General features: G+C 39.7%; 2 protein-coding genes across 11 annotated transcripts in view; one reads left to right on the top strand and one right to left on the bottom strand.

Annotated features, from left to right (window-relative positions):
- Positions 1-26890: 26890 nt before the first annotated feature.
- Positions 26891-87309, top strand: LOC137634447 (acid-sensing ion channel 3-like). 4 transcript variants are annotated; one of them, XM_068366846.1, is made up of 6 exons: positions 26891-26977; positions 29586-29693; positions 36984-37065; positions 42071-42242; positions 77154-77290; positions 87119-87309. In XM_068366846.1, exons 1-5 carry the CDS (start codon positions 26913-26915, stop codon positions 77240-77242), a joined length of 516 nt encoding a protein of 171 aa, XP_068222947.1. In that variant the 5' UTR covers positions 26891-26912; the 3' UTR covers positions 77243-77290; positions 87119-87309. The 4 variants fall into 4 exon arrangements, with proteins under 4 accessions (XP_068222947.1, XP_068222945.1, XP_068222946.1 ...); XM_068366844.1 differs by lacking the exon at positions 87119-87309 and adding an exon at positions 82392-83313; XM_068366845.1 differs by lacking the exon at positions 87119-87309 and adding an exon at positions 82495-83313.
- Positions 87310-94044: 6735 nt separating this feature from the next.
- The window catches only part of LOC137634319 (neutral amino acid transporter 9-like), a 115268-nt gene continuing 91812 nt past the window's right edge, over positions 94045-117500 (bottom strand). For 5 of the 7 annotated variants that reach the window (XM_068366688.1, XM_068366693.1, XM_068366687.1 and 2 more), the window contains exons 7-13: positions 117021-117200; positions 116206-116415; positions 111648-111760; positions 104789-104887; positions 100050-100154; positions 99592-99833; positions 95625-97306 (exon numbers count right to left, since the gene is read on the bottom strand). In XM_068366688.1, coding sequence (XP_068222789.1) covers positions 97138-97306; positions 99592-99833; positions 100050-100154; positions 104789-104887; positions 111648-111760; positions 116206-116415; positions 117021-117200 — 1118 coding nt within the window. In that variant the 3' untranslated portion in view covers positions 95625-97137. Of the gene's footprint in view, positions 95048-95624; positions 97307-99591; positions 99834-100049; positions 100155-104788; positions 104888-111647; positions 111761-116205; positions 116416-117020; positions 117201-117500 lie in introns of those variants that run through there. The other 2 variants (XM_068366692.1, XM_068366689.1) reach the window with 2 other exon arrangements.

Consider the following 117500-nt stretch of genomic DNA (forward strand, 5'->3'; position numbering starts at 1 on the left):
TCAGGACATAGATTGACATATTGAAATTTTTGGGATTTTTGCGCCACAGGGGCCGGACCTGCGGATTTTCCACTGAAAATATGGGAAGAGTTAAATTCCTCCTATAGCCCTTATAATTACACCAAACTTTGTAAACGTGCACAAACACATTAAATACCTCTAAAGTGACTCCCTGAATAAATTCAGGACATAGATTGACATATTGAAATTTTTGGGATTTTTGCGCCACAGACCGGACCTGCGGATTTTCCACTGAAAATATGGGAAGAGTTAAATTCCTCCTATAGCCCTTTTAATTACACCAAACTTTTTAAACGTGCACAAACACATTAAATACCTCTAAAGTGAGTTCTGAATCAATTCAGGACATAGATTGACATATTGAAATTTTTGGGATTTTTGCGCCACAGGGCCGGACCTGCGGATTTTCCACTGAAAATATGGGAAGAGTTAAATTCCTCCTATAGCCCTTATTTTTGGGCTCAAGCCATGGCGTCCTGATGGAAGGTTCCTTTTTGGTAGCTTCCTTGGGTATAATACTACTAAGATATTCCCAGAGAATTTAACCACAGGTTATCACAGAATTCTAACTTCTGGAGCGAGTATCTCAAAGGTTTCCCTTTTAGACATCGTAAATCAACAGGGGATGCATGTCTAAACGCGCCACATAGCTATCTTCACCCCGAACAGAGTTAATGCTTCGGTGTGTAAGGGTAGAGAATAGCTGGGAGCCGTTCCCCAGCCAATCTCACTCGTGGCTACTACTGATACTCGAGACGTAAACAAACGGGCGCCATTGCTCAAATGACGTCACGCCCGTCTTCATCCTTTGTTTAGTAGCTGCCCTACTTAGACGGATTTTCCCTGTGCTCCTTTTATCGATTTGCATCTACGTTATGTCGTTACCTTCAGCCTCACCATCTTCTGGAAAGTTGAGTACAAGGTTCCAGTATTGTTTAGTTAAGCTCTGGCCGTAAAGTAAATATTACTTTTCGAGATAATTGCTGTTTTGTGGCAGAGCTGTGCCTCTACCGGACCCGCCATTTTATGGCGTCGTTGTTGTTATGCATGCCTTATTTAGTTAGCCACAACAACGCTTCCGGCCTTATTTACTAATCGAATACATTAGTTTATTTAGTCTTCATAGCTAGGAACTTTTATATCGTGTTTCGACGCTTTTTATCGGTCATCGATTGACCTCATACCAGTCGGCTACTATAGCCCCCAGGCCAGAGCGCCTGTACATAAGTGTTCATGCATGATTTTATCAGTGATCCTAGACTAAGTTATGAAGATAGGGGCATTATTTTACAATACTTTCGACCGTGATGCAATGTTATTTCGCCTTCAGGGACCATATAGGGGATAGGTTAGTTAGTGTCTCTTTCTAACCTAACCTACTTGTAGGACCCCTATATGCTTCCTTCATCCCCTGCCTCGGCATTCCCTCTAATTAGCCTTGATTCCCTTTCTGAGTAAAGGGATCAAGTGTCTAATGGAGTATTTATCGCCTCTCAGTCCTCCCTAAGGGAATGACCCCCCCCTTAGGGTTGCGCCCGAGAGTGAGGTTAGGCTAGCCCTACCTCTATGGCTAGGATTAGTCTATGACTATCCTGCGATAGCGATATGTCTTCTACCTTCCCTAGTTCAGGACTTTTAGCCCTGCTCTAGGTTAGGTTAGGAAGGTTTCTCTGTTCCCTGCTGAAACTGTACCCATGCACCGTTTCAGCCGATCTGCCTTATCTTAGGTTAGGGAGTGTCCTCCCTTTCCCTAGTGGCCGCTCTGGTACAGAAACCCTTCCTTAGAAGACTTCTCTCTACTCCCCTCCCCACCTATCTCTTGTATAGCCTAGCCTATGCTTAGGTTAGTCTATACCCACCTGTCCCCTGTCCTACAACTCCTCCTTAGGGTGGAGTAGTAGGGCTACCCGAGCTTCCCTGTGCAGTCCGCTCTGGTACATATACCCCTCTTAATGAGAGAATGCCTTGATGAAGTCATTAAGCTTCAGCACGGCATTTAATTCCCGTGCTGAAACTTGGTGACGGGCAAGAGGGCTCTCGAACTTGGGGAAATTGCTCCCCCCAGTTCGAATCTAAATTTCTCTCTTTTACCTTTTTCTTTTTCTCAATACTACTTCAACCTTATCCTAATTTCACAAACTTTCTTTAGTCTTGCTTTCCAAACTCTATGAGAAAAATTTCCCTCATTATATGTGTGTATATATTATGTACATATATATTTATTTATTTATTTTTTTTTCTCTTTTCTCCTATGGCTTGGATGTTTTCACATCCATTGTAGCCCCGGCGGGGATGTTCATACATCCTTTATTGCTGCCTGCTTTGATGAGTGGGAGGAGGTATCGCGGTTGGGAGGTGTTTGCATTCAAAGCTATATATGAGAGTATTGGATGATTTCAGCCATCCCGAAGATGGTTTGGACCTTTTTGGCGGAACTATTCTCAAGTGTTGGGTCTTCGGAATCCAGGGGGATCCAATGCTTGGGGTAGGACTCTCGGCTTTTGGCCGGAAGCCCGTCATTATAGATATGGGGAGGATGATTCCATAATTTCTTGGTCTCAGTCCTAACAGGCGGGTTCAGCTTACACCTGTGCCTCTATATCTGTTTTGATGCTATCCTTCGGGTAGGGTATGGAGTGGACCATCTGGGAAGTATACTCTCATTGTGCCGATAGTAGAGAGTGCAAATTTCCTTTCCGACGCGTGATGGCCTAACATTCTCGAGCAGGTACATCAAACTAACTCTTTTCCCTCTCTTTACTATTATGGATTCTTTAAGGAACGAACCCCCATCCCCTGGATACGCTGACTCTCCCCCGGCACTGTTGACGACCTCTGCTAATGTGATAAGGATAGCTCTGTTGATGACCTCGGAACGGGAAAGGACCATTCTACTGATATTTCTAAATCGAGTAATTTGGGTAACACGAGGAAACTTCGAATCCTCCATGTTACACAAATTTCAATAGAAACAAATTATGATGATCTATGTAAAGCATTTGAATGCTATGGATGCATAAAAGAAATAAGGATGAAACTTGAAGCTGAAACTTGGGATTCATGGATATCTTATAGTAGTTATGACGAAGCATTTAGTGCAATAAGTAATTTGAATAATATTAAAATTAATAACTTGAATGTCGCGGCTGCTCTCTGCGATAAGGTACCAAAAGATTTAGATGTGTACAGGCCTGCCGATTGGTTGGAAAAAAGCACAGATTTAGTCATGCCCTCCCAGAGAAATCCAAAACCACCGATGTGGCTTATAGCTGAATCAAAGGGGGTTACAGGGAATTATTTTAAAATATGCAAATTGATTCAGAAAAAAGTAGGAACTATTGCACCAGGCGATATATCCCGTTTCGGAAAAAATAGTTTCCTTATCCATGCCAAATCCAGTACACAGTCGGTAATATTGTCCAATATGAAAATAAATAATGATGACATTAAGTTAGATGTCAAACCCCACCTAAATTTTAGCTACGGAAGGGGCGTAGTTTTTAACAGAGACCTATATGATTTTACAGAGGAGGAGATACTGGCCATGTGTCCATTAAATGTTTGGAAAGTTCATAAAGTCCCAGGTACATCAATGATAATCCTTACGTTCCAGGATGCTGATGTACCTTTTCATATTATTATCGAGAACGAAAGGATTAAAGTAAGACCCTTCAAGCAGAAGCCATTGCAATGCTTTAATTGTTTTAAATTTGGGCACCCGTCCAAAGTTTGCAAAAATGAGAAGATGTGTGGTATTTGCTCCAAATCTTACCATGGAGAGTGTGCACTTGGAGCCAGGTGTTTAAATTGCAGCTCGAATCACAAATCCACAGACAAGATTTGCGAGCTATATAAGTTGGAGGAAGCTGCCCTCAACAAATCAAACTTAGAACACATAAGTGTGACCCATGCCAAAAGACTATTAAATAAATCAAATACATATGCTAAGGCATTAAAATCAAACCAACCTAGCACTGCCAATAGCTCAAAAAAAAGTATACTATCTGACAAAATGTCAAATAACGAGGTAACCTTATCACCTCCTGAGGCTTTACCACGGTGTATTAACACTAGGTCATTGCCCATTGCTGTACAGCCTTCAGCCGCCATTACAAAAAGTAATACAAACCTCTCTCAGGCCATGTCCTTGCCTGATCTGATGGAGGTTCCACTTAAGACTAACTTACCTGATGCACCTGTTGTGGGAAAGGTGCAAAAACCTCGAATCCCACCATCTATTAATCGCAAAAGAGAGAGACCTCCATCTCTCTCTCCACCCTCCATTAGAAACGTTAAGGTTATGACATCAAATAAATTTGATGTTTTGTCTGTTGATGTTTCTAATGAACCAGAAGATGGACTGAATAAATCAGAAATTCAAGTTGAGGTCCACCATCCACCTCAACAAATAGATAAAAAGAATACAAAGAAAAACACCAACGTTAAACCCAACATAACAAGACCACCTCTGAAGAAACCTACTGGTAATAATGTTACATTAAAAACTGCTAATGGGAAGACCTCATCCAAGATGTCTTCCAGAAATAATCCATAGTTTTCTCCTCCATTTTGCAATGGAACTGTCAGGGTTTGAGGGCGAAATATGAAGAACTTAAGCTCCTAATTCATGAGCATTCCCCCATAATTGTATGTCTACAGGAAAGTATGCTTGATTCTAACACTCCTAGTCCTCGAGAGTATGTTAGCTATAGAACACTTTATAATCAACAAGCAGGGAGCCATGGCGGAAGTCTCATGTACATTCGTCGAGATGTTCCCCAAATACCCATGTCTATACGTACAACCCTGCAGGCAGTTGTTGTACAAATTGATATAGGGAGAAAATATACAATATGCTCTCTGTACTTACCTCCAAATGATAATATTTTATATGATGATTTAGCAGAGGTCATTCAACAACTCCCTCAACCTTTTCTCTTACTGGGAGATATGAATGGTAGACATCCTTTATGGGGTGATGTTTTGGCCAACACAAGGGGCAATATTATCTCATCAATTGTGGAGAATGAGGATGTGGGGCTCCTTAATACAGGAGAGCCCACACACTTTCATGTTCAGCACAGGTACTTTGTCATGCATTGACCTTTCATTGCAAGCTCTAACTGCCTTCTTGATTTTGATTGGAGGACATTAGATGATTGGCATACTAGTGATCATGCACCAATCATTATAAACACCAACAAGGGTCCGCCTTTGCAAAGATCGCCACGTTGGAATCTAGACAAGGCAGACTGGGTTAAATTTTGTGAGCTAAGTGAAATCGAAGGGAGAGCAGAACAGTTTGAAAGTGTTGATGATGCCATGGACCTACTGAATGGAACTCTTCATACAGCAGGAGTCAATTCAATTCCCAAAACAACAGGGTTATTCAAACGACGACCAGTCCCGTGGTGGTCTTCAGAACTAACTGCACTCCACAGAGCCACAAGAAGATCTCTAACACGATTGCGTAGACGCAGAAGTGATGAGAATTTAATAATGTACAAGAAATGTAGAGCACAGTTCCGTCGTGCCATGAAAGAAGCAAGGCGCCAGTCATGGATGTCTTTTGTTTCCTCTATTAACAGTAGAACACCACCATCTTCTGTGTGGAGGAAAGTAAAAAAGATAGCTGGCAAATTCACCCCCAACCCACCACCAGTGTTGAAGGTGAATGGCCAGTATGTAACTGAAGCAAATGAAGTTAGCAATGCCCTGGCTAATCATTTTTCAAATGTATCCAGCAAGTGTGAAGGAGCCCCTGGTCACCAGTATAGGAGCACTGAAGAAAAGAAAATTTTAAATTTTGCAACAAGAAGGGAAGAGTCGTATAATTCTCCTTTCACTGAAAGAGAATTTGATTCCGCACTTGCTCATTGCAACGATACAGCCCCTGGACCCGATGGAATTCCATATGCAATGATTAAACATGTACATTTTAATACAAAGCTATTTATTTTAAGCATTATTAATAGAATATGGCATGATCATAGCTACCCAAGTGTTTGGGAACTAGCCATTATTTTAGCCTTTTTAAAACCGGTAAAGACAAGTTTTTAGCAGCAAACTATCGTCCTATTGCATTGACATCTTGTTTATGTAAAATCATGGAGAAGATGGTCAATGCAAGGCTGATATGGTACCTTGAAAAGAAAGGTATTTTATCACCGATTCAATGTGGATTCCGAAAAATGCACTCAACGACTGATGTGTTGATACGACTTGAGTCATCTATTTGTGAAGCCTTTGCTTCCAAACAGCACCATGTTACAGTATTTTTTGACCTTGAAAAGGCATATGATACCACATGGAGATATGGTATTCTTAAAACCATTCATGAATTGGGATTGAGAGGAGAGCTGCCACTATTTATTCAGGCATTTCTTTCACGTAGAGTTTTTCAAGTGAGAGTGGGGGAAACTCTATCAGAGAGTAAGTGCCAGGAAGAAGGAGTTCCTCAGGGTAGTGTGCTGAGTGTAACCCTTTTTGCACTAGCAATTAATGGGATATCCTCAGCCATTCCCCAGGATGTTCTCTCAACACTATTTGTGGATGATCTCTCAATATCATTTGCTGGCACTAGAATGGCAATGGTTGAGAGAAAAATCCAACTCTCTATTGATAAAATTATCCAGTGGGCTGACATGAATGGATTTAAGTTCTCGACAAGTAAAACTACCATTGTCCATTTTTGTCGTATCCGGGGAGTACATCCAGACCCGGATATATACATTAAAGGTGAACGGATACCATGTGTATCGGAAACCAAATTTTTAGGTTTGATATTTGACTGTAGACTTACATGGGTTTCTCACCTAAAAGCGCTAAAAGCTAAATGTGTTGAAGCTCTGAATATCTTAAAAGTATTGTCCCATACATCATGGGGGGCAGACCGCAATACTATTTTAAAATTATACAAGGCCTTGATTTTTTCCAAAATTAGTTATGGTTGTGAGGTATATTCTTCAGCCACCCCAAGCCGGTTAAAAATATTAGACTCGATACATCATGCAGGTATTAGATTATCTACTGGAGCTTTTAAAACCTCGCCTATCCCAAGTCTCCTTGTTGATGCTGGAGAGTTACCTCTAGACCTTTACCGAATGTCTTCCATTCTTCGGTATTGGTTTAGATTGCAAAGACTCCCTAGCTCTCTAGCCTTTCAGACTGCAAGCCTTGCAAGACACGCATCATACTTTGAGTTGCACCCAAAATCTCCTCAACCTTATGGCTTTCGGGTGAAACGTTTTTTAAATAGTCTGGATATAATTAGAAATAAGGTACTTCCATTCAAGGTATCATCAACGCCTCCATGGAAATTACCTGACATATCTTTTTGTAAATACTTTATTGGAGTTAAGAAGAATATGACTGACTTAGAATCCAGGTCTCTTTTTATGGAACATGTCGAAGAACATAGGGGATCGACTTTTATATATACTGATGGCTCCAAATCTGATGCTGGCGTTGGATTTGGAGTACATAGTAATGATTTTAATTGTAGAGGTGCACTTCCTCTAACAGCTTCCATATTTACTGCCGAACTGTATGGCATATTAACCGCTATTGAGAAAATAGCTTTGGAAAAGGAGGGTAATTTTACAATTTTTAGTGATGCAAGGAGTGTTCTTCAAGCTTTAGAAGTTTTTAATTCTAGTAACCCTCTAGTTTTAAAGATTTTAGAATGGCTTTTTATTATTGGATGGAAAGGTATAACTGTTCGATTTTGTTGGGTTCCAGCACATGTAGGTGTGTCTGGGAATGAGAAGGCAGATTTACTGGCGAAGAATGCGGCATCCGAGTTGCTACCAAGGAGGTATCCCATTCCATGTAACGATCTCCTACCTTACATCAAGAAATTGGTTTGTGATAAATGGCAACAGCACTGGGACAGTCAAGACGGCAATAAAATGAGGGAAGTAACAAATATCATATCACCTTGGAGGTATAACATGATTCCCCGAAAATGGGAGACGACTCTTTGTCGTCTCCGTATTGGTCACACACGGTTGACACACGAGTTTCTGCTGAAGGGCCAACACCAACCGTATTGCGAGGACTGCTTAGTACCTTTAACAGTGAGGCATTTGTTGACCGAATGCCCTAATTTTACTAACTTAAGAAATAGATATCTGTTTGAGGCTCGAGATGAGGATGGCAGGTTTATCCTTGCCAAGATTCTTGGACATGATGTGTCTTACTATGCGAGCGGAATTTTTAGATTTATTTCAGAAGCAGGTCTTCTGAAAACTATTTAACTATTTTAATGACTTCTTAATTTTTATGGTTTTAATCGAATTCTCTTTTAATTTTCATATACAGTAAATGGTATCGGCGTCAATGACCTTAGATGTCAGGATGCCAGAAAACTTTCAATCAATCAATCAATCTGGTACATATACCCTTCATAGTGTCCTATGGGGTTAGTTTCTAGAGATGTTCTGCATATGGGGGGCTCCCCCTCTTTGGGTGTCCCCTAGCCCTCCCTTGGGCTACCTAGCTCCCGGTCCTCTGTGGCCCCTGCTCCTGGATGATAGAGCCTGTCTCTATCATGGGTACACCCTCTCAGGGGGGGGATGTCTGGAGTCCATGACTGAACTTCCTACACCCCTCCCCCCCTGTCTCTCTCCCTATCCGGGTGCTGGTCTCTTGCCGCCTCCACCGTCGGCGATAACCGCCTCCTACCCTGGTGACTCTCCCTACCCTTGCCGACAGCCCCCTGTGTGCCGGGGGACTGCCGACTGCCGCCGGCTCCTACCGGCGGCTCTCCTCCCTCCTAGCTTGTCGTCCGCTCGCCGGTCGGCCGCCGGAGTGCCGGCATCTATTGCCGGCAACCCGGTTCCGCTATACATTGTCCCAGTCACCATCCGGCATCCTCCGACTGCCGGAGCCGCCGCTCCCCTGCCGGCGTGCCGCCGTTGTACCGGCGGCCGCCACCCTGGTATTCTCTTGACTTACATACTGTCTGTCTTGATGCCAGAAACTCTGTCGGAGCGACCTCCGGCATGCCGGCGGCTTGCCGGAAACCCCCGGAGGCGTCAAGAATACTTGCACCCCCTTCTTCTAGCTATCATATGATACTGATAGCCCTATACCGCAAACAGATGGACTGTTTCCACTATTAAGATCAATACCTTGGTACTGTTCTGTTATGGATCATGCTGTCTCTTTGCACTCTTCTATTTCCAGCATGCTGCGTGTATCTTTGCGCGGCTGGTTGCCGGAAGCAGTTACCTTAAAAGGAGGCCTTCTAGCCCCTAGTTTGGGACCGAATGATCTCGGTCCCAATCTTACCCTTGGTTTTCCACGGAATTCCATTGCCCTATGGAACTCTAAGGAATACTATCCGGTGCCTTCGGTCTCGGATTATCCAAGGACAAAGCTTACGGTAACCAGCCGGGCGGGATGCATGGAGTATGTTCTCTTTACTATTTCAATCTCTATGCATCACACCCTTCTTTAAGTTAAAATTAATAATTAATATTAACTTAGTTTAAGAGCCATTCTTATGACTCCCCCATACTCATTTTCTCTTTCTTCCACAGGAGGAGCAGATGAAGTGTGACTTCGCCTTCTGCGCTGTGAAACGCCCGCAGTTTTACGGGCATACGGCTTGCAGGACTCACGCCCCTTGTGCCGACAAGAAAGGGGATCTGAAGTTTTGGAATCCACTGAACTGTACGGTATGCCAGGCTCACATGACTGACGCCTTCCATAACCCTCCCTCAGCGGAGGTCAGAGACATTTCTCGTGAAAAGCTACGCAAGTGGGTGCGTGGCTTCCAGAAAAATGCCACCGGCCCTTACCTGGCCACAGAAGAATTGAGGTCCCTCTTGTTCCCTAAGGCCTCCCCTGATTCAGTGGTACCCAAAGATGTGATTCCCATTGTCCAACTTACAGTGGAACCTGATGTTGTCATGGCTCAGTCCATGCATGAGTGTCGCTTGGATTCCGGAGATGACGAGCAGATGTCGGATGTCTCGGAAGACACCGAGAAGACGCTAATGGCTCAAGGAGCCGAAGATGACGAAGACAAGGTGGAATACGCCGAGTCGGAGCAAGAGGTCGCTCCTCCGTCTATCCCCCCTCCTACTCCTACACCGACGGAAGTGTCTATTCCGTCTACCTCCTCGACCACGGATCCCTCTTCTTCCACTCAAAAGTTGATCCGACTGATTAGAGCCGTCATGGACGACAGGTTGAAGGAGAATCAGGAGTCCATCAGGTCCATGATAGGATCCAGAGAACCGAAGAGGATTTCGGTTAAGGATCTCCCCGCTTGCTCACATGCCAACCCGTGGAGGTATGCTGAGCATATGGTGATCGCGACCGGCAGGATCTTTGTCAGTGATAAGGTCGGCACGGTCCCCTTGGAAGACGTGGAGTTCTTCCCAAACTTTGAGGCCTACCCGGACTGCTACGTCCGTCTGCGCTCTGAACCTGCCTCGAAGGAAGAGACCGAACCGAAGGAAGAGATAGTGTTCGATCTCGCAAAGGCCCAGGCTATGCTAGCCAACACATTCAAGAGTAGGGGCTTTACCTGCTCTAAGCTTCCCGCCCTGAGCAAGAAGCACCCTACTTATGTCGCACCTGAAAGTGCGATTCTTCCATTCCTGGAAAAGGCCTTAGCTGCGTGCCTTAAAGCTGCGGAAGAAGGGAAAGCCTGCCCTGCACTGGAGGAGTGCAGACCCTTCTCCATAGTAACTCCCCCTGACGCTCGAAACTGGAAAGATGTCCAGCATACTTTCGTCGTGGGAAAGCTAGATCCTGACGTCGCCGGACGTCAGTTTAATGAAGACCTCCCTAAGCTCAACGATCACCTCCTTTGTCGGGAACAAGATACGAAGGAGAGGCTCGCAGCATCCTTATCTCATCAAGTCCAACTTGAAATCATGGCCTGTGACACCAGAGTACCAGACCACTACATGGTACTCTCCAAATCCCACCTGATGACCGTGATGAAGGACTTGTACCACTTCATAAAGGCTCGTAGAGCCTGTCGTGAATTCGTGTTTGCAGGTGCTACCGTGAAACACGAACCCCGGAGGCTGATTTCCTCCAACATCTGGGGTAAACACCTCTTTCCCTCCGACCTCGTGAAGGAAATCACCGACAGAGCCGCCACGGAGAATAGGAACCTTCTCCACAAGTGGCCCTCTTAATGAGAGAATGCCTTGATGAAGTCATTGAGCTTCAGCACAGCATTTCATTCCCGTGCTGAATCTTGGTGACGGGCAAGAGGGCTCTCGAACTTCGGGAAATTGCTCCCCCAGTTCGAATCTAAATTTCTCTCTTTCATCTTTTTCTTCTGCTTAATATTACTTCGATCTTCTCTTAATTTTATCAACTTTCTTTCATCTTGCTGTCCTATCTCTATGATTATTATTTTTCTTAGTTATATATATATGTAGATGTATGCATATATATATATATATTTATTTATTGTATTTGTTCATTTATTTATTTATCTATTTTTTTTTTTCTATTTTATTTAAATGGCGTGGATATTTCCACATTCGTTATTACTGCCTGCTTAGATGAATGGGAGAAGGGATCACGGTTGGGAGGTATTCGCATTCAAAGCTATATATGAGAGTATTGGATGATCTCAGCCATCCCAAAGATGGTTTGGACCTTTTTGGCGGAACTACTCTCAAGGGTTGGGTCATCGGAATCCAGGGGGATCCAATCCTTGAGGTGGGACTCTTGGCTTTTGGCCGGAAGCCCATCATTACAGATATGGGGAGGATGATTCCATATTACTTTGGTCTCAGTCCTAACAGGCGGGTTTAGCTTACACCTGTGCCTCTATATCTGTTTTGATGCTATCCTTCGGGTAGGGTATGGAGTGGACCATCGGGGAAATATACTCTCATTGTGCCGATAGTGGAGAATGCAAATTTCCTTTCCAACGTATGATACTTTCTTATAATTCTCAAGCAGGTACCCCAACAAAACAACAAAAAACCTGAAAATCCCATCCTTAAATATGGACCCTTCAAATACTGACTCCCCATCCCCTGGATTTGCTGACTCCCCCCCGGCACTGTTGACGACTTCTGCTACTGTAATTAAGGAAAACTCTGTTGACGACCTTCGAACTAAAAAGGACCACTCTACTGATGTTAAAAAATCTAGCAATTTGGGTAACACAGGGAAACTACGATTCCTTCATGTTTCCCAAATCCCATTAGAGACAAATTATGATGATATATATAGAGCATTTGAGTGCTATGGATTGATAAAGGAAATAAGGATGAGACTTGGAGATGAAAAATGGGACTCTTGGATATCTTTTGAAAGTCACGATGAGGCGTTTAATGCCATAAGTAATATTAGTAGTATCAAAATTAACGAATTGAACATCATGGGAGCTCTTTGTGATAAGGTCCCAAAGGAATTGGATGTGTACAAACCTGCTGATTGGTTTGAAAAAGATAGAAATGTACCCATGCCTTCACAGAGAAAACCCAAACCACCAATGTGGCTCTTAGCTGAACCTAAAGGGATAATAGGGAATTATTTTAAGATATGTAAGTTTATCCAAAAAAAAAGTAGGAACCATAGCACCTGGAGATATATCTCGTTTTGGGAAGAACAGTTATCTCATCCATGCCAAATCTTCGACTCAGTCTGCAATACTGTCTAACTTACAGACAGGCAGTGATGAAATTACATTGGAAATGAAACCTCATCTTAATTTTAGTTATGGAAGGGGAGTGGTCTTTAATAAGGACCTATACGAATTTACAGAGGAGGAGATACTTTCTATGTGTCCATTAAATGTATGGAAAGTGCATAAGATTCCTGGAACTTCAATGATTATACTCACTTTCCAGGATGCTGATGTACCTTTCCATATTTTTATTGAAAATGAAAGGATTAAAGTTCGGCCTTTCAAACAAAAGCCCCTGCAATGTTTTAATTGTTTTAAATTTGGACACCCATCCAAAGTTTGTAAAAATGGAAAATTGTGTGGTATTTGCTCCAAAACTTATCATGGAGAATGTACACTTGAGGCCAGGTGTTCAAATTGCAATTTGAATCATAAATCAACTGATAGGAGATGCGAACTGTATAAGTTGGAGGAAGCTGCCCTAAACAAATCAAGTTTAGAACACATAAGTGTGGGACATGCAAAAAGATTGTTGAATAAATCAACCAGCTATGCAAAGGCCTTAAAATCAAAGGTAAATTTACCACAGGAGACAGCAACCCCACCTAGCACTGCCAGTAATCCTATGAAAAGAAATACAACCTCTGATAATAAAGTACTGCATGACAAGGTAATCATATCGCCTTCTGAGGCTTTGCCACAGCGTATTAAAAATGGGTCATTGCCCATTTCTGTACAGCCTTCGTCCCCCATTACCAGCAATAGTACTAACCTCTCCCAGGCCATGTCCTTGCCTGATTTGATGGAGATGCCACCTGACACCAAGTTACCAGGTGCACCTGTATTGGGGAAGGTGCAAAAACCTGGTAGCTCAAAACCTACTAATCGGAAAAGAGAGAGACCTCCATCTCTCTCGCCCCCCTCCATAAGAAATATCAAAATTACGACGTCAAATAAGTATGATGATTTGTCAGTTGATATTTCTGATCTGGAAGTCAATTTAAATAAATCGGAAATTCAAGTGGAGGTCCACCAACCTCCTCAACAATCAGATCAAAAAGACAAAAAGAAAATCATAAATTCTAAACCCAATCTATCAAGACCCTCTTTAATAAAACCACCAAAAAATAGTGTTAGATCAAACACTGCTAATGGGAAGACTCCATCCAAGGGGTCTACCAAATTATAAACCATAGTTTTTTCCTCCATTTTGCAATGGAATTGTCAGGGTTTAAGGGCCAAATATGAAGAACTTAAGCTCCTTATTCATGAGCATTCCCCCATAATTATTTGTCTACAGGAGAGCAAACTTGATCATAATACCCCTTGCCCTCGCGAATACATTAGTTATAGGACACCATATGATCACCAAGTGGGGAGCCATGGCGGAAGTCTCATATACGTTCGTCGAGATGTTCCCCAAGTTTCTCTGTCTATTCGTACACCTCTGCAGGCAGTGGTTGTACAGATCGACATAGGGCGAAAATATACAATTTGTTCTCTGTACTTGCCTCCAAATGATAACATTTTGTATGACAACTTAGTGGAGGTTATTCAACAACTCCCTCAACCTTTCCTTTTACTTGGAGATTTGAATGGTAGACACCCTTTGTGGGGTGATGTTTTAGCAAACACGAGGGGAAATATCATAACATCAATTGTGGAAAATGAAGATGTGGGACTCCTTAATACAGGAGAGCCCACACACTTTCATGTCCAGACAGGTACCTTGTCATGTATTGACCTATCAATCGTAAGCTCTAATTGCCTTCTCGACTTTGATTGGAGAACATTAGATGATTGGCATACTAGTGATCACGCACCAATCATTATAAACACCAACAATGGTCCACCTTTACAGGGATCGCCACGATGGAATCTTGACAAGGCGGACTGGGATAAATTTCGTGAACTAAGCGAAATTGAGGGGGATGCAGGACAAGTTGAAAATATCGATGATGCCATAGACTTACTGAATGGAACTCTCCATACAGCTGGAGTCAATTCAATTCCCAAAACAACAGGGTTATTCAAACGACGACCCGTCCCGTGGTGGTCTTCAGAACTAACTGCCCTCCACAGAGCCACAAGAAGATCTCTAACACGATTGCGTAGACGCAGAACTGATGAGAATTTAATTATGTACAAGAAATGTAGAGCACAGTTCCGTCGTGCCATGAAAGAAGCAAGGCGCCAGTCATGGATGTCTTTTGTTTCCTCCATTAACAGTAGGACAGCACCATCTGCTGTGTGGAGGAAAGTAAAAAAGATAGCTGGCAAATTCACCCCCAACCCACCACCAGTGTTGAAGGTGAATGGCCAGTATGTAACCGAAGCAAATGATGTTAGCAATGCCCTGGCTAATCATTTTTCAAATGTATCCAGCAAGTGTGAAGGAGCCCCTGGTCACCAGTATAGGAGCACTGAAGAAAAGAAAATTTTAAATTTTGCAACAAGAAGGGAAGAGTCGTATAATTCTCCTTTCACTGAAAGAGAATTTGATTCCGCACTTGCTCATTGCAATGATACAGCCCCTGGACCCGATGGAATTCCATATGCAATGATTAAACATGTACATTTTAATACAAAGCTATTTATTTTAAGTATTATTAATAGAATATGGCATGATCATAGTTACCCAAGTGTTTGGGAACTAGCCATTATTTTAGCCTTTTTAAAACCCGGTAAAGACAAGTTTTTAGCAGCAAACTATCGTCCAATTGCATTGACATCTTGTTTATGTAAAATCATGGAGAAGATGGTCAATGCAAGGCTGGTGTGGTACCTTGAAAAGAAAGGTATTTTATCACCGATTCAATGTGGATTCCGAAAAATGCACTCAACGACTGATGTGTTGATACGACTAGAGTCTTCTATTTGTGAAGCCTTTGCTTCCAAACAGCACCATGTTACAGTATTTTTTGACCTTGAAAAGGCATATGATACCACATGGAGATATGGTATTCTTAAAACCATTCATGAATTGGGATTGAGAGGAGAGCTGCCACTATTTATTCAGGCATTTCTTTCACGTAGAGTTTTTCAAGTGAGAGTGGGGGAAACTCTATCAGAGAGTAAGTGCCAGGAAGAAGGAGTTCCTCAGGGTAGTGTGCTGAGTGTAACCCTTTTTGCACTAGCAATTAATGGGATATCCTCAGCCATTCCCCAGGATGTTCTCTCAACATTATTTGTGGATGATCTCTCAATATCATTTGCTGGCACTAAAATGGCAATGGTTGAGAGAAAAATCCAACTCTCTATTGATAAAATTATCCAGTGGGCTGACATGAATGGATTTAAGTTCTCGACAAGTAAAACTACCATTGTCCATTTTTGTCGTATCCGGGGAGTACATCCAGACCCGGATATATACATTAAAGGTCAACGGATACCATGTGTATCGGAAACCAAATTTTTAGGTTTGATATTTGACTGTAGACTTACATGGGTTTCTCACCTAAAAGCGCTAAAAGCTAAATGTGTTGAAGCTCTGAATATCTTAAAAGTATTGTCCCATACATCATGGGGGGCAGACCGCAATACTATTTTAAAATTATACAAGGCCTTGATTTTTTCCAAAATTAGTTATGGTTGTGAGGTATATTCTTCAGCCACCCCAAGCCGGTTAAAAATATTAGACTCGATACATCATGCAGGTATTAGATTATCTACTGGAGCTTTTAAAACCTCGCCTATCCCAAGTCTCCTTGTTGATGCTGGAGAGTTACCTCTAGACCTTTACCGAATGTCTTCCATTCTTCGGTATTGGTTTAGATTGCAAAGACTCCCTAGCTCTCTAGCCTTTCAGACTGCAAGCCTTGTAAGACACGCATCATACTTTGAGTTGCACCCAAAATCTCCTCAACCTTATGGCTTTCGGGTGAAACGATTTTTAAATAGTCTGGATATAATTAGAAATAAGGTACTTCCATTCAAGGTATCATCAACGCCTCCATGGAAATTACCTGACATATCTTTTTGTAAATACTTTATTGGAGTTAAGAAGAATATGACTGACTTAGAATCCAGGTCTCTTTTTATGGAACATGTCGAAGAACATAGGGGATCGACTTTTATATATACTGATGGCTCCAAATCTGATGCTGGCGTTGGATTTGGAGTACATAGTAATGATTTTAATTGTAGAGGTGCACTTCCTCTAACAGCTTCCATATTTACTGCCGAACTGTATGGCATATTAACCGCTATTGAGAAAATAGCTTTGGAAAAGGAGGGTAATTTTACAATTTTTAGTGATGCAAGGAGTGTTCTTCAAGCTTTAGAAGTTTTTAATTCTAGTAACCCTCTAGTTTTAAAGATTTTAGAATGGCTTTTTATTATTGGACGGAAAGGTATAACTGTTCGATTTTGTTGGGTTCCAGCACATGTAGGTGTGTCTGGGAATGAGAAGGCAGATTTACTGGCGAAGAATGCGGCATCCGTGTTGCTACCAAGGAGGTATCCCATTCCATGTAACGATCTCCTACCTTACATCAAGAAATTGGTTTGTGATAAATGGCAACAGCACTGGGACAGTCAAGACGGCAATAAAATGAGGGAAGTAACAAATATCATATCACCTTGGAGGTATAACATGATTCCCCGAAAATGGGAGACTACTCTTTGTCGTCTCCGTATTGGTCACACACGGTTGACACACGAGTTTCTGCTGAAGGGCCAACACCAACCGTATTGCGAGGACTGCTTAGTACCTTTAACAGTGAGGCATTTGTTGACCGAATGCCCTAATTTTACTAACTTGAGAAATAGATATCTGTTTGAGGCTCGAGGTGAGGATGGCAGGTTTATCCTTGCCAAGATTCTTGGACATGATGTGTCTTACTATGCGAGCGGAATTTTTAGATTTATTTCAGAAGCAGGTCTTCTGAAAACTATTTAACTATTTTAATGACTTCTTAATTTTTATGGTTTTAATCGAATTCTCTCTTAATTTTCATATACAGTAAATGGTATCGGCGTCAATGACCTTAGATGTCAGGATGCCAGAAAACTTTCAATCAATCAATCAATCCAGCAATTCTTCCAACAATCAACCCCCCTTCTGGAAGAATATGTCCTAGATCTCTTGAACAAGAAGGTGATAAGGAAGGTAAAGTCCACCAGGTTCCAAGGGAGACTGTTTTGTGTCCCCAAGAAAGACTCCGACAAACTCAGAGTCATTCTGGACTTATCCCCCCTCATCAAGTTCATAGCGAACGACAAGTTCAAGATGCTGACTCTTCAACAGATAAGGACCCTTCTGCCTCGAGGTTCCTACACGGTCTCCATAGACCTGGCGGATGCCTACTGGCACGTTCCAATGAACCATCACGCTTCCTCCTACCTAGGATTTCGACTCCAAAGGAAAAGCTACGCCTTCCGGGCCATGCCCTTCGGCCTCAATGTGGCCCCTCGGATCTTCACAAAGCTGGCGGACGCCATAGTACAACAGCTCCGCCTCCGAAACGTCCAGGTGATGGCCTACCTCGACGACTGGCTAGTCTGGGCTCCATCGCCCGAAGATTGTGTAAAATCTTGCAACAAAGTCACCCAGTACCTAGAACACCTGGGATTCAAGATCAACGAGAAGAAATCTCGCCTCTCTCCAGCTCAGAAGTTCCAGTGGTTGGGAATCCACTGGAACCTTCAGTCACACCGCCTTTCCATCCCCCAGAAGAAAAGGAAGGAAATAGCAGGGTCTGTCAAGCGACTGCTGAAATCCAAACGCATTTCAAGACGCCAGCAGGAACGAGTTCTAGGCTCTCTGCAGTTCGCCTCAGTGACAAACCCAGTGCTTCGCGCACAGCTAAAGGATGCCGCGGGAGTCTGGAGACGTTCGGCATCCATCGCTCGAAGAGACCTCAAGAGACGGCTTCCAAACAGACTACGACTTCTTCTAAAGCCGTGGTCAGAAGCAAAGGCCCTGAAAAGGTCCATTCCTCTCCAACACCCTCCTCCATCACTCAACATCCACACGGACGCTTCGCTGGAGGGTTGGGGAGGTCACTCCCACCAAAAACAGGCTCAAGGCACCTGGTCTCCCCTGTTCAAGACGTTCCACATAAACATCTTGGAGGCCATGGCGGTCCTTCTAACCCTAAAGAAGTTATCCCCGCCACCCTCGATCCACATCCGTCTAACCCTAGACAACTCGGTGGTAGTTCGTTGTCTCAATCGCCAAGGCTCAAGATCGCCCCAGATAAATCAGGTGCTTCTCCCAATCTTCCGTCTGGCAGAGAAGAAGAAGTGGCACTTGTCTGCAGTTCACCTACAAGGATTCCGCAACGTGACAGCGGATGCTCTATCTCGGACAAACCCGATAGAGTCGGAATGGTCTCTAGACGCAAGATCGTTCTCCTTCATCTCTCACCAAGTCCCAGAACTTCAGATAGATCTCTTTGCAACGAGCGACAACAATCAACTTCCTCGGTATGTGGCCCCGTACGAGGACCCCAAAGCAGAAGCAGAAGCAGTGGATGCCATGTCACTGGATTGGAACAGATGGTCCAAGATCTACCTGTTCCCCCCCACCAACCTTCTGTTGAAAGTCCTCTCCAAACTGAGAACCTTCAAAGGGACAGCGGCCCTAGTGGCTCCCAAGTGGCCTCGGAGCAACTGGTACCCCCTGGTCCTGGAGCTGCAGCCCAAGCTGATCCCTCTCCCGGGCCCAGTTCTCTCTCAACATGTACAGAAGTCGACTGTCTTCGCTTCATCATCGAAAATCAAGGACCTTCATCTCATGATTTTCTCTCCCTAGCCGCAAAGAAGAGGTTTGGGATCTCGAAGAAAAGTCTGGACTTCCTAGAGGAATACAAGACCGAATCCACAAGACGGCAATATGAATCATCCTGGAGGAAATGGGTCTCCTTCGTCAAGACAAAAAATCCTAAAGAAATCACGATTGATTTCTGTATGTCCTTCTTTATTCACCTTCATGGACAGGGATTAGCAGCCAATACGATATCAACCTGCAAATCGGCCTTGACCAGACCAATTCTATATGCTTTCCAAATTGATCTGTCCAGCGACATCTTCAACAAACTGCCGAAAGCATGTGCTCGCCTACGCCCAGCACCCCCACCGAAACCGATCTCCTGGTCACTAGACAAGGTGCTCCATTTCGCCTCCAACTTGGACAATGATTCCTGCCCTCTCAAGGATCTGACTCAGAAAGTTATATTTCTCTTTGCTCTCGCTTCAGGAGCTCGAGTCAGCGAAATAGTGGCTTTATCAAGAGAGGATGGACACATCCTGTTTACCGATACAGGTGAAGTTACCCTCTCCCCTGATCCGACGTTTCTCGCCAAAAATGAATTACCCACCAAAAGATGGGGCCCTTGGAGAATATGCCCCCTGAAGGAGGATGCCTCTCTATGTCCAGTAGAGAGCCTCAAGGTCTATCTTCGCAGAACTTCAAACTTTGGTGGAGGCCAACTCTTCAAAGGAGAAACATCGGGCAGCGACCTGTCACTGAAACAATTAAGAGCGAAAATCACCTACTTCATTCGCAGAGCGGATCCTAACAGTACACCCGCTGGTCATGATCCTAGAAAAGTGGCATCATCTCTGAATTTCTTTCAGAGCATGGACTTTGAAAGCCTTAAAAACTTCACGGGTTGGAAGTCCTCGCGAGTTTTCTTTAAACATTATGCGAAACAAGTGCACGAAGTCAAACATTTTGTGGTAGCCGCAGGTAGTGTCATGAAACCTGCACCTAACTCTGCGTAGAACAGTGAGTTACTTGGGACTCTAACTCTTCGGGTGCCTATGTTGACCCTCGAGCGATTCATAGTGATGTCGAAAACACTTAGTGCTTTTATAACTGTTCTTATCCCAGGTGAAATGTCATAGTTGTCACACAAGTGCCGCATGCCTTGAGCATGACGTGTTTTTTAATCAAAGACTTGCGTTCCTCGAGAACGAGTGCCTACTAATAAACTTGAAATTCCTTTTCAGATTCAAGAGCAAGTCTTTATTACTATGTACATTATAATTACTGTAAATGAACTTTACTTATTGCTGTAAATTATTTAATTTCTGCATTGTGAAATAAAATTTCTATTTTATTACCTGTGCGTCTCAATCAGCTCCTACTTACTATGAAATACATGCCTGTCATAGTTTTATTATTCCCCCTTTTCCTTATGGTTATGAAGAAATTAAGATGCTAACTCTTAATTTATATTCACTCTGATTATGTAAGGTTCCAACACGAATACTTACTTTTATTACCAGGGAGATGAACCACCACTCTCAAATACACAGTGCCCAACCACCACTGGTCTAATTTTCAGAATGTTCCTATACAAATACCAAACATTCGGCTTCATCTCCAAGTTCTTCAAGTTCTTCTATCAGGATGAATAGCCCTTCAATACCACTTTGACGTCGGCATGGCCCATGGGAACTTCTCTGCCAAGGGGGGCAGGATGCTTCTTCCCTATGGTTCCTTATTAAAGATTGCTATGCTGCTTTGTCAATGCCTTGGCACTTACTATTAGGGGAAAATCTACCACGATACATTGATTCTCTGGTATTCTTCCATCAGGACGCCATGGCTTGAGCCCAAAAACGGATTTTGAGCGAAGCGAAAAATCTATTTTTGGGTGAGATAGCCATGGCGTCCTGATGGACCCTCCCTGCTACTTCGTCCAGTTTTAGATCCCACCCTGTTCTACTGTATCATGGTGTTGGGCAAGCAACTGGCTTCAGGATGAAGACGGGCGTGACGTCATTTGAGCAATGGCGCCCGTTTGTTTACGTCTCGAGTATCAGTAGTAGCCACGAGTGAGATTGGCTGTGGAACGGCTCCCAGCTATTCTCTACCCTTACACGCCGAAGCATTAACTCTGTTCGGGGTGAAGATAGCTATGTGGCGCGTTTAGACATGCGTCCCCTGTTGATTTACGATGTCTTAAAGGGAAACCTTTGAGATACTCGCTCCAGAAGTTAGAATTCTGTGATAACCTGTGGTTAAATTCTCTGGGAATATCTTAGTAGTATTATACCCAAGGAAGCTACCAAAAAGGAACCTTCCATCAGGACGCCATGGCTATCTCACCCAAAAATAGATTTTTCGCTTCGCTCAAAATCCGTTAATTACACTAAACTTTGTAAACGTGCACAAACACATTAAATACCTCTAAAGTGACTCCCTGAATGAATTTAGGACATAGATTGACATATTGAAATTTTTGGGATTTTTGCGCAATAGGCCGGACCTGCGGATTTTCCACTGAAAATATGGGAAGAGTTAAATTCCTCCTATAGCCCTTATAATTACACCAAACTTTGTAAACGTGCACAAACACATTAAATACCTCTAAAGTGACTCCCTGAATGAATTCAGGACATAGATTGACATATTGAGATTTTTGGGATTTTTGCACCACAGGGCCGGACCTGCGGATTTTCCACTGAAAATATGGGAAGAGTTAAATTCCTCCTATAGCCCTTATAATTACACCAAACTTTTTAAACGTGCACAAACACATTAAATACCTCTAAAGTGACTCCCTGAATCAATTCAGAACATAGATTGACATATTGAAATTTTTAGGATTTTTGCGCCACAGGGCCGGACCTGCGGATTTTCCACTGAAAATATGGGAGTTAAATTCCTCCTATAGCCCTTATAATTACACCAAACTTTGTAAACGTGCACAAACACATTAAATACCTCTAAAGTGACTCCCTGAATGAATTCAGGACATAGATTGACATATTGAAATTTTTGGGATTTTTGCGCCACAGGGCCGGACCTGCGGATTTTCCACTGAAAATATGGGAAGAGTTAAATTCCTCCTATAGCCCTTATAATTACACCAAGCTTTGTAAACGTGCACAAACACATTAAATGCCTCTAAAGTGACTCCTCTAAAGTGACTCCCTGAATGAATTCAGGACACAGATTGAAATATTGAAATTTTTGGGGTTTCTGCGCCACAGGGCCGGACCTGCGGATTTTCCACTGAAAATATGGGAACAGTTAAATTCCTCCTATAGCCCTTATAATACACAAAATCTGGCACCAAAAATTTTTGGAGATTTTCTCTGACCCCGGCCCTTACTAGATTCGGACCCCAAAAATAGGGCCTTTTTTCAAGAAAATCTCATATATCTTCTATAATTTTAGTCGGAGAGGGAAAATATGCGATGACCACATATATACCCATAAAACGACACTATGCTGCAGTCTAACACAAAATCTGACACCGAAAATTTTTGGAGATTTTCTCTGACCTCGGCCCTTACTAGATTCGGACCCCAAAAATAGGGCTTTTTTCAAGAAAATCTCATATATCTTCTATAATTTTAGTCGGAGAGGGAAAATATGCGATGACCACATATATACCCATAAAACGACACTATGCTTCAGTCTAACACAAAATATGACACCGAAAATTTTTGGAGATTTTCTCTGACCCCCCTTACTAGATTCGGACCCCAAAAATAGGGTTTTTTTCAAGAAAATCTCATATCTTCTATAATTTTAGTCGGAGAGGGAAAATATGCGATGACCACATATATACCCTTAAAACGACTCTATGCTGCAGTCTAACACAAAATCTGACACCGAAAATTTTTGGACATTTACTCTGCCACCGGCCCTTACTAGATTTGGACCTCAAAAATAGGGTCTTTTTTTCAAGAAAATGTCTTATATCTTCTATAATTTTAGTCGGAGAGCGAAAATATGCGATGACCACATATATACCCATAAAACGACTATGCTGCAGTCTAACACAAAATCTGACACCGAAAATATTTGGAGATTTTCTCTGACCCCGGCCCTTACCAGATTCGGACCCCAAAAATAGGGTTTTTTTCAAGAAAATCTCATATATCTTCCATAATTTTAGTCGGAGAGGGAAAATATGCGATGACCACATATATACCCTTAAAACGACTCTATGCTGCAGTCTAACACAAAATCTGACACCGAAAATTTTTGGAGATTTTCTCTGACCCCGGCCCTAACTAGATTCGGACCCCAAAAATAGGGCCTTTTTTCAAGAAAATCTCATACATCTAATATAAATTTGGGATTTTTGCGCCACAGGGCCGGACCTGCGGATTTTCCACTGAAAATATGGGAAGAGTTAAAATCCTCCTATAGCCCTTATAATTACATCAAACTTTGTAAACGTGCACAAACAAATTAAATACCTCTAAAGTTACTCCCTGAATCAATTCAGGACATAGATTGAAATATTGAAATTTTTAGGGTTTTTGCGCCACTGGGCCGGACCTGCGGATTTTCCACTGAAAATATGGGAACAGTTAAATTCCTCCTATAGCCCTTATAATACACAAAATCTGGCACCAAAAATGTTTGAAGATTTTCTCTGACCCCGGCCCTTACTAGATTCGGACCCCAAAAATAGGGCCTTTTTTCAAGAAAACCTCATATATCTTCTATAATTTTAGTCGGAGAGGGAAAATATGCGATGACCACATATATACCCATAAAACGACTCTATGCTGCAGTCTAACACAAAATCTGACACCGAAAATTTTTGGAGATTTTCTCTGACCCCGGCGCTAACTAGATTCGGACCCCAAAAATAGGGTTTTTTTTCAAGAAAATCTCATATATCTTCTATAATTTTAGTCGGAGAAGGAAAATAAGCGATGACCACATATATACCCATAAAACGACTCTATGCTTCAGTCTAACACAAAATCTGACACCGAAAATTTTTGGATCCTTTCTCCGACCCCGGCCCTTACTAGATTCGGACCCCAAAAATAGGGCCTTTTTTCAAGAAAATTCATATATCTTCTATAATTTTAGTCGGAGAGGGAAAATATGCGATGACCACATATATACCCATAAAACGACACTATGCTGCAGTCTATCACAAAATCCTACACCATCAATTTTAAGACCAATTTTTTTTTATTCTGGCCCTCATTAGATTCGGACCCCAAAATAGGATAATTTTTCGAGAAAATCTCATATATCTATAATTTTAGTCGGAGAGCCAAAATATGCGATGACCACATATATACCCATAAAACGACTCTATGCTGCAGTCTAACACAAAATCTGACATTGAAAATATTTGGACATTTTCTCTGACCCCGGCCCTTACCAGATTCGGACCCCAAAAATAGGGCCTTTTTTCAAGAAAATTCATATATCTTCTATAATTTTAGTCGGAGAGGGGAAATATGCGATGACCACATATATACCCATAAAAGGACTTTATGCTGCAGTCTCTCACAAAATCTGACACCGAAAGTTTTTGGACATTTACTCTGCCACCGGCCCTTACTAGATTTGGACCTCAAAAATAGGGTCTTTTTTCAAGAAAATGTCTTATATCTTCTATAATTTTAGTCGGAGAGCGAAAATATGCGATGACCACATATATACCCATAAAAGGACTTTATGCTGCAGTCTCTCACAAAATCTGACACCGAAAATTTTTGGACATTTACTCTGCCCCCGGCCCTTACTAGATTTGGACCTCAAAAATAGGGTCTTTTTTCAAGAAAATGTCTTATATCTTCTATAATTTTAGTCGGAGAGCGAAAATATGCGATGACCACATATATACCCATAAAACGACTCTATGCTGCAGTCTATCACAAAATCTGACACTGAAAATTTTTGGACATTTTCTCTAACTCCGGCCCTTACCAGATTCGGACCCCAAAAATAGGGCCTTTTTTCAAGAAAATTCATACATCTTCTATAATTTTAGTCGGAGAGCGAAAATATGCGATGACCACATATATACCCATATAACGACTCTCATGCTGCAGTCTAACACAAAATCTGACACCGAAAATTTTAAGACCTTTTTTCTGACCCTGGCCCTTATTAGATTCGGACCCCAAACTAGGATAATTTTTCGAGAAAATCTCTCATATCTATAATTTTAGTCGGAGAGCCAAAATATGCGATGATCACATATATACACATAAAACGACTTTATGCTGCAGTTTAACACAAAATCTGACACCGTCAAAATCTTGACCGTTTTTCTGACCCCGGCCCTCACTAGATTCGAACTAAAAATTATGGGCATTTTTCAAGAAAATATCATAGATAGGTTTTCTGCAAGACCTGTTATTGCTACACAGTAGGTAGTATAGCTACCTTAGGTCCTCTCACAGGACCATTTACTACAGATTGAGGACAGAGCGGAAATTAAGAATGACTGGCTATTTTTGTTTTCACTTTCTCCCTTTCATGATAAACAGAATTTGATACCCTGTCAATTGGATGTGATCTGTCTGCAGTAAATCACGCTGAGCATGTAGTTATTCTATTGGTAATTGTGGAGGTGTCTACCTCACACTCTTACACTTCTTATGAGGGTGGGTGTGATATAACTAACACACCCATATTTTATTTGTGCCAAAGGTATGTTAACCCATTACTTAATGCTGCTTCAAGTTACAACAGGGAGTATTTCTGCTCATTACCCTTTGTTGCTCTGGCTGTGGGCCCTCTAGTATTACTAAACCACTGTAACACGAGGTGTAAGGATTCCTCATTCTGTCTGCTACATAGCTTCCAAAGAAGGGTATCCCAGGTTAGTGTCCAGCCAGTAGGAATAAGGACTTTCCCCACCTAAGGATGTCTCCTATGTAAAGAACAAGATTTTGTATTGCATGTGTATTGGAAAAAATTATAAATTTAAAAGTAATTTGTATTTTTCTTAGCTATACAAACTGGAGTCCTTTACTCAAATTTGCCTGCCATCACCAACCTCCAAGTTCCAGCTGCAATCAAAGTGATTTGTCAGTGAGCCAGCAGGGGTGCGGTGTTTCTCCTAGGACCGTTGTAACTACCGGTTGGTTATTTTACTTACTTTAAGGGCTGCTTTTCTGGTCCTATACAGCAGGGGAACCCTGCACTCTACAGGCCCTTCACAGTCATTTTATCATGTGCATTACAAGGCTATGATTTACATGGTTACACTTTGTTATAGATTTTAAATAGCCATGTACTCCAGCTTTGCTGTAAATCTATCCCTTTGTAGAGGACTCAAATTTGTATAATTATGGAAAATACAAATTACTTTCAAATTTGTCCTTTCTATGGGTTTTAAATTTCTGGTTTTACTGTTGGTGCACTCAGTAACATCACATAAATTCTTGGTTTAAAACACCGTAGGATTTTTATTTCTCAAAAGTTTTGAACTTTATGTCAATGCTCATAATTGCTGTATTTTTTGTAATTAAAAAAATTATGTAGTTACAATATTTTGTATTGTCATTATTCTGTAGTGTTTTATTTACTTCCACAGAAATATGCATGGAAACTGTGATGTTTCAGTATCAACAACGTTTAATTATGTGTGACTGCCCTCCACCATGTCGGTAAGTTTGGTTTTGTATTTACAATTGCTGAATAAGAAGGCCACATGTTAGATTCAGGGGGTTTTGTTCAGCATATGGACTCTCTGTTTATGGTATGTACAATATGGCATACGAATAGCTGCTGACACATGTCTCTCTTATTCTCTGAACAACTAGTCTTGATTAAGTTAACCTGATATAAAAAAAAATATTGTATAGTTGTGTCCTTTTAAATTTTTTCACTTACCCTCTTTTGTTATAACTCATAAAGGATATACAGTACAGTATAGTATAGACTTTAGACTTTTATATTTATTGTAGATTTATCATACATACTGTATTTAAGAATTATTTTGCTGATTACCTTATATATTTATGTTTTGTAATATAAAGTGCTCTGAAGCTGAAAGTATATTTGTTCTTACATGATAATATAAACCATCGTCTTTTACTTTGAGAAGGCCTACTTTATTTTAGAATTGTATCTGAATACTCTAGATATGCCTGGGTAAGAGATGATAAAACTTATTCTATTATGTTGTCGAATGCTGCTGCATATAAGATGATCTATACTCCTAAGCTTTCTTATATTTTCATGGACAGAGTGAGTAAATTATTGTCCATGGTCGAAAATAAGCGTACTAATTCTGCCTTCCATTTGTTGACCGAATGCCCTAATTTTACTAACTTAAGAAATAGATATCTATTTGAGGCTCGAGGTGAGGATGGCAGGTTCATCCTTGCCAAGATTCTTGGACATGATGTGTCCTACTATGCGAGTGAAATTTTCAATTTATTTCAGAAGCAGATCTTTTGAAAACTATTCAACGGTTGTAATGACTTCTTAACTTTTATGGTTTTAATTGAATTCTCTTGTATTTTTCATATATAATAAATGCTATGGGCATCAATGACCTTAGATGTCAGGATGCCAGAAAACTTTCAATCAATCAATCAATCAATCCATCTATTGTTATGACCTAATCTCTAGCAAAAAGCATTCATTGATTATGAAAGAAATCAGTTGCCCAATCCTTTTATTACCCAAAAACCAACTAGTTCCCTTGATTCCATTATTATTGTGAGTATAAGGAAGTCTTTGTATACAGGCTTTTTATGATTATTGACTTAGAAATGTGTTCTCTTGGCAACAGAATAGGAAGTATAGTTGAAGTTTTATCTTTTGCAGTGTATAGTAGGAATTATTTCTACTTATAACAGAAATGTTTGCAGATCACCTGGGTCTTGGTCCTCTTCTAGATTATTTGATCTGTTTAGATGAATCTACTGTATTTTGGATGGCCCAGAGACTTGCAGTAATTTTTTATAAAGAAGGTGAACAACTGTGCTCTTCTTTTATTAGGTCAGTATTCGATGAGCAGAAACTCTATTTAATTACTTCTCTCATAGTAGGGTCCACATTAGATCATGATAGGATTGATAATTTGGTAGTTCAAGTAGCCTACGGAACACAAAGTGACATTCTTAAGGTAATTTTCATGAAGGCCTTCTTTTTTTCCCTAACTGTCTGTGGCATTTTCTTCATAGGATTGTGTTCCTATAACTCCTAAGGAGTCTTTTCTGAACAGTGGTAGGCCTTTGGGGTTTCACTCTTAACAGGATCTTATCTTGTTGTTCTTATTGGAGAACACAATGATGGTCCTTTCCTGGAGGTCCAAATAGGGGTGAATACTTTTCCACTTTACTAAAGTTTGGAAATGCTTCCACCCAATCCTTAGGTCCTATCCATGGTAAAGGAAGTTTATCAAATATTTCTGTCCTTAAATTTTCATTTTTTCAAGGAATCATTTCCATTACTAACTTATTTTAATAATTCAGCCAAATCTCATCTTTGGAAATTAAGAGATTACAAAACTTCAAGAGAAGAATGTGATAGAGGAGGTTAAAGGTTTTAAATATCTCCCAAAAGTTTCACAACAGGTGGTTCCTAGTACCTAAGACGAGGGGTGTGGAGGCCAGTTTTGGATGTCTCGATTCTTAACAGGTTAAAGTTCTCACCAAGTTATGAAAACTCCATCAACAGCCCTGGAGACCGTGAGGTAGGGAGATAGGATATTTTTGATAGGTTCTACAGACACTTGCTTTCACATTTCTATTCATCTACAATCAATGGAATTCCTCCGGTTTATGAAAGATTTAAAGATTTACCAATTCAAATGCCTATAATTCAATCTGAATAGCTCCTAAAGAATTCATGAGGATGATGACTCCCATCTCAAAATGGCTGAATTTCCTGGTCATCAGAGGTATGCGATGCCTGTATGATTGGATAATATTTAATGCATCTTTGGAAAAGATCCAGATTCAGCATTGAAAAGGTCAGTAGTCATAGCCAATATGAGAAGTCTCTTCTGGTTCCCTCTCAAAGGATTCTATTTCTATGAGCCTCCTATGATCCTCATATTGCTTCTCTTGAAGCTTGGCTTATATCAATGTTTGTCCTAAAGCTAGAAATTTCCCATTTTTTCCTTCAATAGACTTGGGCCTTTAGTACAGTATTGAAACAATTTATCAGTTACCTTATCATTAGAAATCAACTGCTCATCAACTGAGAAGAGGTTGTACATTTTTTCTTGTGCACATTTTTACCAATTTATTTTTTTTCCAGTGAAACGCAGTACATTACGAAAATAACATCAAGTGAAGAAAATCGTAGATTTTACACCATTGTTCAAAATATTAAAAAGATGTCTTCAGGATCTGACCTTTGCTCAGGGTAAGTTTGTAATTATGTATTTACTTTACATGTAAGACGTTACTATATTTTTTTATAGAAATCCTGTTCTTAATGGCCTATCTTGGAATATTGAATTTCATTCCTGAATAATGGTTAACAAGAATGATCTTGATATTCATATATGGATTACAGTAGAATGGTCATATTATGAATGAGGAATTGGTGGATAGATATGATGTCTAGAAGTTATAGAAAAATGGGAGACCTAGGAGATTGAGATGATCTGGGGAAGTGATGAGAAACAGTTGATCATAAAAGCATTAAATATGACAGTGTCAGGACAAGGACCTTTTGGAAGACAGGAAATTGTGTAAAAAAGAAAGGGATAGATAGAGCTAAAGCTGCTCAAAGTTCAGGAAGACAGAGAACAAGACAGGCGAGTACTCATTTCATGCTTAATCACATAAATATGCCTCCTGATGATGTATGCGTTGCTTCAAAATGAATTAAAATAAGATAAAGCTTTTTGGGATTGTCTAGTGGTCATGTTGCTCCTAAGCAGGTGCTTTAGGTTGCTTTTACTCCTGGCCAACTCTTAGAACAGTTATAAGCTTTTACTCCAGCCCAGCTTTTAGAACAGTTACAAGAGTAGGTGGAAACATTCCATTTAGAACATAGATATAACTTTTCTTCTGCAGATTACAAAGTAGTACTGAAGTACAGTATCAGACAAAACAATGTTTAGATAGAAGAGGTTTTGGGGAAATAAGAAACTTAAAGGAGCCAGCAGGTGAATCTCATAGCATTCAAACAAATGACCAATATGCAAAAATCATAATACAAAGTTATCCAAGGAGAACGTATATTGAGAGGAGTTATTGATATTCAAGGTTAAATACCAAACATAAATAGCTTGGTAGTAATAATAAGTAGAAAACAGAGCACAAACAGGTAAGTCATGTAGAGAGGTGTGGTCTCTATCTGTGATCAACACTGTCCCAGCCCAGTCATATATAAAAAAAGCTCTTGCCCAGTGGCTTACACCAACTCCGTCTCCAACTACCTTGATTTAAACTGCCCAAAAGGAGAATTCTAAGGTTTCCTCATATACAGTTGTGAAGTCATCATTGGCCAAAATAGAGGAATCCATGAATGTCATGCTGCCAAATATAGATTCTGCCAAAGACACTTAAGGAACAGTACATATAGTTAACTCCCCGTTAACACGAGGTCTGTTAACCCAATTTCGAAGTGACACCAGTTCAAATTTATTGAGATATATTCTGTCAACACGAGTTGAATTTCCCACCTAAGAGTAAGAGAGAGAGAGAGAGGTTGATAAGAATCTATTTAGGTTTACAACCAAATAAATTTTAGTTTTTAATGTAGACCAAAAAAAAAGTAATTTAATTTTACGAATAAATGTACATCCATTCCATACTTGTAAATGTAGATGTTTACAATTTAGCGTGTTTACAGTACATCGCGGCTCTTTATTTGTGAATTTGGTTTGCTCTAAGATAGTATATAATAGAGAGATTTTGTAAGGTTAAATAGAAAATTAAGTTATAAAAATTATATTGCATTAGTATAATATAAACTTAATTGTTACTTTTAAATAAGTAACTTCCCTGGTAGTTACATGTATATAGCTTAAATCCCGCGTTTCGACGCGGCACGACAGAGAATTCAATTTCGCGGCGGTCGCCGCCATGACAGTAGGTGGTCATACATGAGCGCCATCTCTCATAGGTTACCAGAACCATCCCCAACATTCTTCAGAAATTCTCTTGTCGTTGATCGAGTCAACACCTCGGGAATTCGTTTCGCTGATATATTACTTTATTCTACAATTTGGTGAAGTACCTTTTGTCTGATTATTGTTAATGGCTTTCACTGCCTTTCAACTATCGAAGATATTGTATAGGATAGTTTTTTTGCTGATCCAACTTGGACAGTTTAATTTAACTTGATTTTCAAGATGGCTCTTCTGTTAAACTTTGTGTGTAGGGCTAGACCGGCTTTCGAGCTGCTCTTAACTCCTGCACTGTATTTAGCAGGGAGCATGTATGTATTTGTTTTCTTTCTATGTTTTTACATTGAGGGATCAAAGATTTTTCCCCCTACCTTATTAACTAACGAACATCTCTCAAAGTTATAATGGAAGGAAAAACTTTTCAACATCAAAACATTGTGACGTCACTATTTTGTGACGTAACTCTTAGCAGAGCGAAATCTGATTACCTTGAAGGAATTCAGTCCGCCATCGTGGTGACATTACAATCCTGTGACGTAATCTTCTTAGTATAACTTGCAGGTCTCTCCCTCACGGCATTCTGGACACAGACATCAGTCTGGGAGTATGCTGGACGCATACAGTCCACACAACAAGATAGACAAGCAGTTGTCTCGCCTTCGCGATCTGCGGAACGCGCGACTATCGCTCATGCGAGACGCATGCGACACGCTGATAGCTCATGGCAATCTGGACTCATGCAGCAGTCTGGAAACTCACGGCAAACTGGACGCATGCGGCAGTCTGGACATATGCTGGACGCATGCAGTCAGGTTTTGTCCCCACATCACTATACACAAACAGTTGTCTCTTCTGCGCGACTGACTGGACGCGATACTACAGTAACGCTTCCTCGCGGCTCGCGGCAGACTCACGGCATTCGGGACGCATGCAGTAAACTGATACCTCTTATGGAAACATACAGCAGTCTCAATCCGGACACATGATGGACTCATATAGTCGGGACTTGTCCTCGCAACAGGATAGACAAGTTTTTGTCTCCTTCGCGATTTTCTGAACGCGCAACTAACGCTCCCTCGCATCACGCTGTTGACATGCAACATGCTGAACGCACGTGAACAAGTATTTCTCTCGCATGGGGTTACCGATGTTGAATGCTTCCTTACAGCATGATGATCTTATGCTGGAAGCACTGGAACCTGTCTCTCCCTCAAGGCTTACAGTTCATAAACGTGATGCTTCTTCGCAACTGGATGATATCCTTCACGAGATTCCTTCAGGACAAGATGAATTATTTTTGGAAGACAATAACTGACAGGATGACGCAGTTTAGTCTCCTACCCATTCGAATCAGGGAATCGATGTTCCATTAGCCGAATTAGAAGACGAATCTCAGGGTTCACTACAGGCAGCTGACTTTGAAAAAAAAAAAAAAAATATGACAGTTTTAACATCTCTGTATCCAGAAGACTTTACTCGACCTATACCTCAGAGCCCGCCCTCTCAGTTTTTGAAGAGCAGACCCCGAAAAACATCCTCCAAGAAGATGGTCCTGGCTAGATCGGTTAAGAGAGCTTTCTTTATGGACTGGACTCTCGGAACTCTCGCAGAAGCCACAGACAATAAGAACGAGGTTCAGATGCATCTGATTGCCTGTCTGGATAAGGCCGGGAGGATGGCTCCATCAAACTTCCCGCCACTTTCACGGCAGGAGTTCTTAAAAAGAGGGCTATGTTTTGTTCCTTATCTTCTGGTTTGTCCCTTGTTCAGAGATCTGAACTTTTTCTTGCTCCGTTGGGTAATCATCTTTTCCCTCCGGACTTAGGGAAAGATTTGTTGACAGCTCTGGCATAACAGGCTACACAAGATTTTATCTCTAGGACTGCTAAGAAAGTCCTCCCAGCTAGCTTTTTAGCAAGGATACAAAAGGAGGCTCTTCCCACTCGTCAGGGCGCGCTTCAAGTGTCTGGTCTGTCTGAAAGAGAAGTCGATTTCGTCCCTGTTTGACGCATATGATTCTCGACAGGGGTCTGTGGATAGAGTCTCAGAGGAAATGGCACATAAATATCAAAGAGCTAGTGGCCATTCACCAAGCCCTGATTACTCACTTCATAGAAGGGGAGAAAAATGTCAGGACGGATCTGCTCAGCAGGAGAAGGGAAGTTCTTACTGCAGAGTGGACCCTACATCACGAGGTGCGCACCAGCCTTTGGATGTTGTGGGGTCAACACTCGATAGACCTCTTCGCCTCACAAATGACAAAAAGGTTGCCGGTATTTTGCTCTCCAGTACCAGACCAGGAAGCAGTCGCAGTAGACACTTTTCTTCTGAACTGGAAAGGTCTAAACGTGTACGCTTTTCCTCCATTCAAGATCCTGGACAGAGTCCTGAAAAAATTCAGGGATTCGCCCAACGTCCGCATGACCATGATAGCTCCATTTTGGCCCGTGAGACATTGGGTTGCGGAGATAATGGAGTGGCTGGTAGATACCCCCAGAACATTACCACTATCAGGGTTTACTAATCCGAGTGCGACATATTTAGAGTATGGTGCAGGAATGATAGACTTAACTCTACCAATACCTCTATAGCCAATATAGCAGAGTTTTCTGTTGTATCTGCGTACAAAAGAGAAGCTAGCTGTGCCTACCATCAAGGGTTATCGCTGCATGCTAGCCTCCGTCTTTCGTAACCGACACATTGGCGTGTCAGGTAACAAGGATCTTTCAGATCTCATTAGATCTTTTGAGACGACTAAGAGGAAGGACAATCCAACCTCCTCGTGGAACCTGGATGTAGTCCTGGCATTTTTAACCTCAAGTAGGTTTGTACTCTTGGACAAGGCATCTTGGAAGTATCTTACCAAGAAGACACTTTTCCTAATTACATTGGCTACAGTCAAAATAATAGGAGAGTTAAAAGCCATCAGCAAGAAGGTGGGCTTTAATGGAGACAATGCAATGTGCTCCCTTCAGCTAGGCTTTCTCGCCAAAGACGAGAATCCTTATCGACCTTGGCCAAGATCTTTTACCATCCAGAGCTATCTCACTTAAATTGGACGGGAAAAGGAGAGAGGCCTTTGTCCAGTGAGAGCTCTAGATTTTTTTTTTTTTATCTGCACAAGTCCAAACACCTGAGAGAACAAGCGGATAGCCTCTGATGCTCAGTTAAAAAGCCCTCTTTGCCTTTATCAAAGAATACCCTGCCTTTTTTCATAAAGGATTTGATAAGGGAAACTCTCCAGGATTGTGAGTTAAGAAGTTTTCCCTATCCTTAATGTAAAACCACACGAGGTTAGAGCTGTAGCAATTTCTATGGCTTACAAACACAATAGGTCAATGAAGTCAATTTTGGAGCCTACTTTCTGGCGAAGTAGATCAATCTTCACACACTGCTATCTCAAAGATGTCCAGACCCAGTATGAGGATTGCTGTTCCCTGGGTCCGTACGTTACCTCCGGCTTTGTAGTTGGAGAAGGGTCTACTGCCTTTTCCCGATAACTTAATATATACCCTTGCCTTTTTTCTTGTACTTGTGTTCACAGGTTGTCTGTGAAGGTTGTCGCAGCCTTCTGTCAGTCTGGGATGCAAGTCAAGCTAGTTAAAAAGAAAAAAAAAAAATTTTTTTTTTGGGAGTAGGTGGTCAGAATCAGTATCCAGGGCTATGCCAGGTTTGCAAGGGTGGAGGTCTAGCCACGCTAAGGTCTAGGACCTTGTGGCAGCCCCACAGAGACTTTTACAGCCCCCTGAGTGGATCGCTGAGTCTCTTAAGGAATGCAGGCGAAATGAGGCAGTATTATTGTGAAGCCAGCTTCCTTATCAGGTTAGAACCAGATTGTTAGCACTACTAATTGTAGCTATTAATAATTATACGAATTCCCAATGGAATGAGGTTTTCAACCCAGCACCAATGGTGTCAATCAGCTATATATATGTAACTACCAGGGAAGTTAAATATTTAAAAATGGTATTTTTATTATAAAATAAATTTTTAGATATACTTACCTGGTAGTTACATATATAAAAGGGCCCTCCCTCCTCCCCTCTGAAAACAGAGGCATGGAATTTCTGAAGAATGTTGGGGATGGTTCTGATAACCTATGAGAGATGGCGCTCATGTATGACCACCTACTGTCATGACGGTGACCGCCGCGAAATTGAATTTTCTGTCGTGCCACGTCAAAACACGGGATTTAAGCTATATATATGTAACTACCAGGTAAGTATATTTAAAAATTTATTTTATAATAAAAATACCATATTTACCAACACTGTATTTATATGCAATATCTTTGTTTACAATTAAATTTTCTATCAAGAATCACATCTTAAATTTTAAGTCATACAGAGTTAAGAAAATACATTATCAACACTGAAATATTGATATTAAGGAGCCACTGTTTTCGACTTACTGACAATTATACTTAAAGTTTATTAAGGGTTCAACTACATGCCCAATAATTTACACCATGCACTAATTTTATATAGATCTCCATCAAGGGATTCTGCAACCCCAGATCTACATTCAGGGCAATGAAATTGATGAAAAGAGAATAGCAAAATCTGCATATGCAATGAGCTTGTTTTCTAGATCAAAACATTGTAATGTGCATATTACATAAAAAATAATGGGCTAAAAACATTGCCCTAAGGAACACCAGACATCACATTCCTGTGTACTCACTATGGTGCCCATCAACAACAACTTTTTGTGATCTATTACTTAAAAATTCAATGTGGATGCTAAGGAAAGACCCATCCACTTTCAGCTGTTTGAGTTTAAAAATAATTATTTCAAGATTAACTTGGTTAAAGGCAGCACTAAAATCAAGGCCAATCATATAAACTTCCTGACTGCAATCGAGGGATTTTTGTACCGTGTCGGAGATTGTACTTGCAGAAAATAACATCATTTAGAAGCTAAGAAATCAGCAGTTTATAAAAAACTAAGGAAAAATAATATTAGGGTCTACGCCTCCATAAGCATCAAGGTCCATACAAATGGTTTATCACTGAATAGTTGAATGTGTTGGTTATAAAATTGCCAATGTATATTTATTGGCAAGGGATGGGCTGTTCTACTTTGCGTTGATCAATTTGAAATGTCAGCCCACGAGAGTACTTTGTGCGAAACTGCAAAAAGGGGATATTTTATTCAATAAATCACATGGTTCTCTGTATCGTGAAAGACTAAATCTACAAATATTGAGGGTTGAATGTACTGTATATCGTTGTACTTTGTCTCTGTTCTTGTTTCCATTCTTCCATCTTGCTGTCAAACATCTATCTTTTATCTCCTAGTATTTTTCTCTAGATGCACATGAATGTGAATGACCTCACAGGCCCCAACGCTAGGTTATACTGTATAGTCAAAATCCATAAATCCAATCCCAGTACTGGGCCAAAATTTTGTATATCTCTTTAAGGTTTTAGCAGACATACTAAAATATATTTGTATTAAAAAAGTATTTTAACGTGAGCTTTGTTATAGGAGGTGGTGTGCTCTATTTGATTTTATAATTTTCTGATATGTTTGAAATTAAAGAACTAAAGTTAGTATATTTTTCTTAACAGGTCAGAAAATGGAACTGCCAGGATTCATTTGTTCCTTGATTCCTTGAGCTTTGAAACTATAGAGGAATCTCCAGCATATACGGTATGTAAGATACTGTACAGTAATTTATTTTATATTTTTATTATAAATTATTTCATTTTCAGCATTGAAATTATTTTCAAAGAATCATTGCATTATATTCTGTGTTTAATTGATTAGATTATTATCAAGAAAATATACCATTAGATAGAAGTCTTTATCTTCTAAAAATACATGCATGATTTAGTTGTGACATTGTGTTCCATGTAGAGTATTTTGTTGTATTGCTAGCTCATCCCCATTCTGCTTTATTATTATTATTATTATTATTATTACTTACTAAGCTACAACCCTAGTTGGAAAAGCAGTATGCTATAAGCCCAGGGGCTCCAACAGGGAAAATAGCTCAGTGCGGAAAGGAAAAAAGGAAAATAAAATATTCTAAGAAGAGTAACAACAAGAAATATCTCCTATATAAACTATAAAAACTTTAACAAAACAAGAGGAAGAGAAATAAGATAGGAGAGTGTGCTCGAGTGTACCCTCAAGCAAGAGAACTCTAACCCAAGACAGTGAAAGGCCATGGTACAGAGGCTATGGCACTACCCAAGACTAGAGAACAGTGGTTTGATTTTGGAGTGTCCTTCTCCTAGAAGAGCTGCTTACCATAGCTAAAGAGTCTCTTCTACCCTTACCAAGAGGAAAGTGGCACTGAACAATTACAGTGCAGTAACCCCTTGGGTGATGAAGAATTGTTTGGTAATCTGTGTTGTCAGGTGTATGAGGATAGAGGAGAATATGTAAAGAATATGCCAGACTATTCAGTGTGTATGTAGGCAAAGGGAAAATGAACCGTAACCAGAGAGGAGGATCCAATGTAGTACTGTCTGGCCAGTCAAAAGACCCCATAACTCTCTAGCGGTAGTATCTCAACGGGTGGCTGGTGCCCTGGCCAACCTACTACCTAGTGAGACATTGATCCTTAATTGACCCTTGGGGTTGATTCAAACTATTGGTCCGGTCACACCCCAGTCTCGGTTCATTCTTGGTTTGGTCTAAGTACCGGGGTGTTCATAGTTTCGGAGCGATCAGTGTCTTGGCAAAGTTATAAATATAAGCATAAAGCATAATTGTATAGGAATATTGTTCAGTGATACTAGGAAATTTATTTACGCAGTGAACATTAGCCTCTTATTGTACATATTGATTTTTTCTACCATGACTATAGAGAGCGCGGACCGTAGTGCTAGTGTGAATATAAAAACCATATTTAACTGCACCTTGACTGGAGCGAGACCAGACCGATAGTGTGAATCAACCCTTAATGTACACTCTCTAATTGAGTCTGCTGTACTGTGTCTTCCCTTACTATTGCATACAAAGGAAATCACCAAGACACTCACAATTTTCAAAGCTGAGTAACAGTAACGCGACAAAGATTGGGATTATAAGTTAGAAGGATTCAAGGAAACTCTCTTTATATTCAGTTTTCTTGTTGTGAGGTGACCTGAGTTTTTTCTTTAACGTTCAAGTTAATCACTATCCCTCCATGTAAGTGAATGTATAAATCTGCATATAATTATCAGGTTGGATTTATTGAAATTAAGTATTTTTTAAAATTTAATTATTTCAATACATGACTGGTACAGTATTCACGTTCTTTCTTTTCTAGAAGCTTGTTTTATGGAAATTTTTACCCCAAAAATTTATCCCTCCAAAAATCTCCATTTTCTTTAAATCTCCCTCTTAGAAAGATACATACTCCAAGTAAAGTAATGAAACAATCTAGCAATTAATTGTATATAGTATGCTACCAGTTAACCCTTTCACCCCTAATGGACGTACTGGTACGTCCTTGCAAAAATCTGTTGTTTACATTTTTTTTGCATATTTTTGATAACTTTATGAGAAACTTCAGGCCTTTTCCAAAAGAATGAGACCAACTTGACCTCTCTATGACAAAAATTAAGGCTGTTAGAGCAATTTAGAAAAAAAATATAGCAAAATGTGTTTGAAAGTTCAACATAGCTTGGGGGTAAAAGGGTTAATTGTTCCGTAACTAGAATACAAACCTACGCTATTTATTAGGGGTATTACTTTCGGCGAAGCTGAAAGGACGAGCCATTAAAATGTATGTACTGTATATATATATATATATATATATATATATATATATATATATATATATATATATATATATATATATATATATATATATATATATATATATATATATATAATATATATATATGTATTTATATATATACATATACTTACATACACACATACACTTATATACATACCGTATTTCCCGTGTCATAAGATGCTACAAGTGGTAAGACGCACCTTTAAATTAGCAAGGCAGTTTTGGGGGGGGGGGGGGGGGGGAAATTGAGGATTTTAAAAACTTCTCAGCAGAAATCCCTAGTCAGTGACTCTAACGTGATTATTGTCTGCCACAGTAACTTTTCTTATTTTGGGTATACAGTGGTACCTCTACATACGAATTTAATTCGTTCCACAACCAACTTCGGATGTAGAAAATGTTCGGATGTAGAAACGAATTTTCCCATAAGAATACATGGTAATTCATTTAATTCGTTCCTCAGCCTAAAAACCCATAATAAATCCTTAATAAATGGCTACACATAATTACACATAACAATAACATAACTGCATAATATGAAAGAAGCATGTAAAAAAGATAATTATAAAGAAATAATAAATAAAAAATGTGTTTTATTGCCACTTTACCTTAGAGACAGGCCAACGCAGGTGTAGGATTTTCTACGCCAGGAGGAGACGGACGATCGGCGAGAAGGTAGACATGGTGTTAACATGTTCTTTAAATAAATACTCTCTCTCTCTCTCTCTCTCTCTCTCTCTCTCTCTCTCTCTCTCTCTCTCTCTCTCTCTCTCTCTCTCTCTCTCTCTCTCTCTCTCTCTCTCTCTTTTTTGTTCTTCACTGTTAGTGTTAGAGACGTCTATTAATTTTTTCTGAGAGAGAGATTAAACAAAAATGTGTTGTGTACATATGATTTTTAACAGCGTTAACGAGTTGAAAGACAGTTAAATGTAACTAAAAAAACAATATCAGCCAATCTGAATTCCTTTATTAACTAAAACAAATATTGATACAAACACACTCGTGTGCGTATGCGCAAACACACACACACGCACGAGGAGACACGATCGGTGAGGAGGTAGAGATGGTGACTGCGATAACATACCGTAACTTACACTACGGAAATTTTAATCTAACTTAGCTTATTTATTTTTTTTTATTTTCACATTTCATATTTTTTACATTTTTTTTCTTTTAATTTTTTATTTTCATCACTTTCAGTGACGAGTTACGGTATGTTATCGCAGTCACCATCTCTACCTCCTCCCCGACTGTCTCTCTTATTGCGTAGCAATTCTTGCACCTGTGTGTGTGTTTGTGCATACGCACACGAGTGTGTTTGTATCAATATTTGTTTTAGTTAATAAAGGAATTCAGATTAGCTGTTATTACTTTCTTAGTTACATTTAATTGTTTTTCAACTCGTTGACGCTGTTGAAAATCATATGTACTCTAAACACATTCTTGTTTAATCTCTCTCTCTCTCTCTCTCTCTCTCTCGGAAAAAAAATAATAGACTTATCTAACACTATAACAGCGAAGAAGAACGAGAGAGAGAGAGAGAGAGAGAGATTTTATTTAAAGAACATGTTAATGCTATGTTTAGAGAGAAACAGAAAAAGAGAGAAGTCTTATTTAAAAGAGCTTGTTAATGCTATCATGGTTTTCTTTGCTTCACTTTTTTCTTTCTTTCTGTTCATCATGCTGGCCCTTCTCACAAATGATCGTTGCCACCAATCTCTTTGTCCTTTATCCCTATCAACAAAAGGCGTTCTATCTCTTCCAGGGTATTGCTAAGGTGTCTTGTAATAATAGTGATCCCCTTCGATGGTTATTTGCTTTAATGGCTGCCTTCAGCTTGATGATCCTCGAGATCATAGGCCTATTCCGGCCATATTGTTTAGCCATACAGTATCACTCACATACACACTGCTCTCATGTTTTTCTATAATTTCTTGCTTCAATTCTAATGAAAGAATTGCCTTCTTCCTGTACTGAAACTTAGCTTCTTAGGCACCATGATTATAGGTAAAATCAAAAAGGAAATGTGAGAAAAGGAAGAAAATAAGCACTGTTAATAACAGACCAAACAGAGGACAACCACACGATACACACAAGAATAGAGAACTGAGCACTCGACGCTCAATGGCGTAATGTTTACTTCGTGTGTCGAAATAAAATTCGGGTGTAGAGTCAAAAATTTGCTCGAATTTTACTTCGGATGTTGGAAAATTCGGATGTAGATACGTTCGTGTGTAGAGATTCCACTGTATTATGAAATGTTTAAGTTAATATTAATTAGCTATATCCCGATTATCCCAATTCTATTACATAAACCAGTCGTAGTTTCCACCACAACTACACGTTTAGTCATAGTGTTTGGCGTTTCAAGTGTTGTTTACATGAAAGCAATGTTGCCAAAGGTTCTTCATGAAATTTTGATAAAGATGTAAAATTCTAGTAATATTTCCAAAATTCTTCATATAGCCTTTAAGTTTTCACACACCATGTAGTTATTGATTAAAGAAATTTAATATGTAGTAACCCTTACGTCATGTTATACTGTCTTTCAATTGCTGATCTACATTAATAACCCAGGAAGTGGCCAATTCTACGCAACTGTCAAGTAAAGTAGCTATTTTTTCATGAGTTCCAAAAATAATTATATAGATAATTTATTTTCCTATAGTATTTCTAATATTATTTCAGAAACAAACAATCCTTGGATTTTGATTGAAAACAATTATTCATTGAAGGAAAATGTGTTTTATGCAAGTGTTTAGTGTTTAATAAAATATTCACTTTCTTCATCGTGGACTGTACTTGAAGACGATAACATTCCAAGTACTTGAAATCTTTTACTTGCATTTTTGTACCTACAGAATTAAGTAAACTTCAATGCCATGCAATATAGTTGCTATACACATTTTCTTTTCTTTTTAGTGGGACACCCTTATCTGCAATGTTGGTGGTAATCTAGGACTCTTCATTGGGATGTCTTTGGTGACTATGGTAGAAGTGTTAGTATTCTTGTTTGATATATTGTTTGTATGGGTCTCCAGCAAAGGAAAAAAAGAAGCAATCCAAGTGAATCCACAGCCTTCAGTTCATAAGGGTAAGTATTATGATGTTCATATTGCTTCTGTAATTAACATTTACCTATAAAATATTAAAATTTTAAAATTTCCCATTATCTTTCCCTTTAATAAACATAGGCCTCTTGCAAAAGAATGGAACATTCTAGCATTAATGATAAGAAAACCAGAATGAATGCCAGAGTATCTTTGTCTCTTCAGTTTCTCTGTTGTCACAGTTTAAATAAGGCATGCTCCAGATTGTTTAGCTATTACTATGCATTAAGATGTCTTCCCCTAGATTCGTTAACAATTACTAAATGGAGTTTTCAATAGAATTGTTTCTGGGAGATCATAGTCCACAATTTCTTTGTGTATGTGTCAAGGGCAATACTGTACTATGATTTAAACCATAATAAGGAGTGTGTTTGCCTCACAGACCCTCTTATGTAAAAGTACTGTATGTTTCAGTGGTTGCTGATCAAGTTAAAAGTTTAAAGTGCAAAAAGAAACTTGCTCCCAGTTCAGAGGGGAAATCTAGAGAAGACTAGGCTAGTTGATTAAAGTTGGCATGGCAATGATAACGACACTATTTGATTGTGATGAGCTTCAAAAGCTCTTGATATCTCTAGCTTCCCTTGTTAAATTTCAAAAGTCAAGTGAATCCTCTTTTATAAGCAGTAATTCTGATCCCCCTGAATGGTTGACAAACCTAACCTAACCTCTCAAGTTGAGTCTAGCAGTATTTGTGTTGCAGTAAGGGTTCTAAAAGTTTACTACACAGTAACAATTCAAAAGCCTGTCACAGAGTTCCTAAATTACTTTAGAATTTTCTGCTAAACCCTTGTATTCCCACAATCCTAGACACACTATTGAACAGCTAGATTGTGAGGCAGCAGATCAGATTGGTAGTCTGAATCTTAATATCCCTCTACTTGCTAATGTAAGGGCTTTTAAACGTATATCGAATTTTGGTAATTCCCATGGAAACTTCAAGAGAGCTTCCAGCCTGGCCAAACCTTCTTTGGTAACCTCACTTGAAAAAGTCCCCTAAAGCAGTTCATTGCCTGTCTCTTCACGACTGGAGGTTATTCAGCATCTCCTCTAAACGAAGGGCTTTTCAAGACCGACTACAAAGTAACTTTCAGGATACCTCCGCAAGTCCTCCATAGTTGACTACCAGTAGAAAGGATATTGCTCCACTCAAGGCCACTATTACCTTGATTACGGACCTTTTTAGATTTCCTTCGGAAAGAAAAACTTCTTTGTCACAGCGGTGAAAGGACATTGCTCAGCCTTTAACCCAGTGGCGTCAATGACCTTAGATGTCAGGATGCCAGTAAACATAAAATCAATCAATCAAACAATCACTTTTGAGCCAGGTGTTTAGACTGAATGTAATTGACCTCTCCATCTTGTGGGAGCTTTTGACTTTGATAAAAAGTTCAGTGTACTCTTTTGTCCACCTCAGGAAATTAGACCCCTGACTTGTAGTGTGATAAAGGTTCGGAGGTCCTTGAAGATGGCACCTTATGTACCCCTCCATAAAGCTAATAACAGAGACCTAATGCATAAGACAGTAATCTTCCTCACCCTGGCATAATTGAAGCAGATGAGCAAGCTTCATGGTGCATTTTATCTTACCTGTCACTTCAAGGGGTGGAGACATGTCACTTTTATTCGCACCTGAATTTGTAGCCAAGACCCAAAATCCATCTATTAACAACAATCAGTTTGGCTCCTCCTCCATTTCATCAATCAATGAAGTAACTGATGACTAATTTGCTATGTCCTGTGAGGGCAGTCTGTCTTTATTTAAAGAGAAATATGCCTTGCCATCCAGGTATCTCCAACTGGTTTGTCAGTACCAAACGAAAGATGGAAGTAACCAAGAGCGATCTCTTTCTGGTTACCCGAAACAATCATGGGAGCTTGTAAATCTTTGGGAGAAGAATCTACTGTGGCCCCTTCCAAAGCACATGATATCTTTTGTGTTGCCACAACTCTGCCACTTCATAAGAATCACTCAGTAGCACAAGTACTATAGCGGGTGTCTGAAAGAGATAGAATACCTTCACTGCTCACTCCTTGAAGCATTGTTCGTACAGATCCTTAGATACCTTCTCTCTAGGTCCTGTTGTGGCCACCCAACAGTTGTTGCAAGACTTATGCCCCTGCAGGACAGCTAGCATCGTTCACATCATCAGTTACTTCTACAGGGTTTTGTAAGAGTTGAATGAATGGGTTCTTCCTCTCTTCTGGCTATTCCTTCCTTGGGTGTATCTACACTGATAGACACTCATGCAGGTAAGCATGCCTCTGTGGTTATGATTGAAATATATATCCTTTCAATTAAATATTTGAATGTTCTTACAATAATTTATTCTTTTGTCAGGCCATGACTCTTCACTTTCCTTTATGCTAGAATGTTATCCCCTAGCCTCTTATCAGAGACAGGCATGATCTTTCGGGGCAAGGGTCAGACAGACGTCCTATATGTCACTTGGGGAATTCCTTCTACCCAAGGAATACTCCCTAAGAACAATTGTATTTTTCCTAGCAATACAAACCCGAGTCATTTATACTATATATTATCCGCCTCAACCACCCCACAAGTCCCAACGAAAAGACAGAGTGAGAATACATATGCTAGCATCAACTCACTGAGGCGCTGGTGGGTCCATGACGTAACCATACAATGTTGAGAGACTCGTAATAATTCTTAAATCTTGTCTAAACAAAAGCTGGGCCAGAGCTAACCCAATAAATGACACAAGTTTGTTTAGCAAGGAAAAATACAAATAGTTTTTAGAATTTCTAGTATTTTCTTTATAATCTCTACAACACTTATTATTTTGCTCCTGCCTTTTGCCCAATCTTCCAACTGGTTTAGTCTTTCACTTTTATTTCTAATGTGTTCTTTGGTTGTGACCCTGAAGATGTTTTTCCAATAAAGGGCTACAATGATCTCTTATTCCTATTGGACTTGATGATACTATCTATCCCATCTTTGCCTATTTAATACATTTGTGAATCTGGGATGAATATTACAAGCAATCCAATCCTTAAACACACTTACATTCTTCATAAATTCCCTTCATTCTTTAATACTAACTGTTAGTTTTTACTAAGGCAAAATATTTTAGAATTTGTAGAGCCATGCTTTTCTTGAATGGGTCCTCGCTCATGTCTATCTCACAGATTATACCTGCGAGTAGCATCAGGAATATCAGGGGTCGCTTCAGAAACTAACTGTAATTTGTTAGAAGACCATGGGGCAGTTTTAATCGCTTTCAGGCGAGTCCAATGTCCCACTTTTACTTCATTATTATTTTCATTTACAGTATGATATTTGTAGACCAAATACTCTATTTGGACCTGCAAATTTAGGAGAAAACTTTTTGTTTGGCCCTTCATGTATATTAATCTGTACATATACTTGTGAATCTACTCTGATTGAAGGTGCAACAGACTTCAAGTCATAATGGTGTTTTATTTATGAAATGTTTTTTCTTTAGAGCCTATCTTGTCTATTGGACAGTTTCAAAGGTTCTTACCAATTTTCATGAAAAGTAGTCATCATAGTTATAAGTTTGTATAGGTGGTTTGGCATTGTCCAATAATGTATTTGGCATTAGATTTTGATATCCATACAACAGTGTGTGGCGAGTACTGTTAAATGTGTTATTGTAAATTTTTTCTTTTATCCTGTCATCCCAGTTTACTTTGTGATGTCACATTAGTTCTTGAAATATCTGTAATTTTCCTATTTGCTCTTTCTACCATTCCATTTGAACTCTGTTTATAAGCTGTAATCTCTCACTTTTTTGTTTCAAAGAATTTACACAATTGTCTAAGAACATAGGCACATAATACCAGAGGATTACCTCAGGACACGAATGTCGAGTAATAGTTAAGTAATCTATAAAAATAAGAATATATTTATACCTCATTTCTTTAGAAAAGGGTCCCATGTGATCCCTTACCACTACCTGGGTGAAGGATTTTTTTTTTTTTTGCCCCAAGTTAAAACTCTCGCACTTCTTGAGATATTAGCTCTGTGGCCTACTAGTAAGAATCATCAAAATATTTTCTTAAATACCTACCATGCTTTTGAGTCCGCTCTCCTCCCCACAACTCGTAAAGAAAAAGTGATAATGTTTTTTTTTCCATCAATGTACATACATGATAATAATAGTAGAACAGTATTGAGGTATGGGAGAGCTAGGCGTACGAATTCCCTATTAATCTTCAAATTTTTAGTTTATCATCTAAATTGCACTTTAAAAGATTATAGCCAATGAATGTTGGTTAAGTATCGAAATAATACATATAAGTGAAAAATAAATTGCCTCATTATTGTACAGGCATTTTTCATGGTTTACAACTGAATTTAAATAAATTAATGTAGGAAAAGCTAGATTTTCCTTAAAAGTAACCTTTTCAAACCAAGACATTTCTTGAGTCCATTTAAAATTACAGAAAATATGAGTTCTTGGAATTTAGTTTAGTAATAATGGTGAGACCTAAGAAATTGGGCACTTTATTCATGAAAGTTAAAAAGTAATTTATTTTGATTTTTAATATTTCATTACGTCTTATATTGTAGAATACTGTTTTAAAAATAATCATATGCAAATAAACATATGTATACCTTTGAATTTTAAGATTTTAACATGTTGAAACCTTAAGTTACTTTATTTATCATGTAAATGTGGATAAGTATTGTGTATATGGAAATGTGAGGTAAGCATAATTTGAAATACTGTAATAGAATTGATAATTTCAATACATGCAGAGGTCCATTTGTGATTTTTTCACCGAAGGAAGAGTTTCTACCGCTTATGTATTCTATAAGTGTAAGAATATTCCATCACAATAATAAGACCCTAAAGCTTCCCTTAACCCATATGGATAGGTATTACTTTGGGGAAATGGTCCCCTGGCCAAGCATAACTAGTTCACTTTTACATAGGCACTTATTTTTTTCTGTCGATGAAGTATAAACAATAACCAAACTACAGTATCCAAATCTCTAAAAGTAAGGAGGAATGGGGAAACGTGAATGACCCTTGATAAGTATTTAAGTCATTATATTATTTCTTAGAACCCTACCTGAAGTTCATATTGCTTTTTTGCTGAAGCTGACTCAGTATCAACTTGACTAAAAAACAAAAATTCCCTTTTACTTCCCTTCAACCCTCAAAGGTGACATTGCTTGATACTCAACGGACATTTATTTACCCCAGTATAGAAATACCTATTGGAAGTTTCCTTAAAATATTTTGGAAGCCATAGATTTCCTGTGTAGAAAATTCAACTAGGTGTTTTTTAGGAGCTTGTTGTCAACCATTTGATAGTTATTTGGAGTTTCCCTAGTGATGTTTTGAGTGTTCAAATTTTTTTTTGTATTGTTGTATTATAATTAACTATTATTTGGGGCTTTCATCTCCTCAAATTGCTGTGTGTCAATGAGATTAGTTATTATTATTATTATTATTACTAGCCAAGCTACAACCCTACTTGGAAAAGCAAGATGCTCTAAGCCCAAGGGCTCCAATAGGAAAAAAATAGCCCAGTAAGGAAAGGAAATAAGGAAAAATAGATGATGAAAACAAATTAACAATAAATCATTCTAAAAACAGTAACAACATCAAAATAGATATGTCATATATAAACTATTAACAATGTTAAAAGCAGATATATCATATATAAACTATAAAAAGACTCATGTCAGCCTGGTCAACATGAAAACATTTGCTCCAACTTTGAACTTTTGAAGTTCTACTGATTCAACTACCCGATTAGGAAGATCATTCCACAACTTGGTAACAGCTGGAATAAAACTTCTAGAATACTGTGTAGTATTGAGCCTCATGATGGAGAGGGCCTGGATATTAGAATTAACTGGCTGCCTAGTATTACAAACAGGATAGAATTGTCCCGGAAGATTTGAATGTAAAGGATGGTCAGAGTTATGTAAAATCTTAGGCAACATGCATAATGAACTAATTGAACGTCGGTGCCAAAGATTAATATCTAGATCAGGAATAAGAAATTTAATAGACTGTAAGTTTCTGTCCAACAAATTAAGATGAGAATCAGCAGCTGAAGACCAGACAGGAGAACAATACTCAAAAAGAGGAAGAATGAAAGAATTGAATCACTTCTTCAGAATAGATTGATCACCGAAAATCTTAAAAGGCTTTCTCAATAAGCCAATTGTTTTGTACAATTGGAGAAGACAGACCTAATGTGTTTCTCAGAAGTAAATTTGCTGTCGAGAATCACACCTAAATTTTAAAAAGAGTCATACAAATTCAAAGAAACATTATCAATACTGAGATCCGGATGTTGAATAGCCACCGTCCTTGACCTACTCACAATCATACTTTGAGTTTTGTTAGGATTCAGCTTCATACCCCATAATTTGCACCATGCACTAATTTTAGCTAAATCTCTATTAAGGGATTCACCAACCCCAGATCTACATTCAGGGGATGGAATTGATGCAAAGAGAGTAGCATTATCTGCATATGCAACAAGCTTGCTTTCTAGGCCAAACCACGTCATGTGTATACTGTATAGTATGAAAAGTAATGGGCCAAGAACACTACCCTGTGGAACACCGGATATCACATTCCTATACTCACTATGGTGCCCATCAACAACAACTCTTTAAGATCTATTACTTAAAAAATCAATAATAATGCTAAAAAACAACCCACCCACTCCCAACTGTTTGAGGTTGAAAACAAGGGCCTCATGATTAACACGGTCAAAGGCAGCACTAAAATCAAGGCCAATCATACAAATTTCATGACCACAATCAAGGGATTTCTGTACAGCATTGGCGATTGTAAGAAGGGCATCACATGCTCCAAGGCCTTTACGAAAACCAAATTGCAAACTAGGGAATAGATGATTACCTTCAGCAAACCTATTAAGACATTTTCCGAGAAGACTTTCAAAAACTTTGGATAATATGGGAGTTATGGAAATTGGGCGGTAATCGGTGGGACTTGAGCTACCACAAACGCATTTACATAGAGGAGTAACATTACCAATTCTCCAACAAGTGCTAAAAGCTCCTCTTCTTGCTAACTTGCGCAAAATAACATAACTTTGGAGCTAAGAAATCTGTTGTCTTTATAAAAAACAAAAGGAAAAATACCATTTGGGTCTACAGTACACCTCCATAAGTATCAAGGTCCATCAACAGAGCTTTAATTTCACGAGATCGAAAAGCTAAACTAGTTAGTTTAGCCTTAGGAAAACAGGAATGAGGAAGTTCAAGTTTTTCATTACTCTTTACTGTCAAAAACATTGGCCAAAAGGGTTGCCTTTTCCTTTGGACAGTGAGTGACTGAGCCATCTGGGTTAAGTAAAGGAGGAACTGGTGCATCAACACCAAAGAGTGCAGATTTATGGGTAGACCACCATTTATGTTCCTGAGTTGTACCAGAAAGGGTTTCTTTTATGGTTAAATTGTATTCCTTTTCAGTTGAGGCATAAACTCTGAGCAAAAGCTCAAAGCTGAGTATAGTTTTTCCAGGTCAAATCTGATCTGTTACCCTTCCAAAGATGATAGGCCTCCTGCTTCTCCAAATAAGCACGTCTACAATCATCATTGAACCACGGTTTGTCCTTCACTCGGTACCTTAGCACACGAGAAGGGATACGCCTATCAATTATGTTGACTAGATTCTCATTCAAAGGGACAACAGGATCTACACTACTATATAATTGTGACCAATTCAAGCACTCTTTTGTGAATGTGTTTGTTTAGAGAAGTTTTTTACTTCCTCTTTGAAGTTTGTCACTTAATAAGTGGCAGAGGGGGTTCTACCTTTGATGTAGAAGAGGAAAATTTAGTAGGTAACTCTTGGCTATCCTGTAGTGGATGTGCCTTTTGGCCTGAGTCAAATATTTTTCAACATAGGTAAACAGACTTGCCATGTGATAACGTTGAATTTGAGAACCTTTTGGCATTTTCAGACTCAAGTTTGAGATTCAAAGATCCATCTCTTAGGGCATGTCCCCAGCTAACCCTAAAGGAGGTTGTTCTGAGGCCATACAAGTCTGCTCAGAATACCTAAGCAAAATCAGTTTCATCCGCTGGGTGTTTTCTTCTAGACCACAGTTTGCTGGATGCTTCTCTGGTCGGAATGACAGCGTTAGGCCAGAAAACCCCTTTTTGGCCAAAATGGTGAAAGCAGCATTTTAGTCAATTGAGGAGATACTGCTAAAAGGTGATTTTACTGTAGCCTCTACTTGGGTGTAAATTCTAAAGAGTTTAAAGGTTTCATGGAAGTAAAAAGTTTTGTGAAGTCTGTCTTCCTAAAAAAAAGGGAATACTCAGGATGGTACCAATCAATTGGGTGACCATATTCCTTTAGTCCCAGATCACCTTAAGACTGTGGAATTCAGAATCTTGTAGACCTTATTCAGCTTAATGTCTGCTGTGGAGTACTTGGAAGTGGGGCCTATAGGGGAAACGTAGATGGCCATTTCCATAGTAATAAAGGGATTTTGACAAAGGAAAAATCTATTTCTGGGGAGAGACCTGTGACAGCCGGTGAAAAGTCCTTCTTTCTACCTTTTCTGATATAAATCTTCCAAATATACCAGAGAAAAATAAAAGCATGGAATGCAGAGGTTACTACCCTCGCGCGTGCTCCTCGTGAGTGTCGTGTATACATCAGGGGCCTGTGAATACCATTATTCACAGGCTGTCTTCCAATTAGATAACTCCTTCATCAAAGGGAAGGGCCATAACAAAGACCCCAGAAACCACACTTGTACCACGCCCCATCACCCACACGATCGCCTTCCAGGTCATCCTTCTGCAAGAATATATGGCTTGGCAAGGAAAGGGTGGGTCCGTACAAAAATAACCCGGAAGGGTTTCACCGGCCGTCACAGGTCTCTCCCCAGAAATAGATTTTTCCTTCGTCAAAATCCCTTTTCTGGGTCGACCTGTGACGGCCGGTGAAAATGTACCAGAGAATGCCTTCCAAGCCCAATAAAGTAATAACATAATGAGGAGAATACAATCACCATGTACAATAATAATATAATATAATAATGTAAGAAACGTCCAATTACCAACTAGCCAAATGACATAGGGAACGTAAGGCTAAATAACTATGACGACGAGGAATCAACTGAGTGTCGAATCGCAAAACGCATCAAACCTTAAATGTCTAAGCATATCTAAACATTAATGAAACGGTAACTACAATAACAGTTAAACCATAGGAATTAAACATGGCAAATATCATAGGGCTAATACCCAGGAGAGTGGCGACGTGGTGTGAGTGGCGGGTAGGAGGGAGAAGAGAAGAGATGGAAGAAAGGAAGAAGTAGAGATTAATGGGGAGGGATAAGGCTCCCCGCTGCCATCGTCGGGTTGTTAAGGGCCTGTAAGATCTTTAGATAGTGGCGTAAGACAACCATAGGGGATTTCCAACCTGTATATTTTTTAAAATCATCAAAGTCCCTGTTCTGGAAGTAATTGATGGAGGTATCTACTGTCCGTCTATCATGATCCTGGGGAAATGATTCCGGATTAGTATGTTTAAAGAAGTAGAGGATTTGTTGCCTGATATCGTGAATGGAAATAGTACCTCCTTGTTCTCTGATAACCAAGGGACCAGACGAGCGGGTGGCAGTTCTAGCTAAAAAGGCCTTGAAAGTAGTGACTGGTCACAGAGAAAAAAAAAAAATCCTGGGGAAGAAGATTAATCTTCCGAGGGGAGCACCTATTCGCGGATCCTCATTTTTTAGCTAGGAAAGCATCGTCTGGAGAAAGGAGTACTTCGGCTGAAGGGAGGAAATCTATATTTTCCGGGTTCGTGAGAGAGCTGCTAGTTCTGATATTCCATCACCTGAGACCAAAGCCGTTAGAAATAAAATCTTCCTAAGAAGAGTGATATAAGAGTAGGATTCATCGTCCGTGTCCGGCGCAAGTTTTGAGGACACCGTTCAGAGACCAGAGTCCTTTTGTGGCCGAACCGAAGGTCGAAGCCTAGCACATGTTTTTGGAATAGATGAGAAATAGGAATCAGCTAGGTTAATGTTAAACCCAACAAGGAAGATCTTCTTCAAAGCTGACTTGAAGGTAGTTAAAGTGCTAACTGTTAGCCCTTTGCCAAATAGGAACCTCAAGAAAGAGATGGCTATATTCGGAGACATACGAGTATGGTCTGAACTCTTAGGGAATCTGCTAGTTGTTAACGGCCGAATCATATTGGCGAATTGTCGAGTCCTTTTTGTCTGATTCGATGAAGAGATCGTTTTCCGGTTCAATGTTCGCGTCTCTACGAGCTGCAAACTTCCTGTAGTCCACAAAGTTAGAGTTTTGGCTATCCTTGAGTAATCTGACACAGTGAGTTTGGATTACTTGGATCAGTTTGGGGAACGGGATCCGGAAGGGATGGAGTTTCAACTCGAGGAGGAGAGGAAACCAACTGTTCTTGGCCAGTGAGGTGGTACTAAAGCCACTGCCCCCCGGAAGGAGCGTAGTTTGTGTAAAAGTCTCATTAGAAGATTCACTGGGGGAAATAGGTAAATCTTCTTCTAATGGTTCCTGAGTATCCACCGGAATGAAATTATGTCTAGAGACCATTCTGACTCCAGTGGTTTCGTCCTGGCTAGTGAGTCCGCTCTCACATTCTGGACTCCCGCTAGGTGAGTTACTGACAGGAACCAGTTCTTCTCTGTTGCCCAGGCGAAGATAGTGACCAGGATCCGATTCAGGTTGGGTGACTTGGATCCTCCCCTGTTGACGCAGTGTACTACGTCTGTGCTGTCTGGCACTACTCTGATGTGGATCGACCTCGGAGGAGAGAGTCTCTTCAGGGTCAAGAACACTGCCATGGCTTCGAGAACATTGATCTGGGACTGTTTCATGGCGGGTGACCAAGAGCCCTGAAACATCTGATGTTCGGAGTAATCCCCCCATCCACTTAGAGGCGCGGCTGTATGGAATGTCACTTGTGGAGGTGGGAATTGTAGAGGAACCGATTTGGAGAGGTTCTTCGGTTCGGACCATGGGCGTAGTCTCATTTTCAAGACAGAGGGGATCTTCGAGACCTTGTCTCTTAAAGGTACTGTAGCTCTCTTTCTCCAAACTCGATTGATGTCTTTGAGTTTGGCTTTTAATAGGAGATCTGTTACTGTAGTGAATTGGAGAAGGCCGATGATACTTTCTAAGGTTCTTCTGGACACCTGTTTGTGTTTGAGAAAATTCTTGATCTTGTAAGCTATTCCTCTTACCTTTTTGGAAGGGAGAGACAACGTGTGCTTCGAAAGGTCCCACTGAATGTGTAACCATTCTAAGCGGCCTGATGGTTGCAGGCGAGACTTTTGGAGATTGACCCGAAATCACAGGTTGTCGAGAAATCGAAGTACTTCCTTCGTAGCTCTGTTGCCTTCTATGGCCGACCGGGCCCAAATGAGCCAACCGTCCAGATAAGCAATGATCTGTATCTCTTGGTTCCTGAGTTGTTCTAACACTGTCTCTCCCAGTTTCGTGAATATCCTGGGATCAATGTTGAGGCCGAAGGGCATGTCTTGAGCGTAAAGGCTTTCCTGCCTAGGCGGAAACCCAGATAATAAGAGAAGTTTCGAGCTATAGGCACATGATAATAGTCGTCGGTAAGATCGACAGAGGTGGTGACGGCCCCACGGGGAAGTAAGGTCCGTACCTGAGAGATAGTCAACATCCGGAACTTGTCGCAGAGAATGTAAGAGTTTAGCTTTGACAAGTCCCAGTCCACTCTCAATGCCGACAAGCCTTTCTTCGGAATTGTGAACAGGCGGCCTTGGAACTTCGGTGATCGGTCCCGTTTGATTGCTTTCTTCTTGAATAACTCTGTGGTGTACTCTTTCAGGATGGGAAAGGTCACTGGTGGAGGAGGAGGACCTTGTGGCCATTTCCACCTCAAACCTTTAGAGATTATGCTATGAGCCCACGGACCGAAGGTCCAATGGTCTCGAAAGTGGTAAAGTCTCTCCCCTACCGGGACCACCTCGTTGTGAGGGAGTGAATCTAGGTCCTTTCCTTCCCCGAGCCCCCTTTTTCCTAGGTCCGCCTCGATGGCGGAACTGTCTTCTACTCCTGTAGCTTCCTCTCTGGTGTCCACGAAAGGAACCTGAGGGTTCGGAGCTAGGGCTGTATGCAGGCGAGGACATCCAAACAGGGTTGGGCTGTGTACCTGGGGAATCAGTGAGGTAGACCACCTGATGAGGGGGATTCGGATGCATAGGTGTCGAATCAGAGGAAGACTGTGATGATGAGTGGGTAACTGACTATTGATGGCAGTGACCCCGGTTCGTTTTGTAGAGGGTAACTCTCTGCTTCTTCTTGAAGAAAGCTTGCTTTTGGTCTTCGACCTTCTTTTTGGCAGTGAGGCCCCGCCTCACCTGCAATTTTGGTTTGCTCTCGTATCATCTTGTAGAACCTTGTTCACCTCCTCCTGAGGGGAGAGGGTTTTACCCCATCAGGAGAAAGCTATCAGCCTGCTCGGTTCATGTCTGATAGAGGCCTCAGACAGAACTTATTTCCTACAACTAACCCGAGCAGACCACAAAGCGTGTAGGTTGAATTGGTAGGGCAGAGATTGGTTCTTCGTGAATATCCGAAACAAAGTCTCAGTGGGATAAATCGAGGCTAGTGGCTCCCCCAGGTGGGGTCCGTCTCTTTAAGAGTCGGCATGGCCGAACCTTCTTTGTCAGCTTGAATAGTAAGACCTGTCAATTTATCCGTAATAGGCAAGGTAATATTGAGAGCAGTTGTAGATATGGCGTAGGGCCCATTGTGCGGGGTGAGCTTGGAATTAGCATACCCCCAGACCGACAATATCCTGGTCCAGACAGATTGGGCCTGCTCTTTAGGAAATATTACCGTTACCTTTGGTACCTTGTCTAACCTAACCAAGGCATGCTCTTTCAATCGAACGAATCCGTTGAATGGGAATTCTAGTCCCTGAGAGTAAATTCTAGGTCCTCCAGAGGGCGGACGTCTATGCCATCCAGAGTTATGGTACCATCTATATATGGGACATGTAAGGCAAATTTCTATGTGTTGTTTTTATCCAACAGGGAAAATAGCCCAGTGAGGAAAGGAAATAAGGAAACTACAAGATAAGTAATTAACAATTAAAATAAGATATTTTAAGAACTGTAACAAAATAAATTTTTCATATATAAGCTATAAAAATTTTAAGACACTTTATTGGCACATTCCTATTGCTCATCACTTCTGACATTACCTAGAGTTTTGTCTCAGGAGAGTGGTTTACATGTTCAATGCAATGCTATTTGTCCTCAATATTGCACCAAGAGTATATACAAATCTTTTAAAAGTAGTACTGTAGTCCAATGCCTTCAGTTGCAGGGAATTTAGTTCATAGCTTATTCAGATGATTTGTTAATTTGGTCAGAGACAAAAGAATTATGCCTCAAATGAACAAAGTTTTGCAGGTTCTTCAGGACCTAGATTTATTGATCAACTTTGCAAAATCAAGACTAATTCCAAGAAGGATATTCCAGTGGCTAGGTCTGCAATAAAATATGGTGAAAGCCACATTAAGCCGTACAAAAGCATCTCAGCCAAGAATTCTAAGGAAGGTCAGATTCTTTGTTTAGAGCCACTTCTCCACTAAGCAGCAGCTGAAGAAGATTATGGGCCTCCTTCAGTTTGCCTTTATAGTCGACCCAGTGTTAAAGAACAGGTTGAAAGAAGTTCTCAATTGGATGTGGAGAAGGGTGGCTCAGTGGTTTTCTGATCATTGGGCTCAGTTGCTAGGTTATTGCAAAAGAATTCTCAGGCCATGGATGACGTCAAATTCCTTGGCCATGTCGTTCCCATTGGTCCCTCCCCCATTTACCATGATCCTTCATACAAACACATCCCGGTCGGGTTGGGAAAGTCATTCAGAGGAGACCTTAGTGCTCAGAAAAATGTCCCCCTCAGTGTGAAGCATTTCACATTAATATGTGGAACTGATGACGGTCTTCATGACATTGAAGAGGCTCAGTTTAAGAAGGAACTCCCTTGTAAAGATCTTCATAGACAGCCAGATAGCTGTCTGCTGCCTCATGGGGTAGGGAAGCTGCTTGAGAACTCTGTGCAATGATTATTCTCATTATGAAGTTCCTTGGGGAGGGAAATGTGCTCCTCCTACCATTCCATCTTTCTGGTTCACTCTACGTATTAGCGGACACACTATCCAGACAGACAGTCCTGTATATGGAATGTACCCTGGGCCAGAGATCTTTTCAGTAGATTATAAGAGTTGGTTCCAGATCTCCAAATAGACCTGTTTCCAACAAAAAAAATCCACGAACTTCCACTATACGAAGCCCAGAATATGAAATCTCAAGAAGTGGCAAGAGATGCTATAAATTTGGATTGGAACAGATGATCGTCAATCTATCGGTTTCTTCCAAGTTTGGTTCTGAAGGCTTTCAATATCCTTCAGGATTTTTCAAAGACAGCATTGGTAATAACCCCACTGGCCGAACAGCCCGTGGTATCTACTGCTTCCGCGTCTTGAGACTAAGAATACACCCTCTTCAGTTTGCCTATCTGTATCAGAGAGTAGGAAGGCAAATTACCTTCACCTTATGTTTTTTGACCCAGAACCTTCATTGAGTGAACCTGACAGATGGAATGGTGAGGGGAACACATTTCTCCCCTGAAGGAACTCCAAAATGTTGAGTGAACCTGACAGATGGAACGGTGAGGGGCACACGTTCCTCTCCTACTGTAAAGGAACTCCAAAATGTTGAGTGAACCTGACAGATGGAATGGTGAGGGGAACACATTTCTCCCCTGAAGGAACTCCAAAATGTTAAGTGAACCTGACAGATGGAATGATGAGGGGCACACATTCCTCTCCTGAAGGAACTCCAAAATGTTGAGTGAACGTGGCAGATGGAATGGTGAGGGGCACACATTCCTCTCCTGAAGGAACTCCAAAATGGGGAGGGTCACTGCATTGAGAAGTCTCGAGCATGATCTCCCTTTCCTGTGGTAATATACTGTAGCCTGATTATCTTTGAAGAGAGATGTATAGAGAAAGAGATACCGATATATATATATATATATATATATATATATATATATATATATATATATATATATATATATATATATATATATATGTATGTATAATATATATATATATATATAATATATATATATATATATATATATATATATATATATATATACATATATATATTTGGTATTTGTTTACAAAAGCACACTCTCCATTTACTCGAAAATTATGCGGTCCTGTAGTTCTGCTCTATTTATACAGTAATTGGGAGGTTCTTTAAATGCTGGGAAAGCAAAAAATAGCAAGATATGTTGCTAGAGGGGGGAAGGGGGACGGGTTGGTGGAGGGGGTACTAAGTGACCAGGAACCTACATCGTCAACATAGTCAACCAAAGAAAGTTTGTGAAATCAGCGTACATTTGGTATATATTCAAAATAGATACTAAATTAAAAATGGAGTAATTACTCAAAATTGTCACTATTTGTGAAATGTATATTTTATATTTGGTAAATATTTTATATAAATCATATTAAAGTGTATTTTAAAAAAAACTAATTTGAGAATGACTTGTTTTCCCATACGACATTTTGCTACACTAACACCATCTATTAACCACTGCCTAAGGATGACTGCCAATTTCCCGCCAATAAAAACAGCCATACGCTGCAAAAATAGTCTTGCGTAAAAAGTTTCTTTATAAAATAAGATTTATTGTCAAGTATTACCAAATAAAATATACAATTCACAAATAGTGACACTTGAGTAATTGATCCATTATTAATCTAATATATATTTTGAATATATATCAAATGTCCGTTGATGCCAGGAACTTCTCTTTGATTGACTATGTTGACGATGTCGGTTCCAGGTCGCTTAGTACCTCCTCCACCAACCCCTCAACCTCCCACCCCCTCCCGCAACATATCTTGCTGATTTTTTTGCTTTCCCAGCATTTAAAGAACCTCCTAATTACTGTACAAAAAGAGGAGAGCTGCAGGAATGCAAAATTTTGGGGTAAATGGAGAGCGTGCTCTTGTAAACAAATACCATACATTTATATATATATATATATATATATATATATATATATATATATTATATATATATATATATATATATATATATATTATATATATATATATATATATATATATATATATATATATATATATATATACACATACATATAAACATATATATATATATATATATATATATATATATATATATATATATATATATATATATATATATATATATATATGTTTGTATGTATATATATATATATATATATATATATATATATATATATATATATATATATATATATGTTTGTATGTATATATATATATATATATATATATATATATATATATATATATATATATATATATATATATATATATATATATATATATATATGTATATTTGTATATATATGCTGTACATATACAGTATATATATATATATATATATATATATATATATATATATATATATATATATATATATATATATATACTGTATATGTATATATGTATATATATGTATATATATATATATATATATATATATATATATATATATATATATATATATGTATATATATATATATATATATATATATATGTATATATACATATATATATATATATATATATATATATATATATATATATATATATATATATATATATATATATATACACAAACATACTTTTTTGGGGGGGGCGGGGTAGCGGCTAACATCAATTTTGTGTCCGCTTCGGGGAGAAAGGACTGTGAACATAAGGCGAGTATAGAAAATAAGTAAATAAAACATTTTATTTTTAAAATTCAATTTTTAAAGATTGTTTATATCAATGAACCTAACCAAGTTTCAATGCAGATTGAACATAACAATTCACAAGGGGGAAGTTATATACAGTAATACAGTACTCATATAAGACACTTTTAAAATAACATTCAATTCAAGTTGTCTTACTTTCCAGGCACACTACAGCCGTAGGACAAGTTTAACAGCGTTTCATCTAAACCACATCTCTTCTGAAGTGCTGATTTCATCACCATTAGACAGACAAGAGTAACAACACCACTAACCACTCTTGATACCATTCCATGTGTGTAAAGTTCTTCACCTAACCATGTCCTGAAACTTTACCAACTTGGAGTACAGTGAACCTTACACAAAAACCTAACACTAGTTGAGATAATTGTATTCTTAAAAGTTAGAAATCACATTCCCCACCCCAGAAAAGGTATTTAATGTAATATATCGCCAGTCAACACTAAAGGACCAACAATCACCAAAAGCTAGTTTCATCCTTTTAACCTTTTAAATCCAATAAGACGTATTCTACGTCTCGTGAATTTTATTCCCTATCAACCCCATAGAATATATTTTATGGCTTGTAATTAACTCTATTATATACGCATATAAAATTTTACAAAATACTGGTACTGTCTGTAAAACTATATATTAATCTAACTGAAATTTATTCAACTGACAAAAAAAAAAAAAAAAAAAATCTTAGTTTTGTGCTATAAGGTGAGTTGAGTAAAATGTCTCCCAAAAAGGCCCTTGAGCATGAATGAGATATTTACTTATTTTGGAGGTGAGATTGGGAGGGTTAAATAATTCTGGGGAAAAACAGAAGGGCCCCATTATTTTGCACCAGAAGGTACTGTCCCCAAAGAGGAATTCATAAAGTTAAAGGACATAATTACCCCTCTTAATATTGGGGCTTCAACCTATGCTAGCCATAGGTCTACCTCCTCCAAGTGTCTTTGAGTACTTATGATGAGGGATTTCAAAAATTAAGACATGGCATTCTTTATTAGGAGCCTATTTGGAATTCTAACTCCAGGGAAACGGTTCTTCTCTGACTTACGTACGTTGGAAACTAAATAAATGCCCAAAGCCTTCTCTGGCTGGACAAAGGATAACAATCCTGATCAACACAAATATCCAAGACTGGGATCTTCAGATGCCTCGGCCCCACCTTGGAATGGAAACCATTCCTGGCTCTAAACTCTTGAGATGAAAAACAAAACCCCTCCTGTAGACAAAAGAATTTGCAATTGCTTAACCCTCTTGACCAATGCAAGAGCCTAAAGGAACAAGGATTAATGTCAAAAGTCATTAGTTAATACTCTCTAACAGCAAATATGTGTCTGTCTGCAAGAATTGCAAAACTAAATCCAAATTCCATCTGATAGATTTATCTATGATTAAGGATTTAATAGTATCCTGAATTACTGTACAGTAATATTTGGACTGGTAGTCCCTCATGTTCAAGGACCAATTACAACTTGGATCTCTACCCTCTGATGGTAGATACAAAAAACTTACTTTTCATAACACAGAAACCTCAAGAATTTAATTATACTGTCATAGAAAGGGTTGTTTATTAAAATACACTGAGATTTGCAGCATATTATGATTACTAGCTAAGCTACATCTCATAAAATCAGGATACTATAAGCACAAGGGCTCCAACAAGGACAATAGCCCAGTAAGGAAAGGAAACAGATAGAATCGTCTGCCTAAGTGTACTTTAAAGCAAGAGAACTCTATACCAAATCAGGAGAAGACCATGGTACAGAGAGGTTTATGACACTGGTTTGACAGTGGTTTGATTTTGGAATGACCTACTAGAAGAGCTGTTTACCATTGCTAAAGAGTGGAAAGTAGCCACTGAACAATTACAGTGAAGTAGTTAACCCCTTGAGGTCCGAAGAATTGTCAGTTACCTTAAAGTTGGCAGGTGTATGAGGAGATTGTGTAAAGAAAAGGCCAAACTATTTGGTGTCTGTGTAGACAAAGGGAAAATTAGTCATAACCAGAGAGGGACCCAATAACTTTCTAGCAGTAGTATCTCAATGGATTGCTGGTGCCTTTACCAACCTATTACAGTACCTTTTGTGATAGGTAACCCACTGATACTAATACACATCATTGGTTGCAGTATGTTTAGAAGCTATAATGGCCAGCTGAAAGGTCCTAGAAAACCCCTTTTGTTCTCAGGATATGGAGGAGTCTCTCCAAGCAGTCATAGTTTTACTCTCTCGTAATGTGGCTGTCTGAGAAGTCTGCTCTTTGACGTAGGTAAATCCATTAATATTGGCCACAGGTCTGAAAACCACTCGCTGAAGCTAGTAGGGAGTTGTGAGAATCTTCCTATAATTATTATTATTGTTATTATTACTATCCAAGCTACAACCCTAATTGGAAAAGCAAGATGCAATAAGCCCAGGGGCTCCAACAGGGAAAAATAGCCCAGTGAGGAAAGGAAATAAGGAAATAAATAACTGAAGAGAACAAATTAACAATAAATCATTCTAAAAAAAGTAATGTCAAAAGAGATATATCATATATAAACTATTAACAACGTCAACAACAAATATGTCATATATAAACTATAAAAAGACTCATGTCCGCCTGGTCAACAAAAAAGCATTTGCTCCAACTTTGAACTTTTGAAGTTCTACTGATTCAACAACCCGATTAGGAAGATCATTCCACAACTTGGTAACAGCTGGAATAAAACTTCTAGAGTACTGCGTAGTATTGAGTCTTATGATGGAGAAGGCCTGGCCATTGTCCAGAGCTTATCGAAGGATTAATATTTAAAAAAGATGGAGGAAATGCATAACTATACCAAACCACTCTTGGTACCTGAGATCCACCACCCATGCTTGAGAATCCTGGCATGAAAAAAAAAAATCTCTATCTTCCGAATAGGGAAGCTCCAAGCAAGTGTAGTAGCCTTCCTCAGTCTTTTTGCAACACTTGATACACCATTATCGAGTTCAATTGATCTGCCAATATATTTTGTGTCTGGCACAGACAGGTTGCAATATGATGTTCCTAACCTCCAACCAGCACAACATCTCTTATGCTACTAGGAAGGAGGCACTCAACTGCAGATTTTTCTCTTTGATTATGTTAGACAGGACATTTTTTTTGTTGAAATTCAGGCTCAGTAACACTCCCCCCCCCCACCCAATTGCCAGAATGTATTAGGGCCTTGAACTCTGCCTTACGTTTTAGGTAGTTAGTGTCTAAATCTGCCTCCCTTTCCATTCAAACACCTGAAAAATGATCATCATTATCCAGGGTTTCTCCGTCTCAGTCGTTGAAGTGTTGCAGAAAAACTTGAATCTCATCATCAACTACAAAAGGTGTGACTGGAATATTCAAACAATTTCTATTTGTACCTCCACAGTTACATGAGAGCACAAATTCTATGCTTGTGACATAGACATTTATAATAACAGATTGCAGGCTGCTATACATTTTTCTTTCTTTTATGACTGGGACCTAATTACGGTAGTTGGTGAAATCTCTGTCTTAGCCAAGATCTGTGGCATGGTTCTTGAAGCATTGAGAGCACGGTTATTGTCTTCGTTCTTGGCTGGTGCACTGAGCAAAGGAAAATCCCCTAAGGGGTTTCAAACTGTACCTCACCTTCATGAGGGAAAGGAACCTTTAACCCACTCTTGGGAATGGAAGATTTTAATAGCACCCTTCTGTTCCCTTGATCCTAGGCTTGTTGTAGTAGACAAAAGCAGAGATAGTCTAACCTCTCCATAAAACTGTCTAACCTCTCCATAAAACTGTCTAACCTCTCCATAAAACTGTCTAACCTACCGTTAATCAAGGGAGTTGTATCATTTCTTATTTCCTTGCAAAATTTCCAAGGAATCATCAGTGCGAGTCCAGCTAGTACAATATCTAAGAAACCACTAGCTTGACTAATCTCCTTAGGATGGTATTGGTTGCCCTGAGAATCTCGGTATCCCCATTCATGCTAGATGTACTACATGTTCTCCGACACTTTACATCCCTCCCCATCATGTTTTACGGGTTGCGATATTGTAAAAGCCCATGTCTGGCTGAAAGGGCCTGTCAGTCTACAACATCCATGTTCTTTTCCCACACTTTGCATCCCTATCATTATTTGTTGCCTCTTAACCTAGATTAGTCTTCATGCCCTGTTCTGACAGAGGAGGATATTCCTCACGCTTACCTTACAAGGAAGCATTCCTTACCCCTGTAATTGGTACATCGTGTATGGTGTCATAAATTCTTTTTAAGGAAGTCTTTTGATTTTATACCTCTTTGAATTGTGCTTTAACAGAATCAAGATATATTTGACAATAAAGAACAGTAACCATCAAAACCCAAAATAGAGGGAACTTCCCAAATCACACAAAGTAAGAGTTGTAGGTGTTTGACCAGAAATAAATGAGTGGCTGCAACATTGGAGACTACATTTTTACCCAGCTACTTATTTTTTTGTTTGAAACTCATTTTTGGACATGGATGGGACTAGGGGACTGGGAATCCCCTCTCCTGTATAGTTACTTCCTGTGAGATATCAAAGTGGAGTGGGGGGGGATGGAGAGTGACTGCTCGCCACACTCTAGTTTTGGGGTGTTTGCATGTGCGTGGATGTAATACGATTGAGAGTAAAAGATGTGAGATTGGAAGTATTTTTTGGAATAGAAGGATGGATGTATTAGCCTTGTGTGAGACAAAGGTAAAAGGGAAGGGTGAAGTGATGTTTGTTGAAGTGACAGGTAGCGTTTCTGGGATTGAAAGGGGAAGAGCAAAAGAGGGTGTGGCTTTAATGCTGTGTGAATTGATGATAGATAAAGTAGTGCAATGGAAGGAGGTGTCATCTAGGTTAATGTGGGTAAGGGTTAGGTTGAGTAGAGAATATTGGGCTGTTGTTAGTGCGTATGGGCCAGGTTGTGAGAAAAGTGAAGAAAAACAGAATGAATTCTGGATGAAAATTGACTAAATGTGTCGAAGGAATTATGTAGTTGTGATGGGTGACTTACAAGCCAGAGTGAGTGCTGGAGAGGTAGAAGGTGTCGTTGGGGAGTATGGTGTACCAGGCGAAATTGAGAGGGGTGAGAGGCTGCTAGATGTGTGTGGAACAAGAGTTGGTGATAGGTTGTAGTTTTTTAAAAAGAAAGATATAAACAAGTATACATGGGTAAGAGTGGTACAAAGGGCATTAATGGATTATGTGTTGATAACAAGAAGGATGCTTAAAAGTTTGAAAGATGTGCTTGTATTTAGGGGTATGGCTAATGGTATGTCTGGTCATTTTTTTATTGAAGGAAAATTAATTGTAGCAGAACAGTGGGGAAGTGGATTGAGGTATTTAAAAGAAAGGTAGTAGAGGTTGAAGAGTTGAAAAAACCCGAGGTAAAAAGTGAATATCATGAAAGATTGTAAGTGGCATATGACAGGGTGAAAGTGAGAGAAGCTGGTGATCTCGAGTGGAAGAAAATCTCATAAGGTGATGTATGGCAAAAGGATTGTTGGAGGCAGCATGAGGAAGGGTAGTGAATGGTGGAATGAAAGTGGAAGAGAAAAAGAGGGCAATTGAAGAATAGCTGCAGAGTAATAATGTAGAGAAGTATGAAAGATATAGAGAGAAAAATGTCAAAGTAAAACGCAAGGTAGCTGAGTCCAAGGGGGTGGCTGGCTGGATGTGAGGTCAGGGATTGGGTCATTCGTATGAAGAGAATAAGAAGTGAGGAGAGTGTAAGGAAAGGGAGGGGTCAAGAAAAGAAGAGACATTGAAAGGTGAAAATGGAAGTTTGTTGAAAGGAGATGAGGTAAGGAAAAGGTGGGCTGAATATTTTGACATCCTCCCGCCCCGCGGAAACTCCCAGGGTCCTCCTCTGTGCTTCCAATACAAAGACTCCCGTTCCGTCTCCTCTGAAGAGGAAGAGAGGAGCTCCTGACGCGGTACCATCTACCAGGGTCAAGCTGACCCCCACTAGACCTTCTAAGAGAAAGCTTAGGCTCGCTGGTTCAACTCCTCCTTGATCTCCTTTTCCTCACTCATCACCTCAGTCAGAGGTCCATAGCAGGGAAGAGTCCCTGCCAGATTCACTCCGATCCTCCCTTAGCAAGGAAGTCCTGTATGATGGCAAAACAACAGCATCGAAACCAGCAAAGGAATTCATCCTTTCCTTAACGGGTGGCCAGCAGAAGGTTCTTCCATTAAAACCTCCTGCTCTGGAGACCTTTTCCCCTCCCAAGAGGGAATCTAAGGACTCCAAGACACTGCCAAAATCCTCTTCGAGGATTCCTAGACCCGCAGAGGATGTCAGGCCATCGACCAGCCACTACATCGACCACGACCCACCCCGAGATGATGTCTTGGTGGAAGACAACGATCTAGCTGTCAGTCCTTCGGAAGTCGAGCAAAGAGAGTCGGAACATGCCTTTTGGTAAGTTCTGGCCTGCATTAGGTCCCTCAACGGATTGGCAGACCTAGCGATAACTCCCTATGAGGGCAAAGACATGATCCTCGATCGTGTCTTTGGCACTCAGAAGCCCCAAAGTCCAGTGCAGCCTTGCCCTGGTCTCGGGCTGATGAGTGCCAGGCGGAAGGTTTCCGCTCTGCTCTCAGATTTCTCTGCAATGCTCCGTTCGGGCCCATCCTCGAAGCTCCTCCCACCCCTGGGTGTCCAGCAGAGGAGATACTACACGGTCCCTGACGAGCCCCTCCCAACTACGTTTCTACACCATTCCTTAGAGGAATTAATGAAGGGAATTTCTCTGGAGAGACTTTTTGGCCTTTAAGTCTTGTTCTGGGCTACTGAGATCCTGAACCAGGAGGGAGTGGCAAAGTACGCCATGCAGGCTACTTCGTGGCTTGATATGTGGTTAGGATCATTGAGGAACCTGGTGCGGACCGAGGATTTATCCAAGGAAGGCAATGGAAACGTTTTTGCTTTCAGGCACTCGTACTATAGGGTTCCTCTCCCACCAAGTCGTGAACTTGTGGGCTAACACCATCTTGAGGCATAGAGACTCGGTAGTCAAGAGGTTCTATTACCAGGTCCCACATGTCGAGATCATGAGACTCCAGAATTCCTCTCTGGAGGGCTCCTCTTTGTTTGAGCCAGGAGATGTTGAGAAGGCGGCGGAGAGATGGAGGAAGTCTCAGCAGGACTCGCTCCTCCGTAAGGCCTTAACATTTAGGACCCCAAAACCACCAGCTCTTCCACAGACCAACTAGCTTCAAACAGGACTGCAAAAGGTGTCTTAAGAAGCCCTTTCCTGCTAAGGACCTGAAAGGCTCCAATTCCTCTTGTGTAGGGAAACATCCTAGAGGCGGCGGCCGTGGCCTCAAACGCTAGGAAAAGCGATCCCCCCACTTGTCCACCAGTACGGGGATGCCTACATCACTGTTGGAAGAGATGGATGCAGCTCGGGGCGGAACTCTGGGCAGTCTCCATGATTCATACAGGGTACAGTGAACCCTCGTTTATCGCAGTAGATAGGTTCCAAACCCGACCGCGATAGCTGAAAATCCGCGAAGTAGGGACACCATATTTACGTATTTATTTAACATGTATATTCAGACTTTTAAAACCTTCCCTTTACGTAGTACTGTTAACAAACTACCCTTTAATGTACAGAATACTTAATGCATGTACTACAGTACCCTAAACTAAAACGGGCACAAATATTAAAGGCGATTTTATATCATGCGTTTCCTAAACACGCCAAAAAGCACGATAAAAAATTACCAATGTTTTGTTTACGTTTATCTCTGATCATAATGAAGAAACAAACGCATTTACACATCTGTGTATAGGTTAGTTTTTGCATCGATTATATTGATTATATGTTGATTTTGTTATTACCAATGTTTTACTTAATTTTTCTTAGGACTTCCAAATAAATGAAATGAATGCCATTTATATAATGTTTTTCTTTATGACGCCGCCTGAAACGGAAACCTTCCATTCGCTTACTGTACGCTCCATCTTCGATCGTAATAAACAAACGAAGGCATTAAACGCGCATGATGAAAGTGATAAATAATGATAATAAAAGCTTTTAGTAAATATTTTATTACAAATATTATTTACCGTATCTATATAAAATCCTACATACGTAGCAAAGCAAGAAAACAATTTTTTTTCTTTTTTTTTTTGGCGTTTAATCAACAATAACAAACTGCCGCAAATGACCGAATGATAATTTACGAGAGAGAGAGAGAGAGAGAGAGAGAGAGAGAGAGAGAGAGAGAGATATTGTTTTAAATGTAATAAACAAAAAAATATAATAGGTTATAACATGTATATTCAGACTTTTAAAACCTTCCCTTTACGTAGTACTGTTAACAAACTACCCTTTAATGTACAGAACACTTAATGCATGTACTACAGTACCCTAAACTAAAACAGGCACAAATATTGAAATGTTAGAATATTAAAGTACTATAAAAAAATAAAGATTGTTACTGTACTCACCATGAAAGAAGTTGAAGAAAAACTTGAATGATGATGGCGATGAATTTGCTGCACAGTAGAAATGATGATGATGAAGCTGATGATGTCTTCTACTGTGCAGCCAATTATAGTATTTTACGTCTCTTCAGACGGAGGTGTCTTTTCCTGGGACACCTTTTCAATTTCTTCCTGGGACACTTCTTCAATTTCTTCCGAAGGCAGGAGGAACTGGCTCTTTTTTGCGAGGCTGGAAGAACATTGTGATCGGAAGTTGCTGCCGCTGCTTCTTTTTTCGCTCGAAGAGCATCCTGTAGGGAGTCATGTCTTCATCGATTTTGTTGCAGAATTGCATAGAACGAACCATATCCTCGTCCCACTCTTGCGACAATTCTTTCAACTCCTTCGCAAGGTTGCAGAGCTTGGCAAGCCGTTCTAATGTTGAGCCCGTTTCTTCGACATTTTCTTGGGTCTCTTCCTGTGTTTCACTGTCTTCTTCACTGGCCGATTTCGTCAGGTCTTCGAGGTCTGCATCAGTTAGCGGCTGGGAATGGCAGTCCAACAACTCGTCGACGTCTTCAGTCGTCATGTCGCCAAACCCGTCACCTCCATTTATCGCAGCCAACTGCACAGATTTCCGTATTGCAGAGTGTTGAATCTCAGCAGGTGTAAATCCCTCGTCATCGTAAACAATCTGGGGCCACAACTTCTTCCAGCTCGCATTAACAGTAGCAGGTTTCATTTCTTTCAGTGCCTTCTGGATGTTCTGCAGGCACGTGGCTATTGTGTACTTCCGCCAGTATGCCTTCAAATTGAATGTTTCATCCTCATCATCTTGGGCAGCATCCACACACGCAACGAGGTCCGCCAAGGTATTCTTTGTGTAGAGGGCCTTGAACGCCCTGATAACCTCCTGGTCCATCGGTTGAATTAATGACGTTGTGTTGGGTGGCAGGAACTCGACTGAATGCCCTCATGCGACAGATCAGTTGCGTGTCCACCAGCGTTATCCATAAGGAGAAGGATTTTAAATGGCAAGCCCTTCTCTAAGAGATATTTACTGACTTGCAGGATAAAACACTGGTGGAACCAGTTGGAGGTCAGCATCTTCGTAATCCATGCTTTTGGATTATGCATCCAGTACACGGGAAGGAGATTCTTATTTTTATTTTTCAAAGCGCGAGGGTTTTTCGATTTGTAAATAAGCCCCGGCTTTAGCAAAAATCCAGCAGCATTGCCACATCACGAGGGTAACACGATCTTTGAATGCTTTAAAGCCAGAGGCTTTGGCTTCTTCTTTGAACAGGAAAGTTCGCGACGGCATTCTCTTCCAAAACAAGCCGGTCTCATCCATATTAAACACTTGTTCGGGCTTATATCCACCTTCAGTGATAATGTTCTTAAATGTCTCATTCGCGTAAGTTTCAGCAGCGGTAGTGTCAGCGGAAGCAGCCTCGCCATGCAGGGAAACGCTTTTCAGGCCGAAGCATTTCTGAAACTTCGCGAACCATCCTTTTCTGGCGGAAAAATGTTTCTAAGGCTGGGAATCAGTGGATGTCCCTGCTTGAGGTTCATCTAGTACATCATCTTCGTCGTCTTCAGCATGGTCGCCATTGTCGTCTTGAGGTTCCTTTGCCACAAAATTCTCATACAAACCCAAAGCCTTGGTTCGGATGGTGTTCGTATCCAAGGCTATGTTCTTCTTCCGGTAGTCGGCAATCCAGACTGCTAAAGCACCTTCCATACGGACGATCGTTTTATTATGAGCGGTAACAACTCGCTTCGCTGACCTGCTGAAGGTGATGGCAGCCGTCTTTCTAATGTTCGCCTCGTCCTTCTTAATGTAGCGAACGGTGGATTTGTTGAGTCCAAAATGGCGGGCTGCGGCCGCGTAACTTCTGCCTTCTTTCAACATATCGAGAAGTGTCACCTTCTCAGCAATCGTCATCATTTTTCGGTGGCGTTTAGGCTCACTACCAGCCTTAGTAGAAGCAGAACGCTTGGGAGCCATTGAACGCTTAGGAGCCATTGTAGGGGTTAAACAGAAAGTTCAACAAAAAGTTCAACTTCAAACAGTCACGCACAGCACAGATTAAAGTTACACAGTAACGTAGCAGCATCTACCCGGTGAGAGAGCGGCAAACAAAGTGGCTGCGAGAAGATGCTGCGGATCGGAGAAGCGGTCAAAACACCAATCACAGGCTAGATTACAAAACTTGGGAGCTGATTTGTCATCTATCAGCACTGGGACCAATCACAGTCCGTCTTACATGCTACGTAGTGGTTACAAATTCAAATACAAGGTACTATACAGAATCCTTTACGTACGCTATTTTACGCTTGTTTTGTTGTAGGATATGTACGCTTATTCGAGATGTGATTTTTGCAACAAAGAATATTATTGGATGCAGTACTACGTACGTATACATACAAAAGATTCATGGAAAAGATGCACATCCATTACATTTGTAGTAGTAGCCATCAGCAGCCTTACACCATTCAAATATGACAAAGTCAGACTGCATCTGATTTGCGTTTCATGTTCGATTTAATTTTACTACGTATACTGAATTATCGTATGATCACATTCTCTTTTCCTGTTTTATTTCTTTTTGTACTGAATTATATGTCATATGTAATGCAATGAACCATCAGTAAGAGCAGATATTACTAATTATTAATGGAATTAACGAAATATTTGGGGTCTTCATATATCGCGGCTATTTTCGAAATTTCCGGAAAATCCGCGATATATGTATATACATGCGTTATGAAAAAAATCCACGATAGTCGAACCGCGAAGTAGCGAGGGCTCACTGTATTGTGTCCCATTCACTTCATCTCTCCCTCCACTGATCAAAACTCAGAGTCAAAAAGCTCCTTTGCAATGGGATCCGCAGAGGGGGAGGCCATTCAGGCAGAAGTCCAGACCATGTTGGAGAAGGGCACTCTCCAAGAGGTACTTGACGACTCCCCAGACTTCTTCAGTCGACTCTATCTTGTGAAAGAAACATGAGGAGGCTGGAGACCAGTCATTGATCTCTCAGCTCTGAACAAGTTTGTCAAACAAACTCCATTCAGCATGGAGACAGCCGACACGGTCAGACAAGCGGTAAGACCACATGACTTCATGTGCACACTGGACCTGGAGGACGCATACTTCCAGATCCCAATCCATCCGTCTTCGAGGAAGTATCTCATCCAGTCCAGACAACAAGAAATACCAGTTCAAGGTGCTATGCTTCGGCCTATATAGCACCTCAAGTCTTTGCGAGTGTTCGCCCTTGTGTCATCTTGGGCTTACAGGATCGGCATCCGTCTCCTATGCTACTGTATGTGGGCGACTGGCTGTTCCTTGAAGACTTGGTGGGAACCCTTCTGAGGTTTTGGCAAGATCTGGGGATTATGGTAAACCTCAAGAAGTAATCCCTGCTTCCCTCTCAATGACCAGTATACCTAGGAATGATTAAGAGACACCAACCTTCACAAAGCCTTCCCGTCTGACAACAGGGTAGTGAGGCTGAGGAAGGTCACAAGGCCTTTTCTCAGAAGGGAAGAGCTCCCAGCTCAGAGGTGTTCCATGTCTCCTCAGGCACCATTCATCTCTGGCCTGTCTACTTTTCAACGGTCTCCTCAGGATTCAATCTTTCCAGAGGTGGCTGAGTCCAACTGGAATCTGGCCTTCGATTCCCCAGACATTTCTGATCCCCATGGAACCAGAGGAACAGACGGACCTCGAGTGATGGATGGCAGACGGGAATCTGATAAAGGGCATCGACCACATGCTGCACCACACGACCTCAGGCCTATGTTCAGAGTTCGAAAAGTACCAGCACATCAATGTCTTGGTGATGAGGGCCGCCTTCCTGGCCCTTCATCAGTTCCAGCAATTCCTGGCGAGCCACTCACTGGTGGTGATGAGCGACAACACCACAGTAGTGGCTTACATCAACAAGCAAGGCAATACTTTTTCACAGCCTCTATCCCATCTGGCAATAGAAATACTGAGATGAGCACAAATCCATTTGGTAACACTATCAGCTCGCTTCATTCCCGGCAAAAGGAAATGTGCTCGCGGACAACCTGAGCAGAGTGACTCGGTGGGTTCCAAATGGTCTTTGGATCATCTTGTAGCCAACAAACCCCTAACTTTGTGGGGTTCTCCGACGGTGGATCTGTTCGCGATGGCACTGAACTTCAGGATCCCGTTGTACTGCTCCCCAGTCCCTGACCCCGAGGCTCTCCTTCAAGACGGTGGGACAACATCAACGTTTATGCGTTGCCCCCGTTCTGTCTGATGAGAAGAGTGCTCAACAAGACCAGAACATTGGTTAATCTCTCAATGACCCTTGGAGATCCGCTAATGGTATCACGCAGAATGGTTCCCAGACCTTCTGCAACTCCTGACGGAGCTTTCAAGAAAACTTTCTCCATGACACAATATACTTAGACAATCACATGCCAACATCTTCCACAAATCTGTAGCTTCTCTGACTTCACACTTGGAGACTATCCAGCATCTCCTCTATCAGAGGATTTTTGCAACAAGTTGCGAAAAGGATGTCTGAACATCTGTGAAAGAAGTAGAATAACTTCTATGGTTGATGTGATGGAAGGGGTACCTCTTCACTCGATGCCACTATTCCAGCAATAGCGGAGTTTTTTGTAGATCTGCGAGAGGAAATGCCCCTCTCAGTCTCGGCAGTAAAAGGCTATCGCTCAGCCTTGAGACTTGCCTTCAGACGAAGGAATGGATATTTCCTCTTTACTGGAACTTTCACTCCTAATACGGAGTTATGAACTTACATGTCCCCAGTCAGAATTGAGACCACCTCCTTGGAACGTGGTTCGGGTTCTAAGGTCCATTGAAGGACCTCCCTTTGAACCATTACACCAGGCAACAGATCGTCACCACCTCGCGTGGAATACGGTGTTCCTCCTCGCTTTGGCTTCGGCCAATAGAGTCAGCGAACTTCATGGTCTCCCATATGACAACGCTCATTCAAGGGGATGGGGAGAGGTAAGCTTCAGCTTTGTTCCAGAGTTCGTAGCTAAGACTTAGAATTTGGGGTAGGGGATCCGAGATTCGACAACTTCTGAATAACGAGTCTTTGTTCTGTAACTGACAACCAAGATCATCTGTTACTATGCCCAGTAAGGAGTTTGAAGCTCTACCTCAAGAGAATGGCAGCAGCTTGTTCTTGGGAGCCTTCGCTTTTTGTCAGCACAGGGAGGACTAAGAGGAGGATCACAAAAAACTCTATTTCAGCATGGATTCGCAAGGTTATTGACTGAGCACTGAATCTAGAACCTTCTCCAACACATCGACCCAGAGCTCATGACGTTAGGGGCATTGCTACGTCTTTGGCCTTCAAGTGTAACTACTTTGTGGCGCAGGTTCTACAAGCAGGCGTGTGGAAACGTCAGACGACTTTTACCGCCCACTACCTACAAGACTCGATACGTTCTGTATCTATCCTGTGATAGCTGGTTTAATACCTCAAGCTCCATAATGGACAAGTAGCAGAAGGTTTAGGGCATTGGTTACCCAGTTTTAGTCTGAGTGAATGGAAAGGAATAACTGGCTCTTTTCTTTTCTTCATCCTCCCCTCTCTTGGGGAAATCAGCATCCAGGGTCCTCTGCACAGCTGACCTCAAACCATGGCTCCCTTGTGTATCCTAGTATTGTGTCAATACTGATGCGTCCCCATATCCTGGCGAGGTGGTTTTGGGAATGTCTTGGTGACTTCAAACGACTCCTATGACTCGGAAGAAATCTTACCTTGACAATCATATTGCTAGTATCTCTAAACACACAGCTTGCGTAGGGCTCAGATCTTGCACAGCAAGATTAGCGAGGTTTTAAGGTTTCCTTCTTTTGATTTTAACACAAATAAAAAAGGAATCCCCGGGTAAAGCCTAAAAACCAGATTGGCAGGGACGTCCTCCCTCCTAATGGGTGAGTCGTACCCCTATAATTACCGTAGGTTTGTATTCCAGTTACGAAGCAAATGACAAATTTGGAAAAAAAATTTATTTTTTCTAACGATACAAACCTTTAGCTATTTATACAGACTTGCCCGCCAATCCATACCCCCTTGAAGTCCCACCAAAGTGAAGCACAGTCACAGGTGTGAGTGAGAGGGGTAGCTCCAACCCCCCCACCCCCTCAAACTAGTGGGACGGGTGGTTAACCCTTGCTAAATTCTAATGGCTTGGCCTTTCAGCTTCGCTGAAATAATACCTCTATAAATAGGTAAAGGTTTGTGTTGTTAGGAAAAATAAAAATTACAGTATTTCCAAATTTGTAATTTTCCCTTGCAAATTTCTTGGCTCCAAAGTTATTGCTATTATTTTGCGCAAGTTATCAAGAAGAGAAGCTTTTAGCACTTGTTGGAGAAGTGCTAATGTTACTCCACTATAAATGTGTTTGTGGTAGCTCAAGTCCAACTGATTACCTCCCAATTTCCATAACTCATATTATCTAAAGTTTTTAAATGTCTTTTGGCAAAATGTCTAAATTGGTTTTCTGAAGGTAATCATTTGTTCCCTAGTTTGCAATTTGGCTTTAGTAAAGGCTTTAGAACATATGATGCCCTTCTTACAATCTCCAATGCTATACAGAAATCCCTTGATTGTGGTCAGAAAGTTTGTATGATTGGCCTTGATTTTAGTGCTACCTTTGAATGTGCTAATCATGAGGTCCTTGTTTTCAAACTCAAACAGTTGGGAGTGGGTGGGTTTTTTCTTAGCATCATTATTAAATCTTTAAGTAATACATTACAAAGAATTGTTGTTGATGGGCACCATAGTGGTTATGGGAATGTGATATCTTGTGTTCCTCAGGGTAGTGTTCTTGGCCCATTGCTTTTCATGCTATATACTCATGACATGTGGTTTGGCCTAGAAAACAAGATTGTTGCATATGCAGATGATGTTACACTCTTTGCATCATTTGCATCAATTCCATCTACTGAATGTAGATCTGGGGTTGCTGAATCCTGAGTAGAGATCTAGCTAAAATTAGTGCATGGTGCAAATTGCAAATTATGGGACATGAAGTTTAATCCAAACAAAACTCAAAGTACGATTGTAAGTAGGTCCAGGAGTCCCCCCTCAACATCCGTATCCCAGCATTGATAATTGTTTATTTAACTCTGTATGATTCTTTTGAATAGAGAGTTACTTGAGGAGGCGGATCAGTTTAAGCACTTGGGGTCTGTTGTTGCAGCAAATGGTGGAGTGGAAGCAGAGAGTGAATAAAGGATGCAAAGTGTTGGGGGCAGTGAAGGGAGTGGTAAAGAATAGAGGGTTGGGCATAAATGTAGAGAGAGTTCTGTATTAGAAAGTGATTGTACCAACTGTGATGTATGGATCGGAGTTGTGGGGAATGAAAGTGACGTAGAGACAGAAATTGAATGTGTTTGGGATGAAGTGTCTGAGGAGTATGGTAGGTGTATCTCTGTTAGATAGGGTTAAAAACGGAGTATTGACGGTGAGAACGGGTGTAAGAAATGAGTTAGCAGCTAGAGTGGATATGAATGTGTTGAGGTGGTTTGGCCATATTGAGAGAATGGAAAATGACTGTCTGCTAAAGAAGGTGATGAATGCAAGAGTTGATGGGAAGGGTACAAGAGGAAGGCCAAGGTTTGGGTGAATGGATGGAGTGAAGAAAGCTCTGGGTGATTGATAGGAGGATAGATGTGAGAGAGGCAAGAGAGCATGGTAGAAATAGGAATGAATGGCGAGCGATTGTGACGCAGTTCCGGTAGGCCCTGCTGCTTCCTCCGATTGCCTTGGATGACCGCAGAGGTAGCAGCGGTAGGGGATTCGGCGTTATGAAGCTTCATCTGTGGTGGATAACGGGGGAGGGTGGACTGTAGCAATACCAATCAAACTCGGTTGAGTCCCTTGTCAGGCTGGGTGGAACGTAGAGAGGAAAGGTCCCCTTTTTTCATTTGTTTTGATGTTGGCTACCCCACAAAATTGGGGCAAGTGCCTTGGTAGATGTATGTATGATGATTCTTTTAAAATTTAGGTGTGATTCTTAACAGTAAATTTACTTATGAGAAACACATTAGGTCTGTGTCTTTTTCAATTGCACAAAAAATGGGCTTATTTAGAAAGTCTTTTAAGATTTTCGGTGATCAATCTATTCTGAAGAAGTGTTTTAACTTTCATTATACCTTGTTTTGAGTATTGTTCTCCTGTCTAGTCCTCAGCTGCTGATTCCTATCTTAATTTGTTGGACACAAACTTACAGTCTATTAAATTTCTTATTCCTGATCTTGAATTAATCTCTGGCACCGTCATTCAATTAGTTCGCTATGCATGTCGCATAAGAATTTTTATAATTCTGACCATCCTTTACATTCAGATATTCCTGCACAGTACCATCCAGTTCATAATACTAGGTATACAGTTAATTCTAATAGTCAAGCCTTCTCCATCATGAGGCTAAAAAATACACACGATTCTAGAAACTTTATTCCAGCTGTGACAAAATTGTGGAATGATCTTCCTAATCGGGTAGTTGAATCGGTAGAACTTCAGAAGTCCAAACTTGCAGCAAATGTTTTTATGTTGAACAGGCTGACCTAAGTCTTTTTATAGTTTATGTATGAAAGATCTGTTTTAATGTTGCTGTTCTTAAAATATTTTATTTTGATTCATTACTTCTCAGTTTATTTATTTCCTTCCCTCACTGGGCTATTTTTCCTTGTTGGAGCCCTTGGGCTTATAGCATCCTGCTTTATCAACTAGGGTAGTAGCTTAGCTAGTAATAATAATGATAATAATAATATAAATAGGAATGAATCGAAAGGGATTGTGACGCAGTTCCAGTAGGCCCTGCTGCTTCCTCCGGTCGCCTTTGTGACCGCTGAGGCAGCGGCAGTAGGGGATTTAGCATATGATGCTTCATTGTAGTGGATAAAGGGGGTGGTTGGGATGTGGCACCCTAGCAGTACCATCCAAGCTCGGTTGAATCCATCGTCAGGCCGGGAGGAATGAAGAGAAGGAAAAAACAATCCCCTTTTCTTTTCTTTTTTTTTCATGTTGGCTGCCCTCCAAAATTGGGGGAAGAGCCATGGTAGATAGATAGAATTAGTTGAACCAAATGTTGTAATAACCTTACAGAATTCTAGGAAAGTGATACTGTATACTTGACAATTTTGCTTACTACCTGGCAAGATTAGCACTTAATTTTATTCCCTTGAAATATATATAGACTAAAATTTAATACTGTATGTGGATTGAATGGTTTATGTGATTTAAATTTGTGAATTGGATAATTGAAAAATCACTTCGGTAAATCAGCAAGAATCTGGGAACTTCTGTTTTTTATTTATCTTTTAACCATGTTGCTGACTCATGAGAAATGAGGTAGCTAACTGGTGGAGATTTATAGGTTCATTATTAGAGCTACCTCTGACATTCTCTTGCATGTTAAAATATTGATCAAAATGTTAATAAAGCCATGGATGTCGACCAATATAAGTAATAGTTTTGTGGTGAAACAATTTACTGTTCAGTTGTATAATTACCAGCTGTACTATAATTTTGTTGCTTACATAACTAATGCTGTTCAATTTCTTTTTTTACTGTAGTGCCTGATGAAACACCTTCCCTGAAAATAACAAGAGATAAGCATCAAGTAGAAAAAGCTTTTGACAAAGCTTTTATGAATGTGTGTTGATAAGTGACTGCGCACCAAACACATCGAAAGGCTTCATTTTTTATGGAGGTAATAATTTTGAACTAAAGATTGAGAAATATTCCTCAGCATTACTTTCGAATGTCACATTATATCATTGGTCTAGGCTCCATTTGCATCGGTGGTAATGAAGCTCAAGTTGATACTTACATTTATTTCTTGCAGGCATGAATTAATTATTTTTAAATAAGACCTTGTATAGTACTTAGCTGTTCCTTATTAATTTTCAGATTGTGGTACAAATGTATGTATTAAAGCCTCCTCTTTTTGAGGAGTATCTAACACCTTAATGATCATTATCTGTCTCATCTCTGAGGATGAGCAAAACGTTTATAATGCTTTCGATACATAATTATGAATTGACCTACTACTTTTTCCTGTTGTGGTTAAACAAAATCCAGATGTAAATGCAAGATAGGTTTATGGTCCTTTGACTCTTCTCACAAGGTTATTTATTATGCTATTATTGACATTAAAGTGTGTATTAACTCTCATTTACAAAGTCATCATATATTATTTTTAGCATAAATAATCTTCATAAGCTCACATGCCATTGCTGCTCATTAAAGTTTTACAGTAATTGCTGCCAATTTAGTTACACAATTTTGCTTGTACAGTAAAGCTTGTATCCAGATTTCACTTGTACTTTCAGTTCATTCAAGTTTTCATTGCCATTGTTATATGCTTACCATACTTCTTTTCCATGACTGATGTTTATCTAAACTTCTCTGTATCTTTTGCTGTCACGTATAACAGGTATTTTGAAGATCTATGAAAAACTCACATTAACTAATTTTATATACCATGACATATGACCTCTTACATTTCTAGTATAAAGAAATGTGAAGTTTGCATTTTTGGCCTAGTGCTTTAGGAGGAAGCACCTGAAATAAATTATCTTTTTCCTGGTTCTTGAAAATGCCAGTGGTTAATAATGGCAGCATATCACAGACAATTTTAGGTAAACTTCAAGACTCCTGGAAAAGACGAGAGATGGATAAGGTTGAGACTGTGACAAACCCTCAAATGAGTAAGACTTTAATATACCTGGGGTATAAAAAAATTAAATGTGAAATAAGTTCCAACCATCTTCTGGAGCAGCCAGAGCTCTTGAACAGAAAAGGGGGAAAGATATATCCCAGCTATTTGTTCTACCAGAAACTTGGACTTCTCTACGCAACAGAATAACTAGTTCATATGATCAGGAACCTCTTTGAGAGACTATTGTGTAAGAGTTAACCAGCGATTTTTTCTAGCCTGAGTCTGGATTGTTCATTGAACCAGAGACAGGACAAGGTGACAGCTTAGTGATGTCGTGTTATCACGGAGGAGTCCCTGTCGACTCTTCCCATGAAAATAGTAAATTTCATTTTAGGCCATAACCAACAGGGTGTCCGAGTTCAGGAAGATGAACTTTGCTTCTGATCTGAGGGCATCCACAGGAGAACATCCTTAGTATCCATGGGCAGGGATTTTGGAGCACTGTTTGTCCCTGAACTTTTTGCAAGGCAAGCTCATGAAAAAGTCGGTGTTGGAGCACTCTCTCCATCCCTTGTTCCTTTCTAGCAATCTTAGCTATCGCTAACTCTACTTCTGTCTGGAGAACACATAGGGAGAATTTGCCAAATCCTAATTTGTCAGACTTAACGCCTCTCCAGGGGCCAGTTGTTCCGAGCATAGCTGTCATTTCCATGTTCATTATTTCTGTGCCTGAAGAAAGGGAGGTGAATGTTGATACGTCCTCTGTTTGGGCAGACGGCACTAAGTTAACCAAGTTCTTTGGGAACGGTAATGGGCTCTAAAGGCCCCAGTGGGTCAAATAACTTTCTCTGCTCAAGCATGGCCAGAGGTGGTAACCCCGGGGACTTGTAGGCTCTAAGAGAATTCTATAAGGCTGAAACCTGAAACCTGCTTGTTAAATAGGTTTAGCGTCTTTAGTTTGTGTTGAGAGTTTTGGTCGTAAATGAGTTCAGGATTCTGTGCTTGCGACTGAATCCTGTCTCCCAGTTATCCTCTGTGATAAGTTTCTCTATTCAAGACTCAAATTTCTTAGTTGAAGGATGAGGTTCCCAATCCTTGTAGCTTGAGGCATCTCTGAAACCGACATAAGGTTCCGAGAGGGTTGACTTCTGTTGGGTCAGTACTAGCGCTCATAGCGGTGGCCCCCATTAGTTTAGCATTTTATCCAGCTGTCAAGGCTATAAGGAGTGTCTAATTTCTCAAACACCCTTCCTTTCAAAAGCTATAAGCACATTAAAGCGAGATGGGAGGCGGAGGTTGGCCTAGGGAACTTTCTTTCCTGTTCAACATGTTCAGCCAAATGATGTACTTTTCCTAGATTTGGTACATTACAAGCAGACGACTTGAAGACTGAAAAGTCTATGCTTCTTAGTCAGGTTGACTCTTAAAGCAGACTGGAGTTCCATTGCAGGCATAGGGTAAAAAGGATTCTTTTCTATCTTCATCTTTCAAGATATGTGAAGGGGAATCCCCTGAGCAGACAATCATTCTTTGCTAATCAATCATGTCCTTAGGGCCATAATTTAGACCACCACCCAGACTTTTTAGGGAGGACGTCTCATCCTTGATGCATTGCGGAGAAAAGTTCTCGCGCATTAAACAAGCATATGATATGTCCTTGGTGGAAATACCCTGGGATAAGTTGTAAGCCTGTCTTGCGCATGAAGAATATTCTTCACGCGCAGCATGGCTGGTGCACGTGATGAGATAATCACGCACTGAGATAAGGCGGCGTGCACAGTAACGTCATCCAGTTTAGATGCAGCAGTGCATTCGGTAGGGGAAGAATAGTTACACTATTTCACAGCATTATTAGGCTTGGAAGGAAAGCCTGCTTGAGCATGAAGGCACTGTTAACTCGTGTGGGGGGGGGACGCAGCCGAAGTGGTCCGATCACCCTCATAGTACAGAGATGACCAATTTCTTCATTCCGGGCACTCTTTTAGAGGAGTTTTCTGCTGAGGACCCCTAGACGTACAAGGGAGGCGTTCTCATTATTACGAGCTGGAGACTGTTAGGATTTTCCAGTAAGGCTGTCTCATTACAGGGGAAAATGACAGGCTCAACTCTAAGGTCCCTCCAGGAATGAGGAGATGCTTTCACTGTTCTGATTGGAGAAACACTTCTAAAGGTGAACATCTTATCTGCATAATCTGAAAAATATAAAAAACTGAAGTGAACTTCTCGCCGCATAGAATGTTATTTCTCCAACTCCTGTTGGGGCCAGGGAGACTCGGCAACGTCGAAACCTTGTCAAGTTTCTTGTGATAAAAAAAAATAAACACTCCCATTGCATTTTGAGAGGGAGTTCATTCCGTATAGTATTTACATGGAGATTCTCTTAAACATCTCTTGTCTAGGCAAGAGGGACACAGAGGGTGTGTGTGTATGTCGGCCCTATTCATAGGGACGCTACAATAGTCTCTATCCCATCCTGGGCAAAAAATGTAAATACTGAGATTTACTGGACAGAAACACTCACTCGTAACTCACAGTTAATGAATAATCACTTAGGCTGTGAATTAAAAAGAAAAAAAAGTCGAGAGCTAAACACTAAGAGGGTAAACAAAATGAATGTGAAAGGCTCAATCGTAAAGTGAGAGAACAGCCTTTTCACTTCGCGACCAGCAGTGTTGTGGGGAGATGTAGTGAGCAACTTCCAGCTTGCTCCTTTCTCATGTGCTGCAGTTACCCAGCACGCAGTATGATGCAATCAACCAAAATTTGGGTTGGCTGTCATAGAAAACATGATTGGTAGTAACCTCATATAAATGACTCGGAAGTTTGTATCCACATAGGAATAAAATTGCCTAGAGGAAAGTTCACGTTACCAATGGAAAACCTCCAAGTGCTTGTTTGTTGAGCGAATTCATATTTAAGTTCACTACTTGGGGTCTGTTGTTGCAGCAAATGGTGGAGTGGAAGCAGATGTACGTCAGAGAGTGAATGATGGTTGCAAAGTGTTGGGGGCAGTTATGGGAGTAGTAAAAAATAGAGGGTTCGGCATGAATGTTAAGAGAGTTCTATATGAGAAAGTGATTGTACCAACTGTGATGTATGGATCGGAGTTGTGGGGAATGAAAGTGATGGAGAGACAGAAATTGAATGTGTTTGAGATTAAGAGTCTAAGGAGTATGGCTGGTGTATCTCGAGTAGATAGGGTTAGGAACGAAGTGGTGAGAGTGAGAACGGGTGTAAGAAATGAGTTAGCAGCTAGAGTGGATATGAATGTGTTGAGGTGGTTTGGCCATGTTGAGAGAATGGAAAATGGCTGTCTGCTAAAGAAGGTGATGAATGCAAGAGTTGATGGGAGAAGTACAAGAGGAAGGCCAAGGTTTGGGTGGATGGATGGAGTGAAGGAAGCTCTGGGTGATAGGAGGATAGATGTGAGAGGCAAGAGAGCGTGCTAGAAATAGGAATGAATGGCGAGCAATTGTGACGCAGTTCCGGTAGGCCCTGCTGCTTCCTCCGATGCCTTAGATGACTGCGGAGGTAGCAGCAGTAGGGGATTCAGCATTATGAAGCTTCATCTGTGGGGGATAACGGGGAAGGGTGGGCTGTGGCACCCTAGCAGTACCAGCTGAACTCGGTTGAGTCCCTTGTTAGACTGGGAGGAACGTAGAGAGTAGAGGTCCCCTTTTTTTATTTGTTTCATTTGTTGATGTCGGCTACCCCCCAAAATTGGGGGAAGTGCCTTGGTATATGTATGTGTAATTTTAAGCATATTGTACTTTTAAATTTTATTTCTATGTGTTTTGAGCTATTTTTAAATGTACTTTAAAACTCATTTATCTACATTTGGAGAAACTGCAATTTTTTTTTTTTGTAATTTTTAATGATAATTTTTTTATTCCTTAGCTTCAAATTGTTCCTATGATAGTGTTTATTTTATTTGATTAGTCATATAAGACATTGCATCCTCTTCACAATATGTTTATAAACTTTCAAACCATTAGATTGCTTATGGAAAATTACAATAATAATGAAAACATGTTTTTTATGAATTTGTGTGTTTATTTTTAATTTCTTTTTATCATAAGTTGCTTTGTCTGTTGTGAAATGTTTCCAGTTGGATTTGTCAAAACTAAACTAACACTCCCCCTACACCTAGCCTGATCTGATGAGCTTTCATCTAACTGACATAAGAAGCCAACACGATCCATGCCAAGACCTGAGAATATCTCTAAAAACCTTTGTGTGTTTTCGTGTCACAGGAAGACTTAAGACCGCTCTACTGAGGCCAGTAACAGGGCCTCCGTGAAAATTCACCGCATGGAGGACACAGTCCTATTTGTCAGCCACACACCATGGCAGATCCCCCTACACTTTCCACGAACTTGTTAAGAATGAACTGGACTATAGTTGTCACAAAGGTCAAGGGAGTTCGTATCACTGTGGATCTCACAAAGATGAACACACGTCTCCCGACCATCCCCACCCTTCGCCCATGCCCATAACAGCTCTCCACCACCACAGACACTACACGGCTATAGGCAAGTGGAGCTAGCGGAGAAGGACCATAACCTCACCACTTTAATTACATCTCAAGGACATTGCCAGGGACCAATGGGTTTTGCTGGCACCAGTGATGCTTAATGTTGATGTTGCAACCTAGCTCTCCCAGGCAAAAGAGTGTACCAAAGTTTTCGAAGACATTCTCATTTTTTATGACAACCTACAGACATATTATTACAGGATTCACAAACTACTTGCCCATCGCCGCAAAAGTGGCATCACTCTTAACAGAGATTAAATTCACAGTGGGCAGGGACCCATGTGAGTTTGAGCAGCTTTATCTTTTTTGAAGAAGGAATTGCGGATGATCCAGGATGAGTTGTCGCTCTGCACGATTTCCCCACTGTCCAACCTGAGAGACCTACATGCCTTCATGGGGTTAGTAAACCATTTGGTATATTTTGTCCTGACCATACAGCCCTTTAGCCTACTATTGGTCCCCAAGCATTCTTTTATTTGGACAACTGACCAGGACCAGGCCTTCAAATGGGTGAAGCAAGCACTATCAAGCCTTCCTATTCAATCTTGCGACCTTTCTCCAGACTGGTGAATCTCTTCTATGGGATAAGCTGTGTCCTCCTCTGCGACATGCTAGAAATGGTCAAAATCCCACATCTTTATCGAATGAAGTAGGGTGTCGTAATACCAATTTACTGCGGTGTGGCATGTCGGCAAGCCTTCATGCATTCCCGTTTCACTCTTTCATGCATGAGTCAGCTACCCCGTGTCTGAGGATATGACCAGTTGTGCTGAGGTAATTGCATGTAACAGGTCCGACATTAATGCTGTAATAGCTTCCCAGGAAGAGGATGCCTCAACAATCAATGGCAACAACAACAGCACAGTTCAATACTACTAACATTTGCCTTCATGATTGCATCATGTGCAGATTCCCCATGAATCCATATGACTTGCATGCCTCTCTGCTACCATACAGGAAGCTGTAAGAAGCCATCTCTACTGATGCAATCTTATGCCCTATGGAGCAAGAATACTTGTTCTCCAGCTCTATGTTGCCACACACTTGCCAGACTCTTCAGACAGCCACCAAGATTTTGAGGCCACCAAATGTCAAGCTCGACAGACTTTCTTTGATCAAAACAACACTGTCACCACCTGTGAGACCTGACATGTCCTACATCTCGGCCACAGCAGAAGCCTCTTAACAGTGATGACCATCCATCAAGGCCCTTCGAGTTGGCATCGGTGGATTAATTCCAGGTATCGGGGGAGTTCTTCCTTGTGGTCACTGACTGTCTTGTGGTAGTCCATGCATCTTCAACCATATGGTACTTCTGCTGCTACTTCAGAGAGGTGGGCTTTTCCATGATCACCAATGTAGGACCTCAGTTTACTAGCATCAAACACTTGATGCTTCAAACAGCCCCCTTCAAGGAGGATTGACTATGAGGCCCTTAAACATGGCCTTGAGTTATGAAATACGTCCACCATTCTGGTCACTCCAGCCCAGGTACTGTACGGTCACCCTTTCTGCATGTGTGCCCACCCATCCTTTGCCATTCATGGAATGTTGGCAAGGTAAGGCCCACGACTGACAGCCAAGCCACTACCAGAGCTGCTCAGTTACAGTGCAGCTGTGTCTCATATCACCAACTACAGTCTATATTTTATAACCACATCATCTGTTCAGACTAGGTAAAATGGGAGTGTCAAGTTTTACCTTTCATTGATGCATAAAGGCAACTTATGATTGATAGTTGGTTCAACCCAAATATTTTGTTAACTATTTTAGACTATTCTTTATGATTCTTCCCAATGAAACAAAGTTTATGAATTAAACCAGTAGTTTATTTTTAAGAGTAATGAGCAAATGTAAAGTATTAACATTTCTACCAACCATTGGTTGGTTGCATTGTTTATAAATCAAATAATTGTAGGCTACCAATAAATTAAGAGAAACAAAATTCTGTTCACACAGGAATTATAGAAATATATCACATTTAAATTAATTCATATTTTACCTAACTATACAAATTATCACCTTATATTAGTATGATTACGGCGAAGCTGGAATGGCCGATAAAAAATATTATCGAGGTGGTTGTAGAAGCTGGCAAATAGAGATAAGCCCTATTCACCCAACAGTCAGCAAAGCTCCCAAATTTTGAAGCAGGCAGTGTAACTTGAGGCACTCAAGTTTGTGTAGTCAAGAAAAATACAAATTACTTTAACAAATTTTTCATTTTCCTACATGAATATAAACCACCATCCCTTACTAGGATCATTATGAGAGGGGGGTCTCCTAGAATAAATCCTGGCTAGTTCACTTTCTTGGATTTGTCAAGGCACTGGTCCTGTAAAGAAGTGAATTCCTGTTGCCCTCCTACATGAGCTGGGCATTAGATGTCCCTGGTGTTAGGCTAGTACCTACCAACAGACTGGTAAATGGTCATGCATGAACCTTTATCCACGTAGAGAAAATGTTTCAAATATGATATCATTTGTGAGAAATGGGTTTGCATACATTCTATCCATCCTTCCCATCATCATGGAGGACGGGGGAGGGAAATACTTTGTTGCAAAACTTGAATCTGACATCCAGTCCAGCACATGCATGCATGAATGCTGCAGCCGAGGGAGGGGAAGAAAGAAAAGGGAAGGACTGTTGATCTTCCCTCTCATTCTAGACTTAGGTTGCGACCATTACTCTGACGAGAGCCTCCTTGTCCCATTAGGGAACAGGCTCGTTACACAACTTAAGAAGTTACCACCTGACCAAGGGTAAAGGTATCCAAGGACCTTTGGGTAAAGTCCTGAAGGTAGTGGACAATAAAGTTTGTCTGGCATTTCCATACTTATCATCAAGGCCTGCTGACAGGTTCTTCTTAGTGTGTTCAAGCCTGGGGTGATCATAACATTCCTTTGCTGCTTGCAAGGAAGGCATGTTTGGGGGTTTCACGAAGGCATAAAGATACAATGCTCTCGAATATCTCCTTTATCTTTACAGTGCTCTAGCCTAATGCTCTACAAGTTGTATTTTAGGTAGTGTTTTAGTGCCTTCACAGGACAGAGAAGCAAGTCGTCCTGTGGAAAAGGACTTGAACCAAAAGTCATGAACTGCTCAATTCTGGGTCAAGGCCACAAGCTTGTCACAAAGGCAAAATCCTTCCATCCTTCAGAATGACTCATGACTTGTAATGCCACACCACTCACCTACCCGCTTTCCTAAGGCTAAGGCTACTAAGTTTGTCGGATCCCTATCTGATGCCAGTCTCAAGGGCTCGTATGGGCCTGCTTGAGAAACCTGTAGACTCGTGTGGCATTTAATTCCAGTGCTTGAGTTTCCAAGAAGGGCAAGACTGTCTGAAGCTCTTCATGAGCCCAGACAATTTCCCCAAACAGGAAAGGTCTAAGCCCTTTAGTCTGAACCATTACAGTATTCCTGAGACCCAATGTTGTTAATCAGGTATAAGAGGAAAGGTGACGTGCCTAGAATGTCCTCGGGGGATGTTGGAAGGCATCCTTGAATGTTGTCGATGGGTCTGGAATTGCAGAGCAGAATACTGTAATTTTCTTGTTTAACGGAAGTGGCAAACAGGTCAGTCGATGTAGACCCCCAAAGAGCATAAAGCCTTTGATTTCAAAGGATATAGGGACCACTCTAGCCCTACACCCTACCCCTAAGGTCTGAGCATGTCTCTAAAACATTTCTCTTGCTTAGAAATATTTGTCCTATTAGCATAATATTTCCGATAGACTTGCGACGTCATCACTCTGAAAAAAATGTCGTAGAGTCAGTCATAAGTCGCATTTGTCGTAAGTTGACGACCACCTGTATTTTAACAACAGCAATTACCAATAAGTTTCGATTTTTATTTTGTCGTCAGCTGATCTTGAAGTGACGATGGTATTGAGGATAATTTTCTAACTTAAACAGTATCATTAGCAGATATCTAGTGCTAAATTTCACGTTTTTACTTGCGCTTTTTAATGTTATCGTTATACTTTGAAATTTATTTTGTCAATTTCTCATTTTGACAAATGTCGTAACTACACGGCACCAGTTGTGGTCACGGTCGTAAAGTCAATCGGTTTTCAGTCATGTAGGTTACCGTTATATTTAGAAATTTATTTTAAAAGTCAATTTCTCATTTTGATAAATGTCATAACTACACGTCACCAGTTGTGGTCACGGTCATAAAGTCAATCGGTTTTCAGTCATGTAGGTCATAAATCTACAAATATCTATAATCCCTTGAGCATAACAATCTACCTGCAATTTTTTTTTTCCATTTTAATTAAAAAAAATTTCTAAAGTTATACAGTCAGCAAGATGAGTCCGTAAGAAATACTTGTGTACAGATTGAGAAAGAATCAAAAGTGGGAACTTTGCCAACTGTCAGGTGGGTGGGGCCTACCCTCCACACACCAGGAACTACTACCATTTCTTTACCAGCCTTTCCAGCTTTGCCAAAATCATACTACTATAAAGATCAATGGTTTGTATTTGTATATAAAAGAGTCTATTTCAATTATTCTTTCTATCTACTTTATTTAAGAAAAATAAGTTTAATATCTCCCCTAACCACATCAAATAAAATATATTCATGAGCTTTTGTTGTATAACTACATTAAATAAAAGATTTTGCTGTATTACTACAAAAAATAAACTTTCAAAAACCATACTACTATATAAAATGTTTTGCAATACTGTGAAAGTATTTTCAAATTCAGGTTTTAATTAACCCTTTTACCCCCAAGGCTATTTGGAACTTTCCCACCCTTAACCCCCAGGCGTCTTCCATTTTCGAGCACGTTTTGCAATATTTTATTTGTAGATTGCGCTGACAGCCTTAATTTTCATCATAGAGAGGTCAGGTTGGTCTCATTCTTTTGGAAAATGCCTGAAGTTTCTCCTAGTTATCAAAAATATGCAAAAAGAAAAAAAAAAAAAGATGCTAATGGCAGTTTTTTGCAAGGACGTACCGGTACGTCCATGGGGGTTAAGGGATGAGTTTTGTGAAACGTACCAGTATGTCCATTGGGGGTAGAAGGGTTAACTGATTAAAAGGAACCTCTTCACCTTAATAAATAGTAACACCTGTTTGTATGTACTCTATACTTCACAAACTGTCAACAATGGCAAGAAAATAAAGTGATAATTCCAAACAACAAAGATATGAACTTATGCCTTTCAGTTACCCTAATTCATTTATAATACAATGAAAAAATATATTGTGAATAATAAAATAATCTTTAAACTTACAAAGCAACTTTGCTTATCTGACACAAAATTTAATCACCATTAAAAATTAGTTCACTATTAAAAATTAGTCAAATATTGTACAATAAATGTCAAAATCACAAATTTTAAGTAATTTGTATTTTTCCTAACAGTACTTACCTCAAACTACTTTCTTAGGAGTATCTTGGATCTCCCAACCGACCAGAATTTTGTGTAGTTTCCCCTATCTCCATTTTCAAAAGTGGGTACCTCTGTAGCGGATGAATACGCGCCATGAGGCGACCCCGGGTCAGTGAGCGTGCTTGGCCAGGTCTCGGTCATCAGTAAGTTTATGATAGATAAGGTATCAAAAGTCCTGTAAGGCACTCGGGGCAGGATGGATGGGCCATAACCCGAAAGTAGTTAGAGGTAAGTACTGTTAGGAAAAATACAAATTACTTAAAATTTGGGATTTGTTCCAACACGGAGTACTTACCTCGAACTACTTTCTTAGGCGACTTATACTTTAGGAGGTGGGAGTGGCCTTTCAGACCGAGAGACCGGCCGGAAAAGGGAACGAACCTAGATCGAAAGCTAGGTTCTTCTGACCCCAAAATAGAAATGAGAACTAGGGAAAACTACGCATAAAACTATCTTAGTGTGTAAGTAACTCACCTCTGTAAGAGTCTTCGGACATGGATGCATTCAACTGAGGGTGTTCCCCATGGCAGGAGAAGGGATCAAGGGGAATGGAGGGGAAGTGGTGATAAGGGAAAAGGTAAGGAAGGAACCTGTGTCTCTTGGACTTGGCCCAAGAGAGAAACCGTCCAAAGACTTCCTAAAACAGTCCTTTAGGTAGTGAGCCGTAAAGGTGGACTGCCTGGACCAAGTGCCCGCTTTCAGGATCTGGCCCACCGCCATGTTCCTCTCGAAGGCCAGCGAAGTACTCAGGCCCCTAATATCATGGGGTCTCGGCTTTCCCGGAAGGGAGACTCCTGAGCTGTTGTAAGCTCTCATAATTACCTGCCGTAACCAGAAAGAGACCGTATTCTTGGAGACTGCGTTCTTCACTAGCCCCAAAGAGAAGAACAGACTCTTGATCCCAGGTCGAAGCTTGGACGTTCTTTCCAGGTACTTTTGCACCGCTCTGACTGGAAACAGTAACAAGTCCTTCGGGTTGTCCGAACGAGGGATCGCTGGCACTGAAAGCCCCTCGAACCTAGGGTCCCAGTAAGCTGGGTTCTGAGTTTTGGCTACAAAATTGGCCAAGAACCTGAAACTTGCTTCTCACCAGCCTTTCGTGTGCGAGACCTCGTATGAAAACCCATGGAGCTCGCTTACTCTTCGCTGACGCTAGGGCTAAAAGGAAGACAGTCTTGAGGGTGAGCTCCTTGTCTAGGATATCCTTGAGGGGTTCAAAGGGAGGCTCTGACAGGACCTTCAGAACTCTAGCCACATCCCACTGGGCCACTCTAGAGGCCTGGGGAGCACGATTGTTCAAAGCTCCTGATGAGCATCGAGATTTGTCTGGAAGCTCCTAGATCAATGCCTTTTAGGAGGAAGACTTGGCCCAAAGCTGCTCGGACTCCCTTGATGGCCGGAATAGACATACCCACGTCGTCTCTCAGATAGACTAGGGAGTTGGCTATCTCATGAATGGAGGCCTCCAATGGCCTGATGTCCTGTGAGGCGCACCATTTAGTAAAGGTGGTCCACTTCGCTTTGTATACCGCGACCGAGGACCGTCTTAGGTACCCCAACATCCTTGCTGCGGTCTTCGACGAGTATCCTTCCCTCTTCAGGAGCCGCTCGATAACCTCCACGCGTGTAGGCGGAGGGACCGAGGGTTTTCGTGAAACTTTTGGAAGTGTGGTTGACGGAGGAGGTCTGGACCGAGGGTTTTCGTGAAACTTTTGGAAGTGTGGTTGACGGAGGAGGTCTGGCCTATCTGGAAGGGGCCAAGGTGGAAGGCGCGCCAGTTCCTTTAGATCCGCGAACCATTCTCTCCGGCCACCAGGGCACTACCAAAGTCATCCACAGGTTGTTTGCCCCCCTCACTCTGTTGAGGACTTGTCTGAGCATCCCGAAGGGCAGTTAGGCATACACGTCGAGGTTGTCCCAAGGATGTTGAAAGGCGTCCTCGAACGCTGCTGTTGGATCTGGCACAGGAGAACAGAACACGGGGAGCTATGCATTGAGTCTCGTGGCGAAGAGGTCCATCACCGGAGACCCCCACTTCAGGATGACCGTCTGGGCCACTTCCAGATGTAAGGACCACTCCGACCCTACTACTTGACCCATCCTGCTGAGGCCGTCGGCTAGAACGTTCCTCTTTCCTGGAATGAACCTGGCTGTGACCTCGACCTGTTCCTTTGAGGCCCATTCCAGGAACTGCGTCGTGAGACTGCACAGCTCCTTCGACTTCAGTCCTCCTTGCTTTTTCACGTAGGCCACCACCGTGGTGTTGTCGCACATCAGAGCCACGGTGTTTCCCCGGAGTAGATGGACGAATTCTCGGCATGTCCTTTGCACGGCCATCAGCTCTAGTACGTTTATGTGACGGCTCTTCTCCTCGATGGACCACTTCCCTCAAGCTGACTCGTCGAGAAGGTGGGCTCCCCATCCCTCCTTTGATGTATCCCTGAACATCATCATCTCCGGAGAGTTGATTGCGAAGGGCATTCCTTTGAGGGTGTTCTTCCTGTCGTGCCACCACTTCAGGACTTCCTTTGTCTCCGGGGACACCGGAACTATTTCGTGCAGGGACTCCCCCGGGGACCAGAGCTCCTTCAGGTTCCATTGAACCCCTCTCAGTTTGAGTCTCCCCCGGGGAACTAACTTCTCCAACGACACAAGGTGGCCCACCAACCTCTACCAGTCTTTGGCTCTCCTCGGCTGGTCCGTTAGGAAGGGTCGAAGTATCCGATCCAAATAGTCCAACCTCTCTGAGGAGGGAAAGGCCTTCACCAACCAGGTGTCTAGAACCATCCCCAGGTAGGTCATCCTGGTGGAGGGCATCAGCTGCAACTTTTCCAGGTTGATTGTGATACCCAAGTTCCTGCAGAACCGTAGAAGCTTCGCGCCTTGCTCCCTCAGTACTCCCTCTGAGGCTGAAAGTAACAATCAGTCGTCTAGGTAACAAATCAGGCAGATGCCTTGCTCATGTGCCCAGGCTGAGACTGTTGTGAAGACTCTCGTGAAGACCTGAGGAGCTATCGACAGCCCGAAGCAGAGAGTTCTGAATTGCAACGCTTGGGTACCCCACTTCACTCTTAGGAACTTCCTGCTGGAGGAGTGGACAGGGGTCTGAAAGTAGGCACCCTTGAAGTCTAAGGACATCATGAAGTCCCCTTCCCTCAAGGCTGCCATCACCGACTTCGGGGTGTCCATTTTGAAGTCGGTTTTGCACACAAACGTGTTGAGGGCTGACAGGTCTATGACCGGCCTCCAACCCCCTGTTGCTTTCTCCACCAGGAAGTCTGCTGTAGAACCATGGGTTGGGGTTCTTGACTGGTTCCAACGCCCCTTTGGCGAGCATGGCCGACACTTCCTCCTGTAATGCTGCTCTTCTTAAGGGGTCCTTGGGTGCCAACCACTCTGCCTGTTGGTCCGGAATTAGAGGGGGTGGTTCCGCTAGGAAGGGCAACCTGTACCCGTCCTTCAGTACTGCTACGGTCCACGGATCCGCTTCGTAGTCCCGCCAAGCTTGCCAAGAGTGTTTGAGGCATCCCCCTACCTGAGGCTTTGGCAGGAGTAGGGGGCCTCTCCGCCTATCTTCTTCTAGAGGCGCAGCTGGAGCGCCCTCTCCTGGAGTTGGAATAGGAGGGCCTAAAGGTTGCTTGCGGGGTTGAACCTCCCCTATGGGAGGGCTGCGGGGCTTGGTGCCAAGACACCGACGGGGACTCTCTCCTCGGTTGGACTGGCAAAGAATGGGACGGGTGAGGGGCATTTGAAGAGGGTCTCCTGTGAGCTGGACGTCTTGCAGGCGGGGGTCTGGGCTCTCCCGCTTCTTTGAGTTTCCTGACCCTCTCCATCACCTCCTCGACCGTCTTCAGGGGGAACACGAATTCGCCCCACACCGGCGAGTTCCTCAGCGACCTCGCCTCCCGCTCGGGTAACCTCCGTACCAACTTGCTCAGAACTGTATCCCGTTTCCGCAGGACCCAATTGGCTGCTTGAGAGAGGGATTGAAAGGAGAGAAATTTCAAGACTTTTCCCCCCCGAACTGATCAACTCTCATAATAAGGACTGGTTTTCAGGAACGGAGAGGTCATGAGAGGACTGGAACCCCACCAGGGTGCAGGCCCACCAGTCCAACCAAGAAGAAATGTTGACCAGGTCTAGGGCCATATCCTCCATCATGGAAGTTTCTGCTAGTGAGAAGCACACTGGCGCGGAGGATGCCCAGTCTTCTGCCGCTCCTTGAATCCTTGATTCAAGATGGCGATAGCTGGCTCGACCCTACGGGGACTACCTCGACGACCCTCCGGGACGTAAAAGCGTTTCTGCGTTTTAAGTCCCGGTAGAAGTTTGGAGGCACCCTGGCTCCTGGGGGCGTCTGCTTGGCTGGCTATGAACTCATCAATGTGGTCCATACCCAGCTTCACGTCCGGCGCCAGAGGTAGGGCTAGGGACGGCTTCTGCTGAACCGGACAACACCCATCTGCTCAGCCCGGAGAGCCAGGCCTGCTCTGCCGAGGGCTTAGGTTCGTCCAGCCTATGGTGGCATCTGATGACGGCCAAGACTTTCCGGTAGGAGGAGACGTCGTCTGAAGAGCACTCTCCTCCTTCTATAAGGCCTTCCATTACCTGGTTATCCGCATGGGGAGCCTCGTTGATAACGGATGGAGCCGCTCGGGAAGGTAGAACTTTCTCCTCATGTCGAGCCATTGGCACGGCGACCCGCAGAGCGGGCGGATCCGCTGGGACGGGAGTAGCCGCGGGCTTCCCTGGACCAGCTGGCTGGCCCTGTTGCTCGGGGAAAGCTGTCGAGGGACCGGAGGCTGGGACTATGCTGCCAGACCGAAGAAGCGGCTCTTTCCGCTGAGCGGATGGAGCCGGTGCCTTCGCGGACTTATGCCTGTTGAAAGTCACCTGGTGGGTCGACTTCTGACGACGGTCGGGCCTACCAGAGGAGCCGTGTCGCGAGGGTGAAGAAGCGGCTCTAGGGAGCCAACCGGAGGCGCTCGGAGAGGAGGTTGCCTTGAGAAGTTCACTCTGGGGGATCGTGACTCGCACCCACTTATCCTTTGACGAACGGCTCCTCTTGTACTTCTTGGAGGTCCTAGCCCATTTCCTGGAGTGGCGCGAGCGTGAGCGGGACCTCTTCCTGCGGGACCTCTCCCGTTTCCTCCTCGAGTCCCTCGGGCCTTCATCTTCTGAGGAGAACGAGCCCGACGAAAAGGAGGAGAACGATGACGGGGAGGAAGATGAACCTGCTGAGTAGACTGATACATCCAATGCTGCTGGGGGATCTTCGTTTCGTTCCACTGGCAAAGAGGGCTGCAAAAAGACGGGGGGGAGCGTTGACGACGGCGCCGGGGGAGACCGAGGCACTTTCTTGGGAGCGAACCAGGTGTCGAACTCTTCCTCTAGTCTCATGGGCGACCTGAAGGGCGTCCTGGGTGCCGTCCAGGCGACTGAATCTGAATTTGACGATCCTGCTTCTTTTTCCGCATCTCCCCCGGTCGCTGAAGCACCTGAAACACATACCCATGATGCGGGGAAAGGGGCCGTAGCAGGCTTCCCCCACATCAGATCTTCGGCAGAGACGGGCCCTGTAGGCACCAGGACCTCGTCTCCCGAACACACTCCCGCCCCTCCCTCAGGCCCCCCACATGCCTGAACCGACACAACATCCCCCCCATCAAGGATATCAGACTCTTGGGAAAGGGCAATGAGCCGCTTCCCTGCAACGGACTTACCTCGTCCCCTACTCTGGGTAGGGGAAGGCAGTAGGGAACCTCTCTCCGACGAGGCATCGGGCGACGCTAATGGCGAGGAGATGCTAGCCTCCTTAGGCGATCTCTTGGCTGCCTTCTTTTTCTTGGTTCCGTAGAGAACCCACTAGATTTCGGTCCAAGACTCGCACTCCGGACACGTGGCTGTAGGGGAACAAACACTGCCCCTACACGAAGAACACAAGGTGTGAGGGTCGACCTCCAGCTTGGAGAGAAAAGCACCACAAGATTTACCGGCCATAGGCCCGGGGCAACGACGAGGATGCTCCATAATGAACACTAAAGCACCAATCGACACAGGGACACAGAGGAAAGAGGTGGATAAGGTTAGGATTGAACACGTGGGGACCGCGTGGAGACACAAAGGGTCGCACTGGGTGAAGAGAGCGCGGCGAGATGTTAATCACGACACGACCAGAAACTTACTGATGACCGAGACCTGGCCAAGCATGCTCACTGACCCGGGGTCGCCTCATGGCGCATATTCATCCGCTACAGAGGTACCCACTATAGAAAATGGCGATAGAGGAAACTACACAAAATTCTGGTCGGTTGGGAGGAGATCCCAGATACTCCCAAGAAAGTAGTTCGAGGTAAGTACTCCGTGTTGGAACAAAGCATAATTAATATAGTTGTCAAAAACTCCAGAGCAACTGATGCCTAAAATTTCCAAAGAAAATAATTATTTGTCCGTATTTTGCAGTTGTGAAATATCTAATGTATTGTAAAATGTTAATGTATAAAAATAAGATTTTGGTAACACTTCTTTTTACATTATCAGTAGCTTTATGAAATTCTTTTTACATATAATACAAATATACATAAAATACAAGTATCAATCACAAATGCCTGTAAAAGCCAGTAAGACCTAGATCTGTTTTAGTGGCTATTTTATCCTAAGATTATCACATTTTTTTTTTTTATTTTTGCATAAAAGTATTTCAAATTATTAATCTTACTTCCACTGTCAATAATACAAGCAGCTAATCCTTCTGGCATCATGAGGGATTGTTCCAAGCAGCCATGTACAGTAACTAACAGCTACAGTTATCATATGGTTATTAGACATAATCCAGACAGCTTTCATACTTTGTTCGTTCAGCATTCCTGAAGGGTTTTACAAATTTAATATTATCAATAATAAAATGTTAAACCAAACCATAAAGATCTTCCAAATGAAAAAAAATTAAATTTACTTATTCTCACATTTGCTATTTTACAGTGTTCTGCATGTAAATATGCTTAGATTAAATCTAATTTATAAAAACTGGAAATTGCACATGAAAAGCATGTAACCAATACCAATCTCACCAATAACAATAAAATTAAATAAAAAAATACACAAGCACAGTAAACATGATTGCTATTCATGGATTATCAATGTTTTTTGTCAAATTTTCAATTTACTGGTTGGGCTTGATATACTCAAGTTCTAACCACTTCTTTCCATCTTGAACATTTTCAATAAAACTACCATGTGGTCCCAAATCAGCTAGGTCCATTTCCCATTATCTTCTAGACCTTTCTACTGGTCTTTGTTCTGCTACTTTTATAATGGTCCCTCTTTTCAAGTCACAAAAAATAACTAATAAACTAGGGATGAATTTTTCTTGGTGTTTTTCTTATTTATAAGGATTCAAACTGGATGGATTTTTCTGTTTCAAGTTATAAAAATTAACAAAAATTAGATAGGAAATTTAATTTTTCTATTTAAGAATATACACACAAAAATATAATTACCTAATTTCAAAATGAAAACAGAATTAGCATTAGATCAACATGACTTTCATAGTAATAAAAAAAAATACTATGAACCCCATATCAGAACCTAGTGTTTAATTCACAAATTTAAGATACACCAATAGAAAAAGAAACATTATGAATGTGCAAAAGTAAATTAATAGTAAGTAAAAAAAAATGTTTCCTTGTCTCATTGCTTTGAAAACATTTTCCCCAATACAAATTAATTTCACTTTTCAAGACTTGTAACAAACAAACTTCCAAGTCACAAATATTCATTTGTACATTATTAAAATGCTACAAATAAAGGAGGTAAGTAGAATAAAAAGGTCAGCAATATTGACCTCCAGCACTTTGAAGTGCATTTTCAGTTATTTGCAAAATGAAACATTTCAAGTATTCTAGCTGATTGATATCCAGCACTTTGAAGTGCTTCTCTTAGTTATATGCAAAATGAGATACATTAAATATTCAGACAATCACAGATAATGAGTTGGGAGATTCAAAGATGATACAAATTAGTAAGTTTGCTACAAAACAAAATTAAACCTTTTAAAGGTCATATATAAATTCCCCAAACGGAGAGAATATAGCATTTAAAAAAAGGTCAACAGTATTGTTCCATATTTACAATGGTCCATTTACCGATTTCTCAAATTTCAAGCTATTTATACATAAAACTAGTGACTAATACTGTAGCTTGATTAGAAATACTGTATTTGTATTTTAATGTTACATCTGGATAAATGAGATTCTGATCATGTCACACCTAGCAAACAACTTCAATAGCATAGTGGGAATAAAGGTTACCCTTTTAATAATGAGATTATGTTTGGGTTAAATCCATACAAACCTGTTGGTTCATAAATAAGATATTGTGCCCAAGTTTCAATTAATTATATTGCAATGAAAACATGGTGACTGTATGCTGGCTGGTAAAACTATTGGTCTTCTATTCCTATATGACAAGAATATGAAAATAAATTAACCATTCTGAAAACTATGGCAAGTTGTACCTCGAATCAACAACTTTCTACCAAAATTCAGTATCATGAAGAGGATAATCAAGTATTAAAAATTAGAAAAAGAATCTCATATTTCAAATTATTATCACCAACAAAACGGACAACTATTTAAATGTACATCTTCAAGCACTGAATCCTTGATAAGAAAAAATTTATAAAATTAAAAACAAAACTGTAACCTTGTAGATACACTATTCTCTTTAATGCATGAGGTATAAATATTTAAAAAATTGGAATATAACATACTACTAGTGCTGTAGTTCTTTATATATCCAGTACATTCATACAGCTACTTTAAGATACAAATGCCATAATATACTTTCTATTTCTGAATTAAAGCATATATATAAATATATATACACAAACCTAAGACTTGAAATGAAAAATATTACAAAAGAAAAAAAAAAGAAACTTATCACAAACCTGAAAATACTATACTGTAAGAAACTGGGATATAAAGTTCACAACACCCAGCAAGATGATGGAGCCATGAATCAAAGCATCGTACCAGTACAGCTTCTTGTAGGCATACATAGCATACATGTACGTTGCACAAGGCAATAAAAAGATGTAGGCCAAACCTGAGATTGCTCCAACCCACCTGCAAAAATAAAAACATATTTTTAAGAAGAAAATTACCTCTAATCTTGTACAGTAAATGAAAAATTAAAATGTATAACTCCTTTCAATCAAACAAAAAAATTACTTCAATTCCTGGTCCTATCAAATAAGAAAATATTCTAGATTTCAATTCCTGGTACTATCAAATAGGAAAATATTCAAGATTTCAATTCCTGGTACTATCAAATAGGAAAATATTCAAGATTTACTTAGATCCCTGGCAACACCATACTACAATTACCATTTTTAGACGACGCTAAAAGACCGATGCCACTCTACACAGAAATGATATAATGCCAGCACTATCTGGTTTCAGCTAAATGTTCTTTAGTGCCCTTACTAAATTACATGTACTTTTTAGTATAATAAACTATAGAATTAAATAAATAAGATTCAAGAGATCAGTAAAGTAACTTACGGTACTCTGAGAATCTAAAGAAACTGAGAAAATATGGGCATTTCTATAAGAAACACATTGACTTGACTAAGGCAAACACCTTCAATGAAAATATACATATTTATATATATCGTCAGACACTTGCTCATTATTATATTATTATTATTATTATTATTACTTACTAAGCTACAACCCTAGTTGGAAAAGCAGTATGCTATAAGCCCAGGGGCTCCAACAGGGAAAATAGCTCAGTGCGGAAAGGAAAAAAGGAAAATAAAATATTCTAAGAAGAGTAACAACAATAAATATCTCCTATATAAACTATAAAAACTTTAACAAAACAAGAGGAAGAGAAATAAGATAGGAGAGTGTGCTCGAGTGTACCCTCAAGCAAGAGAACTCTAACCCAAGACAGTGAAAGGCCATGGTACAGAGGCTATGGCACTACCCAAGACTAGAGAACAGTGGTTTGATTTTGGAGTGTCCTTCTCCTAGAAGAGCTGCTTACCATAGCTGAAGAGTCTCTTCTACCCTTACCAAGAGGGAAGTGGCACTGAACAATTACAGTGCAGTAACCCCTTGGGTGAAGAAGAATTGTTTGGTAATCTGTGTTGTCAGGTGTATGAGGATAGAGGAGAATATGTAAAGAATATGCCAGACTATTCAGTGTGTATGTAGGCAAAGGGAAAATGAACCGTAACCAGAGAGGAGGATCCAATGTAGTACTGTCTGGCCAGTCAAAAGACCCCATAACTCTCTAGCGGTAGTATCTCAACGGGTGGCTGGTGCCCTGGCCAACCTACTACCTATATAAGGATGATCGAATGAGTCATGTTTGTATATGTTGAGATTATAGTTTCTGTTTAGAGAGAGACAGAGAGAGGTGTAAATTAATAGTAAAATAATATGGTACTGCTGTTTAGTTACTATTGCTTTGATCTTTGGTGTACATATTCATGTTAGCGGTAGAATTTGAACAGCTGGTAAAACTGTACATAAATTTTTACGAATCGAAAAAAAAAGCAATTTCATCTAAACATGAAATTATTACATAAATGAAAAACAAGTTACGATATGAAATTAAAAGTTTAGTGCATGACTATATATATTTTTATCTTCGGTGCTTGTATATTGTACGGTATGCCAAAACCAGCAGTCAGTTGACTGAAGAAAATGCTGGAGTACAGTTGTAGTACATATACTAATAACCATTTCATATATTTAATTACCACTTTTTCAAGGAAACATATATTTAGTTAAGCACATATGATATGCTTTAAATTAGAAGAAAAAATTCAGGCATACTACTAGTGATTCTGTTTACATTATGCGACTAGGAAATTTTATGCTTAAGATGTCAACTATAAGGATTAATTGTTTATCAACAAATTTACTTACCGATATGGTTGCTACTCCCTAACCCCATCGTTAATTACCTGTACAGTACTGTATTTTAAATATAAGATGCATTTACTGAAATATACAGTATTTACAATACTCTTGCAACAAATTGTATAATTCTATTAACTGTATACGCTTTTTTAATCTATAAAAAGAGATTAGTTCACCAAATATTCAGTTGGGATCCACAAGGCACTAGAAGAGTTGGATGAGGACTATGAAGCACGATGTAGGAGATGATAAATGGAGTATTGAATTAAAAGCTCAAGATAGAGACGACTGGCAAAATCTAGCCATGCCCTTTGCGTCAATAGGCGTAGGAGATGATGAAATTGCAACGTTAGGCAAAGTTACAATGCAGCTTCATCTGTAATTACAGTAGATTCTTTTTGCCACTTTGTTTATTAGTAAATAAGGTAAGACTGCTGTACAATAGTAAGTATAAACATACAAAAACCAATACATACCTTATAATAAATCCAATATTAGGATAGAAAATGGCTACAAGTACTGACAATGTAACCAGACACACATTAAGGATGACAACCCGCCACAGCTCAAATTCATAATTTGGACCCATGAAATAAGTGAATAGTTGGTTGCGAATAAAGAACCCCAGTAACGGATACACTGTCAAGATCTGGAAAAACAGGAAGCCACGCACAATTGCCAGAACTACGTCATGTGGTGGAAAGTTGTCAAGAAAATTCTGCAAAGACAAAGGCATGACATTAGAATTTAAACACTTCACATACATATATTTTAAGAATGGCAGAAACTCGAGAAGAATATTTCCAAATGGGATACAAGTCAACATCAGTATTGTCAAATAGTGGTAAACGTTTTTGTAATTCTAACTTGCCAATTGCCAAATTAACCTGCATGCTATAAAACAAAAATGCTACATTTGGAGTCATTTACTTACATCAACAATACAAAACTTTGGTAATGGGAAAGAAGAGAAGAATAGGACACCAATAGGAATATAGGTGGCAGCAACCAAAACATATGCAATCGTCAAATCACGGACCTGCAAAAGAAATTTCCCTTCAAAAATAGAATTTTAATACTGTAATAAAATATATCATTTCAATACTGCACTTCTCATATAAGGTTCACCTGACTTTCTCTTCAAAGCTCGTCTGTATCAACATCCAAGATTAAAAATTTAAAGTTCCTATTCTCCCTCACACCAATTACCTTACTCATTAGGATATTATGGTAATGTAAGCCATTTGTAGTGTTTTATGGTAACCATACCAGGCATGAGCATGCTTCAGTATACAAAGTTCACTTGAATCTAGATACCTCTCAAGACAATAGTAGTTAGTGGGGGAGGGGTAGATGAATCCCAGGTGAGATATTAAAATAACACAAATTTTAAAGTAACCTGTATTTTTCCTAACTTAAATTATATAAACTTAAGTCCCTTAAGAGGACATGATTTCGGCAAAGCTGAAAACTGTTGTTTAAACTTAACGTGGGCCACTATCGGACCACTTGTATTTTTGACTACTTACAAAATGTAAAACAGTGAATGGACAAGATGGTATTACTATTTCATTTTATATTTGAATAACCTGATATCTACCTTAATCATTACTTCCTCAACCATCTAGTAACTCATATAACAAAGGACGAGGCATTTGGATCAAGAGCTAAACACTTCTGCGTTTACTTGACCAATAGATTGTGTGTTAGAGGTCATCAGACATACTATACTCGACACCCATGCTTATTGTTTAGACTGAAACGAGACAAAGAAGTCAAATGTTGCTAGGAAAGCAATTTAGGTCTTATTTCTGAGATCTGATTCTATATAAAATGAAAGCTTCCAGGACATGGTTAAGTGGATGGATTATGACTTAGTGCTTATATTATAATTATGGTGCATCAAATGCTAAATCTTCAAATACTGTAGTCTTATCAGATTCTTGTATGAAAATGCACATGTAAACTGTGAGGTTACAAAATCCCGATTGGTTTTTGCATTACTTTAGTCTTGTCAAAATGGCAAAGGACATTACATATAAACTTTGTGATCAACTCAAGACAACAGAATTTTCTTTGCAACTTGAAGAGACAACACCATGCAACGATGAAGCTTTGTTATTGGCATATGCATGCTTATGTAAATAGCAGCTATGAAGTTATTGAGGAATTTCTTTTTTCTGAAATATTACAGGTTCACAATATAAGTTCAACAATTTATAAAACAGTTGAACAATTCTATAAACAAGGAATTCCACTTTCAAATATTATTGCACGACAATTGATGGGGCACAGTCAGTGGTTGGACGCGTTCAAGACATCTTCACCCTCAACTCTGTCATTCATAGACAGAATTTAGCCGCAAAGCATCTCGGTGCCATATTGCATAGTACCCTGCATGCTATTATCGAAGTAGTGAATACAGTACGATCAAAGCTAATTCACTGATTGATTGCCTTTTGCCTTGAAAATGAAGAGGAATTTTAAAGGCTCTTGATATAAACTGGATTTCGATGCCTTTGTGAAAAGTAGCTAAGACACTTTTATGACCTCAATGATTCTATTCTTCATTTATTAAGTATAAAACATTGGGTGAAATAGTGAGTAAAGATTTTGAAAGCAAAAGGGCAGATGTTACATATGTATCTGATATTTTCAAAAAATTGAATGAGGTCAAGCATTAAATTGCAAGGGCACAAAATGTGCATTATTAAAGAAAAGGAATAATAATGGGATTTATTAGAAACTTAGATATCTATACATCCATCAATTTTATCATTCCATGAAAATCAAACCAATGATTTAAATTTTTCATCTCTTTCTTAAGCACTGAGAGATAATTTGGTGATCAAACTTTGAAGATCGTAAAGAATTGTACCAGAGTGGACTGTGAATCAAGGCTGATGCCAGCAATGCTGATACAAATCTATTAGAAGAACTAATAAACAGCAAAAAGACTGAAAGTAAAGTGCTGTTTCAGCAATTTGGTTATGCAGCTTTTTGGCAAAAGAATCTATAGAATCAAATTAAATTATTAAGGTTACCCTTTCCTTCCTCATGCCTGGTAGAGAATTCTAGGAAAAAGTAGATACAGTATAGCTACTGGAAGAGTGGTACAGCAATTGAATGAAAGGCTAAGAACAAGGGAAGGATAAATGACTGTCTACAAGATTTCAATTTTAAAAGAAAAAGCAAAGACATCATTTGGGGCAACAGAGTCATCAGGGATAGAGACGGAAATATATTGCATACGGATGAAGACATCAAGAGGAGATAAAGAGGAAATTTTGAACAACTCCTGAAGACTGAAAAGGAGAGAAAGGAGGTGGGACAAGCACAAAGGGTGGAGGGGCCACCGATGGAGATTCGTAATACAAAAGTAAAGCAGGCATTGTGTAAAATCAAAAATTGTAAAGCCCCATATCCAGCCGAGTTTCAAATTAAGATGGTCAAGATACTAGCTACAGATGGGGAAGAATGGATACTGGATTTATCAAGTCCAATATAGGAAGATGAAATGGTGCCAAACAAAAGACTGGGATGAGTGTCTAATGGTATCTAAATTTAAGCAGAAATGTGGTGACTGCAAGGGAATTAAACAAACAAGGTTGAAAGTTTTTGAGAGATAACTAGAAGAAAAATTGTAAAGATCTGGAAACAGCAGTAGAGATTTATGAGGGGGAGAAGGACTGTGAATACTCTTTATAGGAAGGCACCTACAGGAAAAAGACTACAGGGAAGCCAGAAGCTCTCTTGTGCTTTCGTTGATCTAGAGAAGGCTTATGATAAAATACCAAGAGAAGTGATGTTTTGGTGCTTGAGGAAGAAGTCCCGGATAAGTTGGTTACAATGGTAAATATGATGTACAAAAGAAGAAGGACAAAAGTAATAAAAGCTGTTAGGGAAACAGAACTTTGAAGTTAGTGTTGGATTATACCAGGGATCAGCATTGAGCCCAATTTTATTTGTGCTAATCTTGGATGTGTTAAGTGAAGATATCGGAAATTAAGAGTTGTGGGAATTGCTATAATCATGATTTAGCGATTACCACTGAAAATAAGGAAGAATAACAGAGGTGGGTTGTAGAGTGGCAAAAGACTGTGGAGAGGGGTGGCTTGAGGATAAATGTGGATAAGAATGAAGCTATGGTGAGCAGTAAGGAAGGTAGGGACAGAATAGCCATATATGAAATTATAGGCTCAGTTATAAAACAGGTGGAACAGTTTAGATACTTGGAATCTACAATAAGTTAAAGGGAGGATGTGAGGCTGAAGTTGAGAATAGGATAAAAGTAGCCTGGGGGAAGTGGAGGGAGGTAGCAGTAGTAATATGTGGTAAGACAAATCAAACTAAAAGCCAAGATTTATAGCTAATGTATGGATCGGAAAATGTGGAGTCTAATAGGGAAAGAGAGGGCAAAGGTTGTGACAACAGAGATGAGAAAGTTGAAGTGAATTATGGAAATATCACTGCTAGAAAGATTGTAAAATGATGACTAAGTGTCACGATTGAGATGGTGTGGGAACGTGTTGAGGATGAATGGTGGTGAGGAAGTCAGGAGGTCTTGCTAGTGGGGAAAGACCGAGAGGGAAGCAGAGAATTAGATGGCAAAGAAAAGTGAAGAATGATATGGAAAGAAGAGGATGCCTTTAGTAGTAGTAGTAGTAGTAGTAATAGTAGTAGTAGTAGTAGTAGTAGAAAAAAGAGAGAGAGAGAGAGAGAGAGAGAGAGAGAGAGAGAGAGAGAGAGAGAGAGAGAGAGAGAGAGAGAAATATTTGCAGTAATTTTTACATCAAAATATGTTCTAGACTATCCCAATTATCACAAACTCTTAACATAATATCTATACAGTAGCGGTACACTATTTACGACAGATGCTACAGTAATACCTATGAAAACAAAATAATTCATAAAACTCATGCAAATTACAGAATTGAATTGTACAACTCTTAAAAAGTTAAGTTTAAGGGAGTTTTAATTTTGTGAGTTCAAGTTCTTGCGACATTATGAATCATTAAAAGTTGTATTAATAAAACTGAATTTACAGTACTTAACACTAAGAAAACCAAGTGATATTTAACTATAAAAAAAAAGAATGAAATTACACAGAAGTAATTCTTACATAAAATGTAGCATACAGTAAGAAACTGTAATAGCTGTCACCTATGGGATATTCTCAGGAAATGGTTGGCAGGACACCATGGGTGTTCATTCACCTTAAGTGTATTAAAAGCACACACAATAAAATCTCAATGAATACCACTGTGACAACCATACTCATAAATTGTTTCCAAAACAAATATCAACAAACTTAGGGAAATAAATAATATCTGTAAACGGTAAATCATCCACTATGATTAACAATTAATTGGGTGATTTTTATCTTTCAGAATTACCTGCTGTTCTCTCTCAGAAAGCCTTCGAAGTATAGATGATCTCTCTCTATTCATTCGCTTTTTTAATCCCACAAGATTTTGCCTATGACAAAGGCTTGTATCATGTATGAAAAATAGCTCAGTAACCTATTTAATTAGATCCTCTTCAGAACCTTACTGTAATACTGTATATAAAATAATCACAGAAGTCAAGTAACTTAATCAGATGCTTATCAGAAACTTATTTCGGTATTGTAATGCAGTAAATAAAATAAGGAGAAATATATATATTACTTACATTATTTTCTTGATGTCTATTACCCTGCATTATAGTAACAACACAGTTGTGGATGAAGTAGGCCAAGGACAAGGTTCCAGTAAGACACATAAAAGTATTCTGTGAATAAAAGATACTACTGTGATCTTTATGCTTTACAATATGCAGCACAAAAAGTACAGTATTTGGATATCAATAAAAAATTTAATTTAGTCATTGTTGTAACACTTTTCTGTTCTAAGAACACATACATTATTTACATTACAAGAACAAGTAACTATAACGTTCACATATATACAAGTATTAAGGTATTACCATCATTTAAATAATTATAAATAAAAATCTTATAACTGTACTGCTAAAAGCTTTCTGCTTATCCCTTGCCTGACAATGTATGTCTATTGATATAGATTAAAAGACATAACATTGGTTCACGGCGAACATTTATTACCATATATAGTCTATATGAAGTATGATACGGAAAACTGCATTTTTTTAATGTGCAGCAGTACCTTGGGTTCAGTTTAATTCATTCTGGGAGTGAACTCGCAACCTAAAATGCTCATCTTATATCCTAAAACAATTTTCTCCATATGAAATACAGTAATACCTCTAGATACAAAATTTATTTGTTCCACATTGGCTTTCGTACCATGACTCTTCATATTATGAAGGCAGTTTTACATGTAAATCACCTAATTCGTACCAAGCTCGAACAAAGCACCACATCAAATTTCATAATAAAGCTATAACCACAATGAAATACAACCAAATACATTTGAATCATTCAATATACCTTACCTACCTGTTAATACTTGTAAATGAGGTGGTTATAGAACATAATGCAATAATAAATGGAAAATAATACTATACATACAGTACAGTACCTATACGGAACAAAGTACCGTACATACGGTACATACTTCATCAATGTTACCCTTACTGTGGAGAGGAACGTTTGCTATCATACATAAACAAACCGTTTCTTTCAATTCAAGCATATTTTTAACCGTCGCTAATTTATTGTTCAGTAATAAAATTATTCATTGGTGATACATCAATAAATAACCTATCTGTTTTTTCTAAAACTCGTATTTCTAAGCTATTTTATTGTAATACAACCAAGATTCATTGATGTTAATGTGTACTTGTACTTACTTTGTAGAATTAATAAACTTTAATTATTCAGTAAATAGTTTTTTAATTTAAAACTCATTTATTTACTAAAATTAAGGAAAAATATATTGATAATGTTTTGATATGCCTGGTAGCAATGTGCGTACGTACATAATGTACATACACACAAGACAGTACTGTACTGATAATTGTGTTTTCATAATATAAGAATGTACTTTTTGATATGGAATGAATTTTAATAAATAATCATGACATTAAAAGGAAAAATTTTTTACGATATGTTATTATTTACCAAAATGAAAGAAAAATATCTTGCTGTTGGATAAGCGTAGTAGCACTGCGCATTCGTACATACAATGCAGTTCTGTTCATTGTGTTTTTAATTTAAATATGTACTTATTGATAAAAATTAATTGTATACACGACATTAAAAGAAAAAAAATATATTACAACCTCTTATTTATTTACCAACAAGAAAGAAAAATATATTGCTAATGTGTCTGATATGCGAAATAGCATTGTGCGTTCGAACATACACTACAGTTCTGTTCACTGTGTTGATTTAAAAATGTACTTATTGACATACAATTAATTGTAGATAAATAATCCTGGCATTAAAAGGAAAAACTAAGTTACGATCGGTTATTTATTTACCGAAATGAAAGAAAAATATATCACGAATGTTTTGATAAGCGTAGTTGCATTGTGCGTACGTACATACTGTAAATACACACAAGACAGTAGTGTACTGTTAATTGTGTTTCTAAAATTTACTTGTTGGTACAGAATTAATTGTAAATAAATAATCATGACATTAGGAGAAAAATATGTTGCAATCTGTTATCTATTTACCAAAATGAAAGAAAAATATCTCGCTGTGTCTGATATGCGTAGTAGCATTGTGCATTCCTATATACAATACAGTTCTGTTCATAGTGTTTTTAATTTAAAAATGTATTTATTCATATAAAATTAAATATATATAAATAAGCATGACATTAAAAGGAAAAAATATCTCACAATCTGTTATTTATTTACCGAAAAGAAAGAAAAATATATCGCTACTGTGTTTGATATAAGTAGTAGCATTGTGAGTTCCTACTTACACTACACTTCTACAGCATTCATTGTGTTGTTAATTTAAAAATGTACAGTACTTATTGATAAGAAATTAATAGGAAATAAATAATCATGACATTAAAATGAAAAAATAAGTTACGATCAGTTACTTATTTACCAAAATGAAAGAAATTTTTTCTAATGCATAGTAGCACTGTGCGTATGTACATACCTAACATACACAAAATACAGTACTGTTCATTGTTTTTAACTTAAAAATATACTTATTGATATAAAATAGGAGAGCAGGATCTTATGGCAATAACTAGCATCAAGGTATGGAGATAACCAATGGGAGAGCAGGACGATGGTGGCGAGTTTACAGTTTTGCGGCATGCAAATTTCAAAATTATTTTTCGGCAGCCAGACAAATCTCGCTTCGTATCATGAGGGGTTTTTCGTAATATGAGGCAAAAGAATCTTCGTATCTCTTTTCATATCTATGCGTTATGCCTTCATTAGCAAGTGGAGGAAAATAAGAATCTGACAACCCACTCAGTCTTCTGCCTATAATTGTTTAGTGGCTACTTTTCTCTTGGCAAGGGTAAAGGAGACTCTTTAGCTATGGTAAGCAGCTCTTCTAGGAGAAGAAATCTCCAAAATCAAAAGATTATTCTCTAGTCATGGGTAGCGCTATAGCCTTCATACTAGGATCCTCCACTGTCTTGGGTTAGAGTTCTCTTGCTTCAGGGTACACTCGGACACACTATTCTATCTTATTTCTCTTCCTCTTGTTTTTTTTAAGTTGTTGTAGTCTATCTATGAAATATCTAATTCAATATTACTGTTCTTAAAATATTTAATTTTGATTATTCATTTCTTCTCATGTACAGTAGTTTATTTCCCTGTTTCCTTTCCTCACTGGGCTATTTTTCCCTGTTGGAGCCCTTGGACTTATAGCATGGTGCTTTTCCTACTAGGGTTGTAGCTTAGCTTATAATAATAATCATCATCCCCCTCTCCTCCTACGCCTATTGATGCAAAGGGCCTCGGTTAGATTTTGCCAGTCGTCTCTATCTTGAGCTTTTAAATCCTACTTCACACTTCATAGTCCTCAGCCATCTAAGCCTGGGTCTTTCAACTCTTCTAGTGCCTTCTAGAGCCCAGTTGAAAGTTTGGTAAACCAATCTCTCTCGGGGGTGCAAAGAGCATGCCCAAACCATCTCCATCTACCCCTCACCATGATTGCGTACACATATGGCACTCGAGTAAGCTCTGTTATATTTTCATTTCTAATCCTATCCTGTCCTCCCATTTAACTCACAATAATAATAATAATAATAATAATAATAATAATAATAATAATAATAATAAAGTCTTATGGAGCAACTTAGATTGCAGCCTTCAATGATTTAGCAGCAGAAGGGTCTAAAGTAATTAGAATTTACGCCATTATAGTGATTCACATACTGTATGTACATGCATGACGGATGTGGGTAAGATGAAACAGAACTGTTTTCAACAAATTTTTTCATGCAAGTCCATCAATTATACAAGAAGTGCCTTCCTCTCAGACCCCACATATCTTACTTTATTGCATACAGTTTCCACAAGAAGTGAGACATCCAGAGATCCAGAGAGTATACAGTCAGCCTCGTTTATCGCGGTCCTTGCTTCAGGACTTCAGATACTTGGGCATATGAACAATGCAATACTTAACAAATAATTCTCATATTCGCCATAAAATTCACGCTGCACGACGATTTCAATTTGCCCGCAATCCTTTACACTGAGAGTGCTTCGTGCCACTACCTATCTCTCTACCCAGCTGATTCTGGCTCTCTCTGTACAATGTATATCCATTTACTGTGGTAAAAAATTACAGCTATATTTGAAATAAACAATATTTTAATTAAACTGGTGTTTCACTTAACTGTATCCAATAATAATGCATGTAATATTTACATTTTAGTGTCCTATTTATAATTAAAAACATGGCGAATTACAATTTTATGCATTGTTTACATTCAAATCAGCTGATTAACCCTGCATAGTCCGCCGTCAACCTTACTTTTCGGATCAAATAACTCTCATGTTATTAAGGCAAGCTACCAAAGGATATTTCACATTTCCTAAAAGAAACAATTATTACTTGATCAATCATTTTCCAATTAGCATAATAATTTCATTAGTTTTAATTCAAATACTTCTCTAATATTTTATTTACTTGTACTGTTGAATTGCATAACATTAAGGGGCCCAGCCGATATCCCAATATATGAGGGTACAGGTAGAAAAACACAAAATTCTGAAAAAAATTCACTGAGCTTCGTATGGCAATGGAGAATGCGTATAGAAAACATTTTGTCAAAATTACTTTTACTTTCATAGTAACAGGGTAATTAGTAAAAGTAGCTCAATAAACCAAAAACATTGTTCCCTACAAGAAAATGCAGTATTTCTCCTGTTATCGTAAATTTTACTAATTATTACATTTTAATACAAAACAAATTGTAAGCTATGGCAACTGTATAGATTCCTTGAGTCACAAAACCATGTATTAAGCACTAATTACACCCTTCGGCTTTCAGTCGTAGCACAAACCTCATAGAGAGTAATATGTTTGAGTTTGACCTCTGACATTGTTTCGGTTTCGGCAAGAATTTCATCATGTCAAAGAGGAAAAGACAATTTTAACATCTCGCTAACATAAGGAAGAGGAAAATTTGCTCTAATAAGAGTTGAGAAGTGAGTAATACCGGCGAAATATTTTGCCGAAGTTAGTGAAGGAGAGAGATAATGAAGGGGCGACTGTCTTGCCTAAAGAAGAAAGATATTGAGCGAAGGGATCTTCATCTATGATTAAATTATGATAAAAAAAAACTTTGTTTTGGTTTATTAATATCCAAAAAGGAACATAAAATTCATAACAATCATGATTTATTAATATTGTCTTAGTAAAAATACAAAGAAAAACTTTGAACGCCTGTATCTCAAAACTATACTTATTGACCTTCAAATTCTATCTTCTCCCTTAGTTTTAAAGATATAGCATTGAAATTTGGTGTGTAACTTAGAAAGACATTATTAAACAAATGATGTTTGACTGGCCAAACAGTAATACATTGGATCCTTCTCTCTCGTTACGGTTTCTTTTCCCTTTGCCTACACATACACCTAATAGTCTGGCCTATTCTTTACATATTCTAATCTGTCCTCATACACCTGATAACACTGAGATTACCAAACAATTCTCCTCTCAAGGGGTTAACTACTGCACTGTAATTCTTCAGTGGCCACTTTCCTCTTGCTAAGGGTAGAAGAGACTCTTTGTTAGTTATGGTAAGCAGCTCTTCTAGGAGAAGGACACTCCAAAATCAAACCATTGTTCTCTAGTCTTGGGTAGTGCCATAGCCTCTGTACCATGGTCTTCCACTGTCTTGGGTTAGAGTTCTCTTGCTTGGGGGTACACTCGGGCACACTGCTCTATATTATTTCTCTTCCTCTTGTTTTGTTAAAGTTTGTATAGTTTATATATGAAATATTTATTCTATTTTTCCACATTTCCTTTTCTCAATGAGCTTTTTTCCCTGTTGGAGCCCCTGGGATTATAGCATCCTGCTTTCCAACTAAGGTTGTAGCTTAGCAAGTAGTAGTAGTAGTAATAATAATAGGAATAGTAATAGTAATAGTAATAGTAATAATAATAATAGTAGTATCCCACCAGGAACATAAGTGTGCTTCCCCCATTTGAACGTTTTCTCTTTGTAATCATGGTTATTTACAGAGACCTGGCTCAAGGCAAGAATCTTTTACAAGTGTCGGCTCAAGGTCTCACTGTATATAGTTGACACTATTCAGATTACTATAGGTGTCATCTATTGTATTTAAAGTCTCAGGAAATTCACAGCCTGAAATACTAAAGGGAGGTCTCGCCACATGAAAAGAGATTAGTCTCTGATTCTTGTCGAATGGGAATAGACGCTGTAAAGTAAAATCTCGTTACTTTTCCTGCGACAAGAAAAATCTCTTTCCCTTAGGGAGGAAGTTCATTCCCTACAGTAATTACATGGTGTCTTCCTTGAACATCTCATCTAGGCAAAGAGGGACAAAAAGGACATATGTCTATGTCTGCTTCGCTCATAAGGAGGCCACAATGGTCACAAACCGTCATGGGCAAGAATGTAAACACCAAGATCTACTAGACAAAAGCACTCGCTTGTAAATAATAAATAATGAATAGTAACTCAAGTGACTGTGAATAAAGAAAAAACACAAGTCAAGAGCACTAAACACTAAAAGGGTAGGCAAAATGAATGCAAAAGGCTTGATTGTAGAGAGGAAGTAAGAGCACCTCTTCACTTCGCACCCAGCATTATTGTCATATTATGTGAGCAAGAATCCTCTTGCTCCATGGGCATGGGCTATGGTTGCCCAACAACAAAGCATGGTGCAATCAAACCAAAATTTTGATTAGCTGGTCATAGAAAACATTATTAGCAGTAACCCCATATAAATGACTCAAAAGTTTGTATCCTTGTAGGAACAAATAGATTTTAAGTGTATCTGCTGTAGTTCCATAATTCTTCTCTGGCATGAATTAAGTATAACCAACACCAAAATTAAAAGCTGAGTAAAAGGGAAACAAGAAAGACAATGAACTTTAAACAAAGGCATATCTTACCTTAAACAGTGGAACGTAAAAGTCATCAGTGGGATCAGTAAAGTTTAAGTTGATTCCCCAAACAGCAGCTTTTGATATCACAAACAAATACATCACTAACACAGATATCGCACCTTGAAGTAAAAAGAGAAAAAGTTTTCAGTACTAAATCCCCTTAAACTAGATACTGTATCTAATGCTTCATCATACCATAATGAGTGATATCCATAAAATGAATAAGAACGTACTAGAATACTTTAAGTATTGTAACTTAAACCAGTTTCAGGGACTTCCTCTTCATGAATTAATATAGTTTCTTCTATGATATAACTATATTATTTATACTATAAATAAAATTTGATATCCAAATAAATTTTATGACAAGAAACAAATCATGTTTCTGTGAATTTTGCCTTTTCTGCCCCTTTCATTTATACAAAAAGAAATCTAATGAAAACTTACCATACACTAATTTCTCAACAATAACCAAATTACAGTACAAAGCTACACACCTTCAAATACAAAGAAAGATATCTTAATGACAACCACTATTGGTAAAACCAATTCATTTGCCATCACCCAAAATAATCTACCAAATATCAATCCTTTTATGTTAACTATGACAGTTAAGGATGATCATTCTAAACTATCTATCAATAATATTAATCATCAATCCTTAATTGAAAAAAAAAATGTTCTACTTCATTAATCAAATGGGACTTCAACTAGTTGTAGAATCGAGTAGTGGGAATTGAAAACTGCACTGAGCAAGCATGATTTAAAATAGGGTACACCAAGGTTAGAGCTAAAGACTTGACGATGTGTCACAATTATACTTAATGTTTTGAGGTGACTGAGCAAGTGTTACTTTTTTATATTGTCTCTAAGCAACAATGAAGAAAATATGCTTTACTAAACTTGGTAATTTGTTATCACAAATAATTTAGTATACGACATTAATCAAATACTGTACATATCGTAACTTTCAGTTTGTGGAGCTGATGGAAAATATTTAAGAATTCCAATATATTCCACGTACACAGTTGAATGCCATACAAAGCTAAGGCATTTTTACTGACCAGCCCCTTTAGCAGGACCAATTAGTAATACTCTTGAGCACTCAAGAGGGCTTGCCTGAAGGATTTATTCCAGAATATAAAGGAAAATTGGAGCAAGGTAAAGTCGCACTGCTAATAAACACCAAAGAGATTAGATGAAAAATGAGAGGAGAAAAATAATAAAGATGGCAAGAGGGAAACACTGAGCCGATAACTTTCAGTAATATCTACAGTGTGAAATACAAGAACATGCTGTCGTCTTATTAGGCAAGATTCCCCTCAAAATAATTCTAGAAACAGATAGGCCAAATAATATAAGTAGATTCAATTCCACAAAAGCTTACTTGGATATTCATATCATGACCAATTACCTTGAAAAATAAAACGGAATTTCAATACTGTACTGTAATAACATCTCCTATTTCTAAGCTTACCTGATGTTCACGTTGCTTCTTCTCCAGAAGCTCGGTTTAAAAGTCCAAACATGTTGAATGAAATATCTATGATCTGCTAATAGGATTTTGGAACAGATATATTTTTCACTTCAGGTCAGACATGAAAAGCAAAATGAGAGGCCATTGCATGGCCAGAGTACTCCTGGTATGACATTGGATAATCAAGAAATAACGTGTATGGGCACATCCCGCAATCAACATTACAATCTAAATACTTAATGTTGTATGACCGAGAACAAGGCCGCAAATTCTGCATGACACTCCTCCTTGCCAGCTATAAATACAAGTCAACAGCTAATTCCTTTCAATTTCCAAATAATTCAAAAGAGTACTATTACCAATGGCTGTTCCAAAAGCAACTCATAACTGCAAGAACAGGTAAGGCCAAGGACTAGTAACTGATCTTTTGATTTGAAATAACAACTAAAAAAAGGGCACACTGCAAAGTTGGCTATTGCCAGCATCCAAGAAAAGCATTTATCATAAGAGGTGGCAGTGAAGAGATCTAACTGCTAACTCTTCAACCACAGTGTCAGATGAAATAGCCCCCAAAGTCATATCTTGGGAGAGCCTCAAAAGAGAAAAAGGTTTGATCAACTCCTCTCTGCACAGAAATATGACATGGTAGTTGAAGAAACCACAGTCCATAAAACTAAAAGATAAAAACATTGGAAATACCCAAGCACAAGTTCATGAAATTTGATTTAGATTAAGGAATGACCTTGAATATGGTTGTATACATTACCTGTAGGAACACTACTAGGTTTACGCCTTTTTTACTTCAACCAAGGGTCAAGGCTTTCCTTTGGTTTGGCCTACAAAACCTGCAAACCAAGCTCTGCTTAGACTTTTTCATCAATATGGCTCTGTTTACTTGGGTCTGCACAATTCTAGTAGGCATTTCATATCTTGTGCATCAATCTAGGGTGTTCACAGGTTTGAATTGCAGTAAAAAAACTTGCGCGTGGGTCTGGAGTAAGCTTTTCTAAAAATATAGTTCTAGACTTAAACTGGTTTCTTTGTTGTTCTAGACTTAAACTGATTTCTTTGTTAAGTATCATAAATGATAAGAATAATGCTCCGTTTATGGTCTACAACCACTCCTTAGATGGGTCTGCGGTACAAAAATAGGCCTATAGATGTTGTCACAATAATTCATTTTCAATATTCAAAATATCAGCGAGTCTTGTTAACAAAAACTAAAACTCCTCTGAATAACCAGTGCTTCTTACACTAGAGAACAAACTTGTCACTCAAGGAAGAGATTGTTGGGATCATCTGCAAATTGCAATTTGTGGGTTTTCCGTTCAAGTTGCATGGACTTCTTTACACTTAAAAACTCCAAAAAGTATTCAAAAGAACAAATTTTCTTTCTGTATTGTAACCAATTCTGCCAATGAGAGGTCCAGGACTACTGGTGTAGAACCAATTATCAACAGTAAAAACTACTACACAAATGAAAATGCCATCAAATAAACAAGAGTGTCATCATGAACATAACTACCAAATCAAATGGTGAAAATACTGAACCCTCTCAAAATTAAAAAAAAAAAAAAAATAGCAAAAAGAGGATCTCACTAATGGACAAGAGGAGTCCTACAGAGAACACAAATTTCAAGTATAAGAAATAGTACAGGTCTTTTATAAACATGGAAGCAGAAAAGATCATAAGCCAGATCTCAAAACTATGCTTTAGATTTAGTTAACTTTAGATTTTGCATTTAATCTACCTTTTTTTATTTAGGTTCTAGTTCTTCTAGTTCTGAGTAAAAACCTACATCACAAACAGCAATAACTAATTAAAAGAAAACCAAATAAATGCAAAGTAAAGTTATCATAAAACATTATCAATAGAAAATATAATTTTCAAAAATAAGATTTATATCTTAATACAAGCCCACAGCTTATAGTTAAAAAAGAAGCACGGACAAGACTTTCTTAAGAAAGAAGAACATCAGCAATGCAGCAGGTACATAGCACACATGAATAGAGTGATCAGGGTCTCAGCTGTTTAGGTTTAAAAATTACTCATGAGTGGCAAGGCAGTGGACAAGTGTGCTAGAGACCAACCATGTATGCACATGGTCAGCAACCAAGAATCCTTTCTACCAAAGCTAGGACCGGAGAGAGCCGAGCAATGGCTGCTACCGAGTTATAGGTAGACATATAGGCTTCCCCAAACACACACCCCACCATCCCTAGCTTACAACGATAGTGAAGCTACAGACTACTAGAAACTATCAGGCTTGAGCATGGCTCAAACTCTTCAACAGGTTGCAAGAAAGGGATGTTTTGCTTTGTTAGGTTTTGACAACTTGATTGCAGGCAGAGAGAAGAGAGATTATATGAAACTTGTTTCTGTAATGAAAGTTAAATGTCACTTAAAAACCATACAGTATTCACTTTTAAAACAGAAAATTTAAGATGTACAAACTCCCCATCACACCATGAATCTTGAATTTCCCTATATAAAAACTTGGAAAATAATATCAAACACTAGAACTAATATGCATAAACTTATACTCCGAAATCAAACAGAAAAAGATTTGTACTAATAAAACATCAAAAGTTTCAACTCGAACACTATTGGGATATCTACACCAAAATACGAACAAAACCCAATATACAGTAAATAGAATGGCTCTTCAAAGAAAAATTGCTACATCCAATTACGTGAAAAATAAAAGAAAGCACTTTAAAATATTCCAACTGTGTTTCAGCAGCCTGGATGTAAGTAGTAGTGGTACTAGTGATAAACAGAATTCACAGAACCTGGAGAACAATTCTGAGGTTGTTTGAGCACCACTCTCATAGGCAACAAATTCCACCAAGACCTACTCTCTTCACTATAAAAAAAAGTTACAGAAAAGTAATGGGTTTGTGCTGTAAACAAACTTGTTACAATAAGCTGTTCTCTGTATGTTATACCTTAAACTGGTTCCATTTAAAATTTCTTACTGTTACTTAGTATAGGGGAAAAGTTGAAAATAAACATACTTGTGAAATTAATATTCTAATAAAGTTCCGAAAAAAATAAGTTATAATAAAACACATACATATTCTTACCTAAAGAATTGAAGTAGGTGAAGATTTTAGCATCTCTTAAGTTCAAGATGAATATAAAAGGAACAATGAGGTACAGAGGTACAGTCAGATCCTGCTTCCACCATCGATGGAAAGTGGAAGGATCATCAGTAAGCTGTTTTACAGTTGTCTCATTCGAGGGACACAGTAATGCATTTGAAGACCCATTATGGAGCTCGCCTTTGGTAACATCTGAAAGAACCATTAAATCATTATTGTTTGAATATTTCACAGCTCTGATTTTACCAAATGTAAATTAAGATATTTTCCAAAGGTTACCAAAATATGATACTCTTCATTTTGGGTTCCACCAGAGATTATTTTTTCTTAAATAATTCTCTTTGAATATATATTTTATATCCACTTTGACACAGATCTTTCACACAATATCTAAATATAATTTTTAAGAGAAGTAAATGTCAATAATGAGGAGTTCCAAGTTCCAAAAATTCGTTACTATTCATAAGTAGAACTCTATGTCAACATAACCACTATTCAAAAGTTGAAACATCAATCAGTGCTATCCAACAATAATAAGTTTGAGTAAAAAAAAAAAAAATTTAAAGTCTTTTAACATATAGAGAGAATTGGTAAAAATAACCCTAATAAGGAAATAAATATAGTTAATTATGAAAGGGAATGGGGACTGGATCCATAAAAATTTTACTCAAATTACACAAGTAGTTATCAAACATTTTTAGAAGGAGATTCCTTTTCAAACAGATTTTACAGATTTTAAAATAGAAATTTCACTGCACTTAAAAGAATGAATAAAGAAAGAACAGCCAAAACCTTACCATAAATAATTTCCCCTGTGTTGAAGAGGAAGTTAGACATCAGGACCCAATAAACAACTTGTGCTCCTACCAGCGTTAAAACGGAGAAACTTACAGTCAGTCCTTCTGTCAATTTGCCAGCAACACCTCCAAACAACTGTCTACACAGTCGGCTGAGTTCTATCGTTGGACCTTCAATTCCTGCAGATTTTAAAACACTTTAATCCAAATAATCTTTTATGTACACTTAGAAGAAAACTAAAAGCAAATCATGTAACTACATGTAAATATAGAACAAAATCTAAAGAATAAAAATATATTCACAAGTTCTTAAATATGGGGGTAAGAAACTTCTAAGCAAAACAGAAAGAATTTGTGCCACTCTGACTTGACTGCAAATACAAAAACAGTGCATAATCTTCTACAACCTTTTATACACTGTACAGTACTATAGTAATGAAGCACCAGTCATATAATCATTATTTGTTCCACTGGTACTCA

This window comes from Palaemon carinicauda, chromosome 44 (genome assembly GCF_036898095.1).
Source record: "Palaemon carinicauda isolate YSFRI2023 chromosome 44, ASM3689809v2, whole genome shotgun sequence".
Classification (NCBI taxonomy): Eukaryota; Metazoa; Arthropoda; class Malacostraca; order Decapoda; family Palaemonidae; genus Palaemon; species Palaemon carinicauda.

Bases quoted from the DNA above. Each gene is read 5' to 3' on its own strand.
- LOC137634447 (XM_068366846.1), top strand. From the start codon at position 26,913: ATGGAAACTGTGATGTTTCAGTATCAACAACGTTTAATTATGTGTGAC. The intron at 37,066-42,070 runs GTATGTAAGATA...TTTTCTTTTTAG, and splicing joins AGGAATCTCCAGCATATACG to TGGGACACCCTTATCTGCAA. The intron at 42,243-77,153 runs GTAAGTATTATG...TTTTTACTGTAG, and splicing joins ACAGCCTTCAGTTCATAAGG to TGCCTGATGAAACACCTTCC.